The following is a 105,532-nucleotide window of genomic DNA, read 5'->3' as shown; positions in this document are numbered from 1 at the left end:
CTTTGCGACCTTTTGCCACATTTCAGGCTTCAAACATAAAGATATCAAACTATTTTTTTGTGAAGAATCAACAACAAGTGGGACACAATCATGAAGTGGAACGACATTTATTGGATATTTCAAAAAATTTTAACAAATCAAAAACTGAAAAATTGGGCGTGCAAAATTATTCAGCCCCTTTACTTTCAGTGCAGCAAACTCTCTCCAGAAGTTCAGTGAGGATCTCTGAATGATCCAATGTTGACCTAAATGACTAATGATGATAAATTACAATCCACCTGTGTGTAATCAAGTCTCCGTATAAATGCACCTGCACTGTGATAGTCTCAGAGGTCCGTTAAAAGCGCAGAGAGCATTATGAAGAACAAGGAACACACCAGGCAGGTCCGAGATACTGTTGTGAAGAAGTTTAAAGCCGGATTTGGATACAAAAAGATTTCCCAAGCTTTAAACATCCCAAGGAGCACTGTGCAAGCGATAATATTGAAATGGAAGGAGTATCAGACCACTGCAAATCTACCAAGACCTGGCCGTCCCTCTAAACTTTCAGCTCATACAAGGAGAAGACTGATCAGAGATGCAGCCAAGAGGCCCATGATCACTCTGGATGAACTGCAGAGATCTACAGTTGAGGTGGGAGACTCTGTCCATAGGACAACAATCAGTCGTATATTGCACAAATCTGGCCTTTATGGAAGAGTGGCAAGAAGAAAGCCATTTTTTAAAGATATCCATAAAAAGTGTTGTTTAAAGTTTGCCACAAGCCACCTGGGAGACACACCAAACATGTGGAAGAAGGTGCTCTGGTCAGATGAAACCAAAATTGAACTTTTTGGCAACAATGCAAAACGTTATGTTTGGCGTAAAAGCAACACAGCTCATCACCCTGAACACACCATCCCCACTGTCAAACATGGTGGTGGCAGCATCATGGTTTGGGCCTGCTTTTCTTCAGCAGGGACAGGGAAGATGGTTAAAATTGATGGGAAGATGGATGGAGCCAAATACAGGACCATTCTGGAAGAAAACCTGATGGAGTCTGCAAAAGACCTGAGACTGGGACGGAGATTTGTCTTCCAACAAGACAATGATCCAAAACATAAAACAAAATCTACAATGGAATGGTTCAAAAATAAACATATCCAGGTGTTAGAATGGCCAAGTCAAAGTCCAGACCTGAATCCAATCGAGAATCTGTGGAAAGAACTGAAAACTGCTGTTCACAAATGCTCTCCATCCAACCTCACTGAGCTCGAGCTGTTTTGCAAGGAGGAATGGGAAAAAAGTCAGTCTCTCGATGTGCAAAACTGATAGAGACATACCCCAAGCGACTTACAGCTGTAATCGCAGCAAAAGGTGGCGCTACAAAGTATTAACTTAAGGGGGCTGAATAATTTTGCACGCCCAATTTTTCAGTTTTTGATTTGTTAAAAAAGTTTGAAATATCCAATAAATGTCGTTCCACTTCATGATTGTGTCCCACTTGTTGTTGATTCTTCACAAAAAAATACAGTTTTATATCTTTATGTTTGAAGTCTGAAATGTGGCAAAAGGTCGCAAAGTTCAAGGGGGCCGAATACTTTCGCAAGGCACTGTATTTGGCTAAGGTGTTTCTCAATTCCTGACATTTAATCCTAGTAGAAATGTCCTGTCTTAGGTCAGTTAGGATCCCCACTTTATTTTAAGAATGTGAAATGTCAGAATAATAGTAGAGTGATTTATTTCAGCTTTCATTTCTTTCATCACATTCCCAGTAGGTCAGAAGTTTACATACACTCAATTACTATTTGGTAGCATTGCCATTAAATTGTTTAACTTGGGTCAAACATTTTGGGTAGCCTTCCACAAGCTTCCCACAATAAGCTGGGTGAATTTTGGCCCATTCCTCCTGACAGAGCTGGTGTAACTGAGTCAGGTTTGTAGGCCTCCTTGAGACCAAGCTTTAACTTCCTGACTGATGTCTTGAGATGTTGCTTCAATATATCCACATAATTTTCCTCCTCATGATGCCAATATTTTGTGAAGTGCACCAGTCCCTCCTGCAGCAAAGCACCCCCACAATATGATGCTGCCAACCCGTGCTTCACGGTTGGGATGGTGTTCTTCGGCTTGCAAGCATCCCCCTTTTTCCTCCAAACATAACAATAGCCGTTATGGCCAAACAGTTCTATTTTTGTTTCGTCAGACCAGAGGACGTTTCTCCAAAATGTACGATCTTGTGGCTTCTTCCTTGCTGAGCGGCTTTTCAGGTTATGTCGATGTAGGACTCGTTTTACTGTGGATGTACACTGCTCAAAAAAATAAAGGGAACACTTAAACAACACAATGTAACTCCAAGTCAATCACACTTCTGTGAAATCAAACTGTCCACTTAGGAAGCAACACTGATTGACAATACATTTCACATGCTGTTGTTCAAATGGAATAGACAACAGGTGGAAATTATAGGCAATTAGCAAGACACCCCCAATAAAGGAGTGGTTCTGCAGGTGGTGACCACAGACCACTTCTCAGTTCCTATGCTTCCAGGCTGATGTTTTGGTCACTTGAATGCTGGCGGTGCTTTCACTCTAGTGGTAGCATGAGGCGGAGTCTACAACCCACACAAGTGGCTCAGGTAGTGCAGCTCATCCAGGATGGGACATCAATGCGAGCTGTGGCAAGAAGGTTTGCTGTGTCTGTAAGCGTAGTGTCCAGAGCATGGAGGCGCTACCAGGAGACAGGCCAGTACATCAGGAGACGTGGAGGAGGCCGTAGCAGTGCAACAACCCAGCAGCAGGACCGCTACCTCTGCCTTGTGCAAGGAGGAGCAGGAGGAGCACTGCCAGAGCCCTGCAAAATGACCTCCAGCAGGCTACAAATGTGCATGTGTCTGCTCAAACGGTCAGAAACAGACTCCATGAGGGTGGTAATGAGGGCCCGACCTCCACAGGTGGGGGTTGTGCTTACAGCCCAACACCGTGTAGGATGTTTTTCATTTGCCAGAGAACACCAAGATTGGCAAATTCGCCACTGGCGCCCTGTGCTCTTCACAGATGAAAGCAGGTTCACACTGAGCACATGTGACAGACGTGACATAGACTGAAGACGCCGTGGAGAACGTTCTGCTGCCTGCAACATCCTCCAGCATGACCGGTTTGGCGGTGGGTCAGTCATGGTGTGGGGTGGCATTTCTTTGGGGGGCCATGTGCTCGCCAGAGGTAGCCAGACTGCCATTAGGTACCGAGATGAGATCCTCAGACCCCTTGTGAGGACCATATGCTGGTGCGGTTGGCCCTGGGTTCCTCCTAATGCAAGACAATGCTAGACCTCATGTGGCTGGAGTGTGTCAGCAGTTCCTGCAAGAGGAAGGCATTGATGCTATGGACTGACCCACCCATTCCCCAGACCTGAATCCAATTGAGCACATCTGGGACATCATGTCTCGCTCCATCCACCACAGACTGTCCAGGAGTTGGCGGATGCTTTAGTCCAGGTCTGGGAGGAGATCCCTCAGGAGACCATCCGCCACCTCATCAGGAGCATGCCCAGGCGTTGTAGGGAGGTCATACAGGCACGTGGAGGCCACACACACTACTTTTAAAGAATGACCAGGCATCCTCAACTGACAGGATGAGGTCAATATCCTTTGAGAAGACAGTCCCCATGAGTGACAGAACACTGAGACAATCACGGCGCAACTAGAGAACATTACCAACCCCTACACTCCGTATTTTCCGCTGGTTGCCCCACAACAGCTAGCACTGATCTAGGCTTAAACACCTGCATTTTAGAGCTCCAAGAAAGCAAAAAATACCATGTTTGTATGCAGAGCCCCACCTGTTTTGAGCCCCACCTGCCCTGAATGATGGGTCGCCACTGCTTAGGCCTATGCACTTGTGATTTGAAACAATCCACAGCAAAAAAATGTAAAGAAGGTAATGATCCTGTGTAGCTAAATATTTGAAATGATTTCATTTAGACAGGAGTAATTATATAGTTTTGGAAAAACATCAATTTGGTTTAGGGGAACAATGCACTGTGCACCCGCCAACTTTTCTTTCTAATTTGCAAGTGGCTGAAACCAGAGATCCATATATAATGGATACAAGGCGGTAATGCAGTCGACAAATGTAGGTCTACATTTGTTTTTATCGAAACGCATTGAGCTTATTGAGGACAGATTTGAGAGAGTGACCCGTCTCGCTTCGCCTCTTCCTCTCTGCTCCCGGGTGGCGCAGTGGTTAAGGGCGCTGTACTGCAGCCCCAGCTGTGCCATCAGAGTCCCTGGGTTCGCGCCCAGGCTCTGCCGTAACCGGCCGCGACCGGGAGGTCCGTGGGGCGACGCACAATTGGCCTAGCGTCGTCCGGGTTAGGGAGGGCTTGGTCGGTAGGGATGTCCTTGTCTCATCGCGCACCAGCGACTCCTGTGGCGGGCCTGGCGCAGTGCGCGCTAACCAAGGTTGCGAGGTGCACGGTGTATCCTCCGACACATTGGTGTGGCTGGCTTCCGGGTTGGATGCGCGCTGTGTTAAGAAGCAGTGCGGCTGGTCGGAGTACGCATGACTTTCAACCTTCGTCTCTCCCGAGCCCGTACGGGAGTTGTAGAGATGAGACAAGATAGTAGCTACTACAACAATTGGATACCACGAAATTGGGGAGAAAAAGGGGTAAAAATGTAAAAAAATAAAAAAATGTATCTGATACTGTCTGGACCTCCTTTTGTCCAGACAGCATCAGATACATGGTCTACACATACAGAGACGCGCTGTTTCGCTCGCTCGGATGCTTTATGTGAGATTGATGCATCTTTCTGTTGGCGCGCCTCGTCAAATAAATGATCAATATTTTACATGGCCAGCCCATAATGCCGGCCCTGAATGTCCTGTGTTTCTGTTAACCATGGCAGCCAGCATTGGGATCCTTTCCCTTAATGTATTGTATTAATTAAGTATTTTTAAAGAAACACCTTTATTTATCTCTAGTTCTGGTCACAAGAAGTTCCAGAAAATTGCGGTAAACAGTGCCACACAGACAGAAAACTGAATGTTCTATTCTAAGCCAGGCCCATCTTTTTAAAGTAAACATGATTTAATTATCTTTCTATTTGAACATAATAAGTAGTACTGTCGTGAATATTGTGATCACAAGAACATCCTAACAATTGAGGTAAAGAGCGTCACAGTCATGCAGAAAATTCTGTATGTGAGAACAATTAGTTTCCCTGGCTGACATTTAGCTGCTACTTAAAATACTAATAAGAGTAAATTAATAGATGATATTCAATATAAAAATTGCATAGCTAACACAGACCCACCAGAGTGACCGGACCTTTGACAAAGTATCTGTGTGAAAAGGCATCCCATGGTTTTTGTCAACGAGCTCAATGAATTCCAAACATTGGTGGTAACCAGATGATCCCAATAATTTAGTTAGTAAAGATTCCTCAGTTTCTGACTTGGAATTCTAAGTTGGATGACGATTTCTCCCCAGTCGGATCTAGATTTCTTTCAGAGTTCAGAGTTGTCTTGAACCCACTGAAATCAGATATGTCGGCAACTCTGGTCTTGGAGTGGTGCAGGCACTTCATATTAGTTATTTAACCGAACCTGAAGACCAGGCGTGTTGAAGTGAACTGATGAATGAAAAACGGGGAAGGGCTGGGTTGTGGGTTCAAAATTCACCGCTGCCTTTTTAAATAGGTCACTCTTTGCTGCAAGCCACACCCCCGCACACATCTCAAAGTCTGTTCAAGAACGTTTTGGGAAAACGTACGAAGTACAAACTGTTCTGCAGCGTAGCAAACGTTCAAGCAAACTGAACGTACCCCTGGTTTAGGGCCAAGTTGGAACAAAATCCGGTCATTGACGGAGCGAGATTGTTTTGACAGACACCGAAGGTACGCGATTTTAGCCGTCCGATGACCAGCTGACAGCGCACTGCACCGCAACATGGACCACATGTCGTCGCCTGTCAGGTTACGTAGCAGCTTCAAACCTGGTAAATTCTGGGTGCAGTCATGGGATCTAGCCCTTTGAAATAGCAACTGCAATATTTTTTTTTTTAAATAGCCTGATTTAACATGTTCTACTTTTACTTGCAGTTATGGTGTAATGTTGGATGTTTTTTGTGCAATAGATGGTCTATAATTTAGTTTATTCTGCTGTCTTTTTTTTCTTCTGATATCCGTTTGGCCAGGTCAGACAGTTTTACATTGATCAATTCATCTCTTTATTGATTGAACAGCATGTTATCTTCCCATAACTTCTTGTGTCCTCCATACTCTCTCCTATGGTCTCTTCTGCACTCTGTTCAGACATCCAGGTAGGACCTTTAGTACCCCATTCATAGACTTTAGTGCCTATAAACGATAGTATCTTTATTAAGAGCCCAACACATCCTCTAATAACTCGCACTGCTTGCGTTACTGTTTTGGAAACATAAGGAATATCTTTCATATCAGCAAGAAATGATAAGACAACTAAAGGTAAATTACTACACACCTTTTTTTATAGGGTTAAGATTAGTGTTCCCACATTGCCAGATCTCCATGTTTACAGGGCTTGTTTTCGGGAAAGACTGGCCCCCACCTATGCTAATTAGTTAACTGCTTTGAACACCTGTGTGTAGCTAACTGGGGGGGAAGTGTAGTTTCTCAACTGGAGGCACACACGGTGTATGGATCTGTGCAAAACTGCTACAGTAAGTGTCTCTTTTTAATTTGAAATATTATTTCTCGCTTAAATGAAAGATAAGAGGCATATCAGTATATGTTTAGGAAACCCTTATTGAAAGCGCTGATTTGACGTTTCTAAACGTTAAAATAGTGTCGAAATTGTAGTTTACACAGAGCCAAATGTGGGCAAATGTAATTGCTGAAAACCCTACATACGGAGAAGAGTTTAAGATATATTCCTTTAGTTCCATCTATATTTGTAGAATTGTTGTAGGTTACAATGTACTGTAGTAGGTAAACAAGTGTGTGTGCTAGACTAAGTCTCCAACCCCCCCATCCTCTTACCGGAGATCAGCGTATTAGAGAGAGCCTAGCGTTAAGCCCGTTGTAGTGGGTTGTGGGTAATATGATGTGACGGGTAGGATTGGGCTCATAGAAGTAGAATGATTAGAACAGTGGTAACCAACCGGTCACAATCGACCGGTCGATCTTCAAGGCATTCTTAGTCGATCACCAAACATTTTTGTAAAAAAAAAAACCGAAAACCTTGCATTACAATTTATTTGTTTTTTTGCGCTGTCAATTAGCAGCCCTCGCGCTGGAAAGGCAAATGGTGTCCAGAGAGCAAATCATCTCCGATCACTGTGTCTGTACAGCAGAGATCATCAACTAGATTCAGCCACGGCCAATTTTCTTCTTGAGCAGATGGTCGGGGAACCGGAACATAATTGCAAATCATTTGTTGACTGCAAATTGACAGCAAGAAGCCCAAACATATGTTTGACTAAAACATACATTTCCAACCTTGCTTACATTTGTACACAATCACGTGTCTATTATGTGTGGGAATACTTGGGAACAGATTTCTGAAATAAAATCATATGGAGCTCATTTCCTGGTGTTTTTACAGTCTTATGTCCAACAATAAATACATGTGTGTGTGTGTGTATATATATATATATATATATATATATATATATATATATATATATATATATATATATATATATATATATATATATATATATATTACACACAATATACTAGTCAAAAGTTTGGATGCACCTACTCATTCCAGCATTTTTCTTTGTTTTTACTATTTTCTACATTGTACAATAATAGTGAAGACATCAAAACTATGAATTAACACATGGTATCAGTTAGTAACCAAAAAACTGTTAAACAAATCAAACTATTATTTGAGATACTTCAAAGTAGCCACCCTTTGCCTTGACAGCTTTGCACACTCTTGGCATTCTCTCAACCAGCTTCATGAGGTAGTCACCTGGAATGCATTTCAATTAACAGGTGTGCCTTGTTAAAAGTTAGTTTGTGGAATTTCTTTCCTTCTTAATGCGTTTGAGCCAAACAGTTGTGTTGTGACAAGGTAGGGGTGGTATACAGAAGATGGCCCTATTTGGTAAAAGACCAATCCATATTATGGCAAGAACAGCTCAAATAAACAAGGAGAAAGGACAGTGAAGGATAGTCAATCCGGAAAATGTAAAGAACTTTGAAAGTTACTTCAAGTGCAGTCGCAAAAACCATCAAGCGCTATGATGAAACTGGCTCTCATGAGGACCACCACAGGAAAGGAAGACCTAGAGAAACCACTACTTAAAGACACTAATAAGAAGACTTGCTTGGGCCAAGAAACACGAGCAATAGCATTATACTGGTGAAAATCTATCCTTTGTTCGGATGAGTCCAAATTTTTGTTTCCAACTGCCATGTCTTTGTGAGATGCAGAGTAGGTGAATGGATGATCTCCACGTGTGGTTCCCACCGTGCAGCATGGAGGAGGAGGTGTGATGGTGCTTTGCCGGTGATACTGTCTGTAATTTATTTAGAATTCATGGCACACTTAACCAGCATGGCTACCACATCATTCTGCAGTGATACACCATCCCATCTGGATTTGGGCTTAGTGGGACAATTATTTGATTTTCAACAGGACAATGACCCAAAACACACCTCCAGGCTGTAAGAGCTATTTGACCAATGAGGAGAGTGATGGAGTGCTGCATCAGATCACCCGACCTCAACCCAATTGAGATGGTTTCGGATGAGTGAAGGAAAAGTAGCCAACAAGTGCTCAGCATATGTGGTAACTCATTCAAGGCTGTTGGAAAAGCATTCCAGGTGACTACTTCATGAAGCTGGTTGAGAGAATAGCAAAAGTGTGCAAAGCTGTCATCAAGGCAAAGGGTGGATACTTTGAAGAATCTAAAATATGTTTTGATTTGTTTAACACTTTTTGGGGTAATACATGATTCCATATGTTATTTCATAGTTTTAATGTGTTCTCTATTATTGTACAATGTAGAAAATAAAGGAACACCCTTGAATGAGTAGGTGAGTCCAAACTTTTGACTGGTAATATATATACATTACTCAACACTTGATAAAAATATGAACAGTGAAAATGAACAGTGTCTCTACTCTTCATTTTGTTTTGTTTGTAGGATAGCCCAATACCAGATTGTGGCTTTAGCCAGCTATGAAGCTGTGCCTTGTAAGACCGCTACATAGATAAAGCCAGGCACAATCCACATGCAGGTATGGGCTGAATAAAGCAGAAACATCCTCTTCATTATGCTAGTTTTAATATTATTGTTGGCTGCCAGAAGAGCACCGTAAGCAACCTGGTTAGCTACAGAAGATCTGTTAACTAGCAAGCTAATTAACAACAGCATGCGTCAAGCTAACTTAGCTAGCAAGCAGATGATGGTTATCTTCGTCTGGGCGCAGCTGGTTTCTTCCGAAGACCTCTTACGGTCAATAGGGCAAGTTGGGGTTCATTCAGGGGCATTTGTGCATTCGGGTAGGTCAGGTTGTGTGTGTTGATTATGTCAGGCCATTCCTTGAACCAGGGAAATATTGTTGACATATTCTGGTCGTGTGTCCTGGCACCCCCTCAAAATGCAGTTTACATACAGATGTCCACTTACTACTTTTACGTCTGTTGTTCTGAATTAAAGTGTTCCAAATTGCTTGTTGTTTTGGGTCAGTCGGTAGTTGGTGAAATTGCACGTTGTGTCATGTGGAATCCAACCGGCAGTAGGGTACACAGCAGTTTACATTGTTTATGTTGTGTCAGCACAGGACCCCGTGTTTCACCTAATTCGGTCAGTGTTTACCTCAGACTTTGCAAATTTACCACCTATCGATCCCAGAGTGAAACGCGCTGTTTAAGGTGTGAAGTAGGGCAATTCTATGGTTAACTAGTGTGAGAAGGTAGACGGGCCTGTTGATCAGACAGTGTGAGCTGATTCTTCCTTAGGAAGCCCTGCATTCAGCACAAGAGGCTTCCTTTACTCATGTCCTTCAACATGAAATGACGAGACAGATGTTAGTAATGTGGTGGACAATCTGTTCTGCGGGTATATATCCTAGTTTCCCCCCTCCACTATGTTTCTGCTTTGCTTGCGCTTCAGTGACTAGGCCGGTATTTGTTAAGCACTTTCAGACAACTGCTGATGTAAAAAGGCTATATAATTGATATTTGGCTTCATAACCCCCTCCTCCCCCAGTTGTCCAGTCTGTCTATTGAGGAGCCAGAGGATGCAGAGCTGGCCTACACCATGAGAGACCTTCCCCCCACCCCCCCACCCCGGGGTGCATCTGTGGACCAAAACACAACTCCGGGATGCCACACACCTGTCGTTGACCGAGAACCAGAAGGAACTGGGCTTGAGATGGGGCGATCCCCTCACACCCCAGGAGGGACACCCCTGCTTTCTCGGCCCTCCCCTAGTGGCCCCCCTCCCTTCACCCCCCCCAGGACCAAACGTGCCCCCCTGGAGGGAGAGTTTGAGCCGCTGAAGTTGAGGAAGTACCAGCTGACCTCTATGGGGTCGCGGTCCATGGACTCCTCCCCTCAGTCCCGACCACGCAGCCCCTGGGGAAACTTTGACCCTTACGACTCTGCAGAGGTGGGTGAGGTGTGGATATGTGTGTGAGTGAGATCTATGTGTGCACAGATGTAGTGCTAGAATCATTCTGAAAACTTCAGGAAGAGTGTGCAGAAGTGTGATCGCATATGTATCTAATGATGTAGTGACCAATAAGCATCTTTTATAATGTGAAACTACAGTGCATTCGGAAAGTATTCAGACCCTTGACTTTTTCCACATTTTGTTAAATAACAGCCTTATTCTAAAATATATTACATTGAGGAGGAAAACAATCTACACACAAGTGAAAACAGGTTTGCAAATGTATTACAAATAAGCATACCTTTATTTACATAAGTATTTAGACCCTTTTGCTATGAAGACTCTAAATTGAGCTCCGGTGCATCCTGTTGCCATTGATCATCCTTGAGCTGTTTCTACAACTTGATTGGAGTCCACCTGTGGTAAATTCAATTGATTGGACATGATTTGGAAAGGCACACACCTGTCTTTATAAAAGGTTCCACAGTTGACGGTGCATGTCAGAGCAAAAACCAGGCCATGAGGTCGAAGGAAATGACCGTAGACCTCCTGGACAGGAATGTGTCGGCACAGATCTGGAGAAGGGTACCAAAAAATATCTGCAGCATTGAAGGTCCCCAAGAACACAGTGTCCTCCATCATTCTTAAATGGAAGAAGTTTGGAACCACCAAGACTCTTCCTAGAGCTGGCCGCCCGACCAAACTGAGCAATCGGGGTAGAAGGGAGGTGACCAAGAACCAGATGGTCACTCTGACAGAGCTCCAGAGTTCCTCTGTGGAGATGGGAGAACCTTCCAGAAGGACAACCATCTCTGCCGCACTCCACCAATCAGGCCATTATGGAAGAGTAGCCAGAAGGAAGCCACTCCTCAGTAAAAGGCACATGACAGCCCACTTGGAGTTTGCCAAAATCCACCTAAAGGACTCTCAGACCATGAGAAACAAGATTCTCTGGTCTGATGAAACCAAGATTGAACTCTTTGGCCTGAATGCCAAATGTCACGTCTGGGTGAAGCATGGTAGTGGCAGCATCATGCTGTGGGGACGATTTTCAGCGGCAGGGACTGGGAGACTAGTCAGGATCGAGGGGAAAGACGAACGGAGCAAAGTACTGAGAGAGCGACTCCGGGATGCTGGCCTTCTAGGCAGATTTGCAAACAAAAAAGCAATTTCTCAGACTGGCCAATAAAAAGAAAATATTAAGATGGGCAGAAGAACACAGACACTGGACAGAGGAACTCTACCTAAAAGGCCAGCGTCCCAGGGTTGCCTCTTCACTGTTGACGTTGAGACGGGTGTTTTGCGGGTACTATTTTTTGAAGCTGCCAGTTCAGGACTTGTGAGATGTCTGATTCTCAAAGTAGACACTAATGTACTTGTCCTCTTGCTCAGTTGTGCACCGGGGCCTCCCACTCCTCTTTCTATTCTGGTCAGTGCCAGTTTGCGCTGTTCTGTGAAGGGAGTAGTACACAGCGTTGTACAAGATCTTCAGTTTCTTGGCAATTTCTCACATGGAATAGCCTTCATTTCTCAGGACAAGAATAGACTGATGAGTTTCAGAAGAAAGTTCTTTGTTTCTGGCCATTTTGAGCCTGTAATCCAACCCACAAATGCTCATGCTCCAGATACTCAACTTGCAGTTTTCAGCTGTGCTAACATAATTGCAAAAGGGTTTTCTATTGATCAGTTAGCCTTTTAAAATTATAAACCTGGATTAGCTAACACAATGTGCCATTGGATACAGGAGTGATGGTTGCTGATAATGGGCCTCTGTACACCAATGTAGATATTCCATAAAAAATCTGCCGTTTCCAGCTACATTTGTCATTTACAACATTAACAATGTCTACACTGTATTTCTGATCAATTTAATGTAATTTTAATGGACAAAAAATGTGCTTTTCTTTCAAAAACAAGGACATTTCTAAGTGACGCTAAACATTTGAACAGTAGTATATGTAAGTGAGATATTTCTGTATTTCATTTAATACATTTGCAAACAGCGTGTTTTATGTCCCGTCTTCTGTCTTCCCTACAGGACATGGACAGGGAGTATGTGGGCTTTGCCACTCTACCCAACCAGGTACACAGGAAGTCAGTCAAAAAGGGTTTTGCCTTCACCCTCATGGTAGCAGGTGAGACATCTAAATTACTCAGATTACTACTGAAATGTATTATAGACAGAAAATAATCTATTCCAAATAACTTTGTTTTATTTAGGTGAACATTGCCCAACATTTATTTGTGCAGAAAAAAAGTAGATAGAATAATGACTGACTTGCCTTCTTTCTCTAGGAGAGTCTGGTCTGGGTAAATCCACTCTGGTCAACAGTCTGTACCTTACAGACCTCTACAACAACAGGAAGGTGCTGAATGCAGAGGGTGAGACAGAAATATTGTCAGTAAAACTCCTTTCTCAATGTGTCCGTTGCTATTAACTACTATTATTGTTTTGCTATAACAGCAAGTTGTGTCCTTTTTGGAATGATTTGCCTCTTCTATTACAACCCTGATCTTCAAGATTGCTTTTATACATCCGCGTGTGTGTGTGTGTAGAGCGGATCGTGCAAACAGTGTTCATCACCAAACACACCGTGGGTATCGAGGAGAAGGGGGTCAGACTCAGACTCTCCATCGTAGATACACCAGGGTTTGGTGACGCTGTCAACAACACAGAGAGGTACATGGGTTATTTAGGCTGGAATTATGATTATCTCATGATGATTTGCTGCTATCATAGTCCCTCATGGAATGACGATTCAGTGGCCACGCCCCTCTACTGGGGGCACAGATGTAAAAAAAAAAATAAAAAAAAAAAAAATGTAATCCCTCATCTGCCCGTTGGCACCAACTCACATTAGTCCCAAGGTTGTCTTGTTAAATCTTGTTCCTACTTTTAAATTAAATACTCATTAGCTAGGAATGCTGTTTGAAATATCTAATACAGAATACTTTGGTGACATTATTATCAACCTGCTGCATACCCCTTAAAAATATACATTTACGTGTGCAGGTTGTGCTAACACTCATTAATACAGACTGGTAGATTAGCTAGCATAGCTAGCATTCACTGGTTAAGTAACTTGAGTGTAATGGAGTTGACTGGTAACTATGACATATACAGTGGGGCAAAAAAGTATTTAGTCAGCCACCAATTGTGCAAGTTCTCCCACTTAAAAAGATGAGAGGCCTGTAATTTTCATCATAGGTACACTTCAACTATGACAGACCAAATCAGTAAAAAAGATCCAGAAAATCACATTGTAGGATTTTTTATGATTTTATTTGCAACTTATGGTGGAAAATAAGTATTTGGTCAATAACAAAAGTTTATCTCAATACTTTGTTATATACCCTTTGTTGGCAATGACAGAGGTCAAACGTTTTCTGTATGTCTTCACAAGGTTTCCACACACTGTTGCTGGTATTTTGGCCCATTCCTCCATGCAGATCTCCTCAAGAGCAGTGATGTTTTGGGGCTGTTGCTGGGCAACACGGACTTTCAACTCCCTCCAAAGATTTTCTATGGGGTTGAGATCTGGAGACTGGCTACGCCACTCCACGGACTTTCAACTTGGTTTCATCTGTTTCATCTTCAATGCCCTTGCTGATGGAAGGATGTTTTCACTCAAAATCTCACGATACATGGCCCCATTCATTCTTTCCTTTACACGGATCAGTCGTCCTGGTCCCTTTGCAGAAAACAGCCCCAAAGCATAATGTTTCCACCCCATGCTTCACAGTAGGTATGGTGTTCTTTGGATGCAACTCAGCATTCTTTGTCCTCCAAACACAACGAGTTGAGTTTTACCAAAAAGTTATATTTTGGTTTCATCTGACCATATGACATTCTCCCAATCTTCTTCTGGATCATCCAAATGCTCTCTAGCAAACTTCAGACGGGCCTGGACATGTTTTTGAGTCCCTGGCGGCGTAGTGTGTTACTGATGGTAGGCTTTGTTACTTTGGTCCCAGCTCTCTGCAGGTCATTCACTAGGTCCCCCCGTGTGGTTCTGGGATTTTTGCTCACCGTTCTTGTGATCATTTTGACCCCACGGGGTGAGATCTTGCGTGGAGCCCCAGATCGAGGGAGATTACCAGTGGTCTTGTATGTCTTCCATTTCCTAATAATTGCTCCCACAGTTGATTTCTTCAAACCAAGCTGCTTACCTATTGCAGATTCAGTCTTCCCAGCCTGGTGCAGGTCTACAATTTTGTTTCTGGTGTCCTTTGACAGCTCTTTGGTCTTGGCCATAGTGGAGTTTGGAGTGTGACTGTTTGAGGCTGTGTCTTTTATACTGATAACAAGCTCAAACAGGTGCTATTAATACAGGTAACGAGTGGAGGACAGAGGAGCCTCTTAAAGAAGAAGTTACAGGTCTGTGAGAGCCAGAAATATTGCTTGTTTGTAGGTGACCAAATACTTATTTTCCACCATAATTTGCAAATAAATGTATAAAAAATCCTACAACGTGATTTTCTGGATTTTCTTTTGTCATTTTGTCTGTCATAGTTGAAGTGTACCTATGATGAAAATTACAGGCCTCTCATCTTTTTAAGTGGGAGATCTTGCACAATTGGTGGCAAACTAAATACTTTTTTGCCCCACTGTATACTTGTGTATGTGTGTTTACTGTATATCATTCACGACATTTGGACGGGAGCTATAATTGAAGAAATGCTTTTAACTATGCGTGTTGTTATTTCTTGAATTCGGGCTTGGCTTGACTCCTTTCAATGGGGAAAGATTGCTTCTATGCCCCACTTCCGTGATTTTTGTAGGAAACGTCACTTTGCCGAGTGGAGCTATAGTGGAGAGTGTACATCTATCATCATGTTGATCCACCATGTTTATTGTTTCCTCTGAGTGGTGTTTGTGCTCTTTATAGCTGGAAAGAGATAGAGGACTACATTGACCAGCAGTTTGAGCAGTACTTCAGAGACGAGAGCGGCCTGAACAGAAAGAACATCCAGGATAACAGAGTCCACTGCTGCCTCTACTTCATCTCTCCCTTCGGACATGGGTACCAGACTACACACACAATACATATTTTCTTTCTCTCTCTCTCGACACAAGTATGAGGTAGATACACACAGTTCTTTCACAGTAAACCTGCTTTTCCACAATTATTTAAATAATTTTGCCTGTGTGTGTGTGACTCTCCAGTCTGCGGCCGTTGGATGTGGAATGTATGAGGGCTCTGCATGACAAAGTGAACATAGTCCCTGTTCTGGCCAAAGCTGACAGCCTCACACCCACTGAGGTCCGCAGGAAGAAGATGAAGGTAAGAGACTGTACCTGTGCTATGGTAATCTTTAATTATCTTTACCAGTGCTAATTTTACCTGTGATATTCCTATCTGTGCTACAGAATTTCTGTAATCTATATCTGTTCTATAATGTTGGGGTATATACTTGCCCTGTGCTATAATGTTGGGGTATATACTTGCCCTGTGCTATAATGTTGGGGTATATACACTGCTCAAAAAAATAAAGGTAACACTAAAATAACACATCCTAGATCTGAATGAATGAAATATTCTTATTAAATACTTTTTTTCTTTACATAGTTGAATGTGCTGACAACAAAATCACACAAAAGTTATCAATGGAAATCAAATTTATCAAACCATGTAAGTCTGGATTTGGAGTCACACTCAAAATTAAAGTGGAAAACCACACTACAGGCTGATCCAACTTTGATGTAATGTCCTTAAAACAAGTCAAAATGAGGCTCAGTAGTGTGTGTGGCCTCCTGTCACGTCTGGCACGTGCTCAGTGTGAACCTGCTTTCATCTGTGAAGAGCACAGGGCGCCAGTGGCGAATTTGCACAACCCCCACCTGTGGACGTCGGGCCCTCATACCACCCTCATGGAGTCTGTTTCTGACCGTTTGAGCAGACACATGCACATTTGTGGCCTGCTGGAGGTCATTTTGCAGGGCTCTGGCAGTGCTCCTCCTGTTCCTCCTTGCACAAAGGCAGAGGTAGTGGTCCTGCTGCTGGGTTGTTGCCCTCCTACGGCCTCCTCCACGTCTCCTGATGTACTGGCCTGTCTCCTGGTAGCGCCTCCATGCTCTGGACACTACGCTGACAGACACTGCAAACCTTCTTGCCACAGCTCGCATTGATGTTCCATTCTGGATGAGCTGCACTACCTGAGCCACTTGTGTGGGTTGTAGACTCCGTCTCATGCTACCACTAGAGTGAAAGCACCACCAGCATTCAAAAGTGACCAAAACATCAGCCAGGAAGCATAGGAACTGAGAAGTGGTCTGTGGTCACCACCTGCAGAACCACTCCTTTATTGGGGGTGTCTTGCTAATTGCCTATAATTTCAACCTGTTGTCTATACCATTTGCATAACAGCATGTGAAATGTATTGTCAATCAGTGTTGCTTCCTAAGTGGACAGTTTGATTTCACAGAAGTGTGATTGACTTGGAGTTACATTGTGTTGTTTAAGTGTTCCCTTTATTTTTTTGAGCAGTGTACTTGCCCTGTGCTATAATGTTGGGGTATATACTTGCCCTGTGCTATAATGTTGGGGTATATACTTGCCCTGTGCTATAATGTTGGGTTGCAAAATTGGATTTAAATGGATTTGTCTTTTTAATTTTTCAATCTACACAAATTACTCTCAACATGGAAGAACATTTTTAACATTTGTAAAAAAGAATATGAAAAATAAAACATCTTGATTAGATAAGTATTCAACCCCCTTGAGTAAGTACATAATTACCTTTAGCAGTGATTGCATCTGAGAGTCTTTCTGGGTAAGTCTCTAAGAGCTTAACACACCTGGAATGTACAATATTTACCCATTATTCTTTTCAAAATTCTTCAGCTCTGTTAAATTGGTTGTATATCATTGCTAGACAACCATTTTCAGGTCTTGCCATAGATTTTTAAGCAGATTTAAGTCAAAACTGTAACTCGGGAAAATGCACTGTCTTCTTGGTATGCAACTCGTGTAGATTTGGCCTTGTGTGTCCTGCTGAATGGCGAATTCATCTCTTCACTGTCTGTTTCTCTAGGAATTTGCCTGTGCTAAACTTCATTTGTCTTTTTATCCTGAAAAATGACCCCGTCCTTAACGATTACAAGCATACCCATAACATGATGCAGCCACCATTATGCTTGAATATATGGAGATTGATACTCGGTAATGTGTTGTGTTTAAGGTAAATCCAATACAACAGAATATTTTTTGCAGTATTTCTTTAGTGCCTTGTTGCAAACAGGATGCTAATTATTGTGACTTGTTAAGCACATTTTTATTCCTGAACTTATTTAGGTTTTCTTAACAAAGGGGTTGAATACTTATTGACTCAAAACATTTCAGCTTTTTATTATGTTATTCATTTGTAATAATCAAGACAAAAAAATCTATTTGACATTATGGATGCAATTGAATCCATTTTAAATTCTGTCTGTAACACAACATTGTGGAAAAGGTCAAGGGGTGTGAATACTGTATGCGTGTGCCTGTGTAGATCCGAGAGGAGATGGAGAAGTTTGGCATCAACATCTACCAGTTCCCAGACTGTGACTTTGATGAAGATGAGGAGTTTAAACAGCAGGAGCAGCTGCTCAAGGTGACTTCAGACCTGGGGAGGATAGAGGGCTATTAGGGCATCTGTATGTTTAGTCCATTGCATATAGCGCTGACCACATGGCTTAACCATGAAAACCTTGATCTCTCTCTCTAGGACAGTATTCCTTTTGCTGTAATAGGCAGTAACATCCAGGTTGAGAGTAAAGGACGCAAGTTCAGAGGTCGGCTCTACCCCTGGGGTGTAGTGGAAGGTACGCTGCACAGGCACACCTTCACGTTTACACTACAGATCTCACACACACACACACACACAACTGAACTTTCCTCGCTGCGGTGAACAGCAGAGTTGGGCCTCACTGAGCTTGCCTTTAAAAAATACACATTCGCACAGATTACCGTGACTGCAATCTCCGCGAACTACAAGGAAATGACTTGTCGACAGTGTACTACCTTCGATTGAATTCCAGCCTAAATGTCTTTCTGTGAAAACACACTGACCTAATAGCAGTGTTGTGTTGTCAGTGGAGGACCCGGCCCACAGTGATTTCCTGCTGCTGAGGAACATGTTGGTGAAGACTCACATGCAGGACCTGAAGGATGTCACCAGAGAGACACACTACGAGAACTACAGAGCACAGTGTATACAGAACATGACACGCATGGTGGTGCAGGAGAGGAAACGCAGGTTGGTACTACACACACACACACACACACACACCCACCCACACACATAGAATAGACGTACACAGAACTACCCAGACCCATACACACTAAAGTTGTACTGATGCACAACACATTTGGCACAACGGTTGTGCTACAAGGTTATTCTGCACAAAAAGAATGACAATTTATTTGACCTTTGTTTTGTTCTGTGTTAGCTTGCGTGATAAGATTCAGAGTGAGAGCAGCGCTGACTTCCCCATGACCCCACTCCCACTGGCCCCTGTAGACCGCGAGACAGAGAGGCTCATCTGGGAGAAGGACGAGGAGGTGAGAACACCCACGTGCACTCCTAGACAGACAACACACACACCTGTATCTGGATTAATTGCACTGCATAGAAGTTGGTCTTCTTCCAGTCTACGTTTTGGAACGTTCTTCTTCAGCGTCTCAAAAAACCTAGACTGACCGACACACAAACACTAACTTTCCTGACCTTCTCTTGCCCCTCTAGTTGAGGAGGATGCAGGAGGTGTTGGAGAGGATCCACGAGCAGATGCAACAAGGACAGAAACCAGACTACTGATTTACCAACAATCCTCCTGGGCCTCTGAGGTCCATTCCCGTAGACACCTAGAAAAGGGAAGGAGGGAATTTGCATCAGAGGAAGAAACGTGACAACCTCACTCAAACCAGCACCATTCTCCTCATTGGTGTATCAGCCTTCGAGGTCTCCATGGCGATGAGATGGGGCAGGAATCCTCTGCATCTGAATGTTCTGAACCCATGTCGTTTTTGTTCCCGGAGAAATATGGAGGTCCTGTAAACGTTGTTAGTAATGCTGTGGCCTAGTCTTGATTACCGACATACCCGAGGTGTCAACTTAGACCGTTGAAGTGTCAGAAAGAAAGAAGCAGCACAAACAGTGTGTAGCAAATGTAATATGATTTATTCATAATCTTCATTATTATTTGTTTTCATCATACTTTTGTCCTAATGAATAGTTTGTAGTACTGTTGTTATCTTTAAACATGGTGGACAGTTGGATCCAAAAGGCAGCCCAAAGTGTACAGGCGATATATAACTTCAACTTTCTCCATAGGGAAAACATCTGTGTTTTATATTTATATATATAATAACATTGTAGCATGAGGTCCAAGATCCTGCCCACATCATACAATATTGTACATGGTCCCAGAAAGAAACATACAAAAAAAAAAAAACTACATTGAAACGGAACCTAAATCGCAATCTACATGCAAGGTTAAAGAGTAAAATACACACATGTATATGCAAAACAACGTGCATACAATCACACATATACAAAAATACACCCATACGTACCTACACACATATATTAGAAAAGTCAAACATCAGAGTGTTCTAAAGAGAAAATATTTAGTTCCCCCCCCCCCTCCCCCCACGTTTCAGTCGCTCTCCTACCAAACACACACACTTGAACACAAAAGGGACATCACACCCACTGCTTTTCTGCTTGCTCTCAGATCATCTCCGGGTGTAGATCAAGGTTGTCACAGTGCTATGGTTGAAGGAGAATGTTATGACTGATTACACACCGACAGGAGCGCGCTGCATGCACACACACACGTCAAAATGCTACAACAGAAATAGAACCATGCACCAGGAACAGTAGATTTATCCACCATAGTGTAGAATAGAAAACCTACTGAATATAGGCATACGCGCACACACACACACACACCTGAAACACCAGTAGGACCATATGAGATTGCTTACATACATATATGATGGTGACTCGAACGTAGTCAGACATGCATAGGCTGGCAAAGGGGCATATAATTCACTATCTCTCACACATACACAGCAGGTATGCTATGTGTCCAGCCCCCAGAGCTGTTCCCTTGTTCTAACACCAGGATAAGGTTTTCAGTGGCTATGATGGGAGACGGGCAGCAGGGTGGGCTATTGAGCAGGAGAAGAGCAGTCCTGGATGAGGCTGCAATGTTGTGGTACGGTTTTATGAATGAATGAGTAGGACCCCTGATGCCTGAGTGAATATTCATCTTACGTTAGTGCGTCTGAGGAGATGAGAGAGGGAACGAGAGACTGGCGGCGGGTAGACTGAACCTGTGTCTACAGGTGACTTCTACCCAAAGCAGGCTCTGGCTGTAACAGGAGTCGGTGTCCTCGAGAACAATTCATGTATGAGTTCATCCATGGATCTGTCCCAAATGGCATCCTATTTCCTATTCACTTCCTATTTTTACTAGGGCCCATAGTAGTGCCCTATATATGAAATCGGGTACAATTTGGGTAGTATTCGGCCCCCTTGAACTTTGCGACCTTTTGCCACATTTCAGGCTTCAAACATAAAGATATAAAACTGTATTTTTTTGTGAAGAATCAACAACAAGTGGGACACAATCATGAAGTGGAACGACATTTATTGGATATTTCAAACTTTTTTAACAAATCAAAAACTGAAAAATTGGGCGTGCAAAATTATTCAGCCCCCTTAAGTTAATACTTTGTAGCACCACCTTTTGCTGCGATTACAGCTGTAAGTCGCTTGGGGTATGTCTCTATCAGTTTTGCACATCGAGAGACTGACTTTTTTCCCATTCCTCCTTGCAAAACAGCTCGAGCTCAGTGAGGTTGGATGGAGAGCATTTGTGAACAGCAGTTTTCAGTTCTTTCCACAGATTCTCGATTGGATTCAGGTCTGGACTTTGACTTGGCCATTCTAACACCTGGATATGTTTATTTTTGAACCATTCCATTGTAGATTTTGCTTTATGTTTTGGATCATTGTCTTGTTGGAAGACAAATTTCCATCCCAGTCTCAGGTCTTTTGCAGACTCCATCAGGTTTTCTTCCAGAATGGTCCTGTATTTGGCTCCATCCATCTTCCCATCAATTTTAACCATCTTCCCTGTCCCTGCTGAAGAAAAGCAGGCCCAAACCTTGATGCTGCCACCACCATGTTTGACAGTGGTGATGGTGTGTTCAGGGTGATGAGCTGTGTGGCTTTTACGCCAAACATAACGTTTTGCATTGTTGCCAAAAAGTTCAATTTTGGCTTCATCTGACCAGAGCACCTTCTTCCACATGTTTGGTGTGTCTCCCAGGTGGCTTGTGGCAAACTTTAAACGACACTTTTTATGGATATCTTTAAGAAATGGCTTTCTTCTTGCCACTCTTCCATAAAGGCCAGATTTGTGCAATATACGACTGATTGTTGTCCTATGGACAGCGTCTCCCACCTCAGCTGTAGATCTCTGCAGTTCATCCAGAGTGATCATGGGCCTCTTGGCTGCATCTCTGATCAGTCTTCTCCTTGTATGAGCTGAAAGTTTAGAGGGACGGCCAGGTCTTGGTAGATTTGCAGTGGTCTGATACTCCTTCCATTTCAATATTATCGCATGCACAGTGCTCCTTGGGATGTTTAAAGCTTGGGAAATCTTTTTGTATCCAAATCCGGCTTTAAACTTCTTCACAACAGTATCTCGGACCTGCCTGGTGTGTTCCTTGTTCTTCATGATGCTCTCTGCGCTTTTAACGGACCTCTGAGACTATCACAGTGCAGGTGCATTTATACGGAGACTTGATTACACACAGGTGGATTGTATTTATCATCATTAGTCATTTAGGTCAACATTGGATCATTCAGAGATCCTCACTGAACTTCTGGAGAGAGTTTGCTGCACTGAATGTAAAGGGGCTGAATAATTTTGCACGCCCAATTTTTCAGTTTTTGATTTGTTAAAAAAGTTTGAAATATCCGATAAATGTTGTTCCACTTCATGCTTGTGTCCCACTTGTTGTTGATTCTTCACAAAAAAATAGTTTTATATCTTTATGTTTGAAGCCTGAAATGTGGCAAAAGGTCGCAAAGTTCAAGGGGGCCGAATACTTTCGCAAGGCACTGTACCCATAAGTCTTGAGAGTTAATGTTCTGGGGAGGAATGTTCTGGTCACAAATCCTGTAGTCTGAATCAACCTGATCATGTACTCCTTGTTACCTGGGATCAATGAGCACGGCTTCACTCGCTCTTTCTCTTCCTGCCCTCTCTGTCAGATTGTGATTTGAGTCCAGGGTTGCATTCAGTACGACAGAACGGTGTGCAACTTTGAATTCAGCGGAAACTGTACTGTACTACCAGTTGATAAGCTTTGTGATTACAGAGGCAAAGTTGCTGCATGAGTTTTGCGATTTCAAATGGTCACACCCATCTTGATCAGGCCACACCTCGCTATACTCACCAAACGGGAGCAAACGTTGAATGGTACAAATGTCACACTGTGTAGCAAATGTTGAAGCGAACTGTCACACCCTCTCTCTCCCTCGCTCTCTCTCCCTCGCTCTCTCTCCCTCCCTCTCTCTGTCGCACCCTCCCTCTCTCTCTGTCGCACCCTCCCTCTCTCTCTGTCGCACCCTCCCTTTCTCTCTGTCGCACCCTCCCTCTCTCTCTGTCGCACCCTCCCTCTCTCTCTGTCGCACCCTCCCTTTCTCTCGTCGCACCCTCTCTCTCTCTCTGTCACCCTCTCTCTCCCTCTGTCGCACCCTCCCTCTCACTCTCGTGTCGCACCCTCTCTCGCGCCCTCCCCCTCTCTCTCTCGCGCCCTCTCTCTCTCGCGCCCTCTCTCTCTGTCGCGCCCTCCCCCTATCTCTCTGTCGCGCCCTCCCCCTATCTCTCTGTCGCGCCCTCCCCCTATCTCTCTGTCGCGCCCTCCCCCTATCTCTCTGTCGCGCCCTCCCCCCCTCTCTCTGTCGCGTCCTCTCCCTCTCTCTCTCTCTGTCGCGCCCTCTCCCTCTCTCTCTGTCGCGCCCTCTCCCTCTCTCGCGCCCTCTCCCTCTCTCTCTGTCGCGCCCTCTCCCTCTGTCGCGCCCTCTTCCTCTCTCTCTGTCGCGCCCTCTCCCTCTTTCTCTGTCGCGCCCTCTCCCTCTTTCTCTGTCGCGCCCTCCCCCTCTCTCTCTGTCGCGCCCTCCCTCTCTCTCTCTGTCGCGCCCTCCCTCTCTCTCTCTGTCGCGCCCTCCCTCTCTCTCTCTGTCGCGCCCTCCCTCTCTCTCTCTGTCGCGCCCTCCCTCTCTCTCTCTGTCGCGCCCTCCCTCTCTCTCTCTGTCGCGCCCTCCCTCTCTCTCTCTGTCGCGCCCTCCCTCTCTCTCTCTGTCGCGCCCTCCCTCTCTCTCTCTGTCGCGCCCTCCCTCTCTCTCTCTGTCGCGCCCTCCCTCTCTCTCTCTGTCGCGCCCTCCCTCTCTCTCTCTGTCGCGCCCTCTCCCTCTTTCTCTCTGTCGCGCCCTCTCCCTCTTTCTCTGTCGCGCCCTCTCCCTCTCTCTCTGTCGCGCCCTCCCTCTCTCTCTCTCTGTCGCGCCCTCCCTCTCTCTGTCGCGCCCTCCCTCTCTCTGTCGCGCCCTCACTCTCTCTCTCTGTCGTGCCCTCACTCTCTCTCTCTGTCGCGCCCTCCCTCTCTCTCTCTGTCGCGCCCTCCCTCTCTCTCTCTGTCGCGCCCTCCCTCTCTCTCTCTGTCGCGCCCTCTCTCTCTCTCTGTCGCGCCCTCTCTCTCTCTCTGTCGCGCCCTCTCTCTCTCTCTCTCTCTCTGTCGCGCCCTCTCTCTCTCTGTCGCGCCCTCTCTCTCTCTCTGTCGCGCCCTCTCTCTCTCTCTGTCGCGCCCTCTCTCTCTCTGTCGCGCCCTCTCTCTCTCTCTGTCGTACCCTCTCTCTCTCTGTCGCGCCCTCTCTCTCTCTCTGTCGCGCCCTCTCTCTCTTTCTGTCGCGTCCTCTCTCTCTCTGTCGCGCCCTCTCTCTCTGTCGCGCCCTCTCTCTCTCTGTCGCGCCCTCTCTCTCTCTGTCGCGCCCTCTCTCTCTGTCGCGCCCTCTCTCTCTCTCTCTCTCTCTCGCGCCCTCTCTCTCTCTGTCGCGCCGCGCCCTCTCTCTCTGTCGCGCCGCGCCCTCTCTGTCGCGCCCTCTCTCTCGCGCCGCGCCCTCTCTCGCTCTCTGTCGCGCCGCGCCCTCTCTCTCTGTCTCTCTCTCTCTGTCGCGCCGCGCCCTCTCTCTCTCTGTCGCGCCCTCTCTCTCTCTGTTGCGCCCTCTCTCTCTCTGTCGCGCCCTCTCTCTCTCGCGCCCTCTCTCTCTCTCGCGCCCTCTCTCTCTGTCGCGCCCTCTCTCTCTCCCTCTCTGTCGCGCCCCCTCTCTCTCTCTGTCGCGCCCTCTCTCTCTCTGTCGCGCCCTCTCTCTCTCTGTCGCGCCCTCTCTCTCTCTTTCGCGCCCTCTCTCTCTCTTTCGCGCCCTCTCTCTCTTTCGCGCCCTCTCTCTTTCTTTCGCGCCCTCTCCCTCTCTTTCGCGCCCTCTCTCTCTCTCTCTCTCTGCCGCGCCCTCTCTTTCTCTCTGTCGCACCCTCCCCCTCTGTTGCACCCTCCCTCCCTCTCTCTCCCTCCCCCTCTCTGTCGCGCCCTCCCCCTCTCTCGCGCGCCCTCCCTCTCTGTTGCCCTCTCCCTCCCTCCGTCACCCTCTCCCTCCCTCCCTCTGTCTCTCGTGCCCTCTCACTCTCTCCCCTGCCTGTCCTGTCTCTCAGGCCAGTTTGAGTGTGCTAACAGGGAAGGGTGGTACAGTCACCATGGTGACTGGGTTGAGGACGGTGGTTTGTCCCACCAGCTGTGGGTGGTGATGGTGGTGGTGGTGGTGGTGGGCCAGCATGGTTGTGGGCTTCCCCAGGGACGAGCCACACTGGCCAGGCACAGCCGCCCCATTGACCTGGGGCACGTTAGCGGTAGCATGGCTAGCCTGGACGTGGGGAAGGGTGTGGTGGGTGAAGGTGTGGGTGATATGCCCCAACACCGTGGGCTGGGAGACCGTCAATCCCTGAGGGTACATGTGGGGGGGCAGGGGACCCCCCAGGTGGGCCACAGGGTGGACGGTGATGTGTCCGATGGGCTGGGCCGTGATTGTCTGGTGGGCAGCGGCGGCGGCTGCTGTGATTGGCTGCGAGATGGAGGAGGCAGGACTGGGAGAGGGAGCGATGTGCGTAAGGTGTTTGTGATTAGCCGGGAGGACGTGATTGACAGCCTGGATGACGGAAGGGTGGGTGATGACTTTGGGTGAGACTTGGACGGTCGGATGGGGGTGAGGTGGGGGGGCGGGGGCGATGGCTTGGGGGTGAGGAGGGGGGGCCAAGAGGGAGGGGCTGGTCAGAACCCCAGAGGAAAGGGTCTTGTGTGTGATGGAGAGGTGAGGAGTGAGGAATGATTTGGCCTGTATAATGGGGAGGGAGAAGGGTGGAGGAGGAGGGGAGAGGTCTTCATCAATGTCCTGGTCAAAGTTGTCTTCTCCTTCTGAAAGAGAGGGAGAGTGATTACTCATACAGCACACGTCACTATAAGAACACATCACACATATTGACATGTATGTCTACACCAGGGTTTCTGTGGCGCTGTACAACGTGAACGGGAAGATTTTAATATACCGTCCATCCGACAAATTTACCGGACCCATATGCATTGGGTGCGTAACCCATTAGGGCATCCACTCACGGTGCTCAGAATGACAGAAATCACATATAGATTATGGTCATTCATTTTAGAAGCACATGCAACTCCTGTATTGAAGTAGCCAATAAAACACAATTTTCAAACCAAAATGTAATTTGAGGGAAAAGTCCATTCTAAACAGTGAAACTGAGAAGAGCAGTTTGTGATAGAGATGAAAACGTGTTAAAACGTAGATTTGTTGTTGACTAGGTGCTTTTTGGCTTCTGGACGACGGAAGAAAGTTGATATGAAAACACATAGAAGAGGAGAGAAATGGCACATGAAGTCTTTCATAGGCGGCGAGTCAAATAGGCTAGGAAGTAGACAAAATTATAAAATAATTCAAATTATAAATAATTACTCCTGTCTATACATAAATAAAATAAATCACCAGAAAGCATGACTTAGCCACAAAGGAATCGAGGATCATTTTTAAAAAAAAGTGTTTTATATAGCTGTGGATTGTTTCAAATCACAAGCTTGTAGGCCTATGTCTATTTGGGATCACGGCAATCTGGGCAGAGTGCATGGCAATAGGACTCGCCGATTGAGTTGCGGCTGTCAGTGAAAAGTATCTAAGATATGTGCCTCGAGTATAATTTCTAATGTTGAGACAAGAAGAAGGGAAGAGGTGTGTGGCATAGATAAGAGGTGAGTCTCTCTCCAGAATGGCTGGCTCAGCTGTATGTAGGCCTAACGGGGGGGGAATTGACCAAAAAGAGAGGAACTGGGGGGCAGTGAGGCGAGTAGAGAGGTGAATCAACCTGAATTGATCATGTTTTTTATTTGTTGGTTTTATGCATTTCGACTTAGTTGACAATGGGAGTTCTAGGACTACCGCTGCATTGGCCTCTAGGCTATGAGTTGCGCTCGTTTCCATGCGCTCGTTTTTTTAACTGCCAAAGGCTCACGTGTATCAATGTAACGTGCTCTCGCATTAGTTACATTTTTTACTTTCACATTTGTACGATGAGCCACGTGACAATGACTATGAGAAACAAAAAACGGTATTATTAGAAAGAAACTGTTCCACGAAAATGTGCATATGAAAATCATGACTGGCACACAGATCGATAGAAATGGGAGGAGAAATTATAAGGTACCCCCAAATTTGAAACTCACGCATCGCCTATGACGTCGATAAAAGATTTGGCTCCATGTTTCCATGGTCAGATTTGCCTACAGGCTCCTATGAAGCAAGGTAAGACGTCCCTGGTCAGATTTGCCTATAGGCTGCTCTGCTATGAAGCAAGGTAAGACGTCCCTGGTCAGATTTGCCTATAGGCTGCTCTGCTATGAAGCAAGGTAAGACGTCCCTGGTCAGATTTGCCTATAGGCTGCTCTGCTATGAAGCAAGGTAAGTCGTCCCTGGTCAGATTTGCCTACAGGCTCCTATGAAGCAAGGTAAGACGTCCCTGGTCAGATTTGCCTACAGGCTGCTCTGCTATGAAGCAAGGTAAGTCGTCCCTGGTCAGATTTGCCTACAGGCTCCTATGAAGCAAGGTAAGACGTCCCTGGTCAGATTTGCCTATAGGCTGCTCTGCTATGAAGCAAGGTAAGTCGTCCCTGGTCAGATTTGCCTATAGGCTGCTCTGCTATGAAGCAAGGTAAGTCGTCCATGGTCAGATTTGCCTATAGGCTGCTCTGCTATGAAGCAAGGTAAGACGTCCCTGGTCAGATTTTCCTACAGGCTCCTATGAAGCAAGGTAAGACGTCCCTGGTCAGATTTTCCTACAGGCTCCTATGAAGCAAGGTAAGTCGTCCCTGGTCAGATTTGCCTACAGGCTGCTATGAAGCAAGGTAAGTCGTCCCTGGTCAGATTTGCCTACAGGCTCCTATGAAACAAGGTAAGACGTCCCTGGTCAGATTTTCCTATAGGCTGCTCTGCTATGAAGCAAGGTAAGACATCCCTGGTCAGATTTGCCTACAGGCTCCTATGAAGCAAGGTAAATCGTCCCTGGTCAGATTTGCCTATAGGCTGCTCTGCTATGAAGCAAGGTAAGTCGTCCATGGTAAGATTTGCCTACAGGCTCCTATGAAGCAAGGTAAGACGTCCCTGGTCAGATTTGCCTACAGGCTGCTCTGCTATGAAGCAAGGTAAGTCGTCCCTGGTCAGATTTGCCTATATGCTGCTCTGCTATGAAGCAAGGTAAGACGTCCCTGGTCAGATTTGCCTACAGGCTCCTATGAAGCAAGGTAAGACGTCCCTGGTCAGATTTGCCTACAGGCTCCTATGAAGCAAGGTAAGACGTCCCTGGTCAGATTTTCCTACAGGCTCCTATGAAGCAAGGTAAGTCGTCCCTGGTCAGATTTGCCTACAGGCTGCTATGAAGCAAGGTAAGTCGTCCCTGGTCAGATTTGCCTACAGGCTCCTATGAAACAAGGTAAGACGTCCCTGGTCAGATTTGCCTATAGGCTGCTCTGCTATGAAGCAAGGTAAGACATCCCTGGTCAGATTTGCCTACAGGCTCCTATGAAGCAAGGTAAGTCGTCCCTGGTCAAATTTGCCTATAGGCTGCTTTGCTATGAAGCAAGGTAAGTCGTCCCTTGTCAGATTTGCCTATAGGCTGCTCTGCTATGAAGCAAGGTAAGTCGTCCCTTGTCAGATTTGCCTATAGGCTGCTTTGCTATGAAGCAAGGTAAGTCGTCCCTTGTCAGATTTGCCTACAGGCTCCTATGCAGCAAGGTAAGACGTCCCTGGTCAGATTTGCCTACAGGCTCCTATGAAGCAAGGTAAGTCGTCCCTGGTCAGATTTGCCTACAGGCTGCTATGAAGCAAGGTAAGACGTCCCTGGTCAGATTTGCCTATAGGCTGCTCTGCTATGAAGCAAGGTAAGTCGTCCCTGGTCAGATTTGCCTACAGGCTCCTATGAAGCAAGGTAAGACGTCCCTGGTCAGATTTGCCTATAGGCTGCTCTGCTATGAAGCAAGGTAAGACGTCCCTGGTCAGATTTGCCTATAGGCTGCTCTGCTATGAAGCAAAGTAAGACGTCCCTGGTCAGATTTGCCTATAGGCTGCTCTGCTATGAAGCAAGGTAAGTCGTCCCTGGTCAGATTTGCCTATAGGCTCCTATGAAGCAAGGTAAGTCGTCCATGGTCAGATTTGCCTATAGGCTGCTCTGCTATGAAGCAAGGTAAGACGTCCATGGTCAGATTTGCCTATAGGCTCCTATGAAGCAAGGTAAGTCGTCCATGGTCAGATTTGCCTACAGGCTCCTATGAAGCAAGGTAAGTCGTCCATGGTCAGATTTGCCTATAGGCTGCTCTGCTATGAAGCAAGGTAAGTCGTCCCTGGTCAGATTTGCCTACAGGCTCCTATGAAGCAAGGTAAGACGTCCCTGGTCAGATTTGCCTATAGGCTGCTTTGCTATGAAGCAAGGTAAGTCGTCCCTGGTCAGATTTGCCTATAGGCTGCTCTGCTATGAAGCAAGGTAAGTTGTCCATGGTCAGATTTGCCTATAGGCTGCTCTGCTATGAAGCAAGGTAAGACGTCCCTGGTCAGATTTTCCTACAGGCTCCTATGAAGCAAGGTAACACGTCCCTGGTCAGATTTTCCTACAGGCTCCTATGAAGCAAGGTAACACGTCCCTGGTCAGATTTTTCTACAGGCTCCTATGAAGCAAGGTAAGTCGTCCCTGGTCAGATTTGCCTATAGGCTGCTCTGCTATGAAGCAAGGTAAGACGTCCCTGGTCAGATTTGCCTACAGGCTCCTATGAAGCAAGGTAAGTCGTCCCTGGTCAGATTTGCCTATAGGCTGCTCTGCTATGAAGCAAGGTAAGTCGTCCATGGTCAGATTTGCCTACAGGCTCCTATGCAGCAAGGTAAGACGTCCCTGGTCAGATTTGCCTACAGGCTGCTATGAAGCAAGGTAAGACGTCCCTGGTCAGATTTGCCTATAGGCTGCTCTGCTATGAAGCAAGGTAAGTCGTCCCTGGTCAGATTTGCCTATAGGCTGCTCTGCTATGAAGCAAGGTAAGTCGTCCCTGGTCAGATTTTCCTATAGGCTGCTCTGCTATGAAGCAAGGTAAGTCGTCCCTGGTCAGATTTGCCTATAGGCTGCTCTGCTATGAAGCAAGGTAAGTCGTCCATGGTCAGATTTGCCTATAGGCTGCTCTGCTATGAAGCAAGGTAAGTCGTCCCTGGTCAGATTTGCCTACAGGCTGCTATGAAGCAAGGTAAGACGTCCCTGGTCAGATTTGCCTATAGGCTGCTCTGCTATGAAGCAAGGTAAGTCGTCCCTGGTCAGATTTGCCTATAGGCTGCTCTGCTATGAAGCAAGGTAAGTCGTCCATGGTCAGATTTGCCTATAGGCTGCTATGAAGCAAGCTAAGACATGCCTTTATAATATGAAGTAAAACAGTCAAGTTTCGAACTATTAGGCCTGTGTATTCAGAATGCATACTGCCTCCAGCTCACATTGTAAAGTGGTGGTGACGCACTGATAGCCTGTTGCCTGCACTTTAATGGTGAATGGGAGGCGTGCTTCAAGTAGGCTACCAGTTGAGAAATAAAAATAGTAGGCCTAGTTCTTTTTAATTGTTCACCAAAACTTAACACAAGATTGCATTTCAAATTGTTGCACAGTGAACGGGCTTTTACAAAAGCATGCGTTGTACTTCAGCAGCACCAGCCCGAGGAGCTGCAGGAGAAACATCCTGCTCAAAATAGGCTCTGTATGCTGTGTACGTGTGACAGTTGTGTTGGATAAATAAGATAGGCTACATGACGACTAACGAAAATACACACACAGCAATTTAATTCCACTATATTATGCAAATTAACCTGTAGACCAGCGTTTCCCAAACTCGGTCCTGGGGACCCCAAAGTGTCCCTGTTTTGGTTTTTGCCCTAACACTATACAGCTTTAAAATAATCAAAGCTTGATGATTAGCTGATTGATTTGAATCAGCTGTGTAGTGCTAGGTGACCCTTTGGGGTCCCCAGGACCAGGTTTGGGAAATGCTGCTATAGACTGATAAGCATGACGGTCAAATGTGTTTCTAACGGAAACCCTGGTATCTTCTGCAAATGTGTGTGTGTGTGTGTGTGTGTGTGTGTGTGTGTGTGTGTGTGTGTGTGTGTGTGTGTGTGTGTGTGTGTGTGTGTGTGTGTGTGTGTACCTGAGGCAGTAGAAGTAGAAGCCTGGTCGTCCTCTGGTTGTACGGTCTGTCTGAGAACCTTGTCTATCTCCATAACGTCCATACACTGACTCAGCTCGTTCTTCAGCTCAGCCAGTCTCTGCTGCGTGGAGATCTTGTCTCTCGCCAGACGCTCCATCTCGTGTTCATACTCCTTCTCCTTTCGCTTCAGAGTCTGGGGGACAGGGAGACACACACATCAGCATATGTAATACCAACACACTTGTTACACATTACCGTAAATTAAACTCATTCTCAAAGTCTGAGAAAAGGACATTAACACACTCCTTGCTCATTACACACATGCAAACACACATTTCACGTAAACCAATAACAGCTGCCCAGAACTGACCCAACCGTGTGCGTACTCCAGACAACATGGAAATGAGAAGAGTAAACTTATGACAGGGAGCGAGGGGAAGACGTGATGGAGGAAAAGGGAGAGAGAGGCGTGCAGTAGTCATGCAGACAAATGGTTCTCGGACCAAGTTACTGAGTGGTCTGAGGGGCTCCTAAACACAGGCACACGCAACTCTCTGCTGAGAGGGAGAAAGGGGGAGTGAGAGAGGAAGAGAGCACAGGGTGGAAAGAAAGAGTTAGAGAACAGAAGATCACAAGATGGCGGCGATAATAGAGATGGGATAGAGGAGAAGACGGATAGCAAACAAACGAAAAAGGGAGAGAGAGGGACATCACATGATCCGACTACAGGGCACTGAGTTCAGTGAGCAAAGCGGTTTACTCTTAGCAGGCACGTGATGGAGTCCACACGCGAGGTCAGTTTCTCTCCCCACCCCTCCAAATACACTACATTCACTGCTAGCCAGGAACACGCCATTCAGGCTCAACATTCAAAGGGCTCCCATTTCTCTCTGCAGAGGTGTTACTGGAGCTTTGTAAGAGAGATATGTGTGTGTGTGTAGTCCAGTGATCAGGATTAGCCTATACGCTTCTACAGTCTGTGTGGTTTGTTGTACCATTAATCATATTGATAATCCTATATCATGTGAGACAAATCATTCATTTTTTACATTTGCATATTCATTCATCAATATCAGCGAAGAAATGAAACAAGTCATTTTGATAGCTATATGTATGATAGCCTTTCCTACTCTCAGTGCACCACTGACTATTCATTGACCAACTGGCTCGGTGTCTGGTTGCGAGTGTGTTTGTCTAACTGTGTGTATTGGTGTAATTGTGTGTGTTGGTGAACAGACCAGCTCAACACACACACCTTCCCGATAATGACACGCATGGTGGTGCAAGAGAGGAAAACGCAGGTTGGTGTGTGTGTGCTCATTAGGTCTACTTGCTTCTCCAACACCACGGCAACAGCTGCCACACATAGCCGTTTCCTTGGTAACAACATCCACAAGGGTTTCTGCGGTTGAGCAGGAGAGTGACAGTTTATAAGGAGGAATCTAATTGGAAGATATATAAAGGTGGAATTTCATCTAAAGAGTCATGTAATTGGTTGTTTTCCAGCTTACTGATCCAGCTGACGTCTCCCCTCTCTTCCTTAATCTCCCCCTCTCCTTTCCTCCATCCCCCACTTCCATATACACTATAAGGCCAAAAGTATGTGGACTGGTTGTTGAACATCTCATTCCAAAATCATGGACATTAATATGGAGTTGGTCTCCCTTCGCTGTTATAACAGCCTCCACTCTTCTGGGAAGGCATTCCACTAGATGTAGGAACATTGCTGCTATAACAGCCTCCACTCTTCTAGGAAGGCTTTCCACTAGATGTAAGAACATTGCTGTTATAACAGCCTCCACTCTTCTGGGAAGGCTTTCCACTAGATGTTGGAACATTGGAATCAAGTCCCCGCAGCATTCATCTATGAGCGTTACTGAGGTCGGGCATTGATGTTGGGCGTTTAGGCCTGACTTGCAGTCGGTGTTCCAATTCATCCCAAAGGTGTTCGATGGGGTTGAGGTCAGGGCTCTGTGCAGGCCAGTCAAGTTATTCCACACCAATCTCAACAAACCCTTTCTGTATGAGAATGTGTTTCCATTGCACCAGAGTCCAATGGTAGCGAGCTTTACACCATTCCAGTCAACACTTGGCATTGCGCATGGTGATCTTAGGCTTGTGTGTGGCTGCTCGGCCATGGAAACCCATTTCATAAAGCTCCCGACAAACAGTTTTTGTACTGACGTTGCTTCCTGAGGCAGGTTAGAACTCGGTAGTGAGTGTTGCAACCGAGGACAGACAATGTTTATGCGCTACACACTTCAGCGGTTCTGTGCTGTGCGCTTGTGTGGCCTACCACTTCGCAGCTGAGCCATTGTTGCTCCTAAACGTTTCCACTTCACAATAACAGCACGTACAGATGACCGGGGCAGCTCTAGCAGGGCAGAAACTTTGCAAACTGACCTGTTGAAAAGGTGGCATCCTATGAAGGTGCCACATTGAAAGTCACTGAGCTCTTCAGTAAGGCCATTCTACTGCCAATGTTTGTCTATGGAGATTGCATGTGTGTGCTCGATGTTATACACCTGTCAGCAACGAGTGTGGCTGAAATAGACATCCACTAATATGAAGTGGTGTCCACATACACTTCATGGCCAAAAGTATGTCCTACCACCCTCTAAGGTTCCCTCATCTCTCTTTGCTCCCCCTCTCTCTCTCCATCACTAGGATGGAGATCTCCTGCCGATACCCTCCCAGAGATCATTGTATCAGTGACCAGTGTGCTTCCGGAGATATCTTCCTCAAAACAACCACAGCACCTATTTTTGAAAAGCCTTTGTCATCATGATCCTCATCATCAATCAGCATAATATTTTTCATTTTGTGCTGGTGTGAGTACAAACCCTGCAGACTTAACACACAATTCCACAAACACATCCTTGTATAAATACACCCGGAACACAAACACACACACTGAGTAAAGAATTGGACCTCCTGCAGTGTTCTGACCACCTGCCGCCTGTCTCTATGGTTACCAAGTGTTCTAAAGGGCAGAAACTGAGAGGGGGGAGGAGAGAAAGAGAGGAAAAGGGGGAGAGAAAGGGATGTATAACTGGAAAGAGAAAGCATGAGAAGGAAAGAGGGATGACAGTGCAAAAAAGAGAGAAACAGAGGTAGACAGAAAGAGAGAGAGGGAGGTAGAGAAAGAGCTGAGCAGCAGCAGAACAGAGTGTGCTCAGTGTGTCTCTCTCACTCTGCCATGTGGGTGAGGGAGGGGCATAGCCAAGCGGGGCAGAGGGAGGGAGGGGGGGTTTACGTCACTGAGCTTGCGTTAGCCATGTGCTCTCAACTCACGTGGCCAAGGATCCAGGAAAAGAGAGGGGGGGAGGGAATGAGAGAAAAAGGAAATGGTAGCTTAATTAGAATACAGCTCTAATCGCTATGTTTTCTGTGAATTTTGGCTAATAAAGAAAAAAACATTTATTTGAATCGGGAGCGAGAATGAGAACAAGAAAAGCAAGATAAAAGGCAGAGGGAAAGAGAAAAGGAGAATGCACCACCCTAACATCACACACGTAGCCTACCTGTATGTATCGCAGGGCACTGCGTAGAACACTGAGGTTGGAGGTCTTCTTCTCATCAACGTTTGGAACGTTCTTCTTCAGTGTATCAAAACAATCCTTCAAGTGAGCTCTTCTGTTCTTCTCCAGTTTGTTGTGCACCTCTCTGGTTCCAGCTCTGCAAAACGCAACATCTGTATTAAAAACTTACTTCCGCACCAATTGTTGGTGTTTGATGACATGCCGTCATGTTTGACTACACTGTGCGTGTTCGATTACATGACATCATGTTTGTGTTCGATTACATGACATCATGTTTGACTACACCGTTTGTGTTCGATGACATGCCATCATGTTTGTGTTCGATTACATGACATCATGTTTGACTACACCGTTTGTGTTCGATGACATGCCATCATGTTTGTGTTCGATTACATGACATCATGTTTGACTACACCGTTTGTGTTCGATGACATGCCATCATGTTTGTGTTCGATTACATGACATCATGTTTGACTACACCGTTTGTGTTCGATGACATGCCATCATGTTTGTGTTCGATTACATGACATCATGTTTGACTACACTGTGCGTGTTCGATGACATGACATCATGTTTGACTACACTGTGCGTGTTCGATGACATGCCATCATGTTTGACTACACTGTGCGTGTTCGATGACATGACATCATGTTTGACTACACTGTGCGTGTTCGATGACATGCCATCATGTTTGACTACACTGTGCGTGTTCGATGACATGCCATCATGTTTGACTACACTGTGCGTGTTCGATGACATGCCATCATGTTTGACTACACTGTGCGTGTTCGATGACATGCCATCATGTTTGACTACACTGTGCGTGTTCGATGACATGCCATCATGTTTGACTACACTGTGCGTGTTCGATGACATGCCATCATGTTTGACTACACTGTGCGTGTTCGATGACATGCCATCATGTTTGACTACACTGTGCGTGTTCGATGACATGCCATCATGTTTGACTACACTGTGCGTGTTCGATGACATGCCATCATGTTTGACTACACTGTGCGTGTTCGATGACATGCCATCATGTTTGACTACACTGTGCGTGTTCGATGACATGCCATCATGTTTGACTACACTGTGCGTGTTCGATGACATGCCATCATGTTTGACTACACTGTGCGTGTTCGATGACATGCCATCATGTTTGACTACACTGTGCGTGTTCGATGACATGCCATCATGTTTGATTACACCGTTTGTGTTCGATTACATTACATCATGTTTGACTACACTGTGCGTGTTCGATTACATGACATCATGTTTGACTACACTGTGCGTGTTCGATGACATGACATCATGTTTTGACTACACTGTGCGTGTTCGATTACATGCCATCATGTTTGATTACACCGTTTGTGTTCGATTACACGCCATCATGTTTGTTCGATTACATGCCATCATGTTTGTTCGATTACATGACATCATGTTTGACTACACTGTGCATGTTCGATGACATTCTAATTTGTTCAACTACACTCGTGGTGTTCCACTGTTGACTGGCTGATCTACAAATCACCTTGCATCCTAAATAACTACTCATTATTATAGTCGTTATTATTATCCTTAGTTGGTGATCAGTGAAAATCCATGCAAAATGTATGCCCTCAAAAGCGAGGACTCTCTCACCCTCCAGGTCGTCTCTTCCCGTCCAACCCTCTCAGGTCATCCATGATGGTTCCGTTTGGGCGTGGCTGCATGGGAATGGCTTGCTGTGGAAGTAGTGCATGTTGGGAAGCGGCTTTGGTGATGATGGAGGTTGGGTACGGAATCTGAATTGGAGGTTGGGATTGGCTAGGGCTTCCGCCCGTCTGTGGTGTCATCGAGTTAGGCTCCGCCTTCACCTGGGCTGCCAGCTGGCGCTGGATTGGCTGCTGCTGAGTAGGGGAGGAGCCTCCCTTCATCACCTGGGTGCCTCTGAGGTGGAGCGAGGTTGCCGCAGCAGCGATCGTCGTGATGACGGGAAGGGGCGGTACAGAGGGCGTAGCTGTGACAACGGGTACCATGGGGATGACAGCGATGGAGATGGGGGGAGGAGGGAGGGAGAGGGGAAGAGGGTGAGTGGAGGGAGAGAGGTGCTGGTGCTGACAATGTTGTGATGACTCAGGCCAATGCTGTGATGGCCCCCAGGTGACATGGTTGAATCTGATTGGCTGGTCCGCACAGGTCACAACCTCTGCTCGTCTGGACTCTGCCTCCCGGCTGTGAAGCTCCGCCTTCTCTCTGCAACGCTCCTCCTCTTTGGGCGAGGAGAAGAATAACATATAAGAGGAAAGAGAGAGGGGGATGATGGTTAGAAATTTAGGCACTTCAAGGCTTCATCTCGTATAGCAGTACAAAAATGTAGTAGAATTCATATTTCACAGACAAAACTGTCTTTGGTGAAGTGGTGAACACCCCCCCCCCCACACACACACACACATAATGATGTCATCCTAGAGGCAGACCGACCGATGGGACATGAGGACAGGGTCTCTCTCTGACAGCCCTTGGTCCAGGCCTGTGATAGGCTAGTGGGTTGAATGGGTATCCTCAGCGGTGTCATTGGAGCCGGCAACATGCGCAATTGCAAATGTAGGCCTATGTCTGTATTTGAACCCAATATTGGTTGAATTGTAGAAGTTTAAGCTGCCTTTCAAGCATTGTTTTTGCAACCAGTGGACAGCCAGTGAAAAATGTGCTCTTGCAACAGCTGCATAGTGAGTATCCAGTCTGTGTGGAATAAACGTTTGAGGGTGTTCCTCCCTTCTAAACTTCTCCGTGGTATTGTGCTTTACATACGGGCAAAAATGAGTTTCATATAACACGACCATGACTGGGGCTTTTATTGCTCAATCTAATTTGTCCTGGGATTTTTTCCATAGGCCTAACATGCTAACATGCTCAAACTCACACACTTTTGATAGACTTTAAACAGCTGCAAATGATCAAGGTATCAAAGTGTCACCAACAAAAAACGTGAACAATAGGCCTATAACAAATGTAGCATATTTAATTCATTTTCACATGCAAATAGGCCGTCATTGGAAATAAGAATTTGTTCTTAACTGACTTGCCTAATTAAATAAAGGTACAAAAAAAAAAAATTGGGTAGTGCACAAAGCATGCCATTCCATGAGAGCAGTATTTATTTTGCAACTCGAAGCAATGAGCCCAATCAGTTCTTCATGACAACAAAATCCTAAACAACATAGTAGGCTAATAAGTCCTTAGTTTTACCTGAGCATAACCCCAAAACAAATTTGGCTAATCTATATATTTCTAAATCCAATTCTTGAAGATCAAGTGGTATTAAATTCATTGGAATGACTTGAAATCTGACAGCCTAAAGATATAGCCTAATCAAATGAATATCTCTATTGAAGTAGAAAGCAATGAGTTAGAAGAATCCTACATAACCCCGTAAACTTTAAAATTGATTTATCCTAATTATATATATATATATATATATATATATATATATATATATATATATATATATATATATATATATATATATATATATATATATATATATATATATATATATATATATATATATATATATATATATATATATATATATATATATATATATATATATTTAGGATAAAGGACATATATATATTATATATGTATATGTCATTAAATTGGCAATATTCATTTTGGTCTAAAAAGTCGTCTAAAAGTAACTGAAAGTAATTAGATTACGCTAATCCAAAATTGTTACTGATTACAATTTTGGACAGGTAACTAGTAACTAATGGATTACATTTAGAAAGTAACAGATAAGTAAACGAGAAAACAAGGGAGGGAGGGAGAGATGGACCTCTGCATTGCAACGGGGGGGGGGGTAAGCACACTTTCCAGACTCCCTGACCTTTCTCTTCCGCTCTGAAAAAGTTCTCACACATACATACAAACGTTTGTGGTCGCCTTTTCAAATGACTGGATTTGGCTATTAATTTTTTTTTGTTTGTTGTTTTTTTTACCCATTTTTCTCCCCAATTTTGTGGAATCCAATTGTTTAGTAGTTACTATCTTATCTCATCGCTACAACTCCCGTACGGGCTCGGGAGAGACGAAGGTTGAAAGTCATGCGTCCTCCGATACACAACCCAACCAAGCCGCACTGCTTCTTAACACAGCGCCATCCAACCCCGAAGCCAGCCGCACCAATGTGTCGGAGGAAACATCGTGCACCTGGCAACCTTCTAATTCTTAGCACAGCGCCATCCAACCCGGAAGCCAGCCGCACCAATGTGTCGGAGGAAACACCGTGCACCTGGCAAACTTGGTTAGTGCGCACTGCGCCCGGGCCGCCACAGGAGTCACTGGTGCGCGATGAGACAAGGATTTCCCTACCGGCCAAACCCTCCCTAACCCGGACGACACTAGGCCAATTGTGCGTCGCCCCACGGACCTCCCGGTCGCGGCCGGTTACGACAGAGCCTGGGCGCGAACCCAGTGTCTCTTGTGACACAGCTGGCGCTGCAGTACAGCGCCCTTAACCACCGCGCCACCCGGGATCCTAGGATTTGGCTATTTCAGCCACACCCATTGCTGACAGGTGTATAAAATTTAACACACAGCCATGCAATCTCCATAGACAAACATTGACAGTAGAATGGCCTTACTGAAGAGCTCAGTGGCTTTCAACGTAGCACCGAGCAGCCACACACAAGCCTAAAGATCACCATGTGCAATGTCAAGCATTGGCTGGAGTGGTGTAAAGCTCGCTGCCATTGGACACTAGAGCAGTGAAATCGCATTCTCTGGAGTGATGAATCGCGCTTCACCATCTGGCAGTCCAATGGACGAATCTGGGTTTGGCAGATGCCATGAGAACACTACCTGCCCCAATGCATAGTGCCAACTGTAAAGTTTGGTGGAGGAGGAATAATGGTCTGGGGCTGATTTTTTGTTGTTCTTTTTTTCCCCTTTTCGAACTGTACAACCGTTTTCTCCCCAATTTGTAGTTGTGATTTTGTCTCATTGCTGCAACTCCCCAACAGGCTCGGGAGAGGCAAAGGTCAAGTCATGCGTCCTCCGAAACATGACCCGCCAAACCACGCTGCATCTTAACACGCTGCTCGCTTAACCGGACGCCAGCCGCACCAATGTGTCGGAGGAAACACCGTTCAACTGACGACCGAAGTCAGCTGGCAGGCACCCGGCCCATCATCGCTTGAGTGCGATGGGCAAGGAGGACACCCCCCCCCCCCACCCAGCCAAACCCTCCCCTAACCCGGACGACGCTGGGCGAATTGTGAGCCGCCCTATAGGGCTCCTGGTCACAGCCGGCGGTGACACAGCCTGGGATCGAACCCCTGGGGCTGTCTTTCATGGTTCGGGCTAGGCCCCTTTAATTCCAGTGAAGGGAAATCTTAACGCTACAGCATACAATGACATTCTAGACAATTCTGTGCTTCCAACTTTTTGGCAACAGTTTGGGGAAGGCCCTTTCCTGTTTCACAATACCCCTGTACACAAAGCCAGGTCCATTCAGAAATGATTTGTTGAGGTTGGTGTGGAAGAACTTGACTTGCCTGCACAGAGCCCTGACCTCAACCCCATCGGACACCTTTGGGATGAATTGGAACGCCGACTGCGAGACAGGCTTAATCGCCCAACATCAGCGCCCGACCTCACTAATGCTCTTGTGGCTGAATGGAAGCAAGTCCCCACAGCAATGGTCCAACATCTAGTGGAAAGCCTTCCCAGAAGAGAGGAGACTGTTATAGCAGCAAAGGGGGGACCAAATCCATATTAATGTCTGTGATTTTGGAACGAGATGTTAGATGAGCAGGTGCCCACATACTTTTGGTCATGTAGTGTACATGCATGGAACACACACACACACACACACACACACACACACACACACTGTTTCTGTTCAGCCCTGCTCCAGATTTAAAAACATGCTAACATTAATTACATAACTATTTCATTGAGAGGGAGAAAGGTGTCCATATACTTTTAATTTGAAAAAAAAGGAAGAGATAGGGGGGGTTGCCCTACTTTCCCCCCACTGTGACCTGTGCGCCAGTCATTCTGGCATGCACGTGGTGGTCGGGGGCAGGTCCTCTTAGGCACACGGTATGCATGTGCCACTAGGGGCGTGTGGATGAACTGACACGTCACCAGATGAGTGAAACAAAAAGCCTTCTTCCCAATATGTGGTGATAAATCACCAGCCGTCGATGAAATATCCTGTGAATAACTGTGATTCAGTTCCCAACCCCGTTAAACGGACACCCATGCTGTGTTTGACGTTTCACACACACAGCTGGACAGGGAGTAAGGTTGTGTGTGTGTCCCGCCCCGGAGTGTCATAAGATCTGAGCAATGTCAGAGCATTATGTAAAAGAGAGAGCCTGCTTGCAGGAGCCTCTCCAGTTGTTCTGCTGCCTGCCACCGCCCTATGCAACCCGGTATCAGATAATTGTGTATTATTCTGTACGTAGACAGTACATTTAGTATGATATGTTATGTTTTGTATGGTATGTACTAATTTGTGGATGTCCAGCACCATTGCGTACGATATGTTACAAATTACAATTCATAATATGTGTTACGAATTTGCTAAACGTATGATATGTTACAAATTCTAGTTAGGTGGCTAACGTTAGCTAGGCCAGGGGTTTGGGTAAGTTTTTAAGTTAACTAACATGCTAAGTAGTTGCAAAGTAGCTAAAATGTAGTAAGTAATTGAAAGTTGCTATTTATCAAAAAATGATAAAGTTGTCTGTGATAAAATTTGAACTGACAACTTTTGGGTTGCTAGACTTCGCATTATACACCCACCCGTGTCCACCTCAACCAACCACCCTTCTTTCGTTTTTGCCTTAAGTAACCATCTGTCTTATGTAACCATACCAAACATAACATATCATGTTAAATAGTGTCTCGGATTTATTTAACGAATAATACGAAATGCTCTGAGACCAGATTGCAACATCGACCATCAATAGCCTTGCCAAAATTCTGCAATCATTAGTCTACTACTGCAAAACAAGCTACAAATATAACCCTACTCGACCTATCTTTTACGCCCAAAACATGTTAAGAATTTCCAAGAGTATAAAAGACTGAAGACTAATGACGACATAGTACATGTAATGTACTGTTGTCACATAGTAACACGCGTGTGTGTGATCCACAGTTGCAACATTGTAGCAAGCAACAACACATGCTTTGGAGCCAACCCGAAACAAATACAGAAGCGTTCTGGAGTGCAGAACGCGCGGCAATATGTCAGTAGATACAGCGTAACTAGCCACACATAGACAGAGTGCGCATATTAGTAGCAGCAAAGCTATATATAGCTGGGATTTAACCCGGAAACGGAGGTAGAAAAATACCTCCTGCTCCCGTATTGATAAATGAAAATAAATGCATTAGTCAAACTATAGAGGGTCAGTCAGGCTATGTTCATGAATGACCGATTAAGGGTCCATGAACAGGCTATTGAGTGAAAACGATGTTTCCCAGCAGGACCTAGGCTGATCGGTGGGAATGCATGACGGTTCGGGGTTAAAGTAGGTGTGGACCCCCCAATATACCGACCAAGCCTAATCCTGCTATTCCAAAGGTTTACCTAGACTGTGAACTCCCGCAGGCCCCCCACCGGTTCCCACCTGAGTACCCCTTTCTTACCATGTGTGATCTGTTGTTGCTGGGCTTGCCATTCCAGATATCTGGCGGCTTCCAGAAGAGTATCGATGCTCATCGTGCGCCCCTCACCGTAGGCTACCCGATCGCCCAGGACAGAAGAAAAAGGGCACAGCCGAGATCCGCCGGGGAGCACTGTCTGGAACGCAGCAGACACGAACGCGCACTTTGTTTATTCCTTTCTTCCTCTCACCGGAAAGAAAATGAGTAAAAATATATTCCTTGGATAAATGCTTTCTCACACGTAAAAGAGGGATTGCAACAAGATGGCGATGCGATCACGGGAATACATTACAAGGCGAATGCAGTCAGGGCCCGCCCTCCACGTTTCTACCCCTCCCTGTTACTACAGCCTGGGGTAAAAGACGGCAGGGTGAGCGCTACTGTATGTAGAGGACATCAGAACCAAACAGAGGGGTTATACCGCCTGTGGCCTGCTGCCTGCACACACTACAGGCCAGACACCGTCGCTCCAAAAGTCCAACGTTTATTGCGTCTATGAATATGAAAGCGTTTGGGTCGTTTTTTGACATTAAACTGCGTGGCATCAACGCCTGGCGGGACTCTGAAGTCCCTGAGAGATTCCGTCCGTGTGATCCACTCGGGACCGCTCTCCAGGGTTTAGCCCTTCCCCTGGCCCGCAGCGCATTAAAACATGTCGATGCGAATTGGCCAATGAGTGCACAGAACAACAAGGCATGGTGCCTGTCCACATGGGCACCCGCTCCGCCCGAGCGCGGCTCATTTACATGCGCTCCCTCGCGCCCGGATCTGTCAGTCACACAGAGGGGGGCGGGGCATCTGCTCAACAACATAAAGATGTCATCTTATATTTGCAATAGTGCTAATCTGCTTTTAATGTCTATAGTGCTCCTATGGGATAGGCAAAAATAGACGTGTTTTTGTTCGGGAACAAAACATTTCATCTGACAGTGTCCCAAAGTGTCATTTGTTTTTCTTATCTTTTGTGTTTCCCTTTTTGTGTGCGTTTCTTTTCCTTGCACTTCCTGTCCTGCTTGGCTAGTTTATCCTTTTCATTATGTATCTTGTCTGTTTCTTTCTTCTTATGTAAGTCTTAGCCTGGTCCCTCTGCTGCTTCCTCCTGTTCAGGACCTCCTCCATGTTGGAGTTGTTTAACAGGGATGTATCACCACTGGGGGGGAAAGCAGCTATTGGCATATTGAGCCAGGATTGCTTCTTTAGTTTATTTCCTCTTTCTGGACTTCTGGTTCACCACAATCTGCGCCTGCTAATCTATTCGACTGGCAATGGTCAATACGTCAATATCATATTTGTTCTTGGTTGCAGACTGAGCACAGCTCTCTACCCACATTCTGATGATCTCTCTGCAGACGCCTTCAAGTTTCTCGCCCTCCAAAAAAAGCGCAGATAGCCTTCCAAGCAGTGTGTCCTCCTTCTTTTCGTGACTCTCCTCCTAACCTAACATAGCAGGTGTACAAGAAAACGCTTGAGCGAGTTCCCACATCCGGTTTTCAGCAAAAAAAAAGGAAGCTCGGGTGAATTAGCTGTATCCCTGAAAACCCAGAATCATTTGCTTGTTAGCAACTCCGCTAAGACCACTCTCCTACTTTTAAAATATAAGCTCCACACACCACCTGGTCAACTTCTAAGGAGTCTAGTCGTTCATTCAGGTACTTCTCAAACTCCTCGGTATCTGCTATGGACCCGGCCGTTCCACATCCTACCCGACCACTATGACCAACAGCAGAAAGCAGCACTAATGGATCTCACTGCCCATTTATTTACTTTGTAAAAAATCGGATGGTCATTGTCTTGATGTTAAAGCATTTTTGTAGTTGTTGCCACTTGCAATACTACCTCAATGGCCAGCCATTCTGTCTCTCTCTCTCTCTCTCTCTCTCTCTCTCTCTGTTTCTCTCTCTGTTTCTCTCTCTGTTTCTCTCTCTCTTTCTCTCTCTCTCTCTCTACCATTTACTTTCTATTTCTCTAACATTTACTTTCTATTTCTCTCTCCCTAACTCTTTTACGTTATGTCGCTCCCAGCTACTCTCTTTCACTCCTTCTTCTACTTCTCTCACCTCCCACACGCTCACCCCTAATGTTGTCATTTTTGAGACTCGGGGGATGGCTCAGAGTTTCAACACAAGCGAGGGAACCAGTGTGTGTGTGTGTGTGTGTGTGTCGTTGGACATGCATGTGTGTGTCAATATGAGTTGTTGACTATGCATGTACAGCGTGTGTGTGTGTGGATGTGCTGGTACAGTGTGTGTCCCTGCATGGTAACAGTCTGTGATTGGACAGAGCTCAGTGGAATACCCTCTGCTCTCATCACAGAGTCGGACTGTCTCGACCAATCATAACAACTGTTCAGAAGTGCGTAAGGGCTTCTCTAGCTTTACTGCACGCTCGTTCTCTCTTTCTCTCTCACGCACACACACACACACACACACACACACACGTGCGTATGGATAAGCCATTTACCCTCCTCATTAACACTGAACCCAGACATTATCCCCTACCACCAATGTAGGTGTGAAAGAGTATGTGTTTGTGTGTGAGCGTTTGTGTGTGAGACTCAATGAGCACATTGGCCTCAGAAAAAGCCACAAAATGCACACATACCAAAGCCATGCATGATTCACTATGATCAGTTCAGGGAGAAATATTCTACCTCCATGTTGATTACAGACAGAAAAGGTCCTGATCAATCGATGAGTGCAGATATATTTATGGTTCAGCCATTTACCCTCCTCGTTAACACTGAACACCAACACTACTAAAGGGAGGGAAGAGAGCAATATAGATGAGAGCAAGCAAGAAAGAGAATATAGAGACAGAAGGAAAATGCTACAGATTCATGAAAGAGACAGGGAAAGAGCACAAGCGAATGAACTGGGGATAGACACAGACAGACACGTACACGCCAAATCTGTTGTTCTCCGTTCTGACAAAATAACAATCAAATCAACTGATAAATACTGTACCAAATTAGCATGTGTATGACAACAAACCAGGACTATCTCTGGGATTAGTCTCACAATGTTGCGGGTGTGGAGAAAGAAGTAGGCTAGAGTTTCTGTTCTAGTGGTTCTCTGGAGAAACAGAGTTCAACTCAGGGCAACCTGGGTCTAGGTAGGTGTCTCTCCTCTAACCTCTTCACACTCCATCCTTCCTCTCATCCCCTTTCTACCTTCTCTCTATCCTTCATTTTAACTCCACCTCCTTTACTCCGTTCTCTCCTCCCATTTCCCCTTTTTGATACAAAATTGTAGGAAGAAAATAGTGTATTTGTATTTATTAAGGATCCCCATTAGCCAAGATGCCAAGGCAGCAGCTACTCTTCCATGTGTACGTGTTTGTAGAGTGTGTCTTATCATATGTATGCGCATCAGTGCCTGTGAGTGTGTCTCTTCACAGTCCCCGCTGTTCCATACGGTGTATTTTAATGTTTTTTAAAATCCGATTCTACTGCTCGCATCAGTTACCTGATGTGGAATAGAATAATACTGTGTGCCTCCCATAGTCTGTTGTTGACTTAGGGATTGACAATCCACCTCTCTCTCTCTTTACAAAGGCTGCAAAAGGTGCTCGTGCATTCACCGTCGTGGCAACTGTTGCCAAGATACGGTCCTCCTTGATACAGTAATAGCTCTGTGGGTGAGTGAGGGAGGGAGTGAGCAGGTGTGTTTGAGCAGTGAACGGTGCATTATTAATAAGGTGACCTGAAAATTTGGACACGCCCACTCATTCAAGGGTTTTTCTTAATGTTTTACTATTTTCTACATTGCAGAATAGTAGTGAAGACATCAAAACTATAAAATAACACATATGGAATCACGTAGTAACCAAAAAAAGTGTTCAACAAATCAAAATATATTTTATATTTGAGATTCTTCAAAGTAGCCACCCTTTGACTGGATGCCAGCTTTGTACAATCTTGGCATTTTCGCAAGCTTCATGAGGCATTTTAGGCCATCATTGTAAATAAGAATTTGTTCTTTACTGACTTGCATAGTTAAAGGTGAAATAAATAAATACAAATATTGAGGTAGTCACCTGGAAAGCATTAGAATTAACGTGTGCCTTGTTCAAAGTGAATTTGTGGAATTTCTTGCCTTCTTAATGCGTTTGAGCCCAACAGTTGTGTTGTGACAAGGTAGGGGTGGTATACAGAAGATAGCCCTATTTGGTAAAAGACCAAGTCCATATTATGGCAAGAACAGCTCAAATAACAGAGAAATGACAGTTTCTTAAAAGTGCAAGTGCAGTCGCAAAAACCATAAAGCGCTATGATGAAACTGGCTCTCATGAGGACCGCCACCGGAAAGGAAGACCCAGAGTTACCTCTGCTGCAGAGGAGAAGTTCATTAGTTACCAGCCTCAGAAATCGACAATTAACTGCACCTCAGACTGGAGCCTAAATACAGTGGGGCAAAAAAGTATTTAGTCAGCCACCAATTGTGCATGTTATCCCACTTAAAAAGAAGAGGCCTGTAATTTTCATCATAGGTACACTTCAACTATGACAGACAAAATGAGAAAAAAAAATCCTGAAAATCACATTGTAGGATTTTTAATGAATTTATTTGCAAATTATGGTGGAAAATACATATTTGGTCAATAACAAAAGTTTATCTCAATACTTTGTTATATACCCTTTGTTGGCAATGACAGAGGTCAAACGTTTTCTGTAAGTCTTCACAAGGTTTTCACACACTGTTGCTGGTATTTTGGCCCATTCCTCCATGCAGATCTCCTCTAGAGCAGTGATGTTTTGGGGCTGTTGCTGGGCAGCACGGACTTTCAACTCCCTCCAAAGATTTTCTATGGGGTTGAGATCTGGAGACTGGCTAGGCCACTCCAGGACCTTGAAATGCTTCTTACGAAGCCACTCATTTGTTGCCCGGGCGGTGTGTTTGGGATCATTGTCATGCTGAAAGACCCAGCCACGTTTCATCTTCAATGCCCTTGCTGATGGTAGGCTTTGTTACTTTGGTCCCAGCTCTCAGCAGGTCATTCACTAGGTGGTTCTGCGATTTTTGCTCACTGTTCTTGTGATCATTTTGACCCCACGGGGTGAGATCTTGCGTGTTGCCCCAGATCGAGGGAGATTACCAGTGGTCTTGTATGTCTTCCATTTCCTAATAATTGCTCCCACAGTTGATTTCTTCAAACCAAGCTGCTTACCTATTGCAGATTCAGTCTTCCCAGCCTGGTGCAGGTCTACAATTTTGTTTCTGGTGTTCTTTGACAGCTCTTTGGTCTTGGCCATAGTGGAGTTTGGAGTGTGACTGTTTGAGGTTGTGGACAGGTGTCTTTTATACTGATAACAAGGTAAAACAGGTGCCATTAATACAGGTAACGATTGGAGGACAGAGGAGCCTCTTAAATAAGAAGTTACAGGTCTGTGAGAGCCTGAAATCTTGCTTGTTTGTAGGTGACCAAATACTTATTTTCCACCATAATTGGCAAATCAATTCATTAAAAATCCTACAATATGATTTTCTGGATTTTGTTTCTCATTTTGTCTGTCATAGTTGAAGTGTACCTATGATGAAAATTACAGGCCTCTCTCATCTTTTTAAGTGGGAGAACTTAAACAATTGGTGGCTGACTAAATACTTTTTTGCCCCACTGTAAATGCGTCACAAAGTTTAAGTAACAGACACATCTCAAAATCAACTGTTCAGAGGAGACTGCGTGAATCAGGCCTTCATGGTCAAATTGCTACAAAGTGGTGGTGCTTTGCTAGTGACTCTGTCAGTGATTTATTTAGAATTCAAGGCACACATAACCAGTATGGCTACGGTCATGGAAATTCTTACACAGGGACACTCAAAGTCAATCTTAAATGAATCATCCTTTATTGGTCAGTGCGCTGGAGAGGTTCCAATCAACTCAATGCACCATGGTACATGTAAATCAGGAGCTCACTTTAGGCAAACCCAGCAGTTGTCTTATATACGGCTATACACAGACAAGTTATATATATGCATGATTTAGCATAATTCATTAATCATTACCGTTTTGTTTCATAACATGTGACAGACCAATACCGCACAAGGCTTCTTCTCTCCAAGCCGAGACCTTGAAACAGATATATTTTGTTCTCGTTCTCAAAATAAGGTCTGGGCGTACTGCCAAATTCCAGATACTGTTAAGTGAGGATTCGTTAAATCAGTCACTTGCATGAACACATCCATTGGTTATTAGAACACAGAAATGAGTTTTAAGAAAAGCACAAACATTGAAATTCCCATTACACTACCAAAGCATTCTGCAGCGATACGCCATCCCATCTGGTTTGCACTGAGTGGGACTAAGGAAAAGCAGCCAATAAGTGCTCAGCATATGTGGGAACTCCTTCGAGACTGTTGGAAAAGCATTTCAGGTGAAGCTGGTTGAGAGAATGTCAAGAGTGTGCAAAGCTGTCATCAAGGCAAAGGGTGGCTACTTTGAAGAAACTAAAATATATTTTGATTTGTTTAACACGTTTTTGGTTACTACACGATTCCATGTGTTATTTCATAGTTTTGATGTCTTCAATATTATTCTACAATGTAGAAAATAGTACAAATAAAGAAAAACGCATAAATGAGTAGGTGTCCAAACTTGGCCGGTACTGTAGTTTGGCGTCCTGAAGCTGTGCAAAACTTGTACAACATTGATTTAAAAAAAAATAAAAAACAAGGCCAATGTTGTATTTACAGATTTTTATTTTTTAATTATGGTGCAAACAATGACATCCAGATATATTGATACACAATTTTACTGTGCGTGTGTATGTGCATCTGTGTGAGTATGAGTGTATGTGTATATGAAAAGAGAGAAATAGCGAGCGAGCGCACAGAACTTAGTGAGCATACTCCTATGAGTAGCTACTAGAAGCCAGTCGGTCAGTCAGAAAGAGAGGGAGTAAAAACAGAGGGAAAGAAGCCTTGCCTCCACACTTCTCTACATCTGTATAAACAGACGACCACACAGAGAGAGAGAGATAATGATAAGAGGTTATCCTATGTACACACGTACAGTACGCATTGCACGCACGCAGATGAACAAACGCGCACACACTTTGTCACTTCAACTAAAGGACTAAATGTTAATTTCTATTTTATGTCCCCCGCTCCCCCCCCCCACATCTTGTATTCTACTCCTTCTCCTCCCCACTTCATCCTCTCTTCCTTCTTTCACACTCCTCTCCTTCCCTCTCTCCCAGGTAGCGTCAGACTATAACAGCGGAGGCAAGATACTAAATAAAACCCTTAAAGGACATACGTGATTGGGTTGCGTGCACTGTGTCACAATTACCCAGCATCCACTGGGACAGAACACAAACCATTTACCCCCCCATCAGGACGTCATGACAACGGTATGCAAATTTACAGTATACAAGTTTTGGGTGAATTCACCATGCAAGGAATACTTTTCTCTTTTAGTGTGTGTGTGAGAGAGAATGTGTGTGTTAGTGTGTAACATTTATTAAGCGTACTCTATATCCAGAATAATTTACATAAAAGGACAATATTTATTTGAACAGGGCAGGGCGGAGAGCCTGGGTAACCATGGTATGGAGTGCGAGAGTTGGGGCTTAGGTGAGTGTCAAAGAGACAGGGTAGGATAGGGGGGGGTTATAGGGCGCTGTTTGGGGGGGATAAAGGAGGAGGCTGCGGTGAGTTTTTGGGAAAAGAGGTGGTTGTGGGGTAGAGAGGAGGATGAGGATAGGGAGGTTGCAGGGCAGACTCAGCGACACTCCCACACTTTGACTGTCTGATCAACGCTGCCTGTTACCACGTATGGAGCAGTCCGGTGCATATCTGGAAGACAGAGATACAGATGTAAGAGACAATGGAAGATGGACTGGGTGGAGGCAGAACTGTGGAACTGGCAGAAGTGTGTTGGAGATTACACACAGAAACAGGTGGTTGTGACGAGACGTACAACAATGTGAGGGAATGCCCACAGACACGTGGATACAAACACACTCTTACCCAGAGAGGTAACAAAGTGTTCGTGGGCACACAGGGTCTTCATGCAGCGCTTGTTCTTGTAGTCCCAGATCCTCAGAGTCTTATCATCAGCACAGCTCACTATGAACCTGCCTCCAGGGTGCACCAACACACCACGCACCCAGTTATCATGACCCACCTAGACGGAGGATAGAACACGTTACACACACTACACCAGTGTTTCCCAACTCCAGTCCTCGAGTACCCCCAACAGTACATGTTTTATTGTATGCCCAAACAAGCACACCCGATTCAACTTAATCATCAAACCCTTGAGTTGAATGAGGTGTGTTTGTCTGGGGCTACAATGAAAATGTGTACGGTTGGGGGTACTTGAGGACCGGCGTTGGGAAACACTGTACTAGACCAACCTGTGAAAAAAAAACACTGGAAACCAATCGGGTTACCTGATTAGGAGGTAACACACACACACACACACACACTCACCAGAGTCATAAGGCACATGCCAGTGCTGATGTCCCACATCTTGATGGTCTTATCTCTAGAGCCAGAGAGAAGGAACGGACCAGACTTCCCATTCTTCTTACTCTACAGAGAGAGAAAGAAGGAGGGGGAGAGAGAATATGCTCATCATTTAAAAACAAGTGTGTATGCACCGTTACATTGTTAACCTACAAAAGTACCCAAGGTTTTGAAATTAATATCTAGATAATTACGGAGGGTTACAGAATGGTTTGACACTAGCTGCCCTTTTCATTTCTCCTGGTTAAAATCCTGCAATCTTGTGGCCTATTGGCCTCTGGATCACATTTACCGCTGTCACATGGATTTGAATCCAGCCCACTGCTATTGCACCAAAAATCATCGTTCTACTGTCTCTTCTCTATCCAATAAAGCGCCAAAAATATGCCTTTAAAAAAAATCTGCTATCTTATTGGTTGAGCTCTGGTACTATGTTCACTGGTTTTCAAAGACACCACCAGAGAGTCTTTAAATTCCAGGTTTCACAGACACCCTGGTTGGAGGCTTACGGATTTCCTGCTTATTCCTGCCTGATTCTGGAAATCGTCCAACCAGGATTTCTGGTAAACCTGGGAATTTTGGTAGAGTTACCAAATCTTTGCAACCCTAACCAAATGTGACTCACCATCTGGATTTGGTCTTATGTAGCAACATTTTAAATTGTGTTTTTTTACATTGGATAGTAGAGACAAAATGGTACATCATACACTGATTTTTTGTGGAACAATGGGAAAGTAATTCTGCTTTGAAAGTTCAACCACTTTCTGTCAAAATGTGAAAATTAATATCTGAAAACATAGCTAGCTAGACTATCTTACCTGTATACATCATCGTGCATGGACGTGTCTCCCTGTCATGAAGACCATACCACGGTTGCCCTTAGTTTGGTGATGTAATCCGGAGACAGGTGTTTCCTCCATCTCTTTAACTATCATACTCTAATTCCACTGATTTCAAAACTTGATCCTCCAGGAAGTGGAGAGCAACACTTATGCAGCTCCACTACACAATACATTTAAAAAAAGCTGCGTTCGACAGGATTACCAACACAGACTGACCAGCTCAAATAGACCGAAGCCTTCTATATGGCAGACCAATTCAAACTCCTCTTTCTGCATGTCCAGCCCACTCATTATCTCAGTCAATAATGGCTAGTGGGAAGGTTGCTGGATTTTTCTGTGTGCTTAATCAACAAGGCTTGTAATGTAACAATTGTATTCGTATTTACAGATGGCATACAAGTTTGTTATTAAGGCACATGAAAGTTTACATGTTCAAGATGGTATTTCTGCCCAAAAAAGCATTTTGATAAAAAATGAATAACATTCAAATGGCTCTCTTGTGAAGTTGATACTTGCGACATACGCCAAGTTTCCTGAAACGGGTCACAAATAGGGTTACTGCAGTGTTTCCCAAACTCGGTCCTGGGGATCACAAGGGGTGCATGCTTTGTTTTCTGCTCTAGCACTATACCGCTGATTCAAATAATGAAAGCATGATGATTAATTGATTAGTTTGAATCAACTGTGTAGTGCTAGGTGAAAAACAAAATGTGCAACCCTTGGGGTCCCCAGGACAGAGTTTGGGAAACGCTGGGTTACTGAGTCAGGATTAGGGTTAGTGTGTGTACATAGAGGTTCTCCTCACCTCCGAGCTGGTAGCCTCCAGGATGGTAGGGTGAGCGGTATCGGGGGCCCAGGCGATACACTCCACCACGTGTTCATGCTCTCGCAGCTCAGCCTTACACTCCTTGGAGGTGGCCACCCACACACGCACCGTCTGGTCGTTGGAACAGCTGGCGATAAGAGAACCATCCTGGTTGGGCCGGACCATCCTCACCCACTCCCTGTGGCCTGTAAATGTCTTTACACAATACCTAGAGAAAGAAAACACTCAAGAGTTATATACATTCACTACTACAGCAACACTCATATACGAGACATTTTGCAACACCAGAATGTGTCTGCCACTAGATTAATAAAACATGAGATTAAGTATTTCAGCACCTGATAAGTGAGAAGTCAATCAAATGTATTTATAAAGCCCTTTTTACATCATTCGATAAGTGTGTTTGTGTGTCTCACCCAGTGGCCACCTCCCACATTTTGATGGTCTTGTCTCTGGAGGCGGAGACTATGTGGTCTCCGTTGGGCATGATGGCTACAGACGACACGTTATGGTCATGACCTGAAACAGACGGCGGAGAGAGGGAAAGAGATATCAGTAAACTTAATACAAAAGAAACAGTTCCACTTTACAGTAATTACATAGTAGTAACCAAATTATATAGAATAATTCTATTTCTTTTTAGAAATATTTATTCAGGGATTTCAGGTCATGTTTCATACATACAGTGCCTTGCGAAAGTATTCGGCCCCCTTGAACTTTGCGACCTTTTGCCAAATTTCAGGCTTCAAACATAAAGAGATAAAACTGTATTTTTTTGTGAAGAATCAACAACAAGTGGGACACAATCATGAAGTGGAACGACATTTATTGGATATTTCAAACTTTTTTAACAAATCAAAAACTGAAAAATTGGGCGTGAAAAATTATTCAGCCCCTTTACTTTCAGTGCAGCAAACTCTCTCCAGAAGTTCAGTGAGGATCTCTGAATGATCCAATGTTGACCTAAATGACTAATGAGGATAAATACAATCCACCTGTGTGTAATCAAGTCTCCGTATAAATGCACCTGCACTGTGATAGTCTCAGAGGTCCGTTAAAAGCGCAGAGAGCATCATGAAGAACAAGGAACACACCAGGCAGGTCCGAGATACTGTTGTGAAGAAGTATAAAGCCGGATTTGGATACAAAAAGATTTCCCAAGCTTTAAACATCACAAGGAGCACTGTGCAAGCGATAATATTGAAATGGAAGGAGTATCAGACCACTGCAAATCTACCAAGACCTGGCCGTCCCTCTAAACTTTCAGCTCATACAAGGAGAAGACTGATCAGAGATGCAGCCAAGAGGCCCATGATCACTCTGGATGAACTGCAGAGATCTACAGCTGAGGTGGGAGACTCTGTCCATAGGACAACAATCAGTCGTATATTGCACAAATCTGGCCTTTATGAAAGAGTGGCAAGAAGAAAGCCATTTCTTAAAGATATCCATAAAGTGTTGTTTAAAGTTTGCCACAAGCCACCTGGGAGACACCAAACATGTGGAAGAAGGTGCTCTGGTCAGATGAAACCAAAATTGAACTTTTTGGCAACAATGCAAAACGTTATGTTTTGCGTAAAAGCAACACAGCTGAACACACCATCCCCACTGTCAAACATGGTGGTGGCAGCATCATGGTTTGGGCCTGCTTTTCTTCAGCAGGGACAGGGAAGATGGTTAAAATTGATGGGAAGATGGATGGAGCCAAATACAGGACCATTCTGGAAGAAAACCTGATGGAGTCTGCAAAAGACCTGAGACTGCGACAGAGATTTGTCTTCCAACAAGACAATGATCCAAAACATAAAGCAAAATCTACAATGGAATGGTTCAAAAATAAACATATCCAGGTGTTAGAATGGCCAAGTCAAAGTCCAGACCTGAATCCAATCGAGAATCTGTGGAAAGAACTGAAAACTGCTGTTCACAAATGCTCTCCATCCAACCTCACTGAGCTCGAGCTGTTTTGCAAGGAGGAATGGGAAAAAATGTCAGTCTCTCGATGTGCAAAACTGATAGAGACATACCCCAAGCGACTTACAGCTGTAATCGCAGTAAAAGGTGGCGCTACAAAGTATTAACTTAAGGGGGCTGAATAATTTTGCACGCCCAATTTTTCAGTTTTTGATTTGTTAAAAAAGTTTGAAATATCCAATAAATGTCGTTCCACTTCATGATTGTGTCCCACTTGTTGTTGATTCTTCACAAAAAAATACAGTTTTATATCTTTATGTTTGAAGCCTGAAATGTGGCAAAAGGTTAAAACAGTTCAAGGGGGCCGAATACTTTCGCAAGGCACTGTACACTACATGACCAAAGTATAAGGACAAATGCTCGAACATTTAATTCCAATATCATGGGCATTAATATGGAGTTGGTCCCCCCTTTGCTGCTATAACAGCCTCTACTCTTCTGGGAAGGCTTTCCACTAGATGTTGAAATGTTGCTGCGGGGACTTGCTTCCATTCAGCCACAAGAACCTTAGTGAGGTCCCGCACTGATGTCGGATGATTAGGCCTGGCTCGCTGTCGACGTTCCAATTCATCCCAAAGGTGTTCGATGGGGTTGAGGTCAGGTCTCTGTGCAGACCAGTCAAGTTCTTCCACACCGATTTTCAACAAACCATTTATCTTTGGACCTCGCTTTGTGCACGGGGCATCATCATGCTGAAACAGAAAGTGCCTTCCCCAAACTGTTGCCACAAAGTTGGATGCCATTGTATGCTGTAGAATTCAAGGCACACTTAACCAGCATGATTACCACAGCATTCTGCAGCGATACGCCATCCCATCTGATTTGCGCTTAGTGGGACTATCATTTGTTTTTCAACAGGACAAATGACCCAAAACACACCGCCAGGCTGTGTTAGGGCTATTTCACCAATAAGGAGAGATTGATGGAGTGCTGCATCAGATGACCTGGCCTCCACAATCACCCAACCCAATTGAGATGGTTTGGGATGAGTTGGACCAAAGAGTGAAGGAAAAGCAGCCAGTGCTCAGCATATGTGGGAACTCCTTCAAGACTGTTGGAAAAGCATTCCTCATGAAGCTGGTTGAGAGAGTGTGCAAAGCTGTCATCAAGGCAAAGGGTGGCTACTTTGAAGAATCTAAAATATATTTTGATTTGTTTGATTCCATGTGTGCTATTTCATAGTGTTGATGTCTTCACTATTATTCTATATTGCAGAAAACAGTAAAGAAACCCTGGAATGAGTAGGTGTGTTCCAAACTTTTGACTGGTACTGTATGTGTATGTATACAGTGGGGAGAACAAGTATTTGATACACTGCCGATTTTGCAGGTTTTCCTACTTACAAAGCATGTAGAGGTCTAATTTTTTATCATAGGTACACTTCAACTGTGAGAGACGGAATCTAAAACAAAAATCCAGAAAATCACATTGTATGATTTTTAAGTAATTAATTTGCATTTCACAGTTGAAGTGTAATAAATAAAATGCTAATTAATTATTTAAAAATCATACAATGTGATTTTCTGGATTTTTGTTTTAGAGTCCATCTCTCACAGTTGAAGTGTACCTATGATAAAAAATTAGACCTCTACATGCTTTGTAAGTAGGAAAACCTGAAAAATCGGCAGTGTATCAAATACTTGTTCTCCCCACTGTATAAAAATAACACATATTTCATGGTTTACAATTTCAGATAACTTCAGTTAGATACAATGCATTCGGAAAGTATTCAGACCCCTTGAATTTTTCAACATTCCTACGTTACTGCCCTATTCTGAAATGGATAAAATACGTTTTTCCTGAATCGCCACAATATCCCATAATGACAAAGCAAAAACAGGTTTTTAGAAACGTATTAAAAAAATACCTTACGTAAATAAGTATTCAGACCCTTTGCTATGACGCTCAGGATGGTCGGAATACTTTCCAAATGCACTGTATCTTTAGATGGGTTATGTACATGTAAGGATTTGGACATTTTCACATTGTTAGACGGCAGTGCTTCTGTTGTCCCGGGGACCGAAAGGGGTGCACCCCCCCCCCCCCCCCTTTCATACATCGAACTCCAATGAAAGGTTTGATGGGTCCCGAGGGCAAGGACCAAGAAGCACAGCTCAAAGATGTATGGACAGGTATGGTAGCAGATTCTCAGCGGGACCAAGCCATCCACACATAATGGAGGCAAATTAAATATTTGAAAATAAATTAACTAATGTCAAAAGTCGAAAGGAGGGTTTGGTCTTAGTAGGTCTACTGTGGAATGAAATACAATTGTTTTCCCTTTTTATAAATAACATATTTTTCCAGTTTTAAAAAGTCAATCAAATACTGCAGCCATTGACTGCAATGGAGGGTGGACCTTTTTCCACTCAAGAACTACAAGTATCTTATAGAAAAACCAGCTGCACTGGCCTGGACACCATTAAACCAGTAGGTGGTGGACCAAAAAAAGGCCAGCAGGGGCACAATTATACACGGACTCCAAAAATTACAGACAATGTTGAAAAAACACTTGGCCAAAATAGGGATGGGCATTCAACAGTTTTTTTTGACCTGTTCAGTACATATATTCAAGTACTCGAATGAAAACAAATATAATATTTAGAACAGGCCCACATTGAAGAAAAAAAGTTTGCGTATTTAGACCTATGCCAACAGTGCGCAACAAACACCTAATTTATCATAATCATTACAGATAACAAATCATGATTGCAACATTTCTCCATATATACTGAACTAAAATATAAATGCAACACGTGACAGGTGTGGAATATCAAGAAGGTGATTTAACAGCATGATCATTACACAGGTGCACCTTGTGCTATGGACAATAAAAGGCTGCAAAAATATGCACACAACACAATGCCACAGCTGTCTCAAGTTGAGGGAGTGTGCAATTGGCATGCTGACTGCAGGAATGGCCACCAGAGATGTTGCCAGATAATTATGTTAATTTCTCTGCCTAAAAAGTCGTTTTAGAGAATTTGTCAGCACGTCCAACCGGCCTCACAACTGCAGACCACGTGTAACCACGCCAACCCAGGACCTCCAATCAGGCTTCTTCATTTTCGGAAGCATCCAAGACCAGCCACCCAGACAGCTGATGAAACTGTGGGTTTGCACAACTAAATAATTTCTGGAGGCACATTGTCATGCCATTCATCTGCCGCCATCACATTTTTCAGCATAATAATGCACGGCCCCGTGTCAAGCTGAAAATGTCCCAGTTCTTCCATGTCCTTCATACTCACCAGACATGTCACCCATTGAGCATGTTTGGGATGCTCTGGATCAACGTATACAACAGCGCATTCCAGTTCCCGCCAATATTCAACAACTTGGCACAGCCATTGAAGAGAGGGACAACATTCCGCAATCAACAGCCTGAGATGCGAAGTAGATGTGTCACACTGCATGAGGCAAATGGTGGTCACATCAGATGACTGGTTTTCTGATCCACGCCCCTACTTGTTTATTTTTTTACGGTATCTGTGACCAGAGGTATATCTGTATTATCAGTCAGACCCTAATCTATGGATTTCACATAAGTAACTTATTTCAATTGACTTATTTATGTACAGTGGCAAGAGCAAGTATGTGAACCCTGTAGAAATACCTGGAGTTCTGCATAAATTGGTCATAACATTTGATTGGATTATCATGTAGGTCACAACATTAGACAAACACAGTCTGCTTAAACTAATAAAAACAATTATATATGTTTGTCTTTATTGAACACACAGTGTAAACATTCACAGTGCAGGGTATGTGAACTTTTGGATTTAATAACTGGTTGACCCTCCCTTGGCAGCAATAACCTCAACCAAACGTTTTCTGCCGTTGTGGATCAGACCTGCACAGCGGTCAGAAGGAATTTTGGACCATTCCTCTTTACAAAACCGTTTCAGTTTAGCAATATTCTTGAGATGTCTGGTGTGAACTGCTCTCGAGGTCATGCCACAGCATCTCAAATCGGGTTGAGGTCAGGACTGACTGGGCCACTGCAGAAGGCGTATTTTCTTCTATTGAAGATATTCTGTTGTTGATTTACTTTTGTGTTGTTGTCCTGTTGCATCACCCAACTTTTGTTGAGCTTCAATTGGCGGACAGATAGCCTAACATTCTCTTGCAAAATGTCTTGATAAACTTGGAAATGCATTTCATTGATAGCAAGCTGTCCAGGCCCTGAGGCAGCAAAGCAGCCCCAAAACATGATGCTCCATCCACCAAACTTTACAGTTGGGATGAGGTTTTGTTGTTGGAGTGCTGTGCCATTTTTTCCTCCACACATAGTGGTGTGTGTTCCTTCCAAACAACTCAACTGTAGTTTCATCTGTCCACAGAATAATTTGCCAGTAGCACTGTGGAACATCCAGATGCTCTTTTGCAAACTTCAGACGTGCAGCAATGTTTTTTTTGGACAGCAGTGGCTTCTTCCGTGGTGTCCTCCAATGAACACCATTCTTGTTTAGTGTTTTACGTATCGTAGACTCGTTAACAGAGATGTTAGCATGTTCCAGAGATTTCTGTAAGTCTTTAGCTGACACTAGGATTCTTATTAACCTCATTTAGCATTCTGCTCTTGCAGTCATCTTTGCAGGACGGCCACTCCTAGGGAGAGTAGCAACAGTGTTGAACTTTCACCATTTACAGGCAATTTGTCTTGCCGTGGACTGATGAACATCAAAGCTTTTAGAGATAATTTTGTAACCCTTTCCAGCTTTATGCAAGTCAACAATTCTTAATCTTAGGTCTTCTGAGATGGTTCACATCAGGCAACGCCTCGTGAATAGCAAACTCAAGTTTTGTGAGTGTTTTTTATAGTGCAAGGCAGCATCTACATTCTCGTCTCATTGATTGGACTCCAGGTTAGCGGACTCCTGACTCCAATTAGGTTTTGGAGAAGTCATTAGCCTAGGGGTTAGAGCGTTGGACTAGTAACCGGAAGGTTGCGAGTTCAAACCCCCGAGCTGACAAGGTACAAATCTGTCGTTCTGCCCCTGAACAGGCAGTTAACCCACTGTTCCCAGGCCGTCATTGAAAATAAGAATTTGTTCTTAACTGACTTGCCTGGTTAAATAAAGGTAAAAAAAATAAAATAAAAAGGGGTTCACATACTTTTTCCAACCTACACTGTGAATGTTTAAATTATGTTTTCAATATAGTTAATAATGTGTGTGTTATTAGTTTAAGCACACTATGTTTGTCTATTGTTGTGATCAGATCACATTTGATGACCAATTTATGCAGAAATCCAGGTCAATCCAAAAGGGTCATACTTTTTCTTGCCACTGAATATGAACTGTTACTCAGTAAAATCTTTGAACTTGTTGCATGTGTATATTGTAAAAAAGAAAAGAAAAAAAGAATGAAATCAGCGATAAACCTTTGTAAGACATTAATTTTCACAGTATTTATGCATCCAGATAAAAGGGAAGAAGCAACCAGCGCTCAAAGTCAAGTTCTAGTACCTTCTTAAAGGTTGCCTTTAGGTCTTTAAAATGGCAGGTAACAGACAACCAGTATTCAGACTCACTTTTTGTTAAGTTACAGACTTATTCTAAAAACGTCTTAAAAACATTTTCCCCCGATTCAAACTACACACAATACCCCATAATGACATCGCAAACAGGTTTTTAGAAAAAAACAAAAAAACAGAAGGTATTTACATAAGTATTCAAACCCTTTGATATGAGACTCGAAAATGAGCTCATCCTGTTTCCATTGATCATCCTTGAGCTGTTTTAACAACTTGGGAGCCTGCGGTAAATTCAAGTGATTGGACATGATATGGAAAGGCTATAGTTTGTTCAGTTTGGCTGGGCGGCCAGCTCTATGAAGAGTCTTGGTGGTTCCATACTTCTTCCATTTAAGAATGATGGAGGTCACTGTGTTCTTGGGGATCTTCAATGCTGCAGACATTTTTTGGTACCATTTCCCAGATCTGTGTCACGACACAATCCTGTCTCGGATCTCTACGGACAATTCCTTCGACCTCATGACTTGGTTTTTGCTCTGACATGCACTGTCAACTGTGAGACCTTATATAGACAGGTGTGTGCCTTTCCAAATCATGTCCAATCAATTGAACAGATGGACTCAAATCAAGTTGTAGAAACATCAAGGATGATCAATGGAAACAGGATGCACCGGAGCTCAATTTCTAGTCTTTTTATTTTTTTATTTTTTTATTTAACCTTTATTTAACCAGGCAAGTCAGTTAAGAACAAATTCTTATTTTCAATGACGGCCTAGGAACAATGGGTTAACTGCCTGTTCAGGGGCAGAACGACAGATTTGTACCTTGTCAGCTCGGGGGTTTGAACTCACAACCTTCCGGTTACTAGTCCAACGCTCTAACCACTAGGCTACCCTGCCGCCCCTCATTGCAAAGGGTCTGAATACTTTTGTAAATATTATTATTTAATTTTTTTGCAAAAATGTCTTAAAACCCGTTTTCACTTTGTCATTATGGGTTATTTTGTGTAGATTGATGGGAGAAAAAATGCATTTCATCCATTTTAGAAAAAGGCTGTATTATAACAAAATGTGGAATAAGTCAAGGGACCTGAATACTTTCTGAATGCACTGTATAATATTAAACAGGTGTCTCAAATTTGAACAATAATGCCTGTTTTTAATTAATCCTTTAATTATGGAAGGTAAGTGCTAGGGTTTTAGCTTAATATCCAATCCAAAAGCAAGAGAGGGTCCTTATCTTTCTTTAGGATGAGTGATATAGTGGCATGATAAAAAGTCTGGGGTATAGAGATTTATCAAAGCAGTGGGAGTAGGCTGAAGCTAGTAGTGGACGGAGTTGTTTAGAAAATGTCTTAAAATTCAGCTGAGAACCCGTCTGGTCCCGGTAAAAATTCTGAAGTGGTAAATGGTTTATCAAGACCCATTCTCACTGCATCTGTTAGCTTGGGTATTGGTAAACTTGAGAGGAAAGCATCTGTCAAGTGATCTCCAGAGGCTTCAGTGCGATATAAATCAAAACTCATTTGAGATCAACCCTGCTTCGGTACGATATTAGGTGGGAGGCTGTGGATTGTCTTAATTGGTGGGCTAGAATTCTGCTAGAATTCTATTTCTATGGTAGGAACCATGTAAGTACACTAACAGTGTAGGTAGGTCAGGGTTTCTGTTAGCCGGTAAATGCCGGCTTTAGGACATGCTGTAGCGGTTTGTCACATGCAATATGCTTTGTGGACTTCACCAGACAGAGGTTACTCTCCGGTTTTGTGAGTAAACAAAAAGGTGTGGTGAGGTATCTCCTGATTATCTCGGCCTTTAGGCATATACCACGGCTCAATCATGGCTAGAAGGGATCCAGCTTTTGTCAAATGAACGTCAAAAGTAGATTTTCTTTGCATTTTAGATAACCCCAACTCCGTTACCCTTACCTTTTCCTAGCCTTAGTCGGTTAGGATTATTCGGTTATGTTAATTATCCTAACATGCAATGAAAAGTCAAATATGACGTTATTTGACAAAAGCTGGATCGCTTTAAGCCATGACCTGCTGGCCCTGCTGTTCGCAGACAGTCATGTTTTGTTATTTATTAGGCCTAATTAAAAATGTTCATGCCTAGGCTCAATTGAAGAGGCCTAACATTTTCAAACAAAAAGCCTATAGGACAAGTAGTTTGCAAATAATATTATATTTTGAAGTAGTGCTTTATTACTGTATATACATATGGATGTCCAGTTAATTCTAATCTTGCTGGTCACATTGTCCGGCGCCAAAACATAAATCCTGAGGTAGGTAGTGCTTGTTATGCTGTTATACCACTTGGAGGAACACACACACACACACACTCAGCCCCTCACCGTGCATGGTGCGGATGCACTCGAAGCCCTGGAAGTCCCACAGCTTGATGGTCATGTCTGCAGAACAGGAAGCCAGCAGCTTGCCCGTCTGGTCAAAGGAGATGTCCTGGACAGAGTCTGTATGGCCCTTCAGTGTCCGCTCAAAGTCCCCTGCCTCATAGTCCCACACCTAGAGAGATACACACACATTACAAACACACAGTCAGTTAATATCACTTTGAAACCTTTTCAACATGACAATAAACATCCTCCGGATCAATGCAAATGAGCATACAATGTTTTGGAAATTGGAATCATACCCAATGCAAATGAGTGAGAGAGAAAAAGAAAGGAGAGACGACAACAAAAATATAAAGAAAGAGTAGAGGGAAAGAGAGACAACGAAAGAAAGGAGAGAAAGGCGGTGAAAGAAAGAGCAGGAGAAGATTTGCATGTATCCCAGGGTACAGTACTCGGTGCTCTGCCAGCGTTGCCCCTGGTTACCAGAGCATCACCCCATCTCAACGTAGATAAGCAGTGACACAGCAGAAAAGAGTGAGGGAGATTGAGAGAAAAAGCAAGAGAACAGGCTGAATGAACAACAAAACACTGAATGCAATATGAAATTGTATGAAATATTTTTGGGAATGGCCTCGTCTCCGAGGGACGATGGCAGGTAGCCCTAAGAGATATTCTGTTGAATCTGACAATTAATCTTAATGGTTTTACAGTCGTCTCAAATAAAACTGTGAAGGACCTCAGCGTTAATCTGGACCCTGATCTCTCTTTTGACGAACATATCAAGACTGTTTCAAGGACAGCTTTTTTCCATCTACATAACATTTAAAAAATCTGAAACTTTCTGTCCAAAAATGATGCAGAAAAATGAATCCATGCTTTTGTTACTTCTAGATTAGACTACTGCAATGCTCTACTTTCCGGCTACCCGGATAAAGCACTAAATAACCTTCAGTTAGTGCCAAATACGGCTGCTAGAATCCTGACTAGAACCCCAAAATGTGATCATATTACTCCAGTGCTAGAATCCCTCCACTGGCTTCCTGTCAAGGCAAGGTTTTACTGCTAACCTACAAAGCATTACATGGCCTTGCTCCTACCCATCTCTCTGATTTGGTCCTGCCGTACATGCCTACACGTACGTTACGGTCACAAGACGCAGGCCTCCTACTTGTCCCTAGAATTTCTAAGCAAACAGCTGGAGGCAGGGCTTTCTCCTATAGAGCTCAATTTTTATGGAATGGTCTGCCTACCCATGTGAGAGACGCAAACTCGGTCTCAACCTTTAAGTTTTTACTGAAGACTCATCTCTTCAGTGGGTCATATGATTGAGTGTAGTCTGGCCTAGGAGTGTGAAGGTGAACGGAAAGGCTCTGGAGCAACGAACCGCCCTTGCTGTCTCTGCCTGGTCGGTTCCCCTCTTTCCACTGGGATTCTCTGCCTCTAACCCTATTACAGGAGCTGAGTCACTGGCTTACTGGTGCTCTTTCATGCCGTCCCTAGGAGGGGTGCGTCACTTGAGTGGGTTGAGTCACTGATGTGATCTTCCTGCCTGGGTTGTGCCGTGGCGGAGATCTTTGTGGGCTATACTCGGCCTTGTCTCAGGATGGTAAGTTGGTGGATGAAGATATCCCTCTAGTGGTGTGGGGGCTGTGCTTTGGCAAAGTGGGTGGGGTTATATCCTTCCTGTTTGGCCCTGTCCGGGGGTCTCATCGGATGGGGCCACAGTGTCTCCTGACCCCTCCTGTCTCAGCCTCCAGTATTTATGCTGCAGTAGTTTGTGTCGGGGGGCTAGGGTCAGTTTGTTATATCTGGAGTACTTCTCCTGTCTTATCCGGTGTCCTGTGTGAATTTAAGTATGCTCTCTCTAATTCTCTCTTTCTCTCTCTCGGAGGACCTGAGCCCTAGGACCATGCCTCAGGACTACCTGGCATGATGACTCCTTGCTGTCCCCAGTCCACCTGGCCGTGTTGTGCCTGTGATTATTATTATTTGACCATGCGGGTCATTTATGAACATTTGAACATCTTGGCCATGTTTTGTTATAATCTCCACCCGGCACAGCCAGAAGAGGACTGGCCACCCCTCATAGCCTGGTTCCTCTCTAGGTTTCTTCCTAGGTTTTGGCCTTTCTAGGGAGTTTTTCCTAGCCACCGTGCTTCTACACCTGCATTGCTTGCTGTTTGGGGTTTTAGGCTGGGTTTCTGTACAGCACTTTGAGATATCAGCTGATGTACAACAGGCTATATAAATAAATTTGATTTGATGTGGGGCTGCTGGCATCGAAACCCACCCCACTGGGGAAGAGGAGCTCCAATGATGTGCCTTAAGGTTATTATAGCTGGTGGTGGTGAGGGTGGCGGATGGTTGTCGAAAACTGTTGCTGAAAAACAGCAAGTGAGACAACGAGGGTAAGTTGACATATACAGTTGAAGTCAGACGTTTACATACACTTAGGTTGGAGTCATTAAAACTCGTTTTTCAATCACTTCACACATTTCTTGTAAACAAACTATAGTTTTGGCAAGTCGGTTAGGACATTTACTTTGTGCAAGACACAAATAATTTCCCCAACAATTGTTTACAGACAGATTATTTCACTGTATCACAATTCCAGTGGGTCAGAAGTTTACATACACTAAGTTGACTGTGCCTTTAAACAGCTTGGAAAATTTGAGGTGTACCTGTGGATGTATTTCAAGGCCTACCCTCAAACTCAGTGCCTCTTTGAATGACATCATGGGAAAATCAAAATAAATCAGCCAAGACCTCAGAATCTTTTTTTTGTAGACCTCCACAAGTCTTGTTCATCCTTGGGAGCAATTTCCAAATGCCACATTCATCTGTACAAAGACCATGGGACCACGCAGCCGTCATACCGCTCAGGAAGGAGACGCATTCTGTCTCCTAGAGATGAACGTACTTTGATGCAAAAAGTGAAAATCAATCCCAGATCCCAGTGTGCAAAATTATTCAGCCCCTTTACTTTCAGTGCAGCAAACTCTCTCCAGAAGTTCAGTGAGGATCTCTGAATGATCCAATGTTGACCTAAATGACTAATGATGATAAATACAATCCACCTGTGTGTAATCAAGTCTCCGTATAAATGCACCTGCACTGTGATAGTCTCAGAGGTCCGTTAAAAGCGCAGAGAGCATCATAAAGAACAAGGAACACACCAGGCAGGTCCGAGATACTGTTGTGAAGAAGTTTAAAGCCGGATTTGAATACAAAAAGATTTCCCAAGCTTTAAACATCCCAAGGAGCACTGTGCAAGTGATAATATTGAAATGGAAGGAGTATCAGACCACTGCAAATCTACCAAGACCTGGCCGTCCCTCTAAACTTTCAGCTCATACAAGGAGAAGACTGATCAGAGATGCAGCCAAGAGGCCCATGATCACTCTGGATGAACTGCAGAGATCTACAGCTGAGGTGGGAGACTCTGTCCATAGGACAACAATCAGTCCGTATATTGCACAAATCTGGCCTTTATGGAAGAGTGGCAAGAAGAAAGCCATTTCTTAAAGATATCCATAAAAAGTGTTGTTTAAAGTTTGCCACAAGCCACCTGGGAGACACACCAAACATGTGGAAGAAGGTGCTCTGGTCAGATGAAACCAAAATTGAACTTTTTGGCAACAATGCAAAACGTTATGTTTGGCGTAAAAGCAACACAGCTCATCACACTGAACACACCATCCTCACTGTCAAACATGGTGGTGGCAGCATCATGGTTTGGGCCTGCTTTTCTTCAGCAGGGACAGGGAAGATGGTTAAAATTGATGGGAAGATGGATGGAGCCAAATACAGGACCATTCTGGAAGAAAACCTGATGGAGTCTGCAAAAGACCTGAGACTGGGACGGAGATTTGTCTTCCAACAAGACAATGATCCAAAACATAAAGCAAAATCTACAATGGAATGGTTCAAAAATAAACATATCCAGGTGTTAGAATGGCCAAATCAAAGTCCAGACCTGAATCCAATCGAGAATCTGTGGAAAGAACTGAAAACTGCTGTTCACAAATGCTCTCCATCCAACCTCACTGAGCTCGAGCTGTTTTGCAAGGAGGAATGGGAAAAAATGTCAGTCTCTCGATGTGCAAAACTGATAGAGACATACCCCAAGCGACTTACAGCTGTAATCGCAGCAAAAGGTGGCGATTACTTAAGGGGGCTGAATAATTTTGCACGCCCAATTTTTCAGTTTTTGATTTGTTAAAAAAGTTTGAAATATCTAATAAATGTCGTTCCACTTCATGATTGTGTCCCACTTGTTGTTGATTCTTCACAAAAAAATACAGTTTTATATCTTTGTTTGAAGCCTGAAATGTGGCAAAAGGTCGCAAAGTTCAAGGGGGCCGAATACTTTCGCAAGGCACTGTATATCTATATCTACAGTAAAACGAGTCCTATATCGGCAGAACTGAAAGGCCGCTCTGCAAGGAAGAAGCCACTGCTCCAAAACTGCCATAAAAAAAGACAGACTACGGTTTGCAACTGCACATGGGGACAAAGACAGTACTTTTTGGAGAAATGTCCCCTGGTCTGATGAAACAAAAATAGAACTGTTTGCCATAATGACCTTCGTTATGTTAGGAGGCAAAAGGGGGAGGCTTGCAAGCCGAAGAACACCATCCCAACCGTGAAGCACGGGGTGGCAGCATCATGTTGTGGGGGTGCTTTGCTGCACGAGGGACTGATGCACTTCACAAAATAGATGGCTACATGAGGAAGGAAAATTATGTGGATATATTGAAGCAACAATCTCAAGACATCAGTCAGGAAGTTAAAGCTTGGTCACAAATGGGTCTTCCAAAATGACAATGACCCCAAGCATACTTCCAAGTTGTGGCAAAATGGCTTAAGGACAACGAAGTCAAGGTATTGAGTGGACATCACAAAGTCCTGACCTCAATCCTATAGAACATTTGTGGGCAGAACTGAAAAAGCGTGTGCGAGCAAGGAGGCCTACAAACCTGACTCAGTTACACCAGTTCTGTCAGGAGGAATGAGCCAAAATTCACCCAACATATTGTGGGAAGCTTGTGGAAGGCTACCCGAAACGTTTGACCCAAGATAAACTATTTAAAGGCAATGCAACAAAATATTAATTGAGTGTATGCAAACTTCTGACCCACTGGGAATGTGAGGAAATAAATAAAAGCTGAAAGAAATCATTCTCTCTACTATTATTCTGACATTTCACATTCTTAAAAGAAAGTGGTGATCCTAACTGACCTAAAACAGAGAATTTTTACTTGGATTAAATGTCAGGAATTGTGAAAAACTGAGTTTAAATGTATTTGGCTAAGGTGTATGTAAACCTCCGACATCAACTGTAAATACATCCCAAGATTTACACCCATTGGTTGAGAGAGAGAAGGAGATAATTGCAAGAGTGAGCCCATAGGCTGAACAGCAAGCATGAGGAATATGCATTTTTGTCAATAGGTGAATGTTTCTAGGAGTGACCGAAGACAGGCAGACAAAATGAACAAAGTGAGCAAAAGAAGCATAGTGTCATATAAAAAAAGTGTATAAATTCACAATAGTAATTCAATTAGACCCCAAATAAATTTCTGAATGTCCAAGTCCCAAACCCAACACAAAATTGTCCCCAAGTCAATCAAATCCAAAAATGAGCAATCCCCCTTCAAAATACAAAAATATAAGTAATCCAATACAGGCACAAACTAATACCGTCAACAGGATCAATCTCACCGAATGGTTGAGGAGGAAAATCCGGCCTGGTGGAGATTTCCTTATAACAGCTCAATGTTCATGGCATCCTCCAAAACAATCGATCAACATATGGAATTGTTTGTCGTTGGGGTTAACAATCCACAAGATTGAGCAACAATTATTACTTGGAATGGCTAATATAGGTTCTTAAAATATTTTTCCAAACAAATAAAACCTCAGCTAGGTACACAAATATTTCTCAAAACTCTCCTCCATTTCTAAAAGAGACATTCAGTCTTAAAAAGGGACAGCCAACCAAATTGACACGGACAGCCTTCTTAGATTTGACAGTGAAAATAACGCAGTCAGAAATGGAAAATACATAGTATAACAGCATGAAAATAGACAAAGGTTTAACCTTGCAATATCTTTTCAGACATATAATTATGTCAGATTTAAAGTTCATGTGCCTATCACCTCACACTTGTGGCAGCGTCACAGTTCGATGTATGAGCCTCTTCAGTGGCCCTTTGAGATGCCTGCCAATGGCAAGTTCTGCAGGGGTGCAGCCAGTGTACTCTTGTTTGGAGCTGTTGATGGTAAACCGGAATTCAGGCAACTACTTAACCCACTTCCTGTGATGCTCACCCACGAAACACGCCATCATGGTCTTTCGAGTCCTGTTGACCCTTCCAGGTCTTTCTAAGGGTGGAAGCTGGTGGTCAGCTTTTGGATCACCCCCCACTTTTTTCAAAATGTCAGAGGACTTTGCTCGTGAACTGGGAACCACGATCAGAGACGATGAATTTAGATGAACTCTTCACAAAATGGGTGTCCCTTTTATAATTTGGCAGTCTGAGTCTTGCTGTCTCAGGAGGCAAAAAAGCTCCCCCCACTTTGTGAAATAGTCCACAATCACAAGTAGAAAGGCATTTCCCTTCTTGCTCTTGGGAAACGTCTTGGTGTACTTTCCATCCAATCCTGTCAGGCCGGTCATCATGTGTCGCCTCTTGCTTTCAATCCCCTCACGCAGTCATTTTGAGCACATACAATCTCTGCGAGGGATGTCGGCAGATCAGAGGCACAAGATGCTTGTTAGCGAGCCACATAAGGAGCCATCACTGGGTTGTCTGATGGTTCTGCAGCCCTTGTCTGGGCCGACATTCATGTAGCCTTTACAGTAGTATACTTGAACAATTGCAGCCCATAAAACGGAACTCCTTCCAAATAATGGCGCCATTCTCAACTGCCCACAACACACTACTTTCCCAAAGTAGAGTAGTTGTACTCTGCCCCTTTCAGACCTCTGGAGGAATATGCTATGACCCTCTCATCCCCATTGATTTTCTGTGTCAGGACTGCTCCCAAGACCCACGCCGCTGGCGTCAGTTTGTACCTGGAAAGGCAAGGTCAGGTCAGGTTGTGAGAGCCGGAGGCTTTTCTAGGGCGATGCAGCTGGTCCACACACTGCTGGCATTTCTCAGTCTATTCCCACATCACTCCTTTCTGAATGAGGATGTTCAACGGAGAGGCACGGTCAGCAAAGTGGGGTACACAGTGCATTCTGAAAGTATTCAGACCCATGTACTTTTCCCCCCATTTTGTTACGTTACAGCCTTATTCTTAAAATAGATTAAATACATGTTTTAAAAAATTAATCAATCCAAACACAATACCAAATAACGAAAAAGCGAAACCAGGTTAAGATTTTTTTGCAAATTTATAGAAATACCTTATCTACAGAAGTATTCAAACCCTTTGCTAGGAGACTCGAAATTGAACTCAGGTGCATCTTGTTTCCATTGAACATCCTTGAGATGATGTTTCTACAACTTGATTGGAGTCCACCTGTGGTAAATTCAATTGATTGGACATGATTTGGAAAGGCACAACACACCTGTCTATATAAAGGTCCCATAGTTGACAGTGCATAAAATAGCAAAAAACAAGCCATGAGGTTGAAGGACTTGTCAATAGAGCTCAGAGGCAGGATTGTGTCGAGGCACAGATCTGGGGAAGGGTACCAAAACATTTCTGCAATATTGAAGGTCTCAAAGAACACAGTGGCCATCATTCGTAAATGGAAGAAGTTTGGAACCACCAAGACTCTTCCCATTGCTGGCCGCCCAGCCAAACTGAGCAATCGAGGGAGAAGGGCCTTTGTCAGGGAGGTGACCTAGAACACGATGGTCACTCTGACAGAGCTCCAGAGTTCCTCTTGGAGATGGCAGAACCTTCCAGAAGGACAACAATCTCTGCAGCACTCCACCAATCAGGCCTTTATGGTTGAGTGGCCAGATGGAAGCCAAGCCACTCTTCAGTAGAAGACACCACAGCCTGCTTGGAGTTTGCCAAAAGGGAGCCTGAAGAACTCTGACCATGAGAAACAAGATTTTCTGGTCTGATGAAACCTAGATTTAACTCTTTGGCCTGAATGCCAATCTGGAAGAAACCTGGCACCATCCCTACAGTTAAGCACGGTGGTGGCAGTATCATGCTGTGTGATGTTTTTCAGCTGCAAGGACTTGGAGACTAGCAGGACAGAGAAAAAGATGAACGGAGAGATCCTTGATGAAAACCTGCTCCAGAGCACTCACACCTCAGACTGGGGTGAATGATCACTTACCAAAAGGACAACGACCCCAAGCACACAGCCAAGAAAATGCAAGAGTGCCTTCAGGACAAGTCTCTGAATGTCCTTGAGTGGCCCAACCAGAACCCGGACTTGAACCCGATCGAACATCTCTGGAGAGACCTGAAAATAGCTGTGCAGTGACACTCCCCATCCAACTTGACAGAGCTTGAGAGGATCTGCAGAGAAGAATGGGAGAAACTCCCAAAATACAGGTGTGCCAAGCTTGTAGAATCATAACCAAGACTCTAGACCGTAATCGCTGCCAAAGGTGGTTCAACAAAGTACTGACTAAAGGGTCTGAATACTTATAAATGTAATTTCAGTTTATTTGTATTACATTTGCTAAACATTTCTAAAAACCTGCTTTCACTTTGTCATTATGGGGTATTGTGTGTCGATTAATGAGGAAAAAATGCATTTAATAATGGGGGGTTTAATAAATTGTTCAGCAGTCTTATAGCTTGGGGGTAGATGCTGTTGAGGAAATTTTTTTTGTCCTAGACTTGGAACTCCGGTAACACTTGCCGTGTGGTAGCAGAGAAGACAGTCTATAACTTTGGTTACTGGAGTCTGACAATTTTCTGGACTTTCCTTTGACACCGCCTATTATATAGGACCTGGATGGCAGGAAACTTGGCCTTAGTGATGTACTGGGCCGTTCGCACTACCCACTGTAGCGCCTTACGGTCAGCTTCCTTCAGCTGTGTCTGTGTGTGAGAGACTTTCCATCAGTGAGCACAAAGGCTCTGGAATCCCACGTGATGAGCTGCTCACATGGTTTGGGCAACTGCTACCATAGCTGCTTCTGCATCAAGCTTAAGGTGTATCCTGTATCTAACACAGCCTCCACTTGGGTGCCCCAAACTTCTATGGGGACTATCAGTAAGGCAAGAAACTCAGCGTGCTATGGCCATGTGTTTAGTAGGTCTACCATCTCTTATTGGTGGTTATTCACCTTGGCCCAGTAATCCTTATTTGAAGCCATGTCCTTTTCCACTATAGAGCAGACTTTGACAAACGTCTCAACAGTCATGACGGATCCTCTTAAACTGCTAGCAAGAGTTATTATTCAAGAGCTTTCTCGCCATCGCAGTCTCTGACATGTCCGGCTTCCATTTCAGGCACAATGCCCTGTAATCATAAGAAAAGTCCCGAATCTATCGGTCTGGATCTTGAAAAATGTTTCTTCCCCTGTTCTTCAACTTCAGTCAGGTAATCAGATGGTAAGAAAGCAAAACAGGAAAAAACGATTGAATTCTGCCCAATTGTTAACATATTTTTTTTTTAGCGACCCACCAGGTCTCGTGAGGACTATGGAAAAGCTTTGAGTACATGGAATGGGAACTTCATGATGCTCCTTTTGGTATATTACTGAGATCAGGGATGTGACAGCAGAATATTATATTAGAGGATGGGGTGCTTGTGGATTTGACTTTAGAGATCTCCTTGTCCCATTTCTCCGCTCTTCTGAGCATACATTTTACGACTGCTTGCTCCAGGTGTGCTAGTGAGTTTTTCATTGTCACTTCCATGGCCTCAAATCATTGCTCCTCAAACTCTGAGGCTGGTCTCTCTGTTCACAGCATTCTCCAGAGTGTTTACTTGATCTTGGAATCCTTTGACAGTGTTGTTGACTCCCTCCAAATCAACTGTAGTAGTAAGTGTGGCACTTTTACCACCACCATCATCATCTTCCTCCATACTGTCAACTCACACAACAGTGATGATATATTTGAGCCACAGGATTTCAAAAGGTAACGCCAGGCCCATGGTTGAAGGGCGGTGTACCTTGGCCTGCTTCATCTTGCCCTGGGTCAATGTCTGTTTGTACATCTGAATGGCTACGGTCAGACCCGACACCAGCCATATTAGCAACAACATAACTCTCATAAAAATAAAATGAACAAGTCTCCCATTACTGGTCACCAGTCGAAAAATCAGCTTGCATAGCAAACTATGCTATCGGAACTAGAAGCACAAGCATTTCGCTACACTCGCATTAACATCTGCTAACCATGTGTATGTGACAAATAAAATTTGATTTGATTTGATTAAAAGTTCCAAGAAACAAGGTGTTCATATGAGTGACCGAAGCAAGACAGACAAAATGAATAACGTGAGCAAAAGAAGCATAGTCATGTAAAGTGTATAAATTCACAAATCTCAATTCAATTAAACCCCAAATAAAATTCTGAATGTCCAAGTCCCGAGCCCAACAAAAAATGGTCCCAAAGTCAATCAAATCAAAAAATGAGCAACCCCCCTTCAAAATACAAAAATATAAGTAATCCAATACAGGCACAAACTAATCGAGTCAACATAATCAATCTCACCGGCTGGTTGAGGAAGAGGAAAATCCCACCTGGTGGAGATTTCCTTATCAAATCAAACTTTATTTGTCACACGCGCCGAATACAACAAGTATAGACTTTACAGTCAAATGCATACTTACAAGCCCTTAACCAACAGTGCAGTTCACGAAGAGTTAAGAAAATATTTACCAATTAGACTACAATAAAAAGTAATAATAAAAAGTAACACAATAAGAATAAAAATAACGAGGCTATATACAGGGGAACCGGTAACCGAGTCAGTGTGCGGGGTTACAGGCTAGTTGAGGTCATTTGTACATGTAGGTGGGGGTGAATGCATAGATAATAAACAGCAAGTAGCTGTGTGTACAAAAGGGAGGGGTCAATAAAATTGACCGGTGGCGGTTTTATTAATTGTTCAGCAGTCTTATGGCTTGGGGGTAGAAGCTGTTGAGGAGCCTTCTGGTCCTAGACTTGGCGCTCCGGTACCGCTTACCGTGTGGTAGCAGAGAGAACAGTCTATGACTTGGGTGACTGGAGTCTCTGACAATTTTATGGGCTTTCTTCTGACACCGCCTATTATATATAGTTGAAGTCTGAAGTTTACATACACTTAGGTTGGAATAATTCAAACTTGTTTTTCAACTCCACAAATTTCTTGTCAACAAACTATAGTTTTGGCAAGTCGGTTAGAACATCAACTGTGTGCATGACAAGTCATTTTCCCAACAATTGTTTACAGACAGATTATTTCACTGTATCACAATTCCAGTGGGTCAGAAGTTCACAGACTTAAGTTGACTGTGCCTTTAAACAGCTTGGAAAATTCCAGAAAATTATGTCATGGCTTTAGAAGCTTCTGATAGGCTAATTGACATCATTTGAGTAAATTGGAGGTGCACCTGTGGACGTATTTCAAGGCCTACCTTCAAACTCAGTGCCTCTTTGTTTGACATCATGGGAAAATCTAAATAAAATCAGCCCCCAAAAATTGTAGGACCTCCACAAGTATGGTTCATCTTTGGGAGCAATTTCCAAACACCTGAAGGTACCACGTTCATCTGGGCAACCAATAGTACATACAGTGCCTTGCGAAAGTATTCGGCCCCCTTGAACTTTGCGACCCTTTGCCACATTTCAGGCTTCAAACATAAAGATATAAAACTGTATTTTTTTGTGAAGAATCAACAACAAGTGGGACACAATCATGAAGTGGAACGACATTTATTGGATATTTCAAACTTTTTTAACGAATCAAAAACTGAAAAATTGGGCGTGCAAAATTATTCAGCCCCTTTACTTTCAGTGCAGCAAACTCTCTCCAGAAGTTCAGTGAGGATCTCTGAATGATCCAATGTTGACCTAAATGACTAATGATGATAAATACAATCCACCTGTGTGTAATCAAGTCTCCGTATAAATGCACCTGCACTGTGATAGTCTCAGAGGTCCGTTAAAAGCGCAGAGAGCATCATGAAGAACAAGGAACACACCAGGCAGGTCCGAGATACTGTTGTGAAGAAGTTTAAAGCCGGATTTGGATACAAAAAGATTTCCCAAGCTTTAAACATCCCAAGGAGCACTGTGCAAGCGATAATATTTAAATGGAAGGAGTATCAGACCACTGCAAATCTACCAAGACCTGGCCGTCCCTCTAAACTTTCAGCTCATACAAGGAGAAGACTGATCAGAGATGCAGCCAAGAGGCCCATGATCACTCTGGATGAACTGCAGAGATCTACAGCTGAGGTGGGAGACTCTGTCCATAGGACAACAATCAGTCGTATATTGCACAAATCTGGCCTTTATGGAAGAGTGGCAAGAAGAAAGCCATTTCTTAAAGATATCCATAAAAAGTGTCGTTTAAAGTTTGCCATAAGCCACCTGGGAGACACACCAAACATGTGGAAGAAGGTGCTCTGGTCAGATGAAACCAAAATTGAACTTTTTGGCAACAATGCAAAACTTTATGTTTGGTGTAAAAGCAACACAGCTGAACACACCATCCCCACTGTCAAACATGGTGGTGGCAGCATCATGGTTTGGGCCTGCTTTTCTTCAGCAGGGACAGGGAAGATTGTTAAAATTGATGGGAAGATGGATGGAGCCAAATACAGGACCATTCTGGAAGAAAACCTGATGGAGTCTGCAAAAGACCTGAGACTGGGATGGAGATTTGTCTTCCAACAAGACAATGATACAAAACATAAAGCAAAATCTACAATGGAATGGTTCAAAAATAAACATATCCAGGTGTTAGAATGGCCAAGTCAAAGTCCAGACCTGAATCCAATCGAGAATCTGTGGAAAGAACTGAAAACTGCTGTTCACAAATGCTCTCTATCCAACCTCACTGAGCTCGAGCCGTTTTGCAAGGAGGAATGGGAAAACATTTCAGTCTCTCGATGTGCAAAACTGATAGAGACATACCCCAAGCGACTTACAGCTGTAATCGCAGCAAAAGGTGGCGCTACAAAGTATTAACTTAAGGGGGCTGAATAATTTTGCACGCCCAATTTTTCAGTTTTTGATTTGTTAAAAAAGTTTGAAATATCCAATAAATGTCGTTCCACTTCATGATTGTGTCCCACTTGTTGTTGATTCTTCACAAAAAAATAAAGTTTTATATCTTTATGTTTGAAGCCTGAAATGTGGCAAAAGGTCGCAAAGTTCAAGGGGGCCGAATACTTTCGCAAGGCACTGTAAGTATAAACACCATGGCACTACGCAGCCGTATTAATACTAGGTTTAAATGTCAGGAATTGTGAAAAACTGAGTTTAAATGTATTTGGCTAAGGTGTATGTAAACTTTTGACTTCAACTGTAGGTCCTGGATGGCAGGATGCTTGGCCTCAGGGATGTACTCGGCCGTTCACACTACCCTCTGTAGCGTAGAGCAGTTGCCATACCAGGCGGTGATGCAACTGGTCAAGATGCTCTCGGGCAGCGCAGCTGTAGAACCTTTTGAGGATCTGTGGACCCATGCCAAATCTTTTCAGTCTTCTGAGGGGGAAAAGGTTTTGATAGTTCGTTGGTGATGTGGACACCAAGGAACTTGAAAAACTTTCGACCTGCTCCACTACAGCCTGTTAATGTGAATGGGAGCCTGTTTTCTATGCCTTTTCCTGTAGTCCACGATCAGCTCCTTTGTCTTGCTCACATTGAGGGAGAGGTTGTGGTCCTGGCACCACAATACCAGTTATCTGACCTCCCTATAGGCCGTCTCATCGTTGTTGGTGATCAGGCCTACCACTGTTGTGTCGTCAGAAAACTTAATGGTGTTGGAGTCGTGCTTGGCCACGCAGTCGTGGGTGAACAGGGAATACAGGAGGGGACTAAGTACACACCCTTGAGGGGCCCCAGTGTTAAGGATCAGCGAGGCAGTCGTGTTGTTGCCCACTCTTACCACCTGGGGGCAGCCCATCAGGAAGTCCAGGATACAGTTGCAGAGGGAGCTGTTTAGTCCCAGAGTCCTTAGCTTAGTGATGAGTTTCGTGGGCACTATGGTGTTGAACACTGAGCTGTAGTCAATGAACAGCATTCTCACATAGGTGTTCCTTTTGTCCAGGTGAGAAAGGACAGTGTGGAATGCAATTGAGATTGCATCATCTGTGGATCTGTTGGGGCGGTATGCGAATTGGAGTGGGTCTAAGGTGTCTGGCATAATGCTGTTGATGTGAGCCATGACCAGTCTTTCAATGCACGGGGCAGTAATCATTTAGGCAGGTTACCTTTACTTCCTTGGGCACAGGGACTATGGTGGTCTGCTTGAAACATGTAGGTATTACAGACTCGGTCAAGGAGAAGTTGAAAATGTCAGTGAAGACACTTGACAGTTGGTCCACGCATGCTTTGAGTACACGTCCTGGTAATCCGTCTGGCCCAGCGGCTTTTGTGAATGTTGACCTGTTTAAAAGGTTTTGTTCACATCGGCTACCGAGAGCATTATCACACAGTCTTCCAGAACAGCTGGTGCTCTCGTGCATGCTTCAGTGTTGCTTGCCTCGAGGTGAGCGTAAACGGCATTTAGCTCGTCTGGTAGGCTTGCGTCACTGATCAGCTCGTGTCTGGGTTTCCCTCTGTAGTCCGTAATAGTTTTCAAGTCCTGCCACATCCGACGAGCATCAGAGCCGGTGTTGTAGGCTTCAACCTTAATCCTGTATTGACGCTTTGCTTGTTTGATGGTTCGTCTGAGGGCATAGTGGGATTTCTTAAAAACGTTGGGTTTAGTCTCCCGCTCCTTGAAAGCAGCAGCTCTAGACTTTAGCTCAATGCTGCCTGTAATCCATGGCTTCTGGTAGGGATATGTATGTACAGTCACTGTGGGGACGATGTCGTCGATGCACTTATTGATGAAGCCTGTGACTGAGGTGGTGTACTCCTCAATGCCATTGCATGAATCCCGGAACATATTCCAGTCTGTGCTAGCAAAACAGTCCTGTAGTGTAGCATCCGCGTCATCTGAGCACTTCCGTATTGAGCGAGTCACTGGTACTCCCTGCTTTAGTTTTTGCTTGTAAGCAGGAATCAGGAGGATATAATTATGGTCAGATTTGCCCAATGGAGGGCGAGGGAGAGCTTTGTATGCATCTCTGTGTGTGGAGTAAAGGTGGTCTAGGATCTTTTTTTCTCTGGTTGCACATGTGATTTCCTAGTAAAAATTTGGTAGAACTGATTTAAGTTTGCCTGCATTAAAGTCCCCGGCCACTAGGAGTGCCGCTTCTGGGTGAGCATTTTCTTCTTTGCTTATGGCCTTATAGAGTTGGTTGAGAGCGGTCTTAGTTCCAGCTTCGTTCTGTGGTGGTAATTAGATGGCTACAAATAATATAGATGAGAACTCTCTTGGTAGATAGTGTGGTCTACAGCTTATCATAAGGGACTCTGCCTCAGGTGAGCAATACCTCAAGACTTCTTTAATTTTAGACATTGCGCACCAGCTTTTATTGACAAATAGACACAAACCTCCACCCATCGTCTTACCAGAGGTAGCGTTTCTGTTCTGCCAGTGCATGGAAAATCCCGCTAGCTCTATATTGTCCGTATCGTCGTTCAGCCAAGTCTCGGTGAAACATAAGTTGTTACAGTGTTTAATGTCCCGTTGGTAGGATAATCTTAATCGTAGGTCATAAATTGTATTTTCCAATGATTGCACATTAGCAAGAAAAACATATGGCAGTGGGTGTTTACTCGCTCACCTACGGATTCTCAGAAGGCTGCCCGATCTGCGGCCCCTTTTCTTCACGCAAATGGCGGGGATCTGGGCCTGTTCCAGTGAAAGCAGGATATCCTTCTCGTCGGACTCGTTAAAGGAAAAAGTTTATTCCAGTCCGCGGTGAGTAATCGCTGTTCTGGTGTCCAGAAGTTATTTTCAGTCATCAGAGACAGTAGCAGCAACATTATGTACACAATGAGTTTAAAAAAATAAGTTACACAAAACGCAAAAAAACTAACAAAATAGCACAATTGGTTGGGAGAATGTAAAACGTCAGCCATGTTCTTCGGCGCCATCTTATAACAGCTCAATGTTCATGGCATCCTCCAAAACACCCAACATATAAATGATTTGAAGTTAACAATTCACAAATGATCAACAATTATTACATGGAATGACAAATATAGGTTCTTACAGACAGGTACACACCAAACATTAGAAAATGACCCTCCATTTCTAAAATAGACATGATGTCTTAAAGGAAAAGCCCACCAAACTGACAATGGCAACCATCTTAGATTTGACAGTGAAAATAATGCAGTCTAAACTGGCAGATACATAATACAATAGCATGAAAATATACATTAAGTTTCACCTTGCAAGGATTTTTTTAAATCTTTAAAACCTATCATAAGTATATGTCTATGTTCCTATCACCTCATACTTGTGCAAGCATCCCAACTATGGCTCCCTGGTCCACATACACTTTTGCTGTACTTTTAAACCAAAAGCTTAGCAAATGATTGAAGCACACGCACACACCTTGATGGTGGCGTCCTCGGAGGAGGTGACCATGACGGAGAAGACAGGATGGAAGATGACCCGTGTGACGGGGGAGCGGTGGCCGCTCAGGGCGTATCTCTCTGGGGGACGGGGGATCCACTCCTTAGGGTCCCTCTTCTGGGCCACCGGACCCCCTAGAGTGATCTCCTCTTTGGCCTCATTCAGCTTCGACTCCAGCTCCATCACCTGGAGAAGGGGTGGGATTGGGAAAGAGCGACGAGAGAGGTATAAAAAGAAGGAATAGTTGGAAGATAAGGGGTGGAAAAGAAGACAAGAGAAGAGAGGAATAAAGAGGGGATAGTTCAGTTGGTTGTTTATTATTCTCCAACAGTGTTGTTTCACGCATACTCCAGATATACACTGCATTCAAAGTATTCAGACCCTTCGCTATGGGACTTTAAATTGAGCTCAGGTGCATCCTGTTTCCATTGATCATCCTTGAGCTGTTTCTACAACCTGATTGGAGACCACCTGTTGTAAATTCAATTGATTGGACATTATTTGGAAAGGCACATAACTGTCTATATAAAGGTTGACAATGCATGTCAGAGCAAAACCAAGCCATAAGGTAGAGAAGGAATTGTCCATAGAGCTCCGAGGCAGGATTGTATCTGGGGAAGGGTACTAAAAATGTATTGCAGCATTGAAGGTCCCCAAGAACACAGTGGCCTCCATCATTCTTAAATGGAAGAAGTTTGGAACCACAAAGACTTTTCCTAGAGCTGGCTGCCCGAGGGAGAAGGGCCTTGGTCAGGGAGGTGACCAAGAGCCGATAGTCACTGACAGAGCTCCAGAGTTCCTCTGTGGAAAACCTTCCAGAAGGACAACCATCTCTGCAGCACTCCACCAATCAGGCCTTTATGGTAAAGTGGGCAAATGGAAGCCACCCTTCAGTAAAAGGCAGATGACAGCCTGCTTAGAGTTTGCCAAGAGGCACCTAAAGGACTCTCAGACCAGAAGAAACAAGATTCTCTGGTCTGATGAAACCAAGATTGAACTCTTTGGCCTGAATGCCAAGTGTCTGAATACTTATGTGAATGTGATTTAAGTTGTACATTTTTAATACATTTGCAAATATTTCCAAAAAAAAAAATGTTTTCTTTGTCATTATGGGGTAGTGTGTGTAGATTGGTGAGGGGAAAATGTTATAATAAGGCTGTAACATAAAATGTGGAAAACGTCTAGGGGTCTGAATTAGGGTTGCACGATATAACGGTAAGCATATAGGAATCGGCCGATATTAACTAAAAATGCCAACATCGGCATCGGCCCGATGTGTAGTTTAACGGCGATGTGCAAAACCGATGTCATTGCTGACGTGCGTACTTATATATATATATATATATATATACACACACACACACACACACTACCGTCCAAAAGTTTGGGGTCACTTAGAAATGTTCTTGATATCCATGAAAACGTACATGAAATGGGTTGCAAAATGAATAGGAAATATAGTCAAGACATTGACATGGTTATAAATAATGATTTTTAACTGAAATAATTGTGTCCTTCAAACTTTGCTTTCGTGAATGAATCCTCCATTTGCAGCAATTACAGCCTTGCAGACCTTTGGCATTCTAGTTGTCAATTTGTTGAGGTAATCTGAAGAGATTTCACCCCATGCTTCCTGAAGCACCTCCCACAAGTTGGATTGGCTTGATAGGCACTTCTTATGTACCATACGGTCAAGCTGCTTCCACAACAGCTCAATAGGGTTGAGATCCGGTGAATGTGCAGGCCACTCCATTATTGACAGAATACCAGCTCTCCCCTAAATAGTTCTAGCATAGTTTGGAGCTGTGCATTGGGCCATTGTCCTGTTGTAAGAGGAAATTGGCTCCAATTAAGAGCCGTCCACAGGGTATGGCACGGTGTTGCAAAAGGGAGTGATAGCCTTCCTCCTTGTGTATAAGGTAGTCATTGTGAATATGTTAGATTACTTGTTAGATAATACTGCACTGTCGGAACTAGGAGCTCAAGCATTTCGCTACACTCACATTAACATCTGCTAACCATGTGTATGTGACCAATACAATTTAATTTGATACCCTGTACAAATCTTCCACTTTACTATCACCAAAGCACCCCCAGACCATCACATTGCCTCCACCATGCTTGACAGATGGCGTCAAGCACTCCTCCAGCATCTTTTCATTTTTTCTGCATCTCACAAAAGTAATTTTTTGTGATCTGAACACCTCCAACTTAGAATGGTCTGTCTGTCACTTTTCTCCAATCTTCCTCTGTCCAGTGTCTGTGTTCTTTTGCCCATTTTAATATTTTCTTTTAATTGGCCAGTCTGGGATATGGCTTTTTCTTTGCAATTCTGCCTAGAAGGCCAGCATCCCGGAGTCGCCTCTTCACTGTTGACGCTGAGACTGGTGTTTTGCGGGTACTATTTAATAAAGCTGCCAGTTCAGGACTTGTGAGGCGTCTGTTTTTCAAACTAGACACTAATGTACTTGTCCTCTTGCTCAGTTGTGCACCGGGGCCTCCCACTCTTTCTATTCTGGGCAGGGCCAGTTTGCGCTGTTCTGTGAAGGGAGTAGTACACAGCGTTGTATGAGATCTTCAGTTTCTGGCAATTTCTCGCATGGAATAGCCTTCATTTTTTAAAACAAGAATAGAGTGACGAGTTTCAGAAGAATGTTCTTAGTTTCTGGCCATTTTGAGCCTGTAATCGAACCCACAAATACTGATGCTCCAGATACTCAACTAGTCTGAAGGCAAGTTTTATTGCTTCTTTAAATCAGAACAATAGTGTTCAGCTGTGCTAACATAATAGCAAAAGAGTTTTCTAGTGATCAATTAGCCTTTTAAAATGATAAACTTGGATTAGCTAACACAAAGTGCCATTGGAACACAGGAGTGATGGTTGCTGATAATGGGCCTCTGTACGCCTATGTAGATATTCCATTATCTACAATAGACGTTTACAACATTAATAATGTCTACACTGCATTTCTGATCAATTTGATGTTATTTTAAAAATGGACACAAGTGACCCCAAATTTTTGAACGGTAGTGTAGGTAGATGATGTAATGACGTCACGAAAAATACAGCACTACACATGCAACACAGCATTCCTAACCTAGCCCACAATGTCTGCTGTGTGAATCTATTTTGAAGTTTCAAAGGAAGATAAAGGCAATTTGCAATGTTTGTGCTGCTATTATTTCCAGAGGGGAGAAAGTGAAGTATTTCAATACCACAAACCTAATTACTAATTTGAAAGTGCATCACCCCCAGACGTTCAGTGACTACTTAGAAAAAAAGCACATTTCCAACAACTAAACAAGTTAAAGTCGAGCAGTCATTTGAAAGAGTAAGAACATTTCAGCGAGACAACTCAAAAGGTGAAATCCATTAACGCCAAGATAATGAGATTCATTGCCCTTGACAATCAACTGTTCTCTGTCGTGGATGATGTTGGCTTTCGCCGACTGGTCGAGCACCTTGAGCCCCAGTACACAATACCAAGAAGGCACTATTTTTCCAATATTACCCTACCTGAGTTACACATCCTTGTTGAAAAGCACATCCATGAGCTCCTTGCTGTGGGCGTCACTGCTATTAGCTTCATGACTAACAATTGGACCAGCGATGTCAGCCCCATGGGCATGCGGAGTCTGGCAGCACAGTTAGCCGACGAGGATCGTGTAATATGGAAAACAGTATTGCATGCTCAAGAATGTGCTGGTTCTCCTACCACTGCTGCCATTTCAATGGAATTTGAACACACTCCAAGCTCCATTCGAACAACTGACTCAAGAAATAAGCTCATCAACTGTGTCTGCAGCAGACGTGATACCCTCTGTCATGGCATGTAAACGCCTGCTCAACTACACTGCCGACACAGACCGTGGGGTTATAACTTGCAAAAGTACTCTACTTGTGGCTGTGAAAATACGATTCGGTGGCATTCTCTCTGAGCCTCTTTACTGTGTTGCCACCATGCTCGATGCTCGGTACATGGACCGCTACTTCGATGCAGACAAGAAACAGGGTTTACGTGAAATGTTACAGACACAGCTGGACAAGATGGAAGCGGACACAGTGACAGTGCCCACCGAAGAAGAGGACCCACGACAGAAGAGGCGACGGACAGACAGAGCTGAAACTTTACCGCTTGACATGTATGATGAAATCCTGGTTGTGAATGAAACGACTGAACAAATGAACAACAAAACAGCACAGCAAGTAAATTAAAGAAATAGGTTTTGACTATGTTTTACTGGTAATGAGGACATACGTAAATGCCAACAAAATAACGTTTTGGTGTGTGTGTTTTTCAACTATTTAACTTAACTAGAATGCTTAAAAAGGCAGCTAAACTGTTAAATATCAGTTATCGGTATCTGTTTTTTTGGCAAGGAAAATATCAGATATCGTATCAGCCAAAAATGTAATATCTGTGCATCCCTAGTCTGAATACTTTCCAAATGCACTGTTCACACATACAAGTCACAGTCAACTGACATACACATCAAATACCATAACACCACAAACGTGACGTCAACAATCACCTTCTTCTGTAATCTGATGACAGAGGTCCATTTCTTTTCCAAAAGACCAGCGTACTTCTTATCTAACTCCTCATTCTGTGGAAGAAAGGGAGGGAAGACAGAAATGGAAATATGAGAGAATGATCTCTAGGTTTAAAATTGTTGTGAGGAAATAAAATAATAGGTTAGTGTTGCAAATCGGGAATGTGTGGGGTTAGTTAGTGTGTGTGTGCTCTTACCATATCTAATTCAGCCTCTTTCTTGAAGGTGGAGTAGGCTTCCTCATAGCCATTGGAGCGTAGGTAGTCTGCTATAGCTCGGTTTCTAACACACAGAGACAGAGAGAGAGACAGAGACAGAGAGAATTTGAACGCAGTGGCTGTACAGACACATGCTACACATAACGTCAGGGCTCAGGTTCTCCGCTTCACAGCGCTGTATAAGTTTTGACTGACAGCAATTATAAAGTTGAGCAACACGCGTGACAAAATGCCCCCTCGCTAATTGGGCTACTCTGAGTGAGGGAAACATTGAGTATTATAACACTGCTTTGATGTCACAGAAGAAAACCACACACCCTTGAGTCCAAATGTGCACTACACATTTTCATTATCAAATATTTATTACTGCCATGTTTGATCCACAGTTACAAGGATGACATGCGTGACACCCTGCGTTGTCCTGAAAGAATGAGCCTGTGTCATATTGTGAAGAACATCTGCTGTGGAACACGCACTTGAAAGCACTCATGATTGGCAACAGATATATCAGCAGTTCTACCTTAAGAGAAATCTCAGTTCCACCTTAAGGCAGAAAGAGACCACACCCTGTCTGTCTGGCAGAAGCTGTGCTGCAGTGAAAGTGAGTGTGTGTGCTCGAGTGTGAAGTCCAGTGATATGTTTCCTCTAGGAAAACGACACAGAATTGAATCACAGATGGTGTGTTTGTGGTTGTCATGGAAACATGGCGACACTCAGGAGAAGCAGATCGACCAACACGACCAAAACCGCATGCGCGCACACAGAGTTGTATGTCTGAGTGGCAGCCTGGTTCCATTCTCTGATGAGGGCTACATTTTCTATGAGCAGCAACAAAAAATCTCTGACATCATCAGCACTCCTCAAATGGCTGTTGGATAATTGTAATATGTGTGAGTGTCGGAGAGAGGGAGAGAATGGGAGTGTGAGTGTGTGCGCACAATTTTTTCAGAGAAAATGTGGTATGTGTGTCACATTTACATAAGTATTCAGACCCTTTACTCAGTGCTTTGTTGAAGCACATTTGGCAACGATTATAACCATGAATCTTCTTGTTATGACGCTACAAGCTTGGCACACCTGTATTTGGAGAGTATCTCCCAGTCTTCTCTGCATATCCTCTTAAGCTCTGTCAGGTTGGATGGGGAGCGTTGCTGCACAGCTATTTTCAGGTCTCTCCAGAGATGTTCGATCGGGTTCAAGCCCGGGCTCTGGCTGGGCCACTCAAGGACATTCAGAGACTTGTTCCGAAGCCACTCCTGTGTTGTCTTGGCTGTGTGCTTAGGGTCTTTGTCTTGTTGGAAGGTGAACCTTGACCCCCCAGTCTGAGGTCCTGAGAAGGATTTCATCAAGGACTTTGCTCTGTTCATCGTTCCCTCGATCCTGATCAAGTATTTTTCACTGTGTGCCTAAATTTATTTGTGTGCGCCTACTTTTTTTTTATTACTTCGAACACCTTGCAAAAAAGGGTAAGCGTAGAGCCCTGGGGATACAGAGTTCTGAAAACAGCCTGCAGTTCCCTGGTTAACATTATCCTTCATGGCTTCAATGAGAGGGGGCTGTCATTCTCCCCTGGTTTTACAAGAGAATACATTTTAATATCATAGCACATCTTGCCCTCCGGTCAGCCCTGACAACCATATGCTATTTTCCCCACTTCAAATGAGCCTACAGGCGTGTGTGTACAAACCGAGGGTCCACAAGACCTGACACAGATCAAGGCAAAAAAAACACAAAATAAATAAATAATAATAATCTGAAATCAGTTTTATGATGGCAAACAGCAGACTTTTCACTGTTTTTAGCGTAGGCTACTGTTGCCCCAAAACTCCCCGAATATTACCCTAAAAATATGTGTGCATTGTTTGCTGTGGCCTTTTTAAGCATAATTCTGATTGGTCAAGAGACTAGAGCAAATATTTTCAACTATCCGGATATCCCCCAAAAAATAATGACATTATTTAAATAGTGAAATCATTTCAAATTCCCATCTAAGGGTGTTTTCTCACGTGTTCTCTTTCAGCAAATTTTTGTGAACTCATGTGCAGTTCGCTTAAAAAGGAACTCAAACCCCCTCAAAAGAGCCCCTGAAGCAAACCGAGACCACCTCCGGTTCCCTTTTTAGGACAATGTTAATGCAATGCTCCCCAAGCTCGCATGTCATAATTCCCACACCAGCCACTAGAGTACTGCAACACCGGTTACTCTGCCATAAACCCTCACATTGGTGCCACAAAAGAGAGAACTCAAAAAAACTCTGTTCGCTTCACATCGGGGGCTCTTTTGAGGGGTCTGAGATCCTTTGGAGTGTTCAAACTGCACACAAAAAAATTAAGCAAACCGCACTAAGTAAAAACATTGTCTGAAAGGGACCAAGTGTGAAAACATCCTAACACACACCCCAAAACAAAAAATTGGGGCTGGGAATTGCCTGGGACCTCACAAAATGATGTGTATACGATATGTATTGCGATTTGATACTGAGATTTTATTGCAATCTGATGTTCCAAACATATTGCTCACTATATTCCTGCTGCAGAGAGAGAAAAAAGAGCATGACAAAATTTGTTTTGAGCAGTCAAGGAAATAGGTGCGGAAAAGATGTTGCCGCACTTTTTAAAAAGATTTAGAACAAACCATAGGATGAAAAATATCAGCGTTTTGGCAAATGTACAGCCAGCTATCGCTAGCTAATGCTACCTAGCATTACAAATCGATACTTTGAGTCAAAGTATCAATGTAATATCGCCAAAAATAATATTGCGATATGTAACTATCGATCCCCTCCCACCCATATCACTAGTGTGTGTGTGTGCGCGCGTGTACTTACAGTTCGTCTCGTTGTCTCTGTGACAGCACCATGTTGGCTGTAGTGGCTGCTCTCTCCCTCTGAGGGAGGCGGGTGGGACAGGGTGAGATGGTGTAGGGGGGTTCTCAGGTCCCTCGGTCAGTCGTTCAGACTTCAACCCTCAGAAACTATAACTGGTATTCCACAAAAGAAAGACAGATAGACAGACAGAGAGAGAGAGAGGGAGAGAGGGAGACAAAGAGACACAGAAAGAGAGAGAGAGGCAGCCAGAAAACACGGGGGAGAAAAGCAAAACAGAGGTAGAGGGAGAGTGGAAGAGAAAGACAAAAATTTACTGTTGACGGAAAAACAACTACAGATAAGAAATGAACACGGTACACAAACAATGGCTGATATCTGCCATTCTGCCTAATGGCAAGGCTCACTACTCCTTTCAGTCTGGACTGACAGGTGTGGAACAGGTTTAGGCTAATAGAGCTATATAAACTCAACAAAAAAAGAAACAGCCCTTTTTCAGGACCCTGTCTTTCAAAGATAATTCATAAAAATCCAAATAACTTCACAGATCTTCATTGTAAAGGGTTTAAACACTGTTTCCCATTCTTGTTCAATGAACCATAAACAATTAATGAACATGCACCTGCGGAACGGTCGTTAAGACACTAACAGCTTACAGACAGTAGGCAATTAAGGTCACAGTTCTGAAAACTTAGGACACTAAAGAGGCCTTTCTACTGACTCTGGAAAACCCAAAAGAAAGATGCCCAGGGTCCCTGCTCATCTGTGTGAACGTGCCTTAGCTATGCTGCAAGGAGGGATGAGGACTGCAGATGTGGCTAGGTCAATACATTCTAAGAAATGTCAGTACTGTGAGACGCCGAATACAAGGCTAAAGGGAGATGTGGTAGACCACGTGCATCAAAAACCTGCACAGGATCAGTACATCCGAACATCACACCTGTGGGACAGGTACAGGATGGCAACAACTGCCCGAGTTACACCAGGAACGCACAATCGCTCCATCAGTGCTCAGACTGTCCGTAATAGGCTGAGAGAGGCTGGACGGAGGGCTTGCAGCCCTGTTGTAAGGCAGGTCCTCACCAGACATCACCGGCAACAACGTCACCTATGGGCACAAACCCACCGTCGCTGGACCAGACAAGACTGGCAGAAAGTGCTCTTCACTGAACGAGTCGCGGTTTTGTCTCACCAGGGGGGATGGTCGGATTCGCGTTTATCGGCGAAGGAATGAGCGTTACACCGAGGCCTGTACTCTGGAGCGGGATCGAATTGGAGGGTCCGTCATGGTCTGGGGCGGTGTGTCACAGCATCATCGGACTGAGCTTGTTGTCATTGCAGGCAATCTCAATGCTGTGCGTTACAGGGAAGACATCCTCCTCCCTCATGTGGTACCCTTACTACAGGCTCATCCTGACATGACCCTCCAGCATGACGATGCCACCAGCCATATTGCTCATTCTGTGCGTGATTTCCTGCAAGACAGGAATGCCAGTGTTCTGCCATGTTCAACGAAGACCCCGGATCTCAATCCCATTGAGCACGTCTGGAACCTGTTGGATCGGAGGGTGAGAGCTACGGCCATACCCACCAGAAATGTCTGGGAACTTGCAGGGGCCTTGGTGGAAGAGTGGGGTAATATCACACAGCAAGAACTGGCAAATCTGGTGCAGTCCATGAGGAGGATGGAGTACTGCAGTACTTAATGCAGCTGGTGGCCACACCAGATACCAAATGTTACTTTTGACACCCCCTTTGTTCTGGTACACATTATTCCATTTCTGTTAGTCACATGTCTATGGAACTTGTTCAGTTTATGTCTCAGTTGTTGAATCTTAAGTTCATACAAATATTTACACATGTTAAGTTTGCTAAAAATAAACGCAGTTGACAGTGAGAGAATGTTTATAAATACATTTAAACTCAGTTTTTCCAATTCCTGACATTTAATCGGAGTTAAAATTCCCAGTCTTAGGTCAGTTAGGATCACCACTTTATTTTAAGAATGTGAAATGTCAGAATAATAGTAGAGAGAATGATTGATTTCAGTTGCTTTCATATCTTTCATCACATTCCCAGTGGGTTAGAAGTTTACATACACTCAATTTGTATTTGGTAGCATTGCCTTTAAATTGTTTAACTTGGGTCAAACATTTCAGTTAGCCTTCACAAGCTTCCCATAATAAGTTGTGTAAATTTTGGCCCATTCCTCCTGAAATAACTAGTATAACTGAGACAGGCTTGTAGGCCTCCTTGCTTGCACACGCTTTTTCAGTTCTGCCCACAAACTCCCTATAGGCTTGAGGTCAGGGCTTTGTGATGGCCACTCCAATACCTTGACTTTGTTGTCCTTAAGCCATTTTGTCACAACCTTGGAAGTATGCTTGGGGTCATTGTACATTTGGAAGACCCATTTGCAATCAAGCTTTAGCATGATGTCTTGAGATGTTACTTCAATATATCCACATAATTGTTCTTCCTCATGATGCTTTCAATTTTGTGAAGTGCACCAGTCCTTCCTGCAGCAAAGCACCCCCACAACATGATGCTGCCACCCCGTGCTTCACGTTTGGGTTGGTGTTCGTCGGCTTGCAAGCCTCCCCCTTTTTCCTCCAAACATAACGAAGGTCATTATGGCAAAACAGTTCTATTTTTGTTTCATCAGACCAGAGGACATTTCTCCAAAAAGTACAATCTTTGTCCCCATGTGCAGTTGCAAACCGTAGTCTGGCTTTCTTATGGCAGTTTTGGTGCAGTGGCTTCTTCCTTGCTGAGCGGCCTTTCAGGTTATGTCGATATATGACTCGTTTTACTGTGGATATAGATACTTTTGTGCCTGTTTCCTCCAGCATCTTCACAAGGTCCTTTGCTGTTGTTCTGGGATTGATTTTCACTTTTCGTGGCTCAGGTAGTGCAGCTCATCCAGGATGGCACATCAATGTGAGCTGTGGCAAGAAGGTTTGCTGTGTCTATCAGCGTAGTGTCCAGAGCATATTTTTTTTTACATTGGTGTATTGTGTAGATCACTGATTTTTAAAAATACAATTAAATCCATTTTAATCCCACTTTGTAACAACTACATTTTGAAAAATCAAGGGTGGTGTGAATACTTTCTGAAGGAACTGTATCAGTGAACACGTGAATAACTAATGCAGTCCAGTCAAACTTTCAGTTTTGCGCCAAAATTTCATGTAGCATGCACCACAGATCTCAAGGTAGATCTTAGCCAGTTGGTCAGTTACTTGTCTCCTGTCCATCTCTCAATCTGTGAACTACATTCTACCCAACAGCCAGACCGTATAGTAAGTAATACCACAGTAGACTTAGCTAGGAGACTAACTCTCCAAACCATCCAGAGAGTCACAGACACACAAGGCCCCTATAGACAACTGGGTTCTTAGAGAGGAGCTAGGGCTAGTATTACTGGACAACATTTAGGCCACACACAAAGGGATGGGCATTTGACTGTTCGTGTACTGGCCTAGGCTGACCAAATTTGAATGGCACTAGCAGTTCGCAAAGTAGCCTAAGCGGAAAATAGACAAATTATTTCAAAACTGCAGCTCGTTGGAACACCTTTTACTACTTCAAATCAACCATCTAGAATTTGTGATTAAACGGTTGTCATTTGGCAAGGAATGTAGCTTGTGTTAGATACACATCTCATTCTAAAATCATGGGCCTTAATATGGAGTTGGTCCCCTCTTTGCTGCTTTAACAGCCTCCACTCTTCTGGGAAGACTTTCCACTAGATGTTGGAACATTGCTGCGGGGACTTGCTTCCATTCAGCCACAAGAGCATTAGTAAAGTCGGGCACTGATGTTGGGAAATTAGGCCTGGCTTGCAGTCGGTGAGGTCTTCAATAGGGTTGAGGTCAGGGCTCTGTGCATGCTAGTCAAGTTCTTTCACACCGATAAACAGGAAAATACTTTCTCCAAACTGTTGCCAAAAAGTTGGAAGCACAGCGTTAAGATTTCCCTTCACTGGAGCTAAGGGGCCTAACCCAAACCATCAAAAACAGCCCCAGACCATTATTCCTCCTTCACAAAACTTCACAGTTGGAACTATGCATTGGGACTGGTAGCGTTCTCCTGGCATCTGCCAAACCCAGATTGGTCCATCGGACTACCAGATGTGGAAGCGTGATTCATCACTCCAGAGAATGCGTTTCCACTGCTCCAGAGTCCAATGGCAGTGAGCTTTACACCACTCCAGCCGACACTTGGCATTGCGCATGGTGATCTTAGGCTGGTCGGCCATGGAAACCAATTTCATGAAGCTCCTGACGAACAGTTATTGTACCGACGTTACTTCCAGACGCAGTTATGAACTTGGTATTGAGTGTTGCAGCCTAGGACAGATTATTTTTTACGCGCTGCGAGCTTCAGCAATCAGCGGTCCCATTCTGTGAGCTTGTGTGGCCTACCACTTTGAGGCTGAGCCGTTCTTGCTCCTAGAGCAATAACAGTACTTGCACTTGACTGGGCAGCTCTAGCAGTGCATAGATTTAACAAAGTGACTTGCTGGAAAGGTGGCATCCTATGACAGTAAGGTCTACACCTGTGGTATTCGATGCATGAGACAAATAAAACCTGATTTGACGGTGCCATGTTGAAAGTCATTGAACTCCCCAGTAAGGTCATTCTACTGGCAATGTTTGTCTAAGGAGATTGCATGGCTGTGTGCTTGATTTTATACACCTGACAGGAAAGGGTGTGGCTGAAATAGCAGAATTCAGTCATTTGAAGGGGTGTCCTCATACTTTTGTGTATGTAGTGTAGATAACATCCCCATAATCTAAAATAGACAGAAAAGGGGCCTTGACAATGTATTTCCTGTTAAGAAAATTCAGACATGCTTGGTTTCTGTAAAAGAAACAAACCTTGAACTTCAACTTCTTCACCAGCTCAGTGACATGTTCTTTAAATTACAGTTTGGTATCAAGCCAAATACCAGGATATTTGTAGGAAGGAACTCGCTCAAATTGTGTACCGTTTGGGGATGTGGCGAGTTAATGAACACATTTAGCATCTCCTGGCTTCAACGTATAGCCTACAAGCCACTGATGCAGACCGTTGGAACAAAACAAACGATTTGAGGGAGTGCGGCTATTCTGTGTTGAGCGGTTAACAAAGAAATAGGTACTCCTATATGCTTAATTTAGAGTTATTAATGTAACTTAAGTTGTTCTACATGTTTTGATTTTTAATACATTTTAAGGCTGCATGATGCAACTACTGATGATTTGAAAAAAGTAGCTTGAAAGGCATGAGCTCTGCTTTGGTTTTTTTGCGCAGGGCGTACACACTTTATCAGTCTCTCATTCACAATTTGACAAGCACTTGATAATGCCTCACATTTCATGGCGGCATCCCCTCTGTGTGGCAGTAATGCACCCTAAAAAAAAAAATCCATGCCTTTTGCTTCCAGCCCTTCTCCCTGAGCGCTGCGTTTCACCCTTCTCCCTGAGCGCTGCGTTGCGCCCTTCTCCCTGAGCGCTGCGTTGCGTTGCGCCCTTCTCCCTGAGCGCTGCGTCCTTCTCCCTGAGCGCTGCGTTGCGCCCTTCTCACAGGCTACAAATTAAGACAGACACATCGGGGACGCAACCTTATCAAATTCCGAGATGCATATTGAAGATATTGGAAGAACTGTCCACATGTACTTTTCATCAGCAAACAACAACAAACATCAAAAGTGCTAGCCTATGTCAATCTATTATCCCCCATAGTACAAAAGTTGAACTATTCTATGCTAAAAATAATATTCCACACATAGTCTGGGACAGTTGTGGGATGCGATAGATGCCAAATTAATACAAATACTAGCATCAAAAAACGTTTTACGCAATGTGGCTGCCGCAGCAGATCAGAACATTTAGCTTAAAAATGTTGATAAACTATTAAGCTATTTCTTCACATTATAAGCACAGCAATGCGCACATGGTAGTAGACTATACGTGTGAATGTTCCATTAGCAACAAAATACCATTATCAAAAGTGAATGCAATTATGCATGTAATGATTTTATTATAAAGGTGCATTTTTATGATGAAAATTATCTTCCCCAAACGTGAAACTCACGCGCTGCTTATGTATGCTAATGAAGCTCTTACTACAACCCTTGTAAAGCGGATTAATGGGCTTCATTTTAAAGAAGTTATTTGGCCACTTAAATTGCGATACAAACCTTATCAAAACATAAAGACTAGGCTACATGAGGTGCGCGACTATGAGTTGAAAAAGTCACAAAAAAATCAGGTTCTTATGCTGGGCATCATCCACAAGCGATAACAGGCTATTATTGTCACCCATCAGACTATTCTTGATTTAATCTCGTCTTTGCATATACTAAATAATAATAATATATATGGGTGAAATGTGTTTTGATGCAGCCGTCTCCAAACAGGGGCAGCGGGAAAAAATGCATGTCATCTATGCACTTAAACAGCAAATGGAGGATGCTTTTCCCGTGGTTCATTTTCATGGCAACCAGGTAGGCTATACAACCTGCTCAGCACTTGCGGGAACTTCAAGACTTATATAGTGTGGTATAAGCACAGCACGTATTAATGAATAAAGAGTTCCTATTTACTATTTTACCATTATGAATTCTTAAATAACTTAAGTTAATTATGTATTTATTCAGGCAGCCATAGCCTTATGATTGTGTAATGATGCATAAGTAGGCTCAATCATTAAAATTGAATATCAAAATGCGTTAAAAACATGTAACACATAGCCTACCGATTACAAGGTGCAGCCTGTGTCCAAAACATTGGAGTCTGGTCCAGTCATTCAACGCGACATGTTTAAACTTCTCCCTTAATTTTGTTATACAGTGTTGAGATGGCGACTTTGGAGAAATATGTGCAAGATGGAATCTTGAATCTCCTGTCCAGCTTGTTTATCATATTCTTGAAGCTGTCTTTGCAACTGTAGATAGGAACCATGTATTTGGCTATGTGATAGGTGATGATGTGTCTGCGGGATGTTTTAGGTAGGGCATTATACTTGAAAACACATCAGCAATCAATGCCTGTTTGACGTAGGTGGCTGGTTGTGGCTGAGGGGCTTTGCTGCTGTTTGGCTTTTTTTTCCACCACCATTCTTCAAATGATTGAATCAATTTGTTGTGTTGCCTCTTGTAGTCGCCACAAATCTGAGGTACTTTTAACAACTTGCATTTGGTTGTCATTGGTTTGCCTGGTGCCAAAATACTGCCATTCCACTGAAGAGGCACCCTTCTTTGGCACCATATACGACACTGTCGTCAGTACTAACATCACTCATGTATCCAACACACACTCGGAGGTAAAGCCAGAGTTTCTAAACCTCATACTGTACCGTCTTTGGTAAAGCACTTTCTCTCCTCACCCACCAGCACCTAACTGCGTGCTCTAAGCGGGGAAGCTCGTGATTGGCCTGCATGTGCATTCCAAGCGGGGTGAATGAACAGTCTAGATCGTCTCATTGGAGGAGGTACCGGAGTCTAGTTGTTGTTGTATTAACAGATCGTCAAATAAAGAAGAAAAATCACAGCCTCTTGCGATATGGATATAGCACATACCAATATCTCAATTTCGATCTGAATTGCATTAATCATGCAGCCCTAGTTTCGATGTTCCAAACATATTGCTCATCATGTCTTCTGCAGAGGGAAATGAGTAATGAGAAAACGAATTTTGATGAGTCATGGAAATATGTGCTGAAAACAAATAGGCTCCCTATTTAAAAAGATTGAGAACAAGCTACGATATAACAACACTGGAGCTGTGGTGCAGGTACAGCCAACTAGCTCAACATTCTGAACGCGATATTGTCGCTACATCGCCAAAAATAATATCCCAATATTAGGATAAACATTTCGGGCAACTTTGCTGCCGACTCACCGAACCTCATTCACCAGTCACAAATTGTAAAAAAAAAAAAAAATCCAAACAAAATGACGTGACCAACAGAAAATACTATGCATGCTTGTACAAAGAACTGCCATTTTTCAGTAAGAGCTTAATGAAAACACGCAACAATACAGTAAAAAGTCTATAGCCCATTATTGAACATGCAACTGCCGTAATGAAGCCGCTAAATAAACATGTTCAAACATTTACCAAAATGCAATTGTGGGAAAACACTGACATAGGGCTGGGCGGTATACCGTATAGGCACGGACGGGTTTGGGTTTTTACTTTACCTTCTATAACGGCATTTGAATGTTTGGTTTGTTACATGTGATATGCCGTGTGTAACGTCCGTTTTTCATAGTTTACTCCGCTACTTGAGTCCTCTCTCTCGCTCTCCCTAGTCCCTGTCACTCAACGAGCGCATTTGTTGTTGCTTGACCACGAGACACGCAACAATGTTGATGACAACGATGTTGTTTCCACTTTGATCTTAATATAAATCCACAAGTGTTCCATAATTACAATATTAGTTTGTGTTTCTTACATCTGCAAACAACTAGTTTGTATTTTCTTAGCAAGTTACTCGAAATTGTGTTAGCCACTAATGCTAATCGCTATAGATAAAAGTACTGAGTCAGAGCAAAGGTATCTAGCTAATACAGCCTGATACCAGTACTGGTGGAGGCTTAAATCAGCATGTTGTTTGTGCAACAGTATCTTCTAAATCAAAGAGGAATAGGCGAAGCATGAATATGTTGGCTATATGAATGAAGATTTAATGTAGCCAAAAATTATAGGGTACCCTAGGAAACACTGAACATCACATTGGTTCCTACCCTGTCACTATAACACGTCAATGGCATTTTCATTCGTTGTCATGTCAAACAACACTGTATTCAAAGTGCACACTATTATTTATAATCTAACTCTAGAATTATAATAAACATTCTATGTCCATGGTTCCAGAAGTTCACCCAAGTGTTTTGATCTAAATCGCAATTGCAACATTTGGTTAAAAATAAGGCCTGGTATTTTTGCCCACATCGTGGCAGTCTGGAAATGATCTCAAATGAGTGCAACAAATGCAAAAATTGATGGAAATTGTTTTAGGTTGAAGTTGAACTGAAAAGTATAAAACAAATCAGAACTGAGAAAGACCCATTGAAATAATTTAGAATATGTGTTGCCACCCTAGGGTCACACACTGCTGATAAAGCAAATGTTGAACTTTTATTAATCAAAAACATAAAATACCGTCATACCATCAAAGATTTGAAAAATACCATACATGATATTTTGGCCATATCACCCAGCCCTAATCTGACAGAGACAAACATTTATGTTAGAAACATAGAAAGAGAGGGAATATAACAGCAACAAATAGTATGGGTTGCTAATATGACTAGGATTGTGCATTTGGGTTCTGGACAACAGAAAAAATGTATTGAAAAACAATAGAATAAGCGAGAAATTCTGGTTAATGACATGAGGTAGTCTTTATAAAGAATTGCCTCCACCTTTATGGTTGGATTTTAGCTAGGCTATTTTGAAGCAAGGTAAGACATTCCTCATGATTTGAAGTACAATTATACTGCCTCAATCTCACATTGTAAAGTGGTGGGTGACACGCTGATAGTTGACTATAGACGATGGAGTTGAATGGTGAAATAAAAATATTAGCTATTTTAAAATCGTGGCATCAAAACAGTTAGCACGCAATTTAATTTTGAATTATTTGTTGCACAATGACTGGGCTTATAAAAGCACGTTTCACTCCACTACCAGCTTTTTGAGGAGTTGCTCTTGCACTGACTGACAGGTGATAGGCCATTCAGCTCCTCAAACTAGGTTTTGTATGCTGCGCCAATTTAATTCCACTAAATTACTCAAATGAACTTATGGCCTGATAAGCATGACCGGTTAAATGCATTTCCGGTAGCTAAAAGATTGACATCACTACCTAATATGTAACTATAAATTTTTGCCCCCAACACTAATACCTACTGTAAAACATAGTGGTGGAACTATGTTAGGGGGCTATTTTGCCTCCACTGGTCCTGGGACCCTTGTTAAGGTCAATGGCATCATGAACTTTACCCAGTACAAAGACACACACACGCACACACACAAAAAAACTAATATATATATATATATATATACATACACACACATGTTTGCCTCTGCCAGGTGGCTGAAACTTGGCCATAAGACAAGTGGATCTTCCAGCAAGACAACAACCTCAAGCACACATCAAAATCCACAAAGAAATTGTTAATTAGCCACAAAAACAATTCAGTCTCCAGACATGAAGAGGCCAGTCCATAAGTGCAGATGAATGATATCAAGGATATGGAAGGATTCTGTATGGAGGAATGGTCTTAGCTCTCTCCCAATGTGTTCTCCAACTCTTAAAACATTTTAGAAAAAGGTGAAATATTGAAGTGTTAAAACATGGTTGTCAATAATTTTGACCCCTACCTTTGAGAGAAGAAAAAAAAGTATTAGTTAAACAAAATCTCATTCTCTGAGCAATTGTATTAGTATAAAATATTATCTCACTATTTTAATGATAATGTTTGCTCATCCTTTTTAAGCGTGTCAATTTCAGACCCAACTGTACATGCACTAATAATAGCAGACTGACAAAAACAGTGAAGTTTAGCACAGGCTCATTAATTGTTGTTTTTAATGTCCTGTTGCTCGCTGTTCATTCCACCCTCACTCAAATCATGGATGACAGCTGCCTACTAGCTTAAACGCAAATAATGACCTAGAATTCAGATCAGGTGTACCTTGATGTTTGGTTAAAAAAAACGTTCAATTGTTAGTGGGTTCAAAGGGAGATTATTTGCCAGGTAATGTCTGCCTACATCACAAACAGCTGTGTCAAGACAGCATTGGGAGAGTTCGTTTTGTATGGCACTGTGCTGCAAGTTTGCTGAGTTAATTAAGCAATAAGGCACGAGGGGGTGTGGTATATGGCCAATATACCACGGCTAAGTGCTGTTCTTAAGCACAACGCATAGTGGAGTGCCTGGACACAGCCCTTAGCCGTGGTATATAGGCCATATACCACAAACCCCTGAGGTACCTTATTGCTATTATAAACTGGTTACTAATGTAATTAGAGCAGTAAAAATATATTTTTGTCATACCCATGGTATACCACGGCAGTCACCTAATCAGCATCCAGGGCTCAAACTACCCAGTTAATAGTGCATTTTAGACCATTCAATTGGTCCTCAAGGGTAATCTCCACCCACTGGGTGGGCCATGCAAAACAAACTCGGCTAATAGAGCTAGCCAGTTTGAAGTCCTAAAAAACGGAAATGAGTTACCTCTGGTTCATTCAGCCATTCATAAGGGGAAATTGGGTTTTGGGATAAACACCAAAAATAGGGTCTAAGGTTAACACAGGCTTAGGAGATCGTATATTGTTTTTTTTCTTATGAAATAAAGATTCTGTTAACATGACCTTTATGAATTATGACGCCTTTATATGCGGCAGGTAGATAAGAGCGTCTGCTAAATTACTAAAACGTAATGTGCTTGTTCCGATAACATAATTCAAAATTCACAAAATGTGACATTAGCTGCATAAGAGCATCTCAGAACAATGTGTATAAGATCTAAGCATGCGTTTACCACAGACCTTATACGCCATTCATTTTCACATGGGCCTGCCAACGAACCATGGCGGATTTAGTGCTTACAGAAATACGCCATTAACGTTACTTTTTTATTTTCTACGAGTCCCCTCCAGTGACAGCTAACGTTAGCTAGCTAGCTCAAACTACGTTGTCTTTGCCATAAAGGCTCATGAAAATACCATTCTGGCTTGCTAACTGTTGACAACACAAATCGTGAATCTAACGTTAGTATAACGTTAAGAAAGATATCTGGCTATCTGAACCGAAATGTAGATATAAACCCAGCCAATGTTCGGTGTAGAGTAGCCACTAGACAACCAGAGACCACTATCTGTGTAACGTTATTCATGATGAACACCATAATGCCAAAACTCCACCCTGTTAGACTTAAATTCTGGTGGCAAACAAGCCGTTTCATCACATGAACGATGTGATTTATTTTGGACATTCAGCCGATTTAAGCCTTGATCGACATGTGTGTATATATGTTAGAGGAATCAACACCAGAAATGTGATGTTACTAATTTAACTCAAATGGCACGCAAGATCGTTAACGTTACCTAGTTAACGCCCTAGTTAGCTAACGTCTAACATTAACGTTACTATAGTTAGCCATTTTCCAAAAGTGCTTACACAAGTAGACAACTCCTTACCTTAGCTAGATTAAATATCGGCGCAGGTGGTAAAGCAAAGGTGATACTTAATAGGTGGTTTACTAGCCAACATACCGGTAGGTGGCTACATGATCTAGCATGGAGGGAATTGGCTATCCAAGGTTGCAGCAATGACCAACATACGCCCTTCCAGCCAGTTAGCTAGTTGACGAATGCAGCTTGTTACGTTAGCTAGTAAGACCGAAATTTAAGCGGTTCGTTAGCATTTTATCTTGCTCAAGTCCTTTCACCAAACATGACATTGTCACCTACTATAAGCAAGAAACCTATACTATATTCTATAGTTCTGTAATTTCAATCAAGCATTCCGCATTCGGACCATTTAAAGTCGAACCAATTGATCCGTGGCTAATTGCTATGCTGACTTGCTATGTTAGCTACTAAAGTTTAAAACCTTAGTAAACTAACGTTCCACGTAAACAAACTCGATGTGAATGCTAGCCAAGTGTCCAAATGTCATGGATTAAAACTACACGTCGAGACAACATTGGATACATGTATCAGAGTAAGATAGGTCATGATTTAGCTACAATAATCAATTTCCCAACCGTGTGTTGTTGCTGTAACTGCCTCTCCGCCATTTTGAGACAGACGGGAAGCGCAAAACAACTGCAGCCACATCGTCATCATAACCGCTTCGTTGTATCAAGATAATACAATCAACTCAACTCACCCCTCTATGTATGATCTGTCTCAAAGTCCGTGTAATGTGATCTAAATAGGCGATAAAATGTTATGTTTTTGCTGGGATATGTCCTATCACCAGGCAGGATCAATCTTGTTTTCAGTACGCGCACGGGTTGGTGTTGCTTCGCAGGCGGTGACAGCGCAGTGCGCACGCCCGGTTCAGATGAACAATAATAATAATAATAATAATAATAATAATTCTTCTTCTATGATATCATGGCGGTCCGCAAACAATCGTTTAAGTGCACGTCACCACCTACTGTGCTGGAATGTACGATCAATCATGGTCTGCCCAATTCTGTAGTAACATGAACAAATTCTAAACCAAATAAATCCCTAACTTCTTCCACACCCTCCTCCAAACCCCCAACCCCATTTAACTGTATCTATATCATGCTGAAACACTCCACCCGTAGGTTTGTTCAGCATGTCAACAACCATTTCAACAGTAACATCTGTTACCCCCAATATATATTTTGCCATCTCCACAATAACCTTCAGCCTGGCATTTTCTGCTTTCCACAACCCGAGTTGTATTGATAACCTTACCAATAAAATCTATGAAGTCCACTTTATTCATTATCAAAGTTTCCTTTGCCGCTGCACATTCATGAGCACAGATTTCTGAACAGGCCTCGAAACCATGCCAGGACCATCAGAAGCACCAGCCCTAACAGTAGGTCCACAGGTACATCCATGTAAGATCCATCAGTCAGACAGCAGGTCCACTTAGTACAGGAGCATCCATGTAAGATCCATCAGTCTGACAGTAGGTCTACTTACTGCAGGTACATCCATGTAAGATCCATCAGTCTGACTGTAGAATTGCAGAAAATAACTGTTACACACGACTGTTACATGTCATTATTATCATGTCAATATTAGCTAGCTAGCTATGAACCTCAGCTATCATAGCCGGTTGTACTGACATCAACACAGCCTGAATAGAATCAATGAAGCCTATGGATTGAATAGAATATAATATCATATTATTGTGCCAAAGATGAAAGTCATACATACATGTAGTTATTACCAAGCATGAGTTCGCCACATTGTAGCCTCTACATTGAATATATTCACTGATCATATACTCTACCTTGGCAAATAAAGGTGTGGTTCAGGTATAAATGCCTGTGAGACATTATTTTTCAGTCATATCCAATATCAGGAGTATCAAACTTCAGTCTTTAAATGATGCTGTCTGCATGTATGTATTACAATAATGCACTTCAACAGTGTTTACCAATCCTGGTCCTGGGACATTAATGGTTACAGATTGTAACTCAGCAATGAACTACAACACATTATTTAAGTAGTTAAAGGCTGATTTAATTCATATAAATATAGAACCAGATTTTTTTTTAAACCTTACACTACACTTCCTATGCGTCATGTAAATACTCTAAAACAGGTTCATCTCCATATCTAATTTCCTTCATCTGCACTGATCTGAGGACACAGGATAGGTGTAGTATGTCATCAAATGAGACTTAATTTCAGCCAGTAGAGAATGTGAACCAACTCCAGTAGAGAATTTGAAAAGCTTTAATGAAAGAAGTTCATTATCCAAGTGTTATAAATACATAGTACATGCATTATACATATTGTAATTGTAGTATGATATTATAAATACAAGTTCAAGCTGTACTTCAATGCACATCTGGTGTGCATAAAAAACACACAGGAAGAAAGAAGTTTTGGGAGAGGGGTGAGAGAGTGTAAAAGACAAAGGGAAAGAGTTAAGAACTGAGGAGCAGGGAAGATAGCATAATGAATTAATTATAGTGCTACTAAACTTCATATTCTCTCGGGTCAACACAATTACATAAGTGTCTAGCAGTGTTTCCTAACCAGCCTTGGGCACCCAGTAGGCCCGTCAGTTATCTTAGAGCAGGTGAGGTGGCAATGACGGGACTGGGAGTTGGTATCCCTCACATCAAAACATACAGTACCTGCAGACGAGAGAAAGAGCATGATTAAGCCTTATGTTATTTTAATCCCAACACTGTCAGTCATTTTATGATGATGATGATCATTAGGAGGTGAATGCAAAACTGACCTTGGATCCTTAACTCTGGGACTACTACATCTCTATCTGTATTTCAATGTAAACATCTCTTTAATAATACTTCATGTTGACCTGACCAAGTGACCTTTCACCTCTGATCATGCTGTGCCCTCTGTGTCAGGCAGTTCACAAGCTGGAGGGGTTTACCGACACAGCTGATATAACCTAGAGGATTTAGGGAGAAGGGGGAGAGAGATGAAGTGAAGGAGAGAGACTTGGAGTGGAGAGTGGAGAGAACAAGTATTTGGTACACTGCCGATTTTGCAGGTTTACCTACTTACAAAGCATGTAGAGGTCTGTAATTTTTATCATAGGTACACTTCAACTGTGAAAGACGGAATATAATGCAAATTAATTACTTAAAAATCATGCAATGTGATTTTCTAGATTTTTGTTTTAGATTCCATCTCTCACAGTTGAAGTGTACCTATGATAAAAAATTACAGACCTCTACATGCTTTGTCAGTAGGAAAACCTGCAAAATCAGCAGTGTATCAAATACTTGTTCTCCCCACTGTATATACTGTAGCTAAGAAAGTAATACTAAGTGAATGTTGTGTAGTAAGCTCTTAGTAGCCCATGTGCCTCACCCTAATAATTTGGTCCCTTTCCCCCTCATAAATTAGCCTACTGTTCTGACTTGGTGGTGCACATGTAGCCTATAACCTGTTTTAGAGAAATATAATCATCGAATATTGTTAGTGCTTTCATATTCTGCTTATATGCGCCCTTTATTTGTCCTAAGGTTCAGATTAGGTGTACAGGGAGAATACTGTAAGAACGGCCCATGTTCTGAATTCTGTACATTTCAAAAGTGTTAAAACAAATAGTTGTATTGACTACATCCATCCTAGCTCGCTCATTAATGTCTTAATTAGGGATAGCCCCCTTTTTTTAAATTTTCACCTAAAAAGACATACCCAAATCTTACTGCCTGTACCTCAGGCCCTGAAGCAAGAATATGCATATTCTCGGTACCATTTGATAGGAAACACTTTGAAGTTTGTGGAAATGTGAACTGAATGCAGGAAAATATAACACAATAGATCTGGCAGAAGAAAATACAAAGAAAGAAACAACCGTTTAAAAAAAAATCTATTCTACCACCGTCTTTGAAATGCAACAGAAAGGTCCCAAATCTAGCCATCAATCTGGTTGTAATTCCGATGGTATGATTGTGCAAAGTCAGACTGATAACTTGAATTATGAGCAAGCTACATGACATTTAGTGTGAGGTATACCCAGGTATATTTGGGCAAATCGTGAAGGACATATTTACATTTATATTACATTTTTATGCAAGAATATCATCAAATCTGTATACTTGGACTTTGATTTAGCTTTTTCAGTATTAGTAGCCATATTGTAAGTTCAACATTTTCAAAACACCCAGTTTTCATAATTCTCCATATTCTTGCAGTGTTTGTCCAAAAAGAAAAGGCTTGCTGTCGCACAAGGTTAGCAGCAAAAACGTGTGACAGAAACGGGGTTTCCATAAAGCCCAGCTCATTGGCTATCTAGCTAGCTTTGTTTGACAAAGTTACAGTCAATCAAGTGAAGACCGCTCGTGTTATCGGCGTGCCATGGAGCCGCGCTCTCTGACCAAATTTGGTGTCCTATAGGAAATACTACACTCCTAATGATAGAGTGAAGTCTGGTTACTTTCTAGGATCTCTGAGGAATAAATACGAATGCAATTTGACTGGTTGAAACAACGTTTAGGGTTAGATTTTCACAGATTCCTTTCTTTGCTAATTGAACGAGTGTAAATACACAATCGATCGTGCATGGTATATGGACCTTTTTAGGATATGAAAAATGATTTTATCTAACTAAACAACACTTCATGTTATCTCTGGGACCCATGGGACGATAAATCAGAGCAAGATTTCAGAATGTAAAGACACATTTCACCTTCAGAGGTGAATTTATCAAACCTATCGTGGTGAAAAGTATTTTGTTGTTAGGAGCTCTCCTCAAACAATAGCATGGCATTTTTTCGCAGTAGTAGCTACTGTAAATTGGACAGTGCAGTTATGTTAACAAGAATTTAAGCCTTCAGCCAATATAAGACACTTATATGTACTGACATTTGTTGTTTCTCTAAAATGTGCAATCATGACACATGGCGCGCTACATGATTTTACAACTGTCCCGTTGATGGAACACCTTAATTGAAATTACGGATTGCCTCTTATCCGCTCGTCGTCCCCTTATGCCATAGTTTGTACATCTCAATTGTCAGTAGAAACTACATTTGTTTAAGCAAGTTGTTGGTGTCACATACAGGAGAGGGAGTGCAAAACAACGACGCTGGACAGAGTGGAATCAGGTGTAGCAAAAAGGCAGTTTATTTAAAGTCAGAGATATCTTGTCCTACAGCGTGCACGGACCTAAGCAATATGACTCTGTGAGGAGTCAGCTAAATTAGGCTGCTCAGCCAGAGTTTACAGCAGAATGTATACACAGAATAATGTAGGTGGAGTCTCGTCGTGTTGGTCTTCTGACTGGTCCTGAAGAGTTGGAGGCGGGCCTGCTCTAGCCAGAGCAGGGGCCCCATTGGTGCACAGCAGAGTCCTCTACTCTTGGCACCCGACCAGTAGGGGGGGGGGGGTGGAGTGTGAGTGTACAGTGCTCATGAGATGTTTGTGTGTCAAGGAAGCGTGGATATAGGGACTGGCAATGTCTGCTTTAGGCTCAAGTGTTTCCTGTCTTTGCAGGAGTGCATACAAGGGTCAATGTCAGTGAGATAGTTTGGCACTCTAAGCTCGTTAGTGTTGCAGGATGTTCTTTGTAGTTTACAGGGGAGTATATTTGCGTGATGGCAGCTGTGTGTCCTTCGGATAATCATGTTATTGTACGTAGGCTCTAAACTTGACTGAGGACACTGGGCCCAGAGTTATCTGAGGACATCCGGTTTAACCAGAGCATTGGCCTGCTAGTAATGCTTGATGTTAGATTATTTATATAACAAATCCCCCTCTTCACATCTTATTAGACGTGAACAATAGAAATAAAATATGAAGCAACCAAACAATTTGGTAGGAACCAAACTTTTGAGTTCCCCTCTTCACGTCTATTAAGACACGAAAACTATAGGAGAGTGCTACGTTTGGTGCGTGTGAGATTGAAGGGAGTGGTGCTAGGAATGTTATCAGGGATAGGGGTTGGGGTGAGAGGGGTTGATGCTTTAGTAGGTGTTTGTTGTTCTATTAACCATGTGAGAGTGCCTAGGGTTACTCCAAATATCAGTAGGAATATCACAAACAGTGGTTCAGATATTCCTAGCCTTGCCCAGGGAGAGAGAAATATCCCTTTAACTGGGCGAGGTTCCTTTTTCAGGGGAGGTGGAGTTTGATACTCCATCACCTGAATCAGGAGTGTCTTCATTTGGTATCGAATTTAGGCTGTTCAAATCAGCTCTGACTTCAGTCAGTGTCCTGGAAGGAGTTGGGGCTGGGGTGCAATGTGTAAGGTGGTGCCAAGGTGCGCCTGATTTACCTTTGACCTGGACTGAGTGTGAAGTAACCTCCTTCACTTCGTACGGTCCAGTCCACCTGGGTTCCAGCCACTTTCTCTTGTGGACTTTAACCCTCACCCAGTCACCAACCTTTACCTTCAGTGGTGGCGTGTCCCCCGGCAGCTCCCCCTCCTGGACCTTGTGAACCTGGGTAGAGAGTGCTGCAGAGAGAACCGTCAGTTTTTTTCACATAATCAGACATTACAATTTGTTGTACATCAA

General features: G+C 43.5%; 3 protein-coding genes and 1 pseudogene across 12 annotated transcripts; 1 reads left to right on the top strand and 3 right to left on the bottom strand.

The window, feature by feature from the left end:
- Positions 1 to 5,680: 5,680 nt before the first annotated feature.
- On the top strand, positions 5,681 to 19,867 carry LOC110490731 (septin-5). 3 transcript variants are annotated; one of them, XM_036944403.2, is made up of 12 exons: positions 5,681 to 5,979; positions 10,189 to 10,590; positions 12,632 to 12,728; positions 12,889 to 12,975; positions 13,150 to 13,273; positions 15,483 to 15,617; positions 15,761 to 15,878; positions 18,088 to 18,189; positions 18,304 to 18,400; positions 18,672 to 18,834; positions 19,028 to 19,139; positions 19,324 to 19,867. In XM_036944403.2, exons 2-12 carry the CDS (start codon positions 10,240 to 10,242, stop codon positions 19,393 to 19,395), a joined length of 1,458 nt encoding a protein of 485 aa, XP_036800298.1. In that variant the 5' UTR covers positions 5,681 to 5,979; positions 10,189 to 10,239; the 3' UTR covers positions 19,396 to 19,867. The 3 variants fall into 3 exon arrangements, with proteins under 3 accessions (XP_036800298.1, XP_090056310.1, XP_036800297.1); XM_090200184.1 differs by lacking the exon at positions 5,681 to 5,979 and adding an exon at positions 6,598 to 6,681; XM_036944402.2 differs by lacking the exon at positions 5,681 to 5,979 and adding an exon at positions 9,068 to 9,214.
- Positions 19,868 to 25,285: 5,418 nt separating this feature from the next.
- On the bottom strand, positions 25,286 to 43,659 carry mntb (MAX network transcriptional repressor b). Its single transcript, XM_021563281.3, has 5 exons — positions 42,629 to 43,659; positions 36,620 to 37,229; positions 34,961 to 35,114; positions 31,437 to 31,629; positions 25,286 to 26,120 (listed from the first exon to the last, which is right to left on the bottom strand). Exons 1-5 carry the CDS (start codon positions 42,699 to 42,701, stop codon positions 25,360 to 25,362), a joined length of 1,791 nt encoding a protein of 596 aa, XP_021418956.2. The 5' UTR covers positions 42,702 to 43,659; the 3' UTR covers positions 25,286 to 25,359.
- LOC110490730 (coiled-coil domain-containing protein 43 pseudogene) lies at positions 43,602 to 44,733 on the bottom strand (annotated as a pseudogene).
- Positions 44,734 to 49,323: 4,590 nt separating this feature from the next.
- LOC110490107 (lissencephaly-1 homolog B) lies at positions 49,324 to 99,900 on the bottom strand. 8 transcript variants are annotated; one of them, XM_021563276.3, is made up of 11 exons: positions 99,709 to 99,900; positions 86,814 to 86,965; positions 83,966 to 84,050; positions 83,748 to 83,822; positions 79,194 to 79,400; positions 62,588 to 62,756; positions 53,199 to 53,301; positions 52,762 to 52,990; positions 51,079 to 51,180; positions 50,614 to 50,770; positions 49,324 to 50,439 (listed from the first exon to the last, which is right to left on the bottom strand). In XM_021563276.3, exons 2-11 carry the CDS (start codon positions 86,843 to 86,845, stop codon positions 50,366 to 50,368), a joined length of 1,233 nt encoding a protein of 410 aa, XP_021418951.1. In that variant the 5' UTR covers positions 86,846 to 86,965; positions 99,709 to 99,900; the 3' UTR covers positions 49,324 to 50,365. The 8 variants fall into 8 exon arrangements, with proteins under 8 accessions (XP_021418951.1, XP_021418952.1, XP_021418953.1 ...); XM_021563277.3 differs by lacking the exon at positions 99,709 to 99,900 and adding an exon at positions 99,584 to 99,679; XM_021563278.3 differs by lacking the exon at positions 99,709 to 99,900 and adding an exon at positions 99,015 to 99,635.
- Positions 99,901 to 105,532: the final 5,632 nt, after the last annotated feature.

Source organism: Oncorhynchus mykiss, chromosome 15, assembly GCF_057628025.1.
Source record: "Oncorhynchus mykiss isolate SJ-2025 chromosome 15, ASM5762802v1, whole genome shotgun sequence".
NCBI classification, from domain to species: Eukaryota; Metazoa; Chordata; class Actinopteri; order Salmoniformes; family Salmonidae; genus Oncorhynchus; species Oncorhynchus mykiss.
This window is presented reverse-complemented; position numbering and strand designations above follow the sequence as displayed.

Coding starts and splice junctions, on each gene's coding strand:
- LOC110490107 (XM_021563276.3), bottom strand. CDS start 86,845: ATGGTGCTGTCACAGAGACAACGAGACGAACT. Junction 79,401..83,747: donor TCATCAGATTACAGAAGAAG/GTGATTGTTGAC, acceptor CCCCTTCTCCAG/GTGATGGAGCTGGAGTCGAA. Junction 52,991..53,198: donor ATGTGGGAGGTGGCCACTGG/GTGAGACACACA, acceptor TTCTTTCTCTAG/GTATTGTGTAAAGACATTTA.
- LOC110490731 (XM_090200184.1), top strand. CDS start 6,658: ATGGATCTGTGCAAAACTGCTACA. Junction 15,618..15,760: donor ATCTCTCCCTTCGGACATGG/GTACCAGACTAC, acceptor GTGACTCTCCAG/TCTGCGGCCGTTGGATGTGG. Junction 18,835..19,027: donor GTGCAGGAGAGGAAACGCAG/GTTGGTACTACA, acceptor GTTCTGTGTTAG/CTTGCGTGATAAGATTCAGA.
- mntb (XM_021563281.3), bottom strand. CDS start 42,701: ATGAGCATCGATACTCTTCTGGAAGCCGCCAGATATCTGGAATGGCAA. Junction 35,115..36,619: donor GGGAAGAGACGACCTGGAGG/GTGAGAGAGTCC, acceptor TGCGTTTTGCAG/AGCTGGAACCAGAGAGGTGC. Junction 31,630..34,960: donor GTGCCCTGCGATACATACAG/GTAGGCTACGTG, acceptor CCTGTCCCCCAG/ACTCTGAAGCGAAAGGAGAA.